Raw genomic sequence first — 144179 nt, 5'->3', positions numbered from 1 at the left:
CCACCCCAGCTCCAGTAATGCGAAAAAAGTCGTGAGACATCATGAGATGTGGTGAGTTTGACACCCATGTTTTAAGATAAATAGGCAAAATGAAGTTTTCTGGGCTAATATAGCTTTAATATGCTGTTTCTCACAGTTTCTGACTCTTCTTGTCATAAATGCATAATAATTTATAAAATTTATATAATAAATGTATAATAATTTATACAATTTATATAATAATTTCTTCCTCATACTCAGGAAGAACCCACCCTAATGGGCCTAGCACCTAAAAGTGGTGGGGAGGAAGTTTATGTTCTCAGATTTGCAAGATTCTGTTAATGTAGCCTTATAGTAAAGAAGATTTCTAGTCATGCTCATCTAGTCGTTTCCTGTCTGGTTTACCTCAGAAGGCAGACAGGAAGGTGTTCTAAATCTAAACTAAAGTGATCAGTTTCTCACGGTGGTTGTAAAACTGTATTCAGGTTTCAAATTATGGAAGGTTGCTCACACAAGAAATGCTCTCCTATACGAAAACTGTGCGAGATCATAGGTTTGCCATAGTAGGAATAATTTTGTTCATGTTCTTTTTTGTGATTTTGCTATGAGCAATATAGAAAGAAGAGAGCCAGTTGGATTTAATGATTAAGGCACGAGGTTAGAAACCAGGAGACTGTGAGACGAAGCTAGCTGGGTGAACTTGAGCCAGTCTCTCAGCCCTGGGAAGGATGCAATGGAAAGAGGCATCAGGCCTCAAAAGGACCAGGAAAGACAGCTATTGGTAATCTGTCAAAAATCAAACAAAAAAACAGGCTTCATTTGTCATTTATGGAGCAAAGTTTGCTAGAGGTTTTGCAAGAAAATGCCCACCAAACTGGTTTAGGACTATAAGAGGAACTTGAACTTCCTAGCAGATAATCACATATTTAAAAAAGAATCATTAATTTGAACTTTGTTCCTTTAGAAGATGACCCTAGGAATGGTCAGGTGACCATTTTGGAAACAACTATTTCTGAACAGGAAGCAGCAGAGTCAGAAGCTGCAAGGAGAAACAGCATATTAATCTATATTAGCCTGGAAAAATTCTGAACTTCTTTTAACCTTATTTACCCTGGAGCTGTAACTAGGTTTTAAGTTATGAAGGTGCCGCCAAAAAAAAAAAAAAAAGGAAGGACAGCAAAATCGATCATTTCAAACTGAACAGGATATTTCCATAATGACCTTCACTGACAATTATTGAGGGCAGGATTTCAGAATGTACTATATGGCTTGAAGCCAGATGTCTTCCTCAATATCCCTTCTGAGACCTTCTTCAGAGGGGGTTGAGACTATGTGTGTGTGTATTGGGGGCGGTTAGTAGTTTTTTAATGTCTGAGTGTTGCTTAAGGAGCAAAAGGTATACCTTAAAACTTGCTGATGTTTAAGGATTCTTTCTTCTCTCAACGTTCTGGAAAAGTCCTGCCAAAGTAGAAGATGCCAACTGGTGGCAGTTGTGCACTCCTAAAATAGCTAGTCTGATATCAATTACATTTTAAGCTGTGCAGCATCTTCTAAAACTTTGGATCATTATAACCTGATTATTTCAAAAGAGTAAACCATTTACAGTTCCCTTTATTTATGAAATTAGCCTACTCCTAACTTCTGGAACCCGGTTCCTCTCGAGATTTAGATGCCCTCACTCTGCTGTTGCTTAGAACAGGGCTTTTCAACCTTTTCTCCCATTGTACCACTTTTAGGATATGGCAACATCTGAGTACCACCAGTCGCCTAGCTCCAGCCATCTCTCGCGTAGGCTTGTGCAGTGCTGCCACCGGTTCAGCTCATTCCCCTCCCCCCGCTACCACTTTTCTAGGATGGTCGCGTACCACCTGCCAGGTGCCAATGTACCACTGGTTGAAAAGCCCTGGCATAGAAGAGCTATGAAGACCTTTCTTTCTACCCTGGCCTTTGGCTTGGGAAAGTTAGACCCCTTGCTTCAGTGTAGCTGCCACCTTTTACAATATATTTTTTACTTTTTGTTGGTTTTATTGTAATTTCTTCAATTTATTATAAGCCACCCAGAGTTGCTGAGAAATCAAGTGGCATACTGTTGTTATTATTACTGGACTAAGCTACAATGTCGTTTGTCTGATTTTGGTTCAAAGTGCCATGTGACTCCAACCAAATGTAATGTATTCAGTAAAACATGCTTAAACCAAATAGTTGCGCAGCATAATGCAACTCGGTTGGAGAATTTGAGCAAAACTGACAATGAAGAACACGCTCAGGAATAAGAAGCAAGGAAGGCTAATGCTAGGTGGCCAAATAAGAGTAGCAAATAGAAAACAAGAAACTTAAGGTTCCTCTTCTCTGTTATCCATTTTTTTTCTCTTAAGAAAATTTTATTGGTTTTCTAGTTTTACATTTAAATGTTTGAAAAGCAACGTGGTGGCTGAGTTGGTCAATAATTCAATAACATACAAATATCGTTAGTACCAGGGCTTTTTTCCTCATAGAACGCTCAGAACGGAGTTCCGGCACCTTTTTTGGATGGAACCTTGTAGCGTAGGCAAGGCGGGTTGTATGACATATGTGAGTTCTGGCACCTTTTTCTTTTACAAAAAAAGCACTGGTTAGTACAGATCTCAAACTGTTACATTAAATGTTTCCTCTCTTTTCCCCTTAGTATTTACTGTCTCATATTTAAGTTAATACAATTCTTATTATATCGATTAAATAAAAAAATACCTTTCTTACATTTATCAATAATTTTTAGTTTATACATATCCTAGTTGTTTTAACACTCAATCTTTTTAGACAATCAATGTCCTGGTTAATTTTTCCCAATTTTTAGTTTCCCATTAATATTTATATTTAACATTTGATATTTATAATTTCCATTTTTTAAGTAACCCCAATTCCTAAAGGCAGCTCTTATTACTACTTTCCTGTATTAAAAGAAAAGACGATAGATGCTGGAAAGGCTAATTCTCCCCTGTACTTTTATTTACTGTACACCACTGCACTTGGGGTGGTGATGTGTTCAGCAAATATGATAAGGGTTCTTGTCAGGGGCAAGGAACCAGGATGACACAGTACTTGATCAGAATGGTATGTTTATTGCTGCTCACTTATTGACAGGAATCTAACAGACTAGTTGCATTAACTAGATAAAGGACTCCAAAGTTTAGGGAGGGTCTGCTTTCCATAGCTTACTCCCTCTCAGTGATTCCAAGCTACTTTTAATCACAACTGTATTTTGAAGGCTTTTCTACTCTAAAGTGAAGGTTCCTGATTAGGCCAGAATTCCTCCTATGTGCAAGATCCATAACTGCAAGATCAAATATCATGGCTATAAGACCCTACTTCATGTTCCTCCAGCCCCAACAGCTCCTGCTGCTTCGCTCCCTGATTCATTGCACTGGCTGTTTTACATATGGAGTTGCTTTGCAGGATGAAGTGTCACCCATGTGAATGTCCACCTGTAGTGTAATACAATCGTGTATTGTACATGTACTGTATACAATCAGACAGAGTTAGGGCATGGTTAATATTTTAGTAGTGGCAGCACAGTTGTGTAGTCTAAAAAAGGAGATTTGAAGAGGAACTGTCCCACATTACTCCCTAGATGCTACTCTGTATTAGCTATCCAAATTTGTCACCCATAAAACTTTAGGCTTTTGTTGAACTATGTCTTCAAACCATTAATGGGTGCTTTCCTAGAGATTCTGAGGGATGCTGTCAGATCTATGTTGTGTGTAGGTCATTTGCCTTACGGATGATTTCAGCTGTTCAGAACTTCATGGATGGATTATTGTCTCTGTGATGCTTACAACTATGCAGTTACACAGGAGGTCATGAAATGAATTCCACCGATAGTCTTTCCAAATGGCCAAGGACCACAGATATGTCAGTTTCAACTCTGAATCTGAAGTCTCGGAGTGCTTCTCCTCTTTACTTTTTCTGTCTTCACTTCCTCACCTACTTGTGCCTACTTGGGTTGAATGGTTTGGAGTCTGGGCCGGCTATTTCAAGCTGTTCCTCCTCCTTTGTGACCGTCCTCAGCCCCATCAGTGATATCCCTGCCAAGCAAAGTGAGGCATTTATCAAGAACATTCTCTAGGGACATTAAGATCTGTTTAGGTTTTTTAGGCCTCAGGCAAGGACATTCCTCTTCTCCCAGGAACTGCTGTAATTCTGTGTTTGGTTTTTCCCCAAAGTCCATCCCACATTGGAAAAATGAATTCATACCTTTGTTGTTTACTGGCTGCATTTCACAGCTTGTTTTATTGTTGTTCTTTGAAAATGGTTTTAGATACACAGATTTTTTAAATAATAGTGCAAGTCATTTGGAGAAATTATGAATGGCAAATTATCTTTGTCATCACTACTATACATTCTTGGGTAGAAAGAATTTCAAAGACATTAATTGTGACTTTTTAAGAAGAAATCAGACCCAGATAACTACTTTTCCCTGCCGTAAAATTAGCAAGACTTCCATAAAAACTGCAAGAGTTTATTAATTTGCTTGGTGTCAGGTTTAATGCCAAATATATATGGACTGAAACAGTTTACTGTGCATGTTCCTAGAACAAGACAAACAGAACATTGACATTTTCATTTATTCTGAGACTTCATGATGCCTGAAGCTGTTATATGTCTAGTTTCACATCTTAAATCCATTTTCCAAAGCTTGTAAACATGAAAACTGACCTGAGGTAAGTTCAGCTGTTGGGTTTATTTGCCTGGTATGTATGTGCCTAGGCTACATAGTACAAATGTTATTTAGTGCAAACTCTTCCATGGTGTAAGAACAGATTTAGTCTAAGCATTGCTTCATATAAATTCATGGTATTAATAGCAGGAAAAGAAGGGTGGTATACAAAGAAGGAAAATTGTACAGTGCAGTATAATATATGCATCTGCGCAGAAGCGCATAATGCTAGAGGCAGTCGTTCCCATAAATCCATAATCCACATTACTATTGTGTTTTTAATCAAGAATAAGCAGAAGATTCTCAGAGCATTCACTGATCAGTACATGTACTGTATGCTTGTGTTTACATGCTCTAAAACTTGTGAGGTTTCAGGAATTGAAGACAAAAACAAAAAGGAATAATGATTTATCTTCAGTCAGAAGTATTGTAACTTTGAATTGAGGAGGAACTTTCTCTGTCTAAGTCTAAAGCAGTGTTTCTCGACCTCGGCAATTTGAAGATGTATGGATTTCAACTCCCAGAAATTGAAGATGTATGGATTTCAACTCCCATAACTTCAGCTGAGAGTTGAAGACCACACATCTTCAAGTCGCCAAGGTTGAGAAACACTGGTCTAAAGTCTTTAGGCTTTACGTCTCTTCCCTTTCCCTTAAAAGGAACTCTTCAATAGTCTTCCATACGACGTTCACTCTATTTCTTAAAAAAAACACCCCGAAACAAAACACCAAGCCACGTTGGCTTTGTTGGTTTTATTTGCTTTACTTAGATATAGATAGGGCTCGTAACTTGGGTGTCCTCCTAGATTCACAGCTCTCCTTGGATGATCATATAGGAGCTGTGACTAGGGGGGGCCTTCGCTCAGGTTCGCCTGGTGCGTCGGTTGCGGCCCTATCTAGACCGGGATGCCTTGCGCACAGTCACTCATGCACTCGTGACCTCCTGTTTGGACTACTGCAATGCTCTCTACATGGGGCTGCCCTTGAGGACTACTCGGAGGCTCCAGCTGGTGCAGAATGCAGCTGCGCGAGTGGTGGTGGGGGCTTCCTGATACTCCCATGTAACACCTCTACTCCGTGAGCTGCATTGGCTTCCGGTTGTCCTCCGGGTAAGATTCAAGGTGCTGGTTACAACCTATAAAGCCCTACATGGCATGGGTCCGGGTTACTTATGGGAGCATCTGCTGCCGGCATCAACTTCCCTTCGTCCAGTGCGCTCCCACAGAGAGGGCCTCCTTAGGGTGCCGTCGGTCAAAGAGTGTTGACTGGCGGCCCCCAGGGGGAGGGCGTTCTCTGTGGGCACGCCAGACCTTTGGAACCGTTTACCGGTGGAGCTCCGAATGGCTCCCGACCTTCGCTCCTTCCGACGTGACCTTAAAACATATTTATTTGAACAAGCCGGCCTGATCTGATGGGTTTAGGGGTATTTTAACATTTTGTATTAATTTATTTAATTGGGCTATTGTATTTAATATTTCTTTTAATTTTTATATATTGTATTTTATTATATTGCCCTGTACACCGCCCTGAGTCCTTCGGGAGAAGGGCGGTATAAAAATTAAATTATTATTATTATTATTATTATTATTATTATTATTATTATTATTATTATTATTATTTATGCACTCAAATGCATCTATTACAAACCATAATGAGGAAGTGACATGTTGCAATATCACAAGACAAACTGCAGTCTTTTTCACTTGCATTCCAATGCAATATGTAAATTATGGGTGGCAACGTGACTCATGGAGTACGTATGCTCCCTTTTATCTTCCTTAAGTATACCATGCGTATAGTTTAAACTACAGTAAAAAGCAACATGAGAATACAATTGTCAGATACGATCACCCTCTCAACTGCTTGGTTCCCTCTTGGGCATGCTGGCAACTGTCATGGTAACTTGGGATTTCACATGATTTGATCCAAGGATCAGGAGAGCACAACCTTTCCTCTCTTTTTTGGGGAGAAAAAAAAATATATCAGTGCAAGTTTCAATTTCAGTTTTAGTTTTAGTCAACGGTTAATTACAGCAGGTTAGCCAGTCAAATCAAATTCATTTCTCCTGCTTTCTTGTCCAGAAGTGGCAATACATCTATAATTCAAGATAAAATCAACAGAAAATAGTCTATTTTACACAATGTTTGTCAAGCACTTTTTAGTAAAACAAAGCCCCTCATTTCTGGTAATGTCTGTTACCTGGTAATTGTTATGTTTGTGTTTTAGAGTGTTGATTAAATATGAGCATTGCTGATTCTGTATCTTCCCCCTCTTTTCTTTACAAACTGTGAAGGTCTTCTTTTCCCCAAATTGTCACTTCCCTGGCTAACTAGTTGAACGTGCTCATCCCAGTCTTGTCTTCTTCAGCTTTCCATAAAAGTCATCTGCATTGGGCAGATTTGTCCTAATGTGGTCCTCTTTATCCTACAGTGGATCTTCAAATCCTTCCCCACTTACAACTATTTACAGGAAATCATGGACAATAGCCAATTCTGCCTAGAATTTTTATTGATCTATCAGCCATGAAATCATCTCCTCCTGCTCCTCCTTCTTTTTAAAACTTTTTAAATCCAACACATTCCCCTCCTTCGTCTGCTCAGTAACAGCTTCCTCCTTTTCTATGGGAAATTTGTGAAAGCTTATGCTATTTCTTCTCTGCTCTGGGTCTTTGTCAGCTAAAAAGAACATGTTTAGCAGGGTGTATAGGTGATTATATATATATATAATATATATAATATATATAATTTTAAGGGATGTGGTGGCTCAGTGGGTTAGGACGCTGAGCTTGTCGATCAGAAGGTCGGCAGTTTGGCGGGTCGAATCCCGAGTGCCGTGTAACAGAGTGAGCACCTGTTACTCGTCCCAGCTTCTGCCAACCTAGCAGTTTGAAAGCACGTAAAAATGCAAGTAGAAAAATAGGGACCACTCCGGTGGGAAGGTAACAGCGTTCCGTGCACCTCTGGCGTCTAGTCATGCTGGCCACATGACCACGGAGACGTCCTCGGACAAGCGCTGGCTCTTCGGCTTTGAGACGGAGATGAGCACTGGCCCCTAGAGTTGGAAACGACTAGCACACATGTGCGGGGGAACCTTTACCATACCGTTTTTTATATAGGTGACTGGATACTAAAGAAACATGTGTGGTCCCAGATTGTCACAGTAACTCTAGAAAATAATTGTCTGAAAAGTTTTTCTAAGATTGAGCATGATTCTATACATTACTTATTTCAGACGATCTAATCTGTTTGTGTCTATTTACCATGTCAAATGTATAAACTGAGTACACACAATAGGTTTTGGTGAAGGATCAGAACTTCAACAAGTATGATTTTTCCTGATACATGTAATAATTTATGTTTCCATCTTTTTAAAATTATAATTTTATAGCAACATCAGAAACCTTTGAGAGATATCTCCCAGGTATTCAGTGGCCTTGAATACTTCTAGACATATAGATAAATGGGCATGAACTGGCCCAGATTGGTAATAGAACTGTTCAAAGAATGTGAATGGAGTGGGAGGGCCATAGTATGGGAAGTGATTAGGTGTTGATCTATTTTACTTCTAAAATAGAAAAATTGTTACTTCTTTGCCAAATTCAGTTTACTACATTGGCAATGACAAATGAAGTGGTTTATCCTGTAGTCATATGTCACTATGCAGTCCCTACATCATTCTAAACTGAATCAACTGCATCATGAATCGTTCATCGAAAGAATGTCATTATGCAATGACACCACTCCTGTTGCTAAGGGAAAGGTCTATTGCCTAGAGTCCATTGTTCATGAATCTTCTCAAACTCACATCTCATTTGGCATGTGGATATTCCAGATTGCTAATTCTGCAGCTTCTGTTATTATATCACCCTTATGTAAGGGCAAGCTATACCAAATGGGCACGGAAGATTTTATTCATTCTCTATCTTGTGATGAAGCAAGCCGAAATGACATCACGTTTATTCTAGTCTTCCTCCTCCCTCCCTCCCTCCCTCCCTCCTCAAAAAACTTATTGGTGTTATAAAATACTGTTCTATAGAATATTCAGACATGTAAAGGTGCTTAAATATACTTCAATATTCCACAAGATAGCAAAAGCCCTCTGTTTTAGTATTAGGTTTGCTTGGAGAGAAGCCGATCTCCAAGTTCCTGTTTCTTCCTATAGCTGAAACGTATGTGATCCCCTTTTGCAAACTTTATACCAGAAAAGTATATGGGAAAGCCAGATTCACTTAACAACCATGTTACTAATTTAACAACTACACTGGTTCCCTTAACAATTGTGGCAAGAAAGGCCATAAAATGGGGCAAAATTCATTTACCAATGAAGAAGAATATTTGTAGCTCAGGGCCGAAATGCAGGGTCCTTGGTGCTCTCTGATCTTGGTTATTTTCTTGCAGATGTTTCATTATCCAAACTAGGTAACATCATTGGGGCTAGTAAGGAGTGTGGCTTGCTGTCAAAATTCATTTAACAACTGTCTTGCTTAGCAACAGAAATTTTGGGCTCAATTGTGGTTATAAGTCGATGACTATCTGTATAAATAAATATAAATTTAACTCTGAGGTAGAACATCATGGGTTTTCCCTTGTTAAGACCAAATAGAACAGGGATAAACAATTTCAGGGCAGGGTGGACAATTTTTTATTTTATTTTATCGATGGCTACATTCTTTTAGGAATAATTTGTTAGGGGGTCCATATCAATGGTGGGTGGAGCTGAAGGGAGCAGTGGGCAAACATGAGTATGGCCATACATTCTATTTGAAAATTCCATCTTTCTCCCAGAGATGCTTATTCCTCCTTCCCCATTTTTTTCCAAATGTATTAGCCTTTTTTTCTAAGTCAGTTTTTTTTAGAGTGGATGGGACAGTTTATTATACTAATAACATCAGTCAAATATTCCATGTTGCTCATAAATAAAAATTTATATTCTATTCTATTCTTGATTATATAAGTCTGCTGAACATCTGTGAGGTAGCTTCTCATTTTCTTTATAAAAATGATCTGCTATTCTATTAAAATGTTAAATATTCCAGGTTCATATGTGGCTCTGAGTTTCTATCTCTGAAAGGGAGACCATTTGGGTGTTATTTTTAACTTTGCAGGGTAAAAAAAAAAGTGCTTGTGTTCAACTCTGCCCTCGAATTCTTGGCAATAGGCCCAGCCTGTCACAGGATGATTATATCACTGAATGAAGAAAGTTGTTTTTGAAACTGAGCGTACAGTTTTGTTTTCCCAGAATCAATATCTTTATGTCTTATGTTATTTGAAACATCTGCACGATTGCCTCATTTATTGCAAAACACCACTGCTGTTGTCATCCTCAGACAGAAGGTGTTGTGTGCAATCACAGTTCCTGATCTTGGCCTTTAGAAATATACTGCAAGGGAGGAATGCAGGATATGCTTCAGAGTGTAATGTCTTTAAACAAGGCCTAGGACTCTACAGCCTCAGCAGAACCAGTTCTGAGGGCTTCTTTTAAATATTGCTACTCCTGATGATCTCTGTTGCCTCTCTGAAAATAAGACCTGTTTAAGAAATGGATTCCAGGAACAACTAGAAATTATTATTATCTGATCTGCAAAAATCTTGAAAATCACTCAGAAGGAAGCAAAAGTCTTAGTTCTTTGTATCTCTTTAGTGTCATCTAGTGGTCATCAGGATTTTTGAGGGCTAGACGTGGCTACCTCTCCTTTGGAGACAAGAAATACACCCGTCAGTTAAAGCAGGGCTTTTCAACCAGTGGTACGGGTACCACCTGTGGTACATTGGCACCTGGCAGGTGGTACGCGGCCATCCTAGAAAAGTGATAGCAGGGGAGGGGAATGAGCTGAACCGGTGGCAGCACTGCACAAGCCTCAGCGAGAGATGGCTGGAGCTGCAGGGCTGTCAAGGCTCAGTGGAAGTGCCAAAATCAGCGCTTCTTTGGGGCTGTCAGGGCTTAGCGGAAGTGCCAGGATCAGCGCCAGGCTCCAGCTGGGGCTCATCACTGATCCTGGCACTTCTGCTGAGCCCAGAAGAAGCGCCGATCAGCTGGAAAGTTCCAGCATCTTCAGGGTCTTGTGATTTACATTCAGATGCTTGGCAACTGATTTCATATTTATGATGGTCACAGTGTCCCAGGATCATGTGAAGTGACCAAAACCTGCTGCAACCACCCAGCAGATGGGGGGGAATAAAAACCAAACACCCCCACTCCATCCCTGCTACCAATCCTCAACAGAAATGCTCACAACAATGAATAGCTTAGACAGGAGGAAGAGTGCTGCCGGGCGGGCAGGCAGCTGTCTTGCTTGGCTGTGGCTTGGAGGGGCACTTTTTTCAGTGCCATTGTAACTTCAAACAGTCACTAAGCGAACTGTTGTAAGTCGAGGACTACCTGTACTTTATCACTTTTTTCCTTTTTTGGTCATCAAGTTTTTGACACCTGGCTAGGCAATTGGTGGTACTCGGATGTTGCCATATCCTAAAAGTGGTACAGTGGGTGAAAAGGTTGAAAAGCCCTGAGTTAAAGAGATGGACTGAATCAAGAATAAGCTGAAGCTAAGTCAAGATGGAGTTTTCTTGTACAACAACACAGAGGAAAAAGTGCTTCGGAATTCAAAAACACCCTTTTCAGTGCTCCATCACTTCTTTCCTGCAGCGTCCATGCTGAACAGGGTGGAAAATGAAAATGGTGGTTCCCAGGCCCAGCCCTTGGATCTTTCCCGCCAAATTGCTGTGGTTTCCTATAACAAAGGATACCACCACTTTACTAGGAAGTCCCTTAAAAGAAGAGTTATAGGGCACTACTGTATGTTTGATGTTTAACACTTCTTTTTTTTTTATTGAAAAGTTTTACAATACATTTTATCTTTAACAATCCCTCCACCCCTCCCTCCACCCAACCCTTCCTAACCCTCCCTATCCCTCCCCCCGCCCCTTCCCCCCTCCCCCCTCCCCGACTTCCCAGAGCTAAATACAAGGTATAAATGTAAAAACAATCATAAACAACCATATGTTAACAACAATAAACTATTAAGTCTATCGCACTCTAGCTCATATAAAATGACTACAAGCAATACTAATATCATATCAAAACTTATACAAATGCTAAATGAAACTTTTTAGTCCCATATTTGTTCTGAACGCTTCTTGTATAAAAGAACGAGGCTTTTTCATTCTTCTTACAGAAAACAAAGAGTGATGCCAACCGAACACAGGTAAGAGCCTACATTAGGCTCTACCTTGTAGTAATAGGAGTGTAATTGCTTCTCCAGCCTTATTAAATCTGCAGGTAGCCAACCAGCAGCCCGGGTTTAGGTAACCATGTCCTTCCTGGGTAAAAAGAAGCTGGAGAAACTCTGGCAGGATCACTGTGAGGAATATTCTCGGCATCTGTCAGAGTTGGACTTTGGCTAAGCAGATCCCTCTGATGTGACGGAAACACAGTATTGGGCTGAGCTGCTGCTCAATTTAGGAGTCCTCTTGAATTCATGGCTCCTGCTAAAGAAGCAGGTACTGGTAGCAGCTGTGGCTAAGTGGCGGCGGCGGTGGCGGGGGGGGGGGGCTTTGCAGTTTCATCTAGTGCAGGGGTAGGCAACCTTGGCTCTGCTGACTCAGGAATTCTGGGAGTTGAAGTCCATGAGTCATGAAAGAGCCGAGGTTGCCTACCCCTGATCTAGTGCACCAATTGTGCCTTTTCCTGAATTTTGCTAACAGTCACTCATGCCTTGGTCACTTCCCATTTGGTTTACTGCAATGCACTCTACATGGGGCTGTCTTTGAAGACCACCCCAAAACTTCAACTGGTCCAGAATGCAGCACCAAAGAAGGCTGTAAAGCACCATGAAGTGCTATATAAGTCTAAATGCTATTGCTATGGCTATCATACTGTGCATGCTGCTACATTCTGGAGCAGCTGAAGTTTCGGGGTGACCTTCAAAGACAGCCCCATGTAGAGTGCATTGCAATAATCCAAATGGGAAGTGACCAAGGCATGAGTGAATCCTGACAATCACTAGATGACACTAAAGAGATACAAAGAACCTCTAACATTTTTGCTTCCATCTAGTGGTTTTCAAGATTCTTACATTTGGCAATGTAACACCACTGATGCATGACTGTGCTGACTTCCAGCTTTTTTCTGAGTGCAGTTCAAGGTGGTCTTCGCTGTTAAAGCCCTATATGGTATAAGGCCAGGTTATATACTGGATTGACTTTCCTTAAAGACATCGACCTGTCCTATCTGGTCAGATAGGGTGGATATGTTCCTGTTTCCTTCCCCTAAATATTGCCAACTGGTGGAAGCTAACAAGCACGCACTGCCCTATGGATCACTCTGCACCACTGACGTTAGGCAGGCCTCTACCCTCCAGACCAGAGTTCCCCAATCTTTCGGGGTTGGTGGCCCAGAATGGGGGGAGGGGGAAGAAGGGATGGTTTTGTCGGGAGGTGAACGCATGTACACGCACATACATGAACACCCGTTGCTCGTGCGAGTGGGGCTGTGAAGGCCTGCGAGGCTCGCGACAATGCTCATGCGAGTGAGGCTGTGTGCATGAGCACACTGGCCAGCTATTCACGCTGCCCAGTGGCCAATAGGTCATGGCCAGGTAGTGTGCCACGAACCACGGGTGGGAGACACCTGCTTCAGACATTCCGTAAAGCTTGGAAGATCTGGGTTTTTTCCCCTCAAGTGCTAGGGCACTATGAGGTAACTGCACATCATAAGCTTCACTTGGTGCCAGGTTTTTGTTGTTTTTTAATGTCTTGGTGTTACAGTTTTATTATAGTTTTACATTGTTTTTACTTTTGATTGGGAGCCACCCAGAGTTGGTTATGATAGCTGCTTATATAAATGTGATAAATAAATAAATAAATAAATAAATAAATAAATAAGTAGGTAGGTAAGTAAGTAAGTAAATAAATAATGTGCTTGCTGAAACTTATGTTATATTCTTGGCAGCTTGTAGTTATTTATATTTCCTATCAACTATTGCCATATTTAGCTTTGCCGAATGGATATTGGATGATTAAAGAACTATCTCTGGTTAGTGACCCAACCAGTATCCTGAGGGTAGGAACAGATGACATCACTTTTCACACACTTCTCCCATTGCAGAAGGAACCTCCAGGCACATTTTCCTGCTGCAAGTATTGTTTTCTTCTTATGTTGCTTTTCTTATTTTTGCAGCCAACATTTAACCTCCTTTCAGGTTAACCCATGGAATGAGCCTACTTGTGTTTTATATATATAGGTACGCATGAATATTACCAACTCAGGAAGGAAAATGATTGGCCACTGGACAGAAAGGTGGGAAGGACCAGCTGCAGAGAACTGCCCAGTGGAAGGTGATTGTAGCCAGCTCCTTTTCAAGGTGTAGTCAAACCATCTTAATCCAAACAGATTTTTCTTAACGCAATTTAGATTTAAATTATCACAAGGGCAGGACAGGAGCAGCTGACAAGTACAGTGTGGATATGCCCTAAATCTGAGGACAGCAATGCAGATTAGGGATAACCCTTTGCATGCTTATTTGGAAGTATGTACATACTTTCAAATGAAGCTTCATGTAAGAGAATGGGACTAAAGGTAGGCCTCGCTTAATGATGGCAATTGGGACCAGCAACGCTGTTGCTAAGTGATGCAATCATAAAACGCAACCGTACCGTCACCAAGCCGACTTATGACAGCAGTTGCGGAGAATCTGATAGGTGTTAAGATGAATCCTGTGTGCTCACAGCATCTTGTGGTCATGTGATCACCATTTTATGCCATCCTGACAGTTTCCCCATTGACTTTGCTTTTGGGAACCCAACAGTGAAGGCTACAAATGGTGATCACTGCAATTCTGCGACAGCAGCAACTACAAGGAATGGTCCTAAGGCCTCTCGTTCAGTACCGTCATGACTTTGAATGCCACTGAATGAGGATTGCCTGTATTTAAAGCAATGAGGAAAACAGATTTTGCTATTATCATGACACTAATTGTGTTGTGGCTATACATTAAATATATGTTTGTGTTTTGTAAGGAGCTAATAATACTTAGTTATTACCAACGGATCATTTTGAAACCTGGGTGGCATGGTGACAGTGTTGCCACTCCCTGCTTTAATTATTGTCTTGCTTACATTTGTTATTTCCATCATAACCTGCTGGACTATTTTCTGAGTGTTCCAAGTCACGTCTGGAAGTTAGATAAAAAATTATCAGGCAGATCCTTTTAGGAGATGGGTAAGGCAATGCAAAATCTCCCTCCATAACCTATATACATTTATTTAGTACTACGATTGCATTCTAGAAGGTTTGAGAAGAATCCTGTCCTTTTGTCTATGTTTTATCATCATTTCTCCCTGGAGTCCTCCAGGTTCTCGCCGTTTTATGCTTTCCCGAAAGCCCTAAAGGGAAGGCTTTCTCCCCATGGCCTTGGGACAGTAAGGTTTGAATCTTGGGATTGTATGGGCCAGTGTTTCTTAAACTTTTTCTCTCAGAACCCTTCCTACTTTTAAAAAATATGGATGGCCTCAAAGAACTTCTGTTTGCCTGGAGTATATTTATCAATATTTACCATATTTAAAATTAAAGATGATGCATTTGCTGCTCCTACTGCTTCTCACAAGGGTTTGATGGGGTTTTAATATTAGGTATATTTTTTCAACTGAAGCTGGTAAATAATTTTGATTTCACAGACCCCTGTCTGTTATTTGATTTGTTTGTTTTAGGAAGTTTTTATTGTTACATGATTTATAAAGTGAAGATAACGAGGTTGGAAGAAAATGTGAGTGGCTAGTTTGACTGAAGTCATTTTCTTATTCTGCCTTGGGATTAAGGCTTAAATTGGTACGGTCCAACTCTTGAAAGCAATGGTGAAGAAACTGGATAGAAAAAGTATGGAAGCTATTATTATTATTATTATTGTTATAATTGCTCTTATTTAAATTTATTTTGAACTTGGCATGAGAGAAGATTCCTGAGAATACCATGGATAGCGAAGAACACAAGCAAATGGATTATAGAACAAATCAATCCAGAGTCTTTAGTGAAGTCACAAATGACTAGGTTAAATGTTTATTTTGTACACCTTAAACAAAGACCTAGCTCCCTTGAGAGGTCCATAATGCTGGGAAAAGTGGAAGAAAATAGAAGAGGATGACCTGCAACAAGATTGATAGTCAATTACAGCATTGATTGGTGGGCTGTTGGGAGCCCTGAAAGGCCAGACTGGGGACAGGCCATGCTGGAGAAGGTCTATCCTGCTGGTAGTTGCAAAGCATCAATGCCTACCTAAAGGCACATAAGCAAAGAATCAGTGAATCAATTAGTATATAAATTTGGTAATCAGTTGTGTAAAAACATTGGAACAAAATTGAATGTCAAACCCTGGGGCTATTATGTTACACCTTTCATTCTTCAGTCTAGATGAGCTGTCTCACATTCAGAGTTGCCTTTGGACATGTACAAGAGAGACAGAGCTTACCCTGTAAAGGTGTAATGCAAACATCTCTGCTGATTTTAAGATGACAATATTACTTAGGTCCGTTACTTTTTTTTTTAGATTTTTATCCTGCCCTTTTTATATACAACTCAAGAAGGCAAGCATAATATTCTTTCTTCCTCCTGTTATCCTCACAACAGCAGCCCTGTAAGGCTTGGGCTGAGAGAGAGCAGCTGGTTCAAAGTCACCCGGCTGGTTTTTCATGTTTCAGGTGGGACTAGAACTCACAATCTCCTGGACTCTTGCCTGGTGCCTTAATCACTATACCAAACTGACTCTCATGTCACTGGTTTTATTTAAACAATATATACTCATCTGCCAAGCATATGCTAAATGGCAGCACTTACTTGACCTTAGCTGATTTTGAAAAACTTAAGAAGTTCGATGTGATTATTATTATTTTTTTGGCAAACCATAAAAAAAAACAACGGGGTTGTAAGCTAAACTGGAAAGAGAAAGAAAGAGAGAGGGAGAAAAAAAACCCATTGCATAAGAAGGCTATGACAAACCAATTTTGTTTTATTGTTATGAAAATAAAATGGGACAGCAGGAGTCTAGTTCAATTGAAGGGACTGTTTAATGTTTGTGCATGAAATCAATAGGGTTGAAAAATGTTTCATTTGTCAAACAGTCCACTGTAGTAGGGAGGAGGTGGAGGTATCTGTCACAAACACAAACTTGTCAAACCTATCCTAAGTTACTATCCTTGAACTCTCCCAACTGAGGTCAGAGGTATGCCTACTTTCCTAAGTGAAAATATTGCACTCCGGAAGGAAGTTACAGTACCTGATGATGTGATCTTGAATGGGGAGAACTGAAAATCTGCTTTCCCCAAGAATAAGGTTTCAAATAAACAGCCCATTTTTCCCCCTTTTAATCAGAATAGCCAAACCCAAAGTGTTTCGGAATGTGTGATATTAGGAAAAGACCAATGCTGGATTAACCTGAAAATAAAGGATCTTTATTTTAAGAAGGCAACAAAGGATTGTTTTAGAAAGGTATGCCATCTGTTTCAAGCTACATGAGGCTGAGAACTGCCTATTAAAACTAATTATCATTAATTTGAGCAAGCAAAATAAAGGAGGGCAGAGGAAGGAAGAGTACAGATTAATGCTACACCAGAGAACTCAAACAGCACTTAGAAGAAATAAGAAATTCTTTACACATCTGTCTATACTTTCCCTGCCAAATTTATCTTAATTGTTCCAATCCCCTCAGGATTTCTAGGCATTGGGCTTGAATTCCTAGGCCTAGTTAGACAAAATATATTTCTCAGCCAAGGCTCCCCGAGAACCACTTCCTTTCCCCTTGAATCCAATTCATTTGTCTTCCTCTGGAAGAAGACAATGGCTGTCTTTGCAGAATATTTAAAAGTCCCCACCTAGCCAGCAGATGACTTATCAATTACAGATAGTCCTTGACTTACCACAGTTGAGCTCAAAGTTTCTGCTACTAAACAAGGCAATTGTTAACTGAGTTTTGCCGTTTTATGACCTTTTTGCCACAGTTGCTAAGTGAATCACAGCAGTTGTTAAGTAAATCATGCAGTCATTTAGTGAATTTGGCTTCCCCCATTGATTTTGTCAGAAGCTGGCTGGGAAGGTTACAAATGGTGATCACGTGATCCAGGACTCTGCGACTGTCGTTAATACATGCCAGTTGCCAGGCACCAAAATTTTGATCACATGACCATGGGAATGCTGCAACAGTCATAAATGTGAAAACAGGTCATAAGTCACTTTTTTCAGTGCTGTTGTAACTTCAAACAGTCACTAAACATATGGTAGTAAGTCCAGGACTAGAAGCCCCTGGCCTATTATGGTGACCTATTGATATTTCTGTCTCTGCATATTGTTGATATTTAATTTAGTATTTTATCTTATATATTTTAATACAGTCTTGATAGTTCTGCAGAATGGCTCCCAGTAGTCTCCCATACTGTACTGCATTGCTGTATGATTGTTAATTATATGATGTTCAGATCAAATTACTTCCTGTACACTATTAAGGAAATAATTTCACATTGTGCTGACTTAAGGCTCTTGTTTTTAAATATAGATTAGCAACTGCCTCAAAGGTTGTGAAACTGTTACACCAATATTAAAAAAACAGTGTAGTGTATATGTAATGGCTGGCCTAGAAATTGGGAAATTGTGAGTTCTAGTTCTGCCTTAGGTACGAAAGGTGGCTGGGTGACTTTGAGCCAACCACTCTCTCTCAGCTCAACTCAATCCACAGGGATTTTGTTGTGGGGAAAATAAGAGGAGAAAGGAGGATTATGTATGTTTGCTACCTTGAGTTAATTAAAAAGTAAGACAGGTGGGATAAACATGTAATAAATAAATAATCCTGGAAGCGTCTGTAAAACATTATTGATAATGGTACTTTTAACCAGTATTCATTTTATTTTATGATAATTTAGAAGGCCTAATCTTCTTTCCTCTGTTTTGTAGTATAGACTAACATATGTATATACACTCAACTTCTGGATATCAACAGAACTTTATTACAAGAGTTACTATGGGATGTAGTCCAGAGTTGCAGGAGAGAGGGGCTCTTTCTCAAAGCGATAACATAGCTTAGAATCCTTGGTATGTAGGAAGATGGTGTAGGTGGACACCGCCTAGTTGTTTAATGAGTATATCTAATAGTTATGTAGATAAGTGCTTTAGTCTGGCAAGATTCTGTTTGTAGCTGAACAACAATAAAAACTTCTCTGAAGTTAACTTCTCATGTCATTCTTGGTTCCTGGGTCTGACACATTCAATCTCTGTTCACTACAAGTTGTAAGGCAACACTTCATTCTTTATGCAAACAATGTAGCTGGTGCAGTATGGATAACAATGTCTAGCATATGGATAGAAATGTCATGAATGTAGAAAGTATAGCCATATAAAAATATGTGCATCTAAAGTCATATATTGAGGACTTAATGGCTACAAGGAATGGTGGTGGGGTCACTGTGAAATGGAAAGGCAATCCATGTGATATAAAAGCATTTGTAGTATTAACTCTGCAGAAAACTATCTTGGAAGGTTACAAATAGTCAGCTGTGTTGACTCAGTCAATATAGAACTATCACAGGGGAAAAATAAAATCCCAGGTCCATGCTTATGCAGATATGTCATGGTACTAGGGTTTTTTTTTCCTTTCTAAAGCATCCCTCTGTGCCATATCCCAACTGTTTAAAAGATCTGGAAATTTTCAGAAATCATTCTCAAAAGCACAGGAGGTTGCAAGAGACATGGAAGATTGCCAAAATAGGGTTGCTCCATCTTAAATAAGCAAAACTGATTTCCACTAGGATAAACCACCAGTCTTTAAGCTCAGGATGTTTGCTTTTTTAAAAAAAATCAGTGGGACACCTCTATTGGTCAAGTAGAGACATGGGACAATTTTGCTGTCCCCACTCCCCCCTGCATGTTTTGAATATCAGAAGCCTTCAAATCAATGTTAAAGATGACTTTGGAGTTCCAAATAGAATTCCATTCAGTAATTCACCAGGGAAACAAATCTGCAACCAATGTTCTCATAGAGAGGAGCTGAAAGCCTATGGCAGACATCTCAGGAAATCTATTTCAATAGATTTTCACAAGGAAACCAATAAAGACGTGCAAGTGTGGAAGACTTCACACTTCCACAAATCAGAGTGCTGCCCCTTTTAAGTAATTACTATGTCACTATGGTGTTAATTAAATCTCTGTCTTGAATTTTAGATTCCACTGATGAAAGATCCTGGCTGGATCAGAGATGTCTGGACTCGTAATGTCAATGTAAGTATGTTCTTTTTACATTTGTATTTACGTCAAATGTAAAAAAAAAAAGAAAAGGAAAAAAGAAGTCCTTGGGGTTTACTCCGATTGTTGTTGCCGACTATAGGGGGCAGTGCTCACCTCAGTTTCAAGGCCATTGTGTCGGTGCTGTCCAAAGACATTTCTGTGGTCATTTGGCCAGCATGACATCATGGAACACTGTTAACCTTCCCACTGAAGTGGTACCTATATATCTACTTGCATTTACATGCTTTCCAACTGCTAGGTTGGCAGGAGCTGGGGCCAGGATGAAAGCTCACCCTGTCACGTGGCACTTGGATCTCGAACCTGGGCTGCTAGCTTTCCAACTGACAAGTCTGGCATCTTAACTGTTGAGCCATCACATTGTCTCTTCTCGTTTCTTGGCTAAGATCATGTGTAGTATCTATTCTTATCAGTTTAATATCTGACTTCAAATGTAAGATTTTTAAAAAGTCATGGTGGAAGGATTTTACCATAATCATCATGCCTGGAGTGTCCTAATTCCCACAAAACTTTTCACAACTTGTCCTGCAATGTCATTACCTCACATTCACAAACAAAGGAGAAAATCACATTGAGAAAACCATAAGTATCAGTCTCCTACTCCTTCAACAAATCAAAGTTATCTAAATGATTCATCTTAGTCACCTGATATAGTTCATCAGCACAACCACAATTGTTTTGTCACAGGTCAGAAATAAAGGCTCTCAGAGAGGCAGTAGCAACATCTGTTCTTATGTTACACACTTCATCCTGAAGTACAGCCATAAAGATTTATGTAGATCAGTCCAAAGCTGATGTTGAAGTCCAAGCATTGTAACATTGTTGAAGTTGAGAAATACCAAAGTGTACATCAGAAAGGAAAAACTTTATGTATCAGTAAATTTGTGCCTGTCTTAAAAGCTAACTAGAAGTCAACAATAGTATTTTGAAAGAATCTTCTGGATCAAGCTTTAAGTTATATGTGAAGATTTATAATACAAGGTACTGAAAGAGAATTATCAGCAAGCAAAATTATATTTATTTCTTTGATTTATACTGTTTTTTCCTAAAAGCTCAAAAAAGTTGGAACAAATCTGACTTGTTTTATCTCCACAAAGACAGAATAACTACCCCAAAGTCATGCAGTAAATGTCCATGCTTAAAAGTGGAATTAAATGTGGGCCTAGTATCAGAAGGTCGGCAGTTTGGCGGGTTGAATCCCGAGTGCCGCGTAACAGAGTGAGCGCCTGTTACTCGTCCCAGCTTCTGCCAACCTAGCAGTTCGAAAGCACGTAAAAATGCAAGTAGGAAAATAGGGACCACTACGGTGGGAAGGTAACAGCGTTCCATGCGCCTTTGGCATCTAGTCATGCCAGCCACATGACCACGGAGACGTCCTCGGACAAGCGCTGGCTCTTCGGCTTTGAAACAGAGATGAGCACCGGCCCCTAGAGTCAGAAACGACTAGCACGCATGTGCGGGGGAACCTTTACCTTTTACCTAGTATCTTAACAGCGGTACCACATTGGATCTTATGGGTAACTTTTGACCATCATTGTTCAGTACCAGTAATAATTCTTCATCTTCAGTATTGAAAAAGTACTTCATCTAATATTTCACCCGATATATGGGTGCCAAATCTTTGCTGGACTTCTAAAAGATGCCCTCACACACACCAACATTACTGAAATCACACAGGATTTCAGCAGTCTTCTTTCTGAATAGGGACTTGGGGGAGTGGAGAATCAGAAAAGATGCCCATTCCTTTAATAGAAATAGTAACTGAATAGTAACTGAAATTGAAAGCTCTTGCTTAAAGTAGTAAGAGATTAGAACAGGCTGTCAAAATAGGACACTATCTGGGTTCTTTTATGCAGAATTGGATTTGGAGAGACAGAACTCTCTAATGTCATATTGTGTTCATTTTTTCTGAGGAAACTTTACAATGAATAAGATATAAGGGTTGAATTTGGAGAAACAGAGTGATTTAGAATAAGAAGGGGAATGAAACAAGCAGGAATATTGTCTCTATGTATAATTTACACAGAGAATATATTGTTAGAAAGGCAAGAGCGAAGGTTCAAATCAAACAGACAAAAATACTACGTTTCAGATATACGGAAAGTGCCAAAACTGGGGGAAAAGGGGAAAATTGTGAAAATAAAAATGGACATTGAACAATTCAAGTGGATGTTAAACATTAAGATGCAAGAGCGAAGGTTCAAATCAAACAGACCAAAATACTACATTTCAGATATACGGAAAGTGCTGAAACTGGGGAAAATTGTGAAAATAAAAATGGACATTGAACAATTCAAGTGGATGTTAAACATTAAGACGAAAATAACGTCAACTAGCATGAAACTTGCAATAACAAGAAGCGGCTGAGGGCTTTGAATTCTTGAACTCAAATAGGAAAGTAATCCCAATTTACTGCTGTGTCCTTTAAGTCAGGGCTCCCCAACCCCGGTCCATGGACCAGTACTGGGCTGCAGCATGCCAGCAACTGGGCCGCACAAACAAGCAAAGCCCCATCCGCGAGATGCAGGCAGCACACTAAACCACGTCCCTCCAGTCTGCGGAAAAACCTCTCTCCTAGTGTCCCAAAAGTTGGGGAGCTCTGCTTTAAGTGGTAGCAGCTCTTCCGTGTCTCACATTATAAATATGCAAAGTAACCATTTTAATGTGCAATCAAACCATGAGGCCAGAAGTCACCTTTCTGCGGGCTTTACTTTTTTCTGGAGTAAAGGCTGTTAGTTTAAAATCTGCTAACAGCTCTTGATAAACCAGGATAATCAAACCTCTAGAGGGTTAGCAATCTATCTAGTAATACTGTGTGAGGATGCTCATGCAGTATTATCCTGGACAATGCTAAAGGAAGCATTCCCTCTTCCCCCAGATGAGCAAGGGGTGTGGCAATATGACACCCGTATGACAACCTCTTGGAATGTTTGCTTGGCCCTACTTAGATTACAAAATGTGGAGGTAATGGAGGCAGAATGAAGAGGTCATCTGAGGAGCCAATATGTACACAGATATTATTTTCGCAGATTTCTGGGTAGGACTTGTGTATTCTTTTCCTAAACAGTTTACTCTTGAGAATGTGAATGGGTTCCAGGAAATTGGGGTGGTGTTGTGCGGAGCTTCTGTTGATTTTAAACTTGCTATGCTACTTAAAAGGTAGGATTTGGATCATAGAGGCTTATGTAAAAATCCCACCCAGAGTGAAGCTCATTGAGTGACTTTGTCTATTGATCTTCCGCCAGTATAACCTATGCCTGAGGATTGCTCTTGATGCTAAAATGGTAGAAGAAAGAACCTCGTAAATAATTTCTAATTCCTTGGAAGTAAGATGTAACAAAGATATCTGCTGCTTGCCAATTTGTCGGTATAGTATACTGGAAATGCCGGCTTACCACTTTGGGCTGGACTTTTACAATCTTAAGGCAATAAATAACATTCCACAGGTGTTTTTTTTTTAAAAAAAACATATAACTTTATTCAGTGCTTTTTTTGTAAAAGAAAAAGGTGCCGGAACTCACACATGTCATACAACCTGCCTTGCCTACCCTACAAGGTTCCATCCAAAAAAGGTGCCGGAACTCCGTTCTGAGCGTTCTATGAGAAAAAAAGTCCTGCCTTTATTAAAGAAACTGTGAACAGAATACAAACAATACTAACTTTGAACTGAAGAGAAAAAGAATAGGAAAAAGCACTAAGAAAGTGAAAAAGAAAGAAAAAAAAAAGAAATTCTTACTTGCAAAGTTATTTACCCTATGCAGGCCCAGTGCTCTTGTGCAAGGTCTCTAGACAGGTATACACAAAGGATGCAACTGACAAACATCTTGGATGGCAGAGAGGTGCTGTCTGAAATAGGGAGCTCCCTTGAATCAATAACTGCTTTTGCCCACAGTACGTCAAAGAGAATAGAATAGAATAGAGGTGGAAGGGACCTTGGAGGTCTTCTAGTCCAGGGCTTTTCAACCTTTTCACCCACTGTACCACTTTTAGGACATGGCAACATCCGAGTACCATCAGTCGCCTAGCAAGGTGTCAAAAACTTGATGACCAAAAAAAAAAAAAAAGGAAAAAAGTGATGAAGTACAGGTAGTCCTCGACTTACAACAGTTCGCTTAGTGACTGTTCAAAGTTACAATGGCACTGAAAAAAGTGCCCTCCAAGCCACAGCCGAGCAAGACACCTGCCTGCCTGCACGGCAGGGCTCTTCCTCCTGTCTGAGGTTTTCAATGTTGTGAGCATTTCTGTTGAGGATTGGCAGCAGGGGTGGGGGTGTTTGGTTTTTATTCCCCCCCCCCCATCTGCTGGGTGGTTGCAGGAGTTTTTGGTCACTTCACATGATCCTGGGACACTGTGACTGTCATAAATATGAATCAGTTGCCAAGCATCTGAATGTAAATCACAAGACCCTGAAGATGCTGCAACATTCCAGCAGATCGGTACTTCTTCTGGGCTCAGCAGAAGCGCCAGGATCAGTGATGAGCCCCAGCTGGAGCCTGGCACTGATCCTGGCGCTTCCGCTGAGCCCTGACAGCCCTGAAGAAGCAATGATCTTGGCACTTCCGCTGAGCCCTGACAGCGCTGCAGCTCCAGCCATCTCTCGCTCAGGCTTGTGCGGTGCTGCCATTGGTTGAGTTCATTCCCTTCCCCTGCCACTTTTCTAGGATGGTCGCATACCACCTGCCAGGTGCCAATGTACCACAGGTAGTACCCGTACCACTGGTTGAAAAGCCCTGTTCTAGTCCAACTCCTGCTCAGGCAGGAAACCGTATGCAATTTCAGAAAATGGCTGTCCAGACTCTTTTTAAAAACTTCCAGTGTTGGAACATTCACAAATTCTGGAGGCAGGTTGTTCCACTGGTTAATTGTTCTAACTGGCAGGAAGTTTCTCCTTAGTTTTAGGTTGTTTCTCTCCTTGATTAGTTTCCATCCGTTGCTTCTTGTCCTGCTTTCAGGTGCTTTGGAGAATAGCTTGGCTCCCTCTTCTTTGTGGCAGCCCCTGAGATATTGGAACACTGCTATCATGTCACCCCTCGTCCTTCTCTTCATTAAACTAGACATACCCAGTTCCAGCAACTGTTCTTTATACAAGAGTGAGTTCTGTAGATCTAGAAACTCATTTCTGAGGCAGTGGCAAAATATCTGAAGAGAACAAATTATGCAGGCATAATTTTGTGCAGCCTTACAAAGTGGCAGAAAGCATGTTAAACAAATTGCCCAGATGGATCCTATCAATCTCTTAATGAATTCTGAATATTGTCACTTATTCTGGACTCTGAATTCCCACTGAATTCTATGGGATATTTTCAGGGAGATGTGTACATAGGATCCCTGTAACTATAATTAATTTGAATGTTAGATATTACCACTTCACTTATATTAATAGATACCTTTTCTTTGTTGTAATTTTAGATATCACACTTAATGTAATTTTAGTGTTTACATTAAAATTTAATATAGGCTGCATCCTGGCTTTCACATATTAGAAGCTAGTTAGATTGTTTTACAAATGTATTTTAACTCTGTCTTAAATTTTATTTAATATCTGTACTTGTCTTTGACCTTAAATAAATTGAACTGAATTATTGATTGATGTACATAGGATTATATCACAAAGCTGTATATCCTCTGTATACTCAGTAGTAGGCTTGAAATTGTGTTTCTAATCTTTGTGGCTTAGATAATTTAAAAATATGATTGAGCTATTATCATTGTAACAAAAAACCAAAAAATAATTGATGGGTGGGTTTGAGCACATATATAATCTTGCGGTAAATATGGTTGGGTAAAACACAGTAAATAAGGAGTGTCGAAACTTTTGTACATTTTATTTTCACTGTATCCCAAGTACATAAATAACAAAAAATAAGTGATAACCAAGTTGCTATGATTGATCTGAATAAGGACCAATATTTAATCCATACTTCCTTGAAAGTGAATCCTACTGAACTAAGTAAGCCTTGCTTCCAAATAAGTATAGTATAGGAATTGACAACCTCTTTTTCCAACCCCCCCCCAAAAAAATCCTACTTCAGCTGTTCTTGAATTGCTGTTAAAGTTATACATAAATGTATCTTTAAGTAAGTAAAACTGGGCTATCAAAGTAAATTAAATGGTATTCCTAGGAATAAACTGCACCACTACGAGATATATTCAGTAATTAATACAGCCATGTAATAGTTGATTGAAATGGATGACATTAAAGGATAAGGAAATTTTCTTTTTTTTTAAACAAGTTTTATTAGTTTTCCCGAGTGCCGCATAACAGAGTGAGCGCCTGTTACTCGTCCCAGCTTCTGCCCACCTAGCAGTTCGAAAGCACGTAAAAATGCAAGTAGAAAAATAGGGACCACTACGGTGGGAAGGTAACAGCGTTCCGTGCGCCTTTGGCGTCTAGTCATGCCGGCCACATGACCATGGAGACGTCCTCGGACAAGCGCTGGCTCTTCGGCTTTGAAACGGAGATGAGCACCGGCTCCTAGAGTCGGAAACGACTAGCACAGATGTGCGGGGGAACCTTTACCTTTAATTAGTTTTCCAATTTAACATCAAAATATTTAGAAAGCATCATAGTGACTGGGTAATCAAAGGTTCAATAACAGAGTTTTTAGTACCTATCTCAGGTTACATTATCAGAACATCATTCTCTCTAGAAAATTTCTACCAATAACATGCTCAGTTAAAACAATTATCAGTCTGTTTTTAGTTATACATATCCATATCCTGTTTTAAAGTTTTTCCTAATTTTTAATTTTGATTATAGTATTTAAGTTTAGCCTCTAACATCCATAATAGCATCCATAACCCAAATTTCCCTTATTTCACTACACAAAATTTATAACATCTAATATAAACCTAATACCTATATAGGTAACTTTTAGTTTTATTTCGTAAACATTTCTATTTCTCATCCTGATACATCACAGCTTACTAATACAATAACATAGATTTGTCAATCTATTTTTACTTATGCATATCCATGTTCTGTTTTGAATTCTATGTAATTCTTAATTTTTAGTTAAAGTATTCAAATTTAACCTTTAACATCCATAATAGCATCCATAACCCAAATTTCCATTGTTTCATTACACAAATAATATCTAAACTAAGCCTAGTAAATAAACATATTCTATCTCATAGATATTTTCTATTTCATAACCTAATAGATCACACCTAACTAAAAGAATAGCCTCTAGTAGCTCTCTAACAGTTCATTTTGTTTTAAACCTAACTCTAGAAAGGATAAGGAAATTTTCAATAACGTTTCTGAGACATTGCAATGGCTTTAAAACGTTTCCTCCTATTCTGATTTTAATTATTTACTAGACAATTTCCTTCCCAGATACCTCAATAACTTCAACAATGGCAGAACTTCTAACGTACTTGAATAGTTCTTAAATATTTAAGAAGATATAACACATTAGGAGTTGACCACAGCAAATATGTTAAGGTATTTTGTAGTATGTCATATAATGCTCTTTATGATAATTTTATGTCATAAAATATTTTACAAAATTTGCCGAATTTCAATTCCATGGGACTCATGGCTCCCAAAGTTGGGACACATTCTGTAAGTTAACCCATTTGAGTAAATGAACCTTTATTGTCAAAGTACAGCCATGTATACATTGAGATTGGCTGACCCTCCCTTCATGCCCCCCCAACTCACAGTGATAACAAACTCACATCTTATTACACCATGTGAGCTAATTGCACAACACACCGGCCTCGCAAGTCAATCATACATAAAGTTTTTAAAATTATTTCCCGTTCAAGAGCCTAACAGCCCATGGATAAAAGCTGTTCTTCAGCCTGTTGGTATGGTTGGCTATACTCCTATATCTTCTACCCAATGGTAGGAGAGTAAAGAGATACCGACCAGGGTGTGAGTCATCCCTGAGAATTTTCCTCACTCTTTCAAGCCGCGAGCCCTGGCGATGTCATCCAGTGGTGTCGGGACAGCCCACAATGTCTTGTGCTGTGCTCACCACCCTTTGTAATACTTTCCTATCTGAGGCTGTCAGACCAGCATACCAAACCACAATACAGTACGAGAGGATGCTCTAGACTGGTAAAAGAGGGTCATTAGCCGTTGTTCTACCCTGTTCTTCTGCAAGACTCTGAGGAAGGGGAGTCTCTGTTGGGCCTTTCTGGCCACCTGGGCTGTATTAACTTTCCAGGTAAGATCTTCACAGAAGTAGACTCCCAGAAATTTAAAGGAGGAAACTCTCTCCACACAGCACCCCCCTGATGTAAAGTGGGGCAGGTTCCTCTTTTTTCCTCTGGAAGTCTAGCACCATCTCTTTCGTCTTGCCAATGTTCAGGTGCAAGTTTTTGTTGCAACACCATATGGATAGTTTTTGTACCTCCCCCCTGTATGCTGTCTCATCTCCACCTGTAATAAGACCCACTACGGCGGTATCATCTGTGAACTTAATTATTGCAGTAGATGGGTCGGATGATACACAATCATATGTGTACAATGAGTACAGGTAGGGGCTAAGCACACAGCCCTGTGGCGAGCCGGTGCAAAGTTTCAGGGGGGTGGATAAAATAGACCCGACCCTCACTGTTTGTAACCGGTCCCTGAGAAAGTCTTGAATCCATTCACAGATGGGGGAAAATTTTAAGTCACTCAGCTTTTCATTGAGAGTGCTCGGAAAAAAATGTGTTGAAAGCTGAGCTGTAATCAACAAAAAGCATCCTGACATAGCTTCGAGGTTTCTCAAGATGGCTTGCTACAGAGTGTAGAGCAGTAGCTATGGCATCATCTGTTGACCTGTTCCCCCTGTAGGCAAATTGATGTTTGTCGAAGTCCAGTGGGAGGCATGTCCTCAGATGTTGGAGAACCAGTCTTTCAAAGCATTTCATGACTACAGACGTTAATGCAGCAGGTCTGTAGTCATTCAGGCACTCAACTGCAGTTTTCTTTGGGACTGGGACAATGGTAGCTGCTTTCAAGCATGATGGTACACAGGCCGTTTGCAAGGAGATGTTAAAGATCCTTGTCAGGACCCCTGCTAATTGGTCGGCACAGTTCTTAACCACTATCCCCAGCACCCCATCTGGGCCTGCAGCTTTGCTGGGATTCACAGCCTTCAATACAGCTCTCACTTGGTCTTCGAACAGGGTGAGTGGCTGAGAATCAGAAGGCCGGCCAGCAGAGGCTACGGGGTCTGGTCTTTTTACCTCAGAGCGAGCAAAGGAGATATTCAGCTCCTCTGCCAACGACTTATCGGTATTAACCTTGTTCCTCGTACTGCCCTTGTGGTTGGTTAGGTGCTGCAGTCCCTGCCACACTTGCTTCGGATTGTTGTCTGCTAGGTGGTTCTCCACCTTGTGTTTATATTGTTGTTTCGCCATCCTAATGCCTCTTCTGAGATTTGCCCTGGCCTCTCTGTATGTGTCCCTGTCCCCTGCCTTAAAGGCAGAATCCCGGGCTCTCAGGACGCACCTTGTTTGGAAAAGTTTTGCCCTATGATGCACTTTTGCCCAGTTAAAAGTTATAGACAGAAGAGTTTTAGTGGTATACGGATAGATTTAAAATGTTTGTATGGCTATGAAACTCAGCCAAAGTGATTTTAGATGGCTTGCAAAAAATTCAATAAAACCTAATAAATACAACAATTCCTCCTCCCCTCCAATATATAAATGGATAAGCAAGAGTAAAATAATAAAGTGGTGATGCACACAAAAGTGACACCGCATCCAGCAGGGCTCCAACATATCATGACCTCTTCATGGGAGAACCTTGACAGTCTTTTCAGAGGCCAGCAGAGCTGCAAAAAAGTTTGTTCCCTATGATACTTCTTCCATGACCAAAATCAAAGGACTGTACAAATCTGAGAATAATTGAGGTCATCATATAGAAAACATGAACATTTTACAAATAAAATACAACTGCCATGTAAATGGAATATTATACTGGAGAGAAGGTATTTTCCTTCCTTCCTTCCTTCCGATAAGAACTTATTCCATCATGCCTTAATGTTATTATTTTGCATAAAGATAATTTAGCTGTTTGCAAAACAAGGATCAAATGCACATGACAGAAAGTAATAATCTACAGTGCAATTTAATTGGTGTTCTACCTCTGGAAATCCTCTGATTAGGATCAATTGGTATTAGAATTTCACAAACATAAACAGAGGAGATGTGCTCTAATCAAAACAATGCTATCAGGTTTTAAAGCAATAATATATAACAATTATAAAAACAGAATGAATGTGATTTGACTGAAGAAGAATCTTATTGGATGGAACTGCCATAAATTCCATTTCATGGTACTTCAGCTTTAGCCAGAGTTTGAAGTATATAGCAGCATTTTATTAACCATATGCACATTATGAACCTCTCTTTTAATGGATATAGCTTGGCCAAATCATTAAAAAAAGTCTAATTAATTAAACCAAGCCTTTCTTATTAAGCAACCAGATACAGGGCCTTGGTTTTGTTTTGTTTTGTTTTGAAGCACAAATATTGAACATCTCTCAATATTTTTTTTTATTGGAAAGTAGAATTATAATGAATCTCCATTGGTTCATCACTCATAAAATACAATGCCCCTCGCTTAACAATCACTGATTGAGCGACCATCTGGCCTTGTGACAGTGTTGAAGGAGTGACAGGATTGGTCCTCAAAATTCCAACCCCCAAGGGCCCTGCAGTCACATAGTCGCCATTTGCAACCTTCTTTGCCAGCTTCTTACAAGCAAAGTCATTGGGGAAGCCAGCAGGAGGTCTCAAATGGAGATCAGGTGACATCCTTGCTTAACAACTCATGATGATTGACTTAGCAATGGAAGTCAGGAAGTCTCAGATCAGCTCTTGCTAAGTGATGCGTTTTCCTACTGTGTAGCTTAGCGATGGAAATTCCAACCCCGACTGCTGTCATCAACCAAGAACTACCTGTACAACATTTCTATAACCTGAACCAGGGAACATTTGGGTTACTCATTGCATGCCAGCCAAACCCCAGATTCAATCTTGTTGAGGGCCTAACACAAAAAGGAAGAACAGAATAGCTGTAAATGGAGTCACTGAAGCAATAAGCGTGAGCTTAAATGGACTCCAGAAGATGGTAGAGGACAGGAAGGACTGGAGGAATGTTGTCCATGGGGTCACGATGGGTCGGACACAACTTCGCAACTAACAACAACAACAACACTTGCCTACCTGATAATAAAAAAGTAAAGGTAAAGGTTCCCCCGCACATGCGTGCTAGTCGTTTCCGACTCTAGGGGCCGGTGCTCATCTCCGTTTCAAAGCTGAAGAGCAAGCGCTTGTCTGAGGACGTCTCCGTGGTCATGTGGCTGGCATGACTAGACGCCAAAGGCGCACGGAACGCTGTTACCTTCCCACTGTAGTGGTCCCTATTTTTCTACTTGCATTTTTACGTGCTTTCGAACTGCTAGGTTGGCAGAAGCTGGGACGAGTAACAGGCGCTCACTCTGTTACGCGGCACTCGGGATTCGACCCGCCAAACTGCCGACCTTCTGATCGACAAGCTCAGCGTCCTAACCCACTGAGCTACCACGTCCCTCTATACCTGATAATACACTCTCCTAATTCTACTTTACAAAAAAAAAACCTGCAGGAACTAGTCAGGAGTCATAATTGACTTGAAGGCACACACATACAAAATTCTCCTTAAACATATGGGAACATCACTGAGTTTTGCTCTTCCTTGTACTTGACTGAAAGCATTGCGTGCATTTTCTGTCTTGGGAAATGTTGGAGGCAAATTATGTGACAGTGCTGAATCAGGATGTAAACTATGACTCATGTAGCAGGTGCCACAATTGTGTGTACGACCACCTTTTCTATTTTTTCTATTTATTTCTTTTCTATTTGATGCAATAACTTGATATCAGTATGTCTTACATTAAAACCACATGTGCCTAAATGCAACAATGGTTTTAACAAACCCTATAATCTGTTGCTATTGTACAGGTAGTCCTCGATTTATGACCACAACTGAGAGCGGAATTTCTGTCATAAATTGCTGTGGTTGTAAGTCAAATAGTGACAATTTTTACACCAATTATTTAGTGAATCTAGCTCCCCCAATGGGATTTTGTTTACATTTTTTTGGTCAGAAATTGCTAAAAAAAGGTCACTAATTGTGATTATGTAACGGCAGGATTCTGCAAGTGGTCATAAGTGTGAGCCATTTGCCAAGCACCCCAACTGCGATCACATGACTGAGTAGTGTGAGGGTGGGAAGTGTGAATACAGGTCATTAGTCACTTTCTGAGGCCATCATAACTTTAAACCATTATTAAACAAATGGTCGTAAGTCATATTACTCATATTATAATAATACTTTATTTAGTTTAGTTTAGTTTATTGAATTTATATACCGCCCTTTTCCCATAGGACTCAGGGCGGTTTACAAAGTATTTAAAAATGTCAATACAATACAAAAGTTAAAGACAGTTAAAATAATTAAATTTAATCCCTGAACAAATATAAAACCCCATTTAGTTTATAAGGCTGTCTATTTCCCACCATTTTGGGCAACCTACAGATATTAAAAATCCAATATTTACAAACAGCAATTAATAATGCCTGAGGTAAATAATCCAATCCAATCATAAAACTATATCAACAACAGAGGCTACAAGCTCAAGTGGCTGGAAAAACAGCCAAGTCTTCTACGCCTCAAGAAAGGCTAATGGGGGTAGGGTAGGGTGGCGGGGTCATCTGGATCCCTGGGAGTTTGCTGTTCCCCAAGGCATTGGCACAGAGAAGACCCAACTCCTTGGTCCAACAAAATCTTATTGTTTGATAGAGGACACAGAACATGCCTATTCTGCTAAATTTGGTGAGGTGAGCAGAAACAATGGGAGCAAGACAGTTCCACTGGAAGTGCCCCCACGCCACGCAGGGCTTTATACTGACAACCAGCAACTTTTAATTGCCCCATGTTGGCCTATTTTGCCATTGCACACTCAAACAACCACAGTCTCCCCCCTTACTATTACCCTTCTCTTTCCCATTACCCATTTCCTAGCTTCTTACGATAACTTTGTTGTTTGTATCTCATGATTCATGTTTGTTTTTATTTAGGATCTTATTATGATTAATGTTGATTATTTTGTATCCTATGACTATCACTGACTGTTGTATCTTATGATTGTATTTTATGATTATGAGCATGAGAGCTTATGCATCGGAGACAAATTCCTTGTGTGTCCAATCACACTTGGTCAATAAAGAATTCTATTCTATTCTATTCTATTCTATTCTATTCTATTCTATTCTATTCTATTCTATTCTATTCTATTCTATTCTATTCTATTCTATTCTATTCTATTCTATTCTATTCTATTCCATTCCATTCCATTCCATTCCATTCCATTCCATTCCATTCCATTCCATTGAAGCAAAAGCATTATATGGGTAAAGTGAGATATGCCCAAAACTACCCATGGCTCTGCTTTCTGGAGCAGTTGCAGAAGTCCTCCCACCAAAGCCAGCAAGGGATGATCTATTTATGATAAGGGATTGATGGTAACTCCGCACCACTTCCCTTCCAACTCCATATCATGTTGCCATGGCTGTAGGATAAAAACCAGGTCTAATGTGTGGCTGTGTTTTGGGCCAGAGATAACCTGGATCATGGTTACCAGATGCCTCTCAGTTTTATTTATTTTATATAACCCATGGATAGCTGACTGAATTCCCACAACCCAGGGAATTAATTCCACTACCAATCTTGGCACAGATTCAAGCAGCTCAGGCAGAGGTTGCTATGCAGCCAGGAAACTCTTAACATACAGTTAAGTAACAGTTCGTTCAGATCCCAACAGCTCAGATTCACAAAAAAGGCCTCATATCCAGTACCCCTGAGTCTCCCCCTAGAATTTGTTGAATAACAACTGCCCGGCCACCATCCTGCTCCTGAGTCCATGCTAATGCCATACTTGAAAACCACCTTGGGAAACCTCAAAGAAGGGAAGTGCCCCCTCCCCAGGCAAATTTCAGTAATGCAAACATTACTGAATTCCCAATTAAGTCATGGACCAGGCAGATTTGTTATAGAAGCAGCTGCTAGAAACCAAGTTCTCTGGAGCCCTGGTTACCAGGCTTTGAAGCAGAGCCCAAAGGATTGGAATGCAACAATGATATTACACATTGAGGCCACCTTCTCAGAAGGTAGTGCACCCCAATCACCACCCTAACTGGTATGCCTGTCCATTATCCCCAGCCAATTTGAAAGAGGTTTCCAAAAGGAGATTAGACAACCATTTGTTTGAAATGATACAGGGTCTCTGGCTTGAGCAAAGGGTTGGACTAGAAGACCTCCAAGGTCCCTTCCAATTCCTATTCTATTCTATTCTATTCTATTCTATTCTATTCTATTCTATTCTATTCTATTCTATTCTATTCTATTCTATTCTATTCTATTCTATTCTATTCTTGCCTTTCTTGTTTTTATAAATAACTCAACATATGAACATACCTAATATTCCTTCCTCCTCCTATTTTTCCCCACAACAGCAGCCTTGTGAGGTGGGTGGGCTGAGAGAGACTGATTGGCCCAGGGTCACCCAATCAGCTTTCAAACTTAAGGTGGGACTGGAACTATCAGTCTCCTAGTTTTTAGCTACCGGTAGGTGCTTTTACCACTTGACCAAACCAGTAAAATGCTAGGAAGGAGCAGCTGAGCGGGGAGGAGCTTGACAAAAGCACAGCCTGAATCCTTGGTAACTTAGAACATTCTGTCTTCAGACAGTTGACAGCCACTGATCAGGGTGAAGGAGTGGAATAGTTTGGACCAATTTGGTCATTTTAATTTGTCAAGGTGTGGGTGAAAACCCCAACCAAGCTGTGGCTTAGGTTGTACATGATGGACACAGGTGGTTTTCAAAAGCCTGTTGTGAGAAATGCACCTCGGCTGCCTGTTGTTTGCTTCTTTTCACTGACCTCTGCATCTATAAATACAACTCTCCTGAAAAGGTTACTGTAAATCATCAGTGCTGACTCATTCAAAGGAAACTAAACCCTGTAACGTTACCCTGGGAATCTGTCACTTTTTGAGGAAGCAAAGAACTAACTACCGCAATGCAATCTCCTACTCGGATCCTTTAGCTATTCTTACTTGATAATTGTTGTTGTTAGCTGCGAAGTCGTGTCCGACCCATCGCAACCCTATGCACAACGTTCCTCCAGGCCTTCCTGTCCTCTACCATCTTCTGAAGTCCATTTAAGCTCACGCCTACTGCTTCAGTAACTCCATCCAGCCACCTCATTCTCTGTCGTCCCCTTCTTCTCTTGCCCTCAATCTTTCCCAGCATTAGGCTCTTCTCCAGTGAGTCCTTCCTTCTCATTAGGTGGCCAAAGTATTTGAGTTTTAGCTTCAGGATCTGACCTTCTAAAGAGCAGTCAGACTTGATAATTCCTTTACCCTTTTAACTGGAGCAGAAGCTAAAACTGGGTCCATCCAACCAAACCCTGTTTTTTTCTTTCATCTTTTCTTATCCTCTTGTAACTCAGTACTTTTGATATTATCAGAATCTGCCTGGAAATGATGCCCCCCTTTAACAATAGCCACTTCCTAAGACATAGGAAATCAGGATTGGTGGAGGGAAATTCAATTCTTGGGATTTTAGGAGAAGGATGTGGGAACCAAGGGAAGAACATTAAATGTCTGAAAAGAAAACAGGATCATCAAGCAAATGAGGAAAACTTCAGTAGATAACTCAGGGAGTGACTAATCTACTCTGCCTATACAGTATATTTATGTCAAGATTTTAAATAAAGACAAGCCCAAACAATTAACCAGTCTGCAATAGGAATTCCAGAAATAAGTTAATACTTCAACCAAATATGGACTAAGGAACACCTACCATTTCTTAAAGATTCCCACCTAAGAAATCAAGCGAGAGAACCACTGTATTTAAATGTCTGTTTATATGTCCTTGATTTTTATAATAAACAAAGCTAGATAGCTTTGGGAGGTATGTGGGAGAGAGAATTTGTTTTCAGGATTTACATGATTTGCAAGTGAAAATGGATAGGCCAATTGTGAAAGGACGAAGAACTAAGTGCGTTTGCATCCTGTTTAGCTAAGGCTGAGTATGTATTTCAATGTATTGAAAAGGTTTCGTTTTAAAAACTGTATATGTGAAAATTGCTATGCAGGTCGTCCTTCACTTACGATCACAACTGAGCCCAAATATTCCGTTGGTAAGCAAGGCACTTGTTAAATGAGTTTTGCCCCATTTTACTATTTCTTTTTATCACGATTAAGCAAATATTGCAGTTGTTAAGTGAATCATGCAGTCACTGAATGAATTTGGCTTTTCCCATTGACTTTGCTTGTGGAAAGTTGGCTGGGAAGGTTACAAATGGTGATCACATGATCCCAGGACAGTGCAACTGTCATAAATATATGCCAGTTGCCAAGTGCCCGAATTTTGATCACATGACATGGGGAAGCTTATTGGTCACCAAGTGTGAAAATCAGTCATAAGTCACTTTTTTCAGTGCTGTTGTAACTTTGAATGGTCACTAAATGAATGTTTATAAATCGAGGACTACCTGTACAAAATGTTACAATGCATGCTATAAGTGCTAAATAGTTAAAGGTTCTAAAACTCAAATGTTTGGCAATGAATATTCCCTGAACACTAGGAGGATCTGTTACTTAAGATCCTGATATTCTTTTTTATGGGTTCATTCAATTCCTGCCCATTCTCTTCCTATAATAACATGCCAGCAATAGGTTTTGTTGCTTTTTACTTGTTTCTTTTGCTGCTGCTGTTGCAATCCATCAATAATAGGAAAGATCAGATTAAGAAACTAGTTTCCTGAGTTAGCAATAGGAATCATACAAAACATGTGATCGGAGCTATACTAAATCTATAGTGCTAGAACTGCCAAACTGTAACTTGGGGCAATAAGTATATTCGCCACTCCTAATTCTCTTTGAAAAGCAAAATTTTAAATTGGAGTTATGTTTACTAAACTGTATTAATGCATCCCAAGCTTTAACAGGTATTTTGGGCAATTAAGTAAACATGAATTCTGTGTGGTCAGAGTGATGCTTAAAATAAAGTGCACATATAGACCTTAAACTGAATAAGTAGACATAGTATGTTGTCTCAATACCATGTTTTCAGGATATTCAAACTTTTAAACTGTAGGCTGCAATTATGATACAGGAAGTCTAAGGACTGTGGTTGATAGTAAGTGAAAACTACTCTACTGTGAAAAGTGAACTATTCAGTGAAACCTCAATTAAATGTGGAGGGGGCCAAAAACCAGTGGTCCTGCAGGTTTTGATGGAAAAACCAGTGGTCCTGCAGGCTTTGATGGACTTCAGCTTCCATCTGCTTAGCCAGTATGACCTCTCACTGGGAATTATAGCCATTACGAACTTGAATCACAGACTCTTGCAGCAGGTCTGAGACAGACACTCACTATCTTTGGAAGCTTCTAGCAGTCCTATCAAGACCAGGGCTTTTTTTCTCATAGAACGCTCAGAACGGAGTTCCGGCACCTTTTTTGGATGGAACCTTGTAGGGTAGGCAAGGTGGGTTGTATGACATATGTGAGTTCTGGCACCTTTTTCTTTTACAAAAAAAGCACTGATGAACACAGAGAAGAATGGTCTCATGTAGTAAGGACATATACAACCAGTGAGTCACTCTAGAAAGGCCATGAACTTTTACAGCAGAGAAAATCAATAATTGATTGTACGTGCAGATAAAGAAAATTCCTCTAGGCACTGGGGCACAGAGGCGCTGGTGTGGGTGTGTCCCACAGACTGAGAATGAGATTGTGTCAGGGACCTCTGTGGCCTAGAGTTCCTTTGATAGATGAGTATTGATATATTATTCCTGCCAATTATTGAACACAGTTAAGAGTGGATTATATACACTGGAGTGTCTCAAAAGCCAGCTACTGTTTCTGTTGTGAAACGTAGAATATTTCTGATACCCCTGTACATTTCATAAGCAAAAAACTGTGAAACAGCCCATACATAAATTATTAGTTGTGTAATATGTTAAGAGCATCTTTTTTTCCCCCCATCTTGCTTTTGACCTGGAGATGTTTGAGTGAACCGGTTCTTCTCCATTCATTTTTACCCCTAAGTTACTACCCAAGCAATTTATCTAGAACTGCTGCTTCAACCAAGTTAAGTTTTCTAGGGAGTATATCTGACCTCAGACCACCCAAACAGAGCCTTCGGTTGCTTCCTTTTACATCAGACTGACGAGAAAGATTGCTCAAGCAACAGATACATTTTTTTTTAAATGCTCAACGGGAAGAGTAGCTTTGTAAAATTACCAGATCGGGTTCAACAACGCAGTTCTGGGTATAAGATTTATGAAATTGAAAATGCAGAGAAGCCTGCCTCTCTCTCTCCCCCCCTCCCCCGACCACTCCGCCTGGGCAGGATGGAGGAATTCATTTGCTATTTTTTTTACTTTATTAAATTTATTATTTAAAAACATTGGACACGGTGCAAACGGACTGACATACCTTGTCTACAATATTCATATATATATATATGTACACATAAAATACACTTAAATACACAAATCAATTATTTTTTTTAAATTTTAATTCCATTTATATCCCGTCCTTCTCCGAAGACTCAGCAGCTTACAAGCTTAGCAGTAGCCTTCATTCTATGTATATGCCTGCTTATTAGGGCTTTCACACACACCCCAAGCGGCATTTTTACAAAGTCAGCTTATTGCCCCCAACAATCTGGGTCCTCATTTTACCTACCTCGGAAGGATGGAAGGCTGAGTCAACCTTGAGCCTGGTGGGATAAGAAACCTGCACTAATTGCAGGCAGCTGGTGTTACTTAAGGAGGCATTAGCCCACTGCTCCACCAAGGCTGTATATAAGTATTGTATTAAATATAATACAATACTTAGAACAATCAACCAATCTATAGGTTCTAATAGAGATTTGCTATTTTTTAAAGGTATCGTGTTTTTTCTTTTTCCCCCGAGCAGCGCAAATAAGCACCGTGTGATCCACGGCGTGATTGACTGGCACTAACGTCACCTCGTCCTTTTTTTAATTAGACGTGCTAATAAATCACCTCCTTCTCTAACGTGTCTCTCTGTGTGTGTGTGTGTGTGTGTGTGTGTGTGAAATCCTTTCGGTTCCGCCTGCCCATTAAGCCAGCGCCTCCGACGATCCCAACAATGTTTTTCACGCCAGCCTCAGGATAATGGTATTTACACGACACGTGCCTGAGAGGCTCCGGCCAACAACATTCCACAGCGCCACCCAAATACTCACATTTCGCGGATCCGCCCCCTTTCCTGAAGGCTGGCTGTTCGGCTGAGGCCAGGCGGGCCCTCTGATTGGCCGAAGGGATCACCTCAGCTCTCCTCCTCCTGGCGCTGAGTCACAATGCAACGGCCAAGCGCAGATCAACTTGAAAAGCAAAGGGCCCTGCCGAGGGGGGGATCCCGACAGCCGAACGGGACCCGCCAAATTAAAAAAAAACAGGTGGTTCCTCTCGCGCCTTTCGCGTTGCCCTTCCTCTGAGTTAGAGCAAGCGCGGCGTCTTTGCAGAGGGGAGGAGGTGGGCGCGGGTTGGCGGAAGCGCCTCCTGGCACAAAGTCTTCAGACCTCGGGTAGAGCTTAAATAGGGACAGGGTTTCTGCCTCACCGTTGATTAGCCGTGTCATTTTCCAGGTTTCCAGTGTTCAGAAGAGTTGTGCAAAGTAAGAGATTTAAAAGGGTTAACTTTTTTTTTAAAAAAAGACCTGGAATATTGTCCCAGGAAGCCCTGTTTTGGGAAATTTATACTTCCAGCAGCATTTAAAACTAACAATCTCTTTGTATGGAAAAAAAAGACCAAATAAGGTTATATTTTCATTCTAATCTAATGAAATTCTGAAATATTACCTGGATAGCCCCCCCTCATCTATCTATCTATCTATCTATCTATCTATCTATCTATCTATCTATCTATCTATCTATCTATCTATCTATCTATCTATCTATCATCTATCTATCTATCTCTATCTATCTATCTATCTATCTATCATCTCTCTCTCTCTCTCTCTCTCTCTCTCTCTCTCTCTCTCTCTCTCTCTCTCTCTCTCTCTCTTATTCAAGATTGCCACCCTGTCCTTTGAAAATAATGGGTATTCTTTTTCCCCCCAAGCGCAAAATTGTGTGGCATCTTAGAAAACCGAAACATTTTGTCCTGATCACATTTGGCAATTGTTATGTACATTGTGCAGTATGGATGGATGGTACAGAAGTGGCTTTTTTGTACGCTGAAACATATTTCAGCATATGCGCAGGGCTGATTTTTTGTGACTATTTCAGATAGACCAGATTGTTCAAATCATTCACAAAAAGTCATTTTGTGTAACTTAATTCAGTTCAATCAATGGCAAAAATTATATTAATGGAGACATTCTTTTTTATCATTTGAATGCATATTTAATCAAGCTACCTTGCAGATTTCCAGCCAGATACAGAAAATCAATTTATTCCAGAAAGTAGCAGCACAGGACCTGGAAACTAAGGAAGGGTTGGATCTGGTTAATATTTGAATGGGAGGCTGTCATTGACCATCCTAGGGGCTTAATTGGGAAGCTGAAAAAAATGCCAGCAGGCTGTGATAAACAACTTCCACATAGCTGCAAACCATAATGATATGGATGTATCATTTTATTTTATTATTTTTTGTCGGTTCCAAGTGGTATGCGTACCTAATGCTCCCACTTCTTATTTTCCCCATAAGAACAATCCTGGGAGGTGGTCTGTGGACTGAGAGAGAGTGACTGGGCCAAAGGCATCCAGCCACCATCCATCCCTAAGAGAAGACTAGAACTCAAAAGTCTCCTGGTTTCTAGCCTAGCTCAGCACTTTAGCCGCCACTGATTCTTAAGTTGCTTGGAATTGAGCTTTACTTGAAAGAAACTTCACCATATGAATAAATCCCCATCTTATTAATTTACGTCTGATTTTGGCCCTTCTTAATTTTTGAATACGATGACCACTTTCCAGGTTTTACAGAACTCCAATGACATGCATTGCACCCCCTTGCCTCAGCAGCCAATGATGTTTTTACATTCCCTAGATCCATTTTTAGTGATGGGGGGGGCACTCCGATCTCCCACTGACCTACATCTGTAGAGCAGAGCAGTCAGAGAGGCAGGAATAGTTAAAAGAGAGCCCCACCGTTAATCCTGTAAACTTCCCTTTGTAATCTCAGTTTGAGTCATTCCCCTTAATTCACCCCCTTGGCCTCCTGTCTGTTTTCACTAGCTCCCTCCTCCAGGGCGGGTTCGAAGCAGTGATGTGGGATGAATTGACATCCCTGCAGTAGCCTCCGTAAGACACAGAAGCGAGCGCAGCGCTGGTTCTTGAGCTACTGCGCCTCCTTTGCTGTATCCCGGTCTGCAGTCATTCATTGCTCTGGAGTAAGAGAGCCACAGGAGAGACAGCTGGGGTTTGGGGTTTTTTTTGCTTCCCTGGGAGAAATTGCTGATGTGTTCTACAGTGGAGAAGAGAAATCACGCAAGGTACGGAAATAGCTGGAAGACAGATCGGGCAGCAGGTCACCGATCCTACTGGAGGTGGAATGTCAAAGAAGTCAAGAGATTGCTGAATTTTTCCTGCTTGACTTAAGATGCTTAAGATGTTTGTCTTAAGGCAAGGGTACAGCTTTGCTTTGGGTCTAATTTATGGCTTTCTTTGTTTTTAATCTGGATGAGTGTTTTCATATATTTTCTAGAAAAGTACTGAACCTCAGGGATTCCCCTTCTGTCCCTTCCTGCCACCCTACGGATGGAAAGATAAGCTGTGTTTTAATAATAGTTGGTGACACAGTGCCATTGCTTAGGAGGAAGAATGATGTCCTTTCCTGGAATTTTCTAGTTGATTTAAGAAGCATATTGTGGGGAACATAGGCAGCAAAGGTTGAGATAGCTGGGCCTAGGTAGTGACAAAAGAAAAAGGGTTGTGGGCCTGTGGTAGAGCTATATGTACTGATTTTTGTCTGCAAGAGCTGTTTTGAGATAACAAGAAAGCACTTATTGGTTTCTTAAGATGACAAGAAATGACAGCAGATTTACATGCTTTAGATCAGGGCTCCCCAACCCCCGGTCCGTGGACCCATACTGGGCGGCGGCATGCCAGAAACTGGGCCACGCAAACAAGCGAAGCCCCATCCGTGGGTTGCGAACAGCATGCAAAACCATGCCCCTTCCAGTCCACGGAAAAACCTCTCTCCACGGAACCGGTCCCTGGTGTCCAAAAGGTTGGGGGCCACTGCTTTAGATGTTTTAGAGAGAGTTGAACTTTTCTGGATCTTCTGCAAATGCAAGTAGTATTTTCTGTTTGATTGTATAGTTGCCTAATGTGTGGTGAGAAATGACCCTTTGATACTGTTAGATATATGTAGATTGTGTCAATAGCCCAAATGGTGTTAGTGAGTTCTATATCTCTGGATGACATATTTATATCAATTAACATTTTAAATAATGTTTCTATTGCCTAATACTCCTGTAGGGGAGCCAGTCTTTGTTGGCATGGAAGAAAGTACAATTAAAACTATTTTAGCCTTTGAAATATTTACCTAAGGAATTGTTGTTAGCATTTCTGGTAGAAAGCCAGATAGAATGGGTGTGAGCTAAAATTGTTCCAGCAATTTCAATAGGCAAACATTAAATGTAAATTTAATTCTGCCTGTAAAATGTATAGTGTTTTTCAAAAGTCATGTTTTCTTTCACTGGAATAGTTTCCTTTGCTTAGGGAAGTCAATGTAAATCCTCAGGGTGATGGAAATTGTATTAACATACTATTTATTTCTCTGAATTCACCTTGATTGTAGGTCTGTGGTAGAAAAGGTTTTGCAATGTTATTTGAATTTTAGCCTCTAAATCATGATATGTATGTGGTTTTTTGCATTTTGAAGCCCTGTAGTATGCTTGATTTTATTGAGAGGAATCTAGTTTCATATCTCTGCTCCGCCACAAAGCTCTCTGGAGAATATTGGTCTATAACTTTCCTAATAGTTTTGTTGTAAGGATTAAAGGGGAAGTATTATGTGTGTTGCCCTTGAATGAAATGTCAGACATAGTGTAATCAAAAGACATAGTTATGACTAGATTTAAGTATAAAGAGTTTTGGACTCAAAATTACATGGTATTCAGACAAATATTTCTTTTGTGATGCCCAGTAATTCCATTATATTTAAGATTAAAAACATGCATTCAATTACAACCTTAATATGAAAGCACATTATGAAAATAAAATCCACAACTTTCTAAAATTTTCTGCAGCTGGGCCACAGTCTTCCCTCAGACTGGCACCCTCTAAGCCAGAGGTCCCCAACCTTTTGAACACCAGGGACCAGTTCTGTGGAGAAAAGTTTTTCCATGGAGTGGAGAGTGCATGGTTTTGTGTGTTGCCTGCATCCCACAGATGGGGCTTTGCTTGTTTGTGTGGACTGGCATGCCGCAGCCCAGTACCAGTCCACGGACCAGGGGTTGGGGACCCCTGCTCTAAGTGGTTTTGGGACTTCAACATAGCTTGCTGGATGGGGAATTTTAGGAAGTATAGTCTCCTGAGAGTTGGAGGGCGCCTGATTGGAGATAGTTATGAAACAGGTATTTGTCTAAAATACTACTAATAATAATAACAATCACATCACCCTATCCCAGGTTCCTGGGAAGGAATTGATAAGTGGATAAAAATGCCAAATCTAGTCTAAATACCTGGCTGATTGTGTGAACAATATAATTCTAGATGAGATGTGATGAGATGCAGTTATTCACTCTCTCAGTAGCTATGATTCAGTAATGGTTTACATTTGATTTCATCAGCATCAGTGGAATGATTCAGGTGAAGCTGAATCATTTTTGCAAAGTGCTTTCAGACCCAAAAGTGAATTTATGCTGTAAAAGGAGAGTCTCATAGCTAGTTCATTGGGTGGACTTTTCAAGCATTCCTGCAGAAACATTATTAACAACAATGGGCTGTGTATTGAATTTCCCCTTTCAGTGCATTTGCAGCTTTTCTGGTTTGGGAACATTTGGTTTTCAAGCCTTCTTTGCACAGTTAAATAGGACAAAATATTTTCCCAAGCCTATTAGAAGAAGTTAGGGAAGTTCGTAATGATGGTAGTCTCAAGCATGCCTATACATATTAGCATTTGTTTTTCTTCATAAACAAACATTCAGTATTTCAACAAAGCCATTCTGGTTTGGTAGGTTATGTTAGTTTAAAAAGTGGGTCAGTACATCAGCGATCAGGTTTATCTTTGTACAAAGACTACGTTGGTGTAACTGAAATATTCAGTTGTTCTCAGAGCAATTCTAAGCTGCAAACTCTGGGGAGCCTCCAATTTTCTGCTGAGGGTTATCTTTAGACCATGCTGGAAAAACCTGACTTCCTTGGGGCTGATCTTTTAAAGCTATATATAACAATGAATTGGCCCTTCTTTCCATGAGTGAATGTAGAAACATATGTGTGCTTATTTATACTGATCAAAGATGTTAAGGGAAGTGGATGTGGTAAGAAGATGGAGCAAAGGCGTGAAGGGTTTCTTCTTGGTGGTTATTCCATAAGTTATGTTTTTAAAGACAAGGCTTATCTCCTTGTCCAGAGCTTGGTGGTGGTTAAAAGGATATTGACTCAGCAATAAAAGGATGAATTTTTAGATGGTCAAAGCTAGAAATTAAACTGAAGACAACCACTGTAGTTCTCTAGTTCCCCCAAACCCCAAATCAGCACTTAAGTCTTATATATATATAAGAATTAGGTTTGGGTCTCTCCCTGCCCCCTGAGTACAGAAAGTACTGACTTTCCACTTACAATAATACTTCTAATTCTAGGTAGGCATGTCCATTGCATCCTTGGCTTTTAGAAGATTAATGGTTTGCTTTTGTATAACTAAGGCTAGTTTTGGACCTGAAAAGAGCCAGGGTTGTTTTCATAGCTATGTGAAGTTTCAGTTTTGGGCATTCAATTTGAAAACAGTTTGATCAACTCTCTAATCTGTATGATTTTTATGCTTCTGTACATGTGCAGGAATGGATTTCTCTAATTTGATTTTGAGGAAACAGAATTGAACAGAGGATCTTAAAAGTTTGCATCAGTTTTCCAAACTATTGTATCTTGAATTATTGAACTGGATTACTTTTCTGAATCAAGGTTTTGATTCTAGTCGGATCAGTGCTGTTTTGATAATGCTAATTTGTGGTTGTGGTGAAAAGGTCAATAAATATTGCTGTTATTCCCTTAAAGAGCAATCAGACTCATTCCTCCTTAAAGAAATCAGGCATTAAGCAGATACAAATTCTTCATTAAGCAGATATAATTTTTTTAAAGTTAAAAAATGTGATTAAAAGTTCCTCCTGTCCCACCTTGTAAAATGAAAGAATCTCGATTACTTTTCAGGAGTAAAATTTTGGGGATAACGCTTTCGCTGTTTCCTGATTTTTATTTCCTATCCTGTTTGGTGTGGTTAAAGTATAGACCCGAAGCTGAGAAGCTGAAAGTTCTCATTCTCCCTTAGACTATTTGGGGCCTATTACGCTCTTTCAATTTAATTCACATGCTCAGTTGTTGAGAAGAAAATAGGAGAGAGCATTATGCATGATGGTTTGAGTTACACAAAATTAAAGTAAGATATAGATTGAACAAGTAAATATCCCTTGGGAATTTTATACGATAAAGGTAAAATACATGACATTTTCCATACCACTCATTGCTTTCCATTACATGGCATCTATTAAACTACAGCGCATCAGAACCAGATTTATAAACTTGCTTTGCAAGTCTAGGTATGACAGCAAACAATTATCTGTACCAATGGAATAGGTTAAACAAACATAGACAGGAATTGATTTTTTTGCCTTTATAAACTGAAGTTTGCTGCCACATAACATACGAAAAATAGGAAATGCTTTTTGGGGGAAATAACCTACAGGTAATCCTCAACTTACAACTGTAATTGAGCATGGAGTTATGATTGTAAGTCATTATGGTTGTAAGCATTTTTTATTTAGTTGTAGGCTGCGGAAGTTGATTTCTCTAAAGCTTGGTTGCAATCTTCATTTTTGACAGCAAAGCCTTTTCTTTTGATGTCTTTCCATCTCTGTTGTGCAATTTCATTCAAGGCGTTCTGTTTGTTTTAACTTTTAGTGCATTGTATTGTTTAGATTATGTTAGGTTTTTAAATAAAGATATAAGCTAGTTTGGAGGCTGAAAGTTGGTTAGATTCAGGAACTCTTTGCAGATAAGTTTTGCAATCATTTTCTGATTATCCTGTGATATTTATTCTAAAATGTGAGAAAGTAGGAAGCCATGAAAGAGAATTCTGAAAATGAAAATGAAATTGTATTTGGTTGGTTTTCATTTTATTACATTAGAAGAACTAGAGGAGTTCAATATAGTATGGTCCAGAAGGCGTTACTTTTCATATTGTGCTCAAATATTGGAGACTAAGTCATGCTCACTGTCTTTTTGACTTGTTTCTATAACCATGCCCACTGGAGATATGGATTGAATTTCAGTAATCAAACTTTTCTAATGATCCGTTTCCAACTCTGTAAGTTGAATTATTCAATTGAGGATTCTTTCCAGAAATCGTTAAATCATTGTTTCGAAAATAATTATCCAGGTTGTTATCAAAATGAAATGTTCTCCTCTCTTCTGTGCATCTTTCTCTGCTTGATAACTTTATAGTTTATCATCAGTTGGCAAAGAAAGACCTATGGAAAAATGCCATTTCATAGGCTTGTATGGCAGTTCCTATTCAATAATGCAAGCAATATTGATTTTGCGGAAAGAAAACTGAGAAAGGAAATAAAAGGCGAGCACAGATGGCTACTTTTTGGTTCTGACCACAAGGCTGAATCTGTGCCCAGTTTCATAGGGCGGACTTCTTAGGGCATCCTAGCTGTTACCACGAAAAGTAGAGGAGTACAGGAGATGATATCCCAATGCCCACTCGAGAATTAATCTGCTGTAGAGTACCTGACTCCTCCCTCCCTTTCTGTTTTTTTGTGTGCATCATAGGTTATATGGGACTGGTCACGTTGAAAATGCCGTCCTCTCTTTTCATTTAATTCTTTTAGTTTAATCTGTTGCCAGCGAGAGGGGGACTGGTAGTCCTTGACCATTTGTTTAGCAACTGTTTGAAATTACAAGAAAGTGACTTACGATAAAATTGGTCCTTTCCCTTAACTGTCATTGCAGCATCCCCACAGTCACATGATCAAAATTTGGGAGCTTTGCCAACCAGTTTTGATAATATCTCGGGGTCAAAGGGATTGTGATTTGCAGCCTTCCCAGCCCGCTTCCAACAAGCAAAGTCAATGGGGGGGGGGAGAGAGAGAGAGAGCCAAAGTCATTTAATGTTCACACGATTCACTTAAGAACTGCAGTGGTAAAAAGTACCGTTTGATTACTGTGATGCAAGCGCGTGATTTCTACAATAATGTTTTAAATGCAACGCCATTAACACTTTTGGAAGCTGGAAAGGGATCTGGAGAAGGAGCGCATCAAGAGGCCGAAGATGGTCAGATAGAAGACAACGGTGTTGGAGGAGATCAAGATATAACCTCGTCGGATGAATCTATAAAACAGAGGGTGACGCGTGCTGCTGCAAAACGATCTAAGAAGAGAAAGTAGCAGGAATCGCAGAAGTCTTTGGAACTTTTACGATATAGTCAAGTAGTCAAGCAGGGGAGGGGGGAAAAGATTTGGGTGTAGACGCAATATATTTTTATATTTGGTGGTTTTGTGGAAAGGCTGAGCTTTTTTGGATTAAAGTTCAAGTTTTGTTTGCAATCTTTTTTTTTTTTCTTCTTTTTTCTTTTTTGTTGTGTTTGGAATAATTATAGATGTGGTACTGGAAGAGGAACGGTCGATTACAGAAGAGTTGACTTTAAAGTTTTTTTGATTTGGGATCCTTGGTTAATTTGGAAAATTATTTGTAAGAATGTTATATCATGGAATGGATAAAATGGATGGAGTTTATTTAGGATAAGTATAGGGTTGAGAAGGGTTTTTTTTTTTCTTTTTCCTTTTTTTTGTCTTTAATATATGTTTAATACTATTAAGGTTTGTTCCATTCTATATAAGCTAGAGAGTGTCCTTTTCATATTCTAGTTTTTTTTTTATATATATATTTAATATTGTTAAGGTTTGTTTTATCCTATATAAGCTAGAGAGTGATGGATTTTAGAATTTATAGTTGTTAGTATATGGTTGCTTAGGTTTGCTTTTTTTTATATATATATACCTTGTATTCAGCTCTGGGAAGTAGGGGGGGGGAGGGGGGGAGGTAGGGGGGGGAGGAGGGAGGGGGGAGGAGGGGAGGTAGGGGGGGAGGAGGGAGGGGGAAGGGGGTTTTTTTAAAGGAAAATTGTATTTTAAAACTTTTCAATAAAAAAAAAAAAAGAACTGCAGTGGTTCGCTTAGCAACTATGGCAAACGGGTTTTAAAACAACCTCCTTACTTAGCCATGGAAATTCTGGTCTCAGTTATAGTTATAAGACAAGGACTATACCGATGTAGGTAGTCCTCAACAACAGTTCATTTAGTGGCTGTTCAAAATTACACTGAGAAAAGTGACTTAGGATCCTTTTTCACGCTTGCGACCATTGCAGCATCCCCATGGTCATGTGATCAAAATTCAGGCTCTTGGCAACTGAGTCATATTTATGATGGTTGCATTATCCCAGGGTCATGTGATCACCTTTTGCCAACCTTCTGGCAAGCAATGTCAGTGGGGAAGCCAGATTCACTTAACAAACGGTGTTACTAACTTATCAACTGCAGTGATTCACTTAACAACTGTGGTAAGAAATGTCGTAAAATGGGGCAAAATTCACGTAACAAATGCCTCGCATAGCGACAGAAATTTTGGGCTCAATTGTGGTCATAATTCGAGGACTACCTTTACGTACCACACATGATCAGCTTTCTTTTCCCTTCTTCACACTTAGGTAGTGTCTTGTACTAGGATCAGAGGTAGGCAACCTTGGCTCTTTTATGACTCGTGGACTTCAACTCCCAGAATTCCTGTGCCAGCCATGCTGAGGGGAAAGGGAGAGGTTTCCAAGCTGAGCCATGGCTGGCTCAGGAATTCTGGGAGTTGAAGTCCACGAGTCATAAAAGAGCCAAGGTTGCCTACCCCTGTCTAGGTGGACACGAAGGTGTCTTAGAGTTATCAGAAAGGGTCCCTTAGTCGTGCTAGTCACCTTTTGTACTTGAATCTGAGGAAGGGAACATGCCATCTTGTTAGTCCCTTCAGATAGCAGCATCTGATATTTTGGACCTACCTGCTGAGATAAGAGATTGAGGGGAAGACTACTTTTTGTGCTGCTTGGGGAGACTTTTGTAGCTCAAGAAGGCCACGAGAGAAAGATAGGAGCTCTTCAGTTGATTGTTCTAGAATGCTTCAGCCTATCTCCTAGTTCAGGGGTAGGCAACCTCGGCTCTTTTATGACACATGAACTTCAACGCCCAGAATTCCTGAGTCTGTAGCTGACTCAGGAATTCTGGGAGTTGAAGCCCATGAGTCATAAAAGAGCCGAGGTTGCCTACCCCTGTCCTAGTTCCTTAGTATTGTAGAAAATCTGGCTTTAAGACGCTTGACGGTGGCTTGGCAGGATGTTTTCTGCTGCATCCTGGCTGGGCAGAAGAGGTCATGCCGAAGAGGAAAAGTGGAAATAACTAAAGATAGCTTTGTGGCTGAAGATAGCCTGTCCACTGTCGGGTTTTTTCCCCTCTGGCCCTCCCTGTCTGTTTTGAATGATATGAAAGAAATCTGCTTTCTCGTCCCGGAGTGCTTTTCCAGTTGACCTCTGTTATTGTTACTCATTGTGCCAATGCTCTGCAGTTTTGGAGTCTAGTTTATACTTGTTTTTTTGTTTTTGTTTCCAGCAGTTGGATCCCTGTTCAAAAGAGGGATGCCCACATGCAGACATGGTACAAATTGAAGAAAAAGCAGTCTTTAGGCCTGTGATCAGCCCAAGAATTTGTGAAACATAGGTGAATCAAGTTGACATATCATTTCATGCAAAATTTATTCTCGGTTTTTCCCCCAAGCCTCCTTGATTAGCAATCTGATGAGGAGTTAACACACAATTTTTGAATTATTGCTATTTTTATTGAATTTAAACAACCAATACTTCTGGTCTATTGTAGATTATCCAGGCATCAGTCAATAGGTCATGATTTAGCTTTTGCCCTTCTTCTAATCCTTTTTATAAGAGTCACAACTCTTTCTGCTCCTTTTCTGTAATCCCGTCATCACTGGTCTTGGCTGTTGTGAGAGTTAGTTTTCACACAGTCTACCTAAACAGAAAAGAACAGGCTGCTACCAAAACAAGAAGCATCATCACCATCATCTGCCAAAAAAAAGAGAATTGCTTTTAGACTTATGTGTAGAGCAGGCACAAGCCAGCAGCGCAGGAAACTGAAGGCTGGCTGTTGTATAAACAGACCTTGCACTCACTGGAATTCTTTCATAATGGTTTCATAGTTTGGCTACAACAGGCTAGCTTATCTGAGCCTTCACGTCCTGCAAAATATATACTTGGCAGAATTTTGTCTTGCTAGATGAGAGAGGCCGGTTAGCTGTTTTCAGCCTGGAGTTCTTCCCGTCTGCTTACAGTACAGTACAGTACATGACATGCTGGCTGGGGAACTCTGGGAGTTGAAGTCCATAGATCTTAAAGTTGCCACACTGATTTAAAGGGGAAGACTTTTCAAGCATTTTATAAACAATAGCAACTGTCTCAGTTGCTACGTCAGAGAAAAGGCTAAGGGATTATTGCTGTGTCACTGTTCCTCTAAAAAGGAATCAAAAGCAGCATTGATAAATATATTGTCCCACTCATAATGGTAATATGTTAGACTGAGAAATATGGCTGACTCATCCGAAATTTCAGTAGAACTTTGAATTCAGGTTTCATATTTACAGCACATTGATTTACCAAGGCCTAACTTTTGTTCAAGGGACGCGGTGGCTCAGTGGGTTAGGACGCTGAGCTTGTCGATCAGAAGGTCGGCAGTTGTGAGCGCCTGTTACTCGTCCCAGCTTCTGCCGACCTAGCAGTTCGAAAGCACGTAAAAATGCAAGTAGAAAAATACTACTCCCACTACGGTGGGAAGGTAACAGCGTTCTGTGCGCCTTTGGCGTCTAGTCATGCCGGCCATATGACCATGGAGACATCCTCAGACAAGCGCTGGCTCTTCGGCTTTGAAGTGGAGATGAGCACCGGCCCCTAGAGTTGGAAACGACTAGCACGCATGTGCGGGGGGAACCTTTACCTTTACCTTTAGCTTTTGTTCATCACAAGTAGGATAAACTCAGGACATCAAAGGATAAAGAAACTTTTTCAGGCTGAAGAGCAGCAGCTGGCAATGTGGATGACATGAAATTACTGCAGCAGGGCTCTCTGACTTTGGGCAGAATTCAAGGGGCAAAAATCATCATTTCTGCCTCTTAATACCTTATGAGAAAAATTAGTTCAATTTTCAGGAGTTGTTCAGGGTCCTGAAATGGGTGACCTAAGATATTGCCAGCCTTAAGAAACCTTTTTTTTTGTCACTTAATCATCTTCCATATCCCCAAGAGTCATCAAAGAGTATTGTGGAGCCTGATGATGGAATCTGGAGGGATCTGTTGATCTATGATTGTAATTTTTTCTAGATTACTCTTTTGCTTATTCCCTGGGGCAGGGGTAGGCAACCTTGGCTCTTTCATGACTCGTGGACTTCAACTCCCAGAATTTCTGAGCCAGCATGGCTGGCTCAGGAATTCTGGGAGTTGAAGTCCACGAGTAATAATTCTGTCTACCTTTGAGACTCGTGGGTGTTATTTCCTGCTGTTTAAAAAATCACTGAAAAAAAAGTGCTTTGCATTTAATCTGCTCATTTTATCCCCTGCCTTCTCAGTGGAGAGTACCCATCTTTGATGGCTCTCCTCTTCCTTCTTACCTGGGGACATGTTCCATTTACTTGGTCAGACTCCTACAAGGCCATATGTTAATGTACAGTGCTTAATAGCAAGCAAAATGCTTTCAGTTCAGTAGCAGGATGGTCTTATAAGTTGGTTATCACACATTTCAGAATATATAATTGTATGTCTTATCAGCATCTTATCTGGGGCTTGCTCCATTGATATGGCTACTTCAGTGATTCCGTCTCCTCACTTGCAATGGGTGTAAATCAAATGAATATAAAAGCTCATAATAGCATGAACCGGAGAATGAAATCAGTGATAAAATGCAGATGCCTGGATCTAAGAGTGAGGGGGTTAAGTTTTATTGTTGTAGTATCCTTCCCCCCACACTCATTTTCTGCTTGAAAGCCAGGTCATATCCTATATTTGATTAGATCTGGCCTGAAGAAATAGGGTCAATTCTACTGAAGGCTGATTTTTTTAAAAAATGCTCTTTTGCAGAATTGCTTTGGCTTTGCAGGGGTTTTCTGCAGCTGTTTTTAGGAACGCAAATCAGCAAATCTCATGATAATTTTCTTCTGTTTTTCATCTCCAGGCACAAACCATGAATTACGTTGGACAATTAGCAGGGCAAGTCTTTGTGACAGTGAAGGAGCTCTATAAAGGATTAAATCCAGCCACGTTGTCTGGATGCATTGATATCATTGTTATCCGCCAGCCTAATGGAAACCTCCAGTGTTCACCTTTCCACGTACGCTTTGGGAAGATGGGAGTTCTGCGTTCTAAGGAAAAAGTGGTAAGGAACAGAAAACCTCAGCTTGACTTTTCTTTGTCAGATGTATGCCCTTTTATTTTTATTTTTTTATTTTAATTCCATTTATATCCCACCCTTCTCCGAAGACTCAGGGCGGCTTACAAGCTTAGCAGTAGCCTTCATTCTATGTATATGCCTGCTTATTAGGGCTTTCACACACACCGCAAGCGGCATTATTACAAAGTCAGCTTAATTGCCCCCAACAATCTGGGTCCTCATTTTACCTACCTCGGAAGGATGGAAGGCTGAGTCAGAATATTGCAAAAGGAAGGTTTTGCTTTTGTTAAATTGGTAATATGTTGAATGTCAGGTCACATATGGTCACAAGGATTGGAATAGCTGAAACCTTTCTTTTCTACCCAAAGGTGCTTTTTGAAAAGGCAATTGGACTTTCTTTTTTCCTTGAAGACGTTTAGCTCCTCATCCAAGAAACGTTTTCAGTTCTGAAGAAACTTCTTGGATGAGAAGCGAAACATTTTCAAGGAAAAAACAAAAGTCCAGTTGCCTTTTAAAAAAGTACCTTTGGGGTAACCATGACCTGGGTGACTGAGAATCTCAGTAGACTTCCCTTTCTACCATTTTCCCTGAAAAATTCGCACTCTTCTATTTCATTTGCTTCCCAAAGGGGGAATGGTGGCTATAGCCATAAATAACAATTTCTCATCCCAGCATATGGCAGTCACAAGGAGAGCTCAGGTGTGTGTCTGACAGCCATTTAATCTTTATAAAAAATGTACTTGATCCTACTCCTACCACACTTGAAGGCAATCAAATGACAATGAGTCCAAATAAAGAGACTGTGGATTTCTTAAAAAAATAATCATCAGTCTTTTCAACAAGTGACAGACCTATGTGAGTTATAACTGCTGTGAGTCAGACTAATTGTGTTTTCAGGAATCATTTGCTGCGCATAAGTGCTTTCGTCACCTATCTAGCAATGAGAGCTTATTTAGTTACTCACCTCAGCCTATCCCTTGATAAATGGCTGTTTAAAGCTCTTTTATGAACTTGATATTATGTGGTTTTAACCACATATTCCAGAACTTGTATTGAAACAAGGGAGATTTAAAAGATCTTAAATCAGATGTTACCTGGACTAAGTAAATATTTCTTAATTTTTGCTAGATTATGGTCTTCACTCCTAATGTTACTTGGTGTAGTACAATGACTAATAATGATATCTGGGATGTTCTGAATTCAGACTGTATCATCTATTATGGGTTTGTTCACAGAACCTAAGGCAGCCTCAGTTATTCTCATTTTTAAAGGCATAATACAACCGGTCAGTCTTAATAAAAATTGCTAATGTAATGTGAAGTCCTTTAACCACTTGGATCCTGTTGCTGTAAAATGGGTAAAAAGTTCTTTCACTTAAGGAATGAACATGTCATGTTTTCTTGAGGTATTTTGTTTAATCCATGGATTTCTTTTTGTATTCTCCTTAAGGTTGACATAGAAATTAATGGAGAATCTGTGGATTTGCACATGAAATTAGGAGACAATGGAGAAGCATTTTTTGTAGAGGAAACAGATGACAAAGAGGTGAGACCAGCCCGCCGTATGCATTTGTTTCTCATATTTTATAGTGTCCAAGGGAACATAGAAAACAATAACAAAGCAAGGGATTGATGTTTGTTTTAAGAGATCAGTTGTGGTAGGATTATCTACTATATCAAGCTTTTTTTTTCTCATCACATTTTATTTGTCATGTAGGACTAGGTTTTTGTCTAAAATAGCCACTAGTTCTCATGCTCACATTCTTCTAATAATTTCAAAGAACAGTGTCAGGTAGTAGCTAAACATTATGGAATAAAATGAGGGTTTTTTTTACCATTTTCTCTAGTTACAGAAAAGCCATTAGCAGAGAAAAACTGGCATACAATATAATTAAGCCATTATAATTTACTGAGTTTGCCAAGTGGTTAGCATTTATAATCAAGGGTTATTATTAGGGGTCACTGGCAAGTCACAGTTCTTAAATTTGAGATGTTTTCTTGATTTGTACATTTTTCTGAGTTTGCCTTTTCCAGAAGAGTTTCTGTCGAGGGTTTTTTGTTTTTGCAAAGGATGGACATGTTTGTATATGTGTGTATTAGTAGTTATATTTATGCTTCTGTTTGTATACACATACACATATTCTGCTGGCCTTGAAAGATTCACTGGCGCAGAACAGATTGGGAGTGTGTAGATTCGCTACTGTTCTGTTTGAGTTGACAGCACATCTTTTGCACAAATATCAGATGCCAACAGGCTTGTGTTTCCTTTCTTTAGGAGGCAATTCCATACCACTTGGCTACTTCCCCCATTTTGACCGAGGGATCTTCTCTCATGGAATTACAGCTGAAGAGAAATTCTGTTGATAGGTTAAGGAGCATGGACACTGCTGGTCCTTCACAGTTACCAATCCTGACTTCTTCTGCAACCGAATCCATGACTGCAAGTTGTTCTGTCAAGAAAAGGAGGAAGAGGAGAAGGAAATCTGCCCATAAAATAGACATTTCAAAGAGAGATGACAATGCAGATACCACGGAAGATGAAAACATGTTCCCTATAGAAATGAGTTCTGACGAAGAAAACGAGCTCCTAGATACGACTTCCAGGTAGGTCTAATTCATTCAAAGTGTTAATTTTTTTCAAGTCAAATAATACTTTTAACATTTAAGTGTTTTAAATAGATTTTTTTTCTCCTGCTTCTTTTGTAGTACAAGAAATATAGAATGCTCATCGATCGTAGCTTTTATTTTGATTAAAGTTACAGGATTGTAGTATTATAGTTACCTTGTGAAGTTTAGTTGAAAAGTTAAAGCTTATGTTCAAATGCAAGCTGTCATTTACGTTGTATTGTTTTTTAAAATGGTGTGTACATGAATTGCAGCATAGCATCCAAAATTCATTCCTCATAGATAGGTTAATGCCTATGGATTCTCTCCTAGTTGTTCTTGCAATTGCAGATTCCTAGCCGTCCTCTGTTTACTACTGTCCTTTATTTCATAAAACGGAACCAAAAAAGAAAAAAAGAAGTTATAGTGAAAAGATAAAGGGATTACGTTTTCCTGCCCACGTGCACAGAGATATTTCATTCATCCATATAGGCATCTTACTGAAAAATTAGCTGGAAGTTTCAAAACACTCCCAAAACACTCATTCAGCTTCTGTGGTTCTGTTCTCTGACCTTTGTGTTTTGTAATAGTAAGGATTTGATATTTGAAACAAGTTCTTGAGTAAAGGAATTCATGAGATCAGATAAAACTGATGAATGTGTAAAAATATTGTGTCTAGAGAACAGTGAATGACTGGATGTTATCAACTAGCAGTTGACAGTTGCTTGATCCATGTTTCTTCAGAATTCTTACCAATATACATATTTTAAAAGAATAAATATTTGTATATAGATGTGTATAGATAGAATATTTATTGTACACTGCCCAGAAAAGAAGGGGAAAGGCAAAGATGTATTTGTGATACTTTGAAATTCTATTTTTTTAAAGAAAATGGCATGTACGCATGATCAAAATGTCTAAGTGAAGTTGCCTATTTCTTTTACCCATCCCACAGCTGATTGTATTGTGGTGCATCTGTAATTTTGAAGCTGTACTCCTGTACTCTTTCAAAATAAATTACTGTGCCCTCATTAAATGAAAACAAGATAAAAAAGTAAATAAGATAATAACACCATCTGTTTGCTCCATTAAATTTGTAATAAACAATTACTAGAACATTTTAAAGAATCCATCCAGAAAGAACCTCAGATACTATATATGGTACGATACGATAAATATTGTAACATAATAGCTTTTACCAGTAATTCCTAATTTGGGTGGTTATGGAAAATTTAGAAAACATATTTTTTTTGGCCAGAAAATAGAATCCTTTTTTTAAAAAAAATGCACTATTTCTAAAAGTATCTAGATTTTTAACAATATCATCCATGAGTTTAAAATGTGTTTTTATATTGCATACAATGCTACATATGGGCACTTAAAACAAATCCCTTCTTTTTGCATGTGTTGTTTATATTCAGAACATCTATCCCTGGTTTGTCAAGGGATGAAGAGATCGAGGCGCTTGCTCATCCCCACTCAGATGGAGAATGGACACCCAGACAGAGGTACAGTACATGTAACCAGGATAAGTCAAATAATACCTCCAGTCTGTGTGACCAACCCTTTTCATGCAATCTTCCTTCTCAGACCTATTCAGCAGTTAAAGAAAGGACAGGACTTTTCATGCTTCTGGCCTTAACGCTAGGAGCGTCTCTCTCTGGTTTCAACTCCCTTTCAACCATTTAAATTCCAGTTCGGTAATTCCAGCTTCCGTGATACATTGAGGGCTTAGCTATATGTTACATGTGAATGTGTGTAGTAAACAAATGACTTTCACTTCAAAGCTGCAGGAAGATGGATCGCTTGGAAGGGTTTTTATGTTGGGAGTCGAGAACGATTAGTTCTGTCTTTCTAAAATAGTTGGGATACAGATTTTCTGTACATTTTGTATGTAATAGGAATGGTTTGATCTCTTTTATCTTGTTAGGCTTAATTTCAGAAAACTGGTTGGTCTTAAGTCCCCATTTTTAGGTATAATGTTCTGTTCATTGGTATAAACGTATACAAAGCCTTTATGTCTCCTCAGGATTGAGTGCTGCTTGATTTGATGTGATTATGTTACCGCAAAGTCTAATGGCGCCTGTGCTGTTTGCAGCTTCTTGTTAAGCATTTGTGTAGAGTGGTTTAGTGGTTTCCTGAACTGTATTCTGCCTTCCTGTGTCTTGCTTCAACCTTGCGTTTAACCCAATTTGGCTGTTTTCCAAGGGGCAGACAGCAATGTGGGTTGATTTGAAACATATTGCAGGATAACATGGCCTAATCTTTTCCTTTTTTCCCCCCTGCTATATTATACTATCCAGTAAACCTAGAACATGCACAGGGAGGTCCTCTCATCTCACTGTTCCAGCAGAGGGAAGCTTATCTAGCTCTTGTCCTGACCGGACCTCTCACTGTCCTGCTGAAGACAGGTAGAACAGCCAATTGCATTTTTGGATTGGTGATTAACCATTTAACCCTGTTAACAGTACACAAGATTGGCGGATCTTATCAAGCTGGTATCATTTACTAACTCATGGCAGGAAACCAGGAAGTCACTCATAAAGTTTTTTTGTCTGGGATTTTCCTTTCTTCAGAATTTTTTTTACTGTTCTTCCTTTCACCTCGCCTGTCTTAGAATTCATAGATTACTGCCTTACATTCTTGGTTTTTGTCTTTCCAAAGTTGGGTTCTTAAACTCCAGGCTCCTGTTTGCTAGTCCAAGCCTCTGCACTAGCAGAGAGGAGGGTAGTTTTTGATAGCAAGTCAGAAGATTTCCTCAGTTGCACGATAAAATTGATACTGTATTTTGCTAATCATACTATATTTTATATATATGGTACATATCTCCAATCATCCTTGCCAATACAGGGATTTGGATGCAGAAATGAAACTTTTCTTATTCCAAGGGCTTTTTCATTCCTTCAGTGAAAAGCACCAATTTTGCACACGCCATTTTCATGCCAAAAGAGCTGTCCATTGACAAGGAAGTATAGCTCTTGGATAGGAAAATGCCAGGATCTACTCACTATATTTTCTTTAAAACCAATCTAATTCAAAATATCTTTCTTACAGTAACGGGCTCTTACAGTGTATAATTCTTAAAAATGTATCCGTCCGGTTTATAAGTTTATGAATATATGTAGTAATGAATTATTCTGGACCTCCAAAACATCTGGGTGACTTTGAACCAGTCACTCTAACTCCAAGCTCATCTCACAGGACTGTTTTTGTGAAAAAAATAGGAGCTTTACCTATCTTTGCCGCACACATGTGTGTGTGTGTGTGTGTGTATGTACTATGTGTGTGTGTATATATATATATGTATATGTGTGTGTGTGTATATATAACACACACACACACATATATAAATAAAGACACATGAAATAGGCGATCCAATTCTAGAATAAGAATCCATTTCAAAGGAAAGTTAATTTAAAAGTGATTCCTGACTGTGCAGGACTTCACTCAAATGCAAGCTATAGTCATCCCTTTCAGCAGCACAGAAAAGTTTAGCTTGATCTTGCAGCTCCCGGTAGCTCTACAGGTTTTCCATATCCTGAAGCTTACTGTCCCAAAAATGTTTTAAGGAAGCAAAAAGTAAGAGGTTTGCATGAAAAAAAAAGAAATGTATAAAGTGGGAATCAGCAATCAGAAACTGAAATTGTTCCAAAGCAAGAGAAATCCTTTGTTAATGGCTTACACGCCCTTTAGGGTGTGGGAAATCTTGTAGACCGGCTGAACAGCCTCTGCTACAAGGAGGTTTTGTGACTTGGGGGGGGGGTTTCCTTTACACTCACTGGCCTGTGTGCTTTTATAGATTCATAACTTCCTTCCTTCAGAGAGCATTTGCTTGTGCTTTTTTTTTTCCTGTGTCTGACGGAAAAGAAAAAATACAGTTCCCATTTTTGCAGTTGTTGCAAGTGACATTTGAGAGCAGCCAGTCATCAGCAGCCCTGAATAGGTTTCTTTATCTTTTCTTATTGCCTCAGGTTCACTTATGTACACAAGCTGCTCATCCGTACGCTTTCTACGTTAGGAAACAAGTTATATCGATCCTCAAATGTAAAAAAATAAAATAAAGGAAGATTTGAATAAGACTGTATTTTAATCCATATTTAGACAAGGGTATTATAATTTAGATGCCTATCTTAATGATATAACTCTACATTCTGAAACATCAGTATGTTTCACAGCTAGGAAAGTTTCTGTAATTTTCAGATTGTATCTAGAGTTTGTAAAAGTAAAACCCAAGTTGTAATAAAAGTCTGGTTTTCTCCTTCTCCAACTAGAAAAGGTGAAAACACGTTCTAGTCATTTTTTCTCCCGTCTCGCTTGCAATTCGAATTGCAGATTATTATTTTTTTTGAAAGCAGCATTTAAAGGCTAGCACTGATGATGTTACCTAGTTTGGGTAATGAAACGTCTGCAAGAAAACAACCAAACTCAGAGAGCACCAAGGATCCCTCAGCATTTGTTCTAAGATAGGCTGTAAGAAAGGGATAGTTTTCTTACTGGGGATTATTACTGTTAACAGAAATGAATGGAGCCTGTAAATAAATATTTACAGTGTGCTTTCAGTTAGAGGTCCACTACGCTTTCCAGATTTTATTTTTTGTTCTGTATTTTTTCCCCCCGGATTGGGATAGTGGGATAGTTGCTTAGCCTAGTCCCAGCTACATTAAGATTTTTTATTTTACTCATGCAATTGATTTCAATGAGCAATTTCCATTCTACCTCCTGCGTCATTTTATAGTGACTTTCCTATCGGGCTAATGAAGTTGTTTATTTTTTTTTTCTGTTTTTCTTTCTTTTTGATGATGACATACCTCTGGTTATCAGTTTTCTCCAGCCTTAATTTGTACTATGTGCGATTGAATCACCATCATACTTTATTTGGAAATAGAGAGGATCAATGTTTGTAAAGCCTATCAGTGCTTGTTTCTGATGTATGGATAATTTTGACTACATTTCTACTAGCATTAATAACGACTCCCTCCCTCCCTCCCTCTGATTGTGTTATCTTTGTGCGCACACTTTTAAGAATTGAATATAGGCACCAATTCCTTCCTTCCTCCTCAATAATTAACTGATGGTGCTATAACTGAGCAGTGCCACAATTATACATACTTTAAACATGTAATTTATTTACTCAGCTTGCTCTTTGTACTTCAAGACTTCTGCTTTGGTGCCAGCCACATTAGCGATTCAAACTGGTCATTTTGTGTCAGCAATTTTATTCTTAAGTGGGAGAAAATGCCCTCACTGTGTGAAGGGTTCTCCATGGATTTTACCCAGGAGGACAACATGTTTGGATTTTGAAATAGTTTGAGCTTAAAATACCCCATTTCAAGTTCAAACTGATTTGTATGGCATTGAAATGTGCTGTTTTTAACAATACCAGTGGCCTTCTGAACTCGAAACAAGTTTCTTTTGATCTCAGAAACCGGTTTCAAACGTGAGACAAAGCTGTTTGGGGTTCTGAATGTTCCAGTAAGATTCCGACAGCGTGTTTCAAATTTTTAATCACCTGTTTGGAATTTAAAATGGACATTTTGAGCTTGAAACCTTTTGCACAGTTATCCAAAGTCCTGTGCAGTTCTGAGCTTAGAGGATAAAAGTCACAATATGCATACCCTTGTGCTGTTTTTCCTGTTTCAGGAGCCACTGTCTCTGCTTGTGCACATTGCAGTTCCCATATGTGCCTTCCTTTGTGTGGGCATATACAGTATAGTCAGAATTATCTTTTGTTGGCCTTGTCCTGTCACAGAAAGAATGAGAAGAAATCTTTCTGGGTTTTTTTCTGGAGGACAGGGGCCTGGCCCTAAAAGCTTTATTTTGCTGCGATCTCTGGCAACTTCCTTTAAAGTGTGCGTCCTATTGAAACTAACACAACCTGCCTTTGTAGAAAACTGATTATTTGAAAACATATATTGTACCCATTTGGCAAATCATCTGTTAAAAGGGGAAAAAAGCACAGTGAGTTTACCATTTGTGCACTTGTACATGTTTCAGGGGCTATGGTGTGGTCATAGGTACAATTGAAATCCTAAAGGAAGCATTTGGAAATCTCTTTTCTTTGTCAAACAGAAGAATGGGCTCTTTGTTTAGCTTCAGGATGTGCACAACTCACTTTAACACCAAATTAATCTCCTCATCTGGCCAGCAGTTTGGGTTGCCTCTTGAACAAGACTTAATATCCAGATGGAATTAGTAGGCTTAAGTCCATACAGTATTGGCACTCAGAATAGAAAATTAAACATCCTGCCTTATCTCATGCTCTTCCCGATTTTTCCTTGTTCTTCCTGCAGCCCTTTAGATTCACGACCTCTCACTCCTAAAAGTGATTCTGAATTAGTCAGTAAGCCTCTGGAAAGAAGTGTTCAGAACAATAATCCTCAGATGCATTGGGACTGGGGAGAACTACCTCAAGCCACAAAGGTACGTGAAAAGAAACAAGAATGAGACATTACAGATTTTTTAATAGAATACTTGAGGTTCTTCTTCTGCCTGAATGGGATATAGAACTCTGAAGTGAAGATATAGTTATTGCCTTAAACCATAGTTTATCGTAAGTAGTATTAGGAATATTGAACTCTTAGCCCAGTCTTCTGCCTGGTGTTTTGCCGTGGCTTTGTAGAGAGGACAAGAATCTATTTCTCTTTTAGACGCATTTTAGTTAGCTTTGATTGTGGTTTGTCCAAACAACCAAGTATTGAGCATGGTTTAAATACTTGCTTCTTCAGTTAAGCTAGAGTTAAAACTAAGAACAATTTCTGGTTGATACAAAAAGGATGAAGTGTAGCTCGAAAGCTGATGGTGATGCTTCCTTATGTTTTCTTAGCAGTGGTACCTGGGGAGAGGAGACAGGTGGGAATCAAACGTATGCATGCAAAACTAATGCATGGTACTGTATTGAATCATTGTCATTTGTCCTCTGGCTCTTTCTGGAAAACGCAATAATTGAATATGTGGAAGGAAGCAAAATTGCCACCTGGTCTGTGACCTTTTAACTTATGAGTGGGTTTTTGACTGATTTCCAATATCTCAATACTGAGCAGAATTTGAGAGACTAAATTCACTTAAAACCATTTTACACATATTTAGGAGTGTTCCTTTGACCCAGGATGCCTGATTATGACTAAATAACCTCCGTAACAACTGTGAAACTTGATTTCCTGCAACAGGGTGGGAGGAATTGTTCCTACTCTTCTAGTGTTAAAAATGTAGATCGAATTACAAGCGGAGGATTGCTTCTCTGCAATATAGAAATCTAACCCCTTACTCTACTTTTTAATTATTTCATACATGGTCCAGAAGAAGGAGCTGAAGTCATGTTTTGTTTCGGATCCTGACAAAGGTTTTGTCATCTTCTCAATAAGAACTGGGTTTTTTCAGTATTGTTCCTTCACAGAATTCAGTGCAAAGATTATCTCCTAGTGGCCTTCCATCCTGCCGCTGCCCAGACTTAAGTTGGTGCAGTTCTGGCAAGATCAGGCGATCATGAGACTATACCCCAGAATAGTAGCCCACAAAGGTCCGAAAACACATCATCACACCAGAAAGCAAGGCTGCCTTTGACTTTGGAGAATACCTACTTGCGGGCAAATCCAGATTTGTTTCAATGCATTTGTGAAATAATCCTGACCGTTAACAGGGATTTGCCCCGTGATATGAGTGTGACACGGCTGCTTTTATTTCTCACGCGTTGCGTGACTTTGTGTTGTTTTCCCAGGAACCTTTTTGTGAATGACGCTCTTTTCTTCTTCCTTTCTAGACTGCTACCCCACACAAGCCAAAAGAATCCAGCACCTCAGTGACTCTGAATCTTTCTGGAAGCACTCACTTTCGAGTCATCCAAAGTACTGATACGGAAGAGGTTCATCTCTCTTCCCTACTGGACCCCGGACAGGATGAGACTCTGCTGGTTGCGGAAGAAACAGAGATCCTGGCCCCTGAAACATCCCAAATGGATGTAGAGACTTTAGGGGCAGCAGCCCTTCCGCTTCCGGCCAGTGAAGAATTAAAGCCAGCCACAACCGGCTTGATGCAGCCAGCTAGCAGAACAGATTCTCCCTCGAAAAAAAAGGGTATGGCACCTTTTGCAACCAGGTATTATTGTCAACAACTTGTTATCAGTGAAATTAACGGGCCTTTCCAATAAACGAGATAATGAAGGGAAAGTGGGAAAAAAAAGCAATTTGCCTCTGAGGTCCACAGGAGTGGAATACAGTCACCTTGCATGCAAAGAGGCTTTTCCTGCTTTCTCTTCCTTAAAATAGCCGCAGCAAATTCCTTAAAACTGGGGGAGCAGGAGCAAAAGGAACAGCTCAGTTAACGGCGCAGTTTTCTAACCCTTAAAATGGAAAACACAGGGCAGGCAGTCCTCGACGTACGGCCACGACTGAGCCCAATTTTTTTTTTTTGTTGCTAACTGGAACATTGGGTAAGTGAATTTTGCCCCATTTTACAACCTTTCGTGCCACGGTTGTTAAGTGAATCGTTGCAGATGTTCAGTTAGTAACCCAGCTGTTAAGTGAATCTGGCATTCCCTATGGAATTTGCTTGTCAGAAAGTCGCAAATGGGGATCACAAGTCTCCTGGGACACTGCAACTGTCCTGAGTATGAGTCTGTGGCCAAGCATCTGAATTTTTGATCACATGACTATGGGGATACTGCAACGGTCAGAAGTGTGAAAAATAGTCATCCGTCCCTTTTTGTAACTTTGAACGGTCATTAAATGAACTGTTGTAAGTCGAGGACTGCCTGTAAACTATACTGTGAACCGTAGCTTTGCTATCCTGGAGGAAAGCCTAAATAAGAAAGCAACCACAAAATTCCCTGCTTGAGATACAACTTTGCCTACTTAATCTCCTTTGCCTGTCCATTTCGGCACCCACAAAAACTTATCCCGAGTCTGTTATTCCACTGTTATTCTGTGCTACGAATTTTATTCTCCTACTCTTTTTAATGGCTGATTTTTTATTATTATTATTATTATTATTATTATTATTATTATTATTATTATTATTATTATTATTATTATTATTATTATTATTATTATTTTGTATCGTAAGCTCCTGGTAAGAGCTCTGTTAAATGGATCAAATAAGTTCTCGCACATTTTTGTTTCCTCAAAGGAGACGAGTGTATTTGCTTAAAAAAGCACTGGACAATAATAAAATTTTACATTTTACAGACAAACGGAGCCGACATCTTGGTGCTGATGGTGTATATTTAGATGATCTGACTGACATGGAGCCAGAGGTTGCTGCACTCTATTTTCCTAAAAAGTAGGCATGCTATAAACGGACAATTACCATTTATGGAAATAGCTTTCTCAAGATCTTGTGTCCCCACGTGCAAAATTCTGTCCTTTGTGCTTTTGAAGGAAATCTGTACTTAGTTGAAGTTTGTCTAAAAGCACAAAACCGAAACTTCTTTTTTTTTCCTCGATTAATGCTTTTTAAGACAAATTAGTTTTTTTTAAAAAAAGTGACAAGTTGAAGAAGTAAAACGAAAGGATCATGCAAAAAAAAAATATTGCTGGAGCATTATCATACCTCTTTAGGTCTGGTGCTAGAAGGGCATCTTTTTTGAACAAACATCGAACATAAAACCTCCCAGGGCTATTTTGGTATTCCTATAAAAATTAGTGCCCATCCAAAAGAGGCATTGGGAATCTTTGGACTGACTGTACATGGGCTGTTTTTTAAAAAATATGTCTTAGGCACCGGAGTAAGACAAGAAGCATGCATTGGGAGTAAGTTTTCTCCCTGGACCTGCCCAAATATATTACCTAGAAGCTCCTTTGTTTGAAGGCTTTAATAGGCTTTAATCACTCGACAAGAGAGATTCCCTGTAGCAATTGCTTACGGGGGTGTCAAACTCAATTTCATTGAGGGCCGCATCAGCATTGCAGTTGCCCTCAGGGGGCTGGGTGGGTGTGGCCTGGATGGGCGTGGCCTACTGGATGGGCGTGGCTAGAGTGTATGGCCTACTGGGTGGGTGTGGCCAGCTCTACATCGTTCGCATCAAGGGTGCCTATGGGGGCCTGGGCAGGAGTGGGACAGATCTGAGGGTCTCTGGCCGGAGGAGGGTCTCTGGGCCAGGGCCAAGGCAGTGGGGGCCGTTTCCTCACTGTTTCCAGGATGGCTTCGCGGGCCGCATGAAACCCCTTTGTGGGCCGGATCCGGCCCCCGGGCCTTGTGTTTGACATGTCTGGCTTAACCTGTCAAGTCTGAGAAGCACGCTAGATGAATCAGACGATGAAATCCATGAGTTTTAGGAACAAGTGGAGGTCACTAACTCTGCTTCTCTTCTCAGTGGTGATCATATTGCCCTCTCGAAGAACGCCAGTGATAATAGTCCCCGCTCAGCCAATCAATCCCCTCAATCGGTCGGAAGCTCAGGGGTGGACAGCGGGGTAGAGAGCACTTCGGATGGAATCCGAGACCTGCCATCCATTGCCATTTCACTTTGCGGCGGACTTAGCGACAATAAGGAAATATCCAAAGGTACGCTCCACACCTCCTCCGCTCCTCCTACGGTATTGTCAAATACAGTAATGCCTAGTTTGAATGCTTCAGCCACTCTGTGAAAAAGTGTATATTGACCTCTCGTGGATAATGTGCGCTAAGGCACGCGTGACAGAAGGACGTACGAATCTCCATCATTTAAAGAACTTGTGTATAACATGGTATTCTTCATTAGAAGTATTCCTCGGCTTAACGGCCATTTCAGCAACTGCTAAAAATTATGACAATGCTGAACGAAGGGGCTTATGACCTGTTCCTGAAGTTACGGGTGTTGCGGCAGCCCTGAAATCAGAGTAATGAAAATAATGAATCAGATAATGAAAATTTGGGTGCTTGGCAGTTCACCTGCCCTTATGACTAATTGCAGGGGTGCTGCAACTCCTTCCACCTCCTGTCTCCCCCGTCTATGCCTGTAAACTCCTGGGAAGGGCCAGCGTGAAGCAGCTGCCCCCCCCGTTCACAAAGGACCAAATGTCTGGGGAGTCCCAGCCCAGCCTTTCTCTAAGGTTACGCAAGAGACACTTGCTCCCAGCATCCTGGGGACAGGAAAGCAGGAAGCAGGTAGGCCGCATCTTGCTTCCAGTCAATTGTTTATTAAAATGGATGCGTTGCCCAAGATAAATTATCTATTTCAAATAGCACTGGTCAGAATTTCGGAGAAAACTTTACAAGGATGGCGAGACCCTGTTAATAACTTCATATGGAATGGTGGTGGTGGTGGTGGTGGGGAACCCACAGTTAAGCAAAAACTTCTGCAGGACTCCAAAGAGAGATGTGGTCTTTGCCTTTCCAAATTTTAAATTGTACTGTGAAGGTGTACTGATTAGAGTTACCATCTGAGTGTGGCCAAGGGTCTTAGTAGCTTCAGCGACGCTGAGAGGGAGAGTAGGATGCTTTAGTATCGTTCCCTTGCCAGGTAAGTCAAAAGGGTGGTGGCGATGGTGGTAATGAAGGTAACATTGTGGTGTGGGTTTGAAGGGAGCTAACACAATCAAAGGGACGCGGTGGCTCAGTGGGTTAGGACGCTGAGCTTGTCGATCAGAAGGTCGGCAGTTTGGCGGGTTGAGTCCCGAGTGCCGCGTAGCAGAGTGAGCGCCTGTTACTCGTCCCAGCTTCTGCCAACCTAGCAGTTCGAAAGCACATAAAAATGCAAGTAGAAAAATAGGGACCACTACGGTGGGAAGGTAACAGCATTCCGTGCGCCTTTGGCGTCTAGTCATGCCGGCCACATGACCACGGAGACATCCTCAGACAAGCGCTGGCTCTTCGGCTTTGAAACGGAGATGAGCACCGGCCCCCTAGAGTCGGAAACGACTAGCACGCATGTGGGGGGAACCTTTACCTTTACCACAATCCAGGAAGAGAGCCTTTTCTGTCACGATGCCCACCCTCAGGAATTTCATTCTCCCAGAGATTAAAGTTGCCCTGACCCTACTAGCTTTCCATAAGGCCCTAAAGTTCAGGTTCTGCTACTGAGCCAGGGAATGTATGGTTGAGTCCATAGCAAGGTTATGCTGATTATTCTGGGCTGGTTTATTTCAGCTGCTATATTTGTTACTTATTGTGTTGGTTATGATGTTTTTACTTGTTTTTATCCCTTGTTAACCACCCTGAGTCACGTTTGAGATGGGTGGCAATGTAAATTGAATAAAAATTCAATTAGCACAGCGAGGAATAAGAGCTTGAAAATCAAACTGGAAGAAAGCAATGAGAAACTGTGTCTGTATTGTAAGACCATCTCTGTTAGCTTAATAACCCAGTGAGCACTAGCGTTTTACAAGTGTTACACCTACTAAAGATGCAGTGGTGGACAACGTGAGTATTTGATTAATTACAAGAGGTGCTAATATAATAACATTCTTATATTAGTTTTACCAATAGGTTTTGAGGCGCAAAGTGTGAATTTAAAATTATAGAAAGATAAGATAGTTTTACAAAACCTTGTGACGAGAATCTCTGTTTCCTGCATCTGCTTCGAGAATAAAAATAGCCTCTGCACATGGACATCATCAGATACAAAACAATAGAATCATGCTAACTAGACAATAGGAAACAAAGAAGGAGAAGCCCAGTGCAGTAAGCCAGAAATTTCAGCGTGCAGGTTGTGAAACAGACCGTAAACTATTAGTGTCATGTTTGCATAAATTAAATTTAGACCATTGGAGAGAACAAGATTTGTTCCAATTAATTAGAATGTAAGATCAACTTAAATATGTGAAAGAGAACTAGAAGGGCTATATAAAGGTAAAGGTAAAGGTTCCCCCGCACATGCATGCTAGTCGTTTCCAACTCTAGGGGCCGGTGCTCATCTCCGTTCCAAAGCCGAAGAGCCAGCGCTTGTCCGAGGACGTCTCCGTGGTCATGTGGCCGGCATGACTAGACGCCAAAGGCGCACGGAACGCTGTTACCTTCCCACCGTCGTGGTCCCTATTTTTCTACTTGCATTTTTAAGTGCTTTTGAACTGCTAGGTTGGCAGAAGCTGGGACAAGTAACAGGCGCTCACTCTGTTACACGGCACTCGGATTCGACCCGCCAAACTGCCGACCTTCCGATCGACAAGCTCAGCGTCCTAACCCACTGAGCCACCGCGTCCCTAGAAGGGCTATATAGTTGTTGTGACTCAGGGCCAGCCTGTGGGTCCGACAGCCGGGTCCGATGTATCGGAGGACTCAGATGTGGGGGAGGAGGGAAACGAACCGGCTGATGATGATTTGGAGGCTTTGCAGAGTCCTCAGCCGGGGACCTCTTCTCAGCTGTGTGAGCCCGAGAGTGCGGAGGATGATGACCCACAGCTGGCCCTGTTCAAGGACGCCCGACGTAGGAGGCAGACGAGCAGGGACAAACAAAGAAAGACTATGGGACTCCTCAGGAGGAGGCACAGGGAGACCACGCCCTGAGCTCTCTATAAAAGAAGTGTTTGGGGAGGGGCTGGTTGCTGAAAGCAACTTTTCCGCTTGAGAAGACAAGCTCTTGTGTTTTTGTTAACTGCGTAATTAAATCTTGGCAGAAGCCTTTTGGCCTTGGACGCTTTCCAGACTCTTCTCTTAATTAGGGGTTGCGAGAAGAGGGCTGGTTCAGAACAGTTTGCTTTCAGCCACCCACCCCTTAATACTACGATGGAGCAGCTTCTTGCCGAGAATGCCCAGCTCAACCAGCAACTCACCTTGCTGGCCACTCAGGTGGCACAACTGCAGGCTCAGGTACATGCTGCCCCCCCACCCAGGAGGAAATGTCAGTTAGCTATGCCGGATAAATTTGCTGGTAAACCAGAACTGTTTCCTGCCTTCCTGGGACAATGCCAGCTTTATATCAGCGTGAGAGCAGCTGATTTCCCCACTGACCGAGATAAGGTGGGATTCGTGTTGAGCCTTCTGTCGGGAGATGCAGCTCGTTGGGGCACGCCTCTGTTGGCACAGCCTAGCCCTTTGTTGGATAACTTTGGGGGGTTTTGTGACCATATGCGCCTCATGTACGAGGACCCGATTAAGGCGCAGACCGCCACCCGACGTCTGAAAGCTTTGAGGCAGGGTCAGCGCCCCCTACAGGCCTATATCAGCGATTTCCGGCTGCTTAGCCAGGATTCCGCCTGGAATGAGGCTGCGCTCGTGGATGCCTTTCAGGATGGCTTGTCAGAGGAGATGTTGGATGAGCTGGCCCGCGTGGACATTCCCTCAGACCTGAATGGGCTGATCCATCTTTGTCTGCGGATCGATGCCCGGCTGCAGCAGCGTAAGAGTCGCCGTGCCACCCCACAGACCCCTGCCGCCCCTGTTGTGCGTGAGCCCCCAGTCCAGAGGGAGGAGCCAATGGAGCTGGGTGCCGCCAGGTCCCGTCTATCGGTGACGGAAATGGACAGACGACGATCGGAGGGGTTGTGTTTTTACTGTGGGGACCCTGGACATTTGGCTGCTTCTTGCCCGAAGAAGCGTCAGCGGGCGTCAGTGACCAAGCCTCCCCCGAGAAAGTCCCCTGCTTTGCTATCGGGAATACGGCCCGAGCCCGATCTAGACGGTGTGAAAGATCGGGCGACCCACAACGATCACGCCGAGCGACGCCGTTTCGACGGTGCCTGTGAACCTCCACGGCATTTGATTTTGGAGGCACGACTGATCCTTCCTGGCAAGCCAGAGGGGATTCCGGTCCATGCCTTAATTGACTCTGGGGCTACCACTAACTTTATGGATTCGGCCTTTGTGGCCAAATGGGCTGTTCCCCAGTGTCCGGTGGATCCGCCCATGCTTGTGGAGACCATCGATGGTCGAGTGCTCCTGTCCGGGCCTATCACGGCCGCCACGCAACCCGTGTGTATGGCCATCAGTACCCATGTGGAGGCCATTCAGTTTTACGTCACTTCGGATCTGCACTTCCCCGTGGTCTTGGGACTGGCGTGGCTCCGGGCGCATGATCCACAGATCTATTGGTCTCAGAACTTGGTCACCTTCCCAAGTTTGCAGTGCGTGGACCACACCCGCCATATCTGTGCCGGCCAGGTGGAGGGTTCCTCAGGGGTTTCCTTGCCTCCCGTACTGTCCGACTTTGCTGACGTGTTCAGCGAGTCAGAGGCGGACCAATTACCCCCGCACAGGCCCTACGACTGCTCCATTGACCTAGTCCCTGATGCGCCTCTCCCAGTGGGGCGTTTGTACTCCATGTCGGAGCCCGAGTTGGCTGCATTGCGGGACTTCCTGACAAAGAACTTGGCTCGTGGATTCATCCGGCCCTCGTCCTCGCCAGTGTCTGCGCCCGTGCTCTTCGTCAAAAAGAAGTCGGGCGAGTTACGGCTTTGCTGTGACTACCGGAAACTCAACGCTATCACGGTGCGTAACCGCTACCCGCTGCCCCTCATCCCCGAGCTCTTGGACCGACTCCGGGAGGCTAAGATCTTCACGAAACTGGACCTGCGTGGAGCTTACAACCTCGTCAGGGTTCGGCCGGGTGATGAGTGGAAGACAGCGTTTGGTACTCGCTATGGACATTTCGAGTACACGGTGATGCCGTTTGGCCTGACCAACGCCCCCGCTGTGTTTCAGCATTTTATGAACGACATCTTTCGGGATCTGTTGGACCAGTTTGTTGTGATTTACCTGGACGACATCCTGATTTACTCCCCGTCGCGTGAAGCGCATCATCAGCATCTCCGTCAGGTCCTGCAGCGCCTCCGGAAACATCGGCTGTTTGCCAAGTTGGAGAAGTGCCAGTTCTACCAGGTGACCATTGATTTCTTGGGCCACCGCATTTCTCCCGAGGGCATCGCCATGGATCCAAGTAAAGTTGAGTCGTTGCAGAGTTGGCAACCCCCGCGTCGCGTGAAGGATGTTCAGCGACTTCTTGGATTTGCCAACTACTATCGGACATTCATCCCTGGCTTTGCTGCCTTGACAGCCCCCCTCACCCGGCTCCTGCAGAAGAAGACTCGGTTCCAGTGGAACGCCCCCGAACAACAGGCGTTCCAAGCTTTGAAGGACGCCTTCATGAAGGAGCCCATCTTGAAGCATCCTGACCCGCAACGGCCGTTCGTCGTGGAGGCGGACGCCTCCGACATTGCCATTGGGGCCGTGTTACTCCAGGCAGCGACGCCCAACGGTACCCTTTTCCCTTGCGCGTATCACTCTCGGAAATTGAATCCCTCGGAGCGCAACTATACCATCTGGGAGAAGGAGCTGCTGGCCATCAAGGCGGCGTTCGAGGCTTGGAGGCATCATCTGGAGGGGGCGCGGCATCAAATCGAGGTCCGGACGGACCACAAGAATCTGGAAAGCCTGCAGACCGCTCGGAATTTGAACCAACGCCAGATCCGGTGGTCCCTCTTCTTTGCGAGGTTTGACTTTCGGGTGCGGTACATACCAAGCGGGCACAACCAGAGAGCGGATGCTCTGTCCAGGAAGCCCGAGTACACCCGAGTGGAAGACAAGCTTCCGCCCAGGACAGTGATCCCCGTCGAGTCTTTTGCTGCGGTACGGGAGCCGGTGGATATACGGGCTCGGATCCGGGAGGCGCAGCAGCAGGAGGCGTGGGTGGCTCAGCGGAAGGAAGAGGTGGGGCCAGATTCGCCTTGGTCGGTCACGGATGGACTCCTGTATTATCGTGACCGGCTCTATGTTCCAGGAGGGCCACTCAGGGGACTCGTCCTCAGCCAATGTCATGATAACCCGGCTGCGGGGCATTTTGGCCTGTTCAAGACTCTGAACCTGGTCTCCCGTACTTTCTGGTGGCCCCGAGTCCGACACGATGTCCAGTCTTATGTCACCTCCTGCGTCCCATGCAGGCAGGCCAAGTCAGCGACAGGGGCCCCGCCTGGTTTACTGCAGCCTTTGCCAACGCCCAAGAGACCCTGGGGGGCTGTGTCCATGGACTTTCTGACGGATCTACCCCCATCCTCCGGCTTCACGACAGTGTTTGTGGTGGTGGACATGTTGACCAAGATGGCGCACTTCATCCCCTGTCGCGGCTTACCGTCAGCTCGCGCCACTAGTCGCATGTTCATCCAACAGGTGTTTCGGCTGCACGGCCTCCCCGATAGGGTCGTCTCCGATAGGGGGGCCCAGTTTACAGCCCGCTTCTGGCAGGAGTTGATGCGGGCGTTGGACATTAAGGTTTGCCTCTCGTCCGCGCATCATCCTCAGACCGACGGGGGTACCGAGAAGGTCATCGGCATCTTAGAGCAGTATCTGCGCTGCTATGTTAACCTGCAGCAGGACAACTGGGTGGACTATTTGGCCATAGCCGAGTTTGCCTTTAATAACTCGCAACACACCTCCACGCAGATGACACCGTTCTTGGCCAACGTGGGTTATCACCCCAGGTTCTTCCCTCTTTCTCCCGTGGACTCACCGGAGCCGGCAGCGAACGAATTCATGGCGGAGTTACAGGCGATCCATCGGTTGGTGCGACGGCAGCTGGAGAAGGCCAAGGCCGACTACAAGAGGTTCGCCGATCGGTCGAGAAGGGATACGCCTCCACTATCGGTGGGGGATCGGGTCTGGCTGTCCACCAGGAACCTACCATCCACTCGGCCGGCGAGGAAGCTGGACCACCGTTACCTTGGACCGTTCCCAGTCGAGGCCGTCATCAACCCGGCCGCCTATCGTTTAACTCTGCCACGTTCCCTGCGCGTGCACCCCGTCTTCCATCGGTCCTTGTTGGTCCCCGAACAACCGGCCTGTCCACTTCGCCAAGCGGAACCTCCCCCATCAGGAACTCGTGATGGCGGCAGCACCCCCGAGTACGAGGTCGCCAGCATCAGGGATTCCCGCTGGCTGAAAGGTCGCTTCCAGTACCTGATCGAGTGGAAAGGGTACGGGCCGGAGGACTTCACATGGGAAGACGCGACCGCCGTTCATGCCCCTGCGTTGGTGACTGCTTTTCACGAACAGTTCCCATCCCGACCGCATCCGGATCGGCAGACCCGAGGGAAGGGCCCTGCGGTGCGGGATAGTGTTGTGACTCAGGGCCAGCCTGTGGGTCCGACAGCCGGGTCCGATGTATCGGAGGACTCAGATGTGGGGGAGGAGGGAAACGAACCGGCTGATGATGATTTGGAGGCTTTGCAGAGTCCTCAGCCGGGGACCTCTTCTCAGCTGTGTGAGCCCGAGAGTGCGGAGGATGATGACCCACAGCTGGCCCTGTTCAAGGACGCCCGACGTAGGAGGCAGACGAGCAGGGACAAACAAAGAAAGACTATGGGACTCCTCGGGAGGAGGCACAGGGAGACCACGCCCTGAGCTCTCTATAAAAGAAGTGTTTGGGGAGGGGCTGGTTGCTGAAAGCAACTTTTCCGCTTGAGAAGACAAGCTCTTGTGTTTTTGTTAACTGCGTAATTAAATCTTGGCAGAAGCCTTTTGGCCTTGGACGCTTTCCAGACTCTTCTCTTAATTAGGGGTTGCGAGAAGAGGGCTGGTTCAGAACAATAGTGAAAACCAAATTGCAAAAAATGATCCTAAAATTTAAAAGAAAAAAAAGTTTTAAATGGCAAGCCGTTTAAATAACCAGAAAAAGATGAAGGATGAAAGTCTTGGTGGAAGGATACATCACAACTAAATGCACTTTTCTGGCACCAAGCAGGAAAAAACAACAACAAGGGAAACATTCAACCTTTTGTCAACAACTAAAAAAAATATCAAGAAAAAGAAAATTAGATAAGTTCATGGAAAAGCAGGAAATGTATGGCTAATGTTGGAGTAAACAGAAGAAATCTAATAGGAGCGAAGGAAGTTAAAAGAAAAGGGAAGGACTATACTAATATGCCTTTTATAGCTAAGATTTCAGAGTGACATTTTTTTTAAAAAAAATATACACTCAGGAAGCTACTCCATGAAAAAGTGATCTATGGCAGGTAGCAGGAAGGTAAGCGCAGATGAAATTGCCAGCGAACGGTTCACAGTTGCAGAAGAAGATGCATTTTAAGTGCTAAAGCGCATGTAAATAGGAAACGATATTCATTTGGCTCAGCTACTGGCAAATACCAGTATAATAACTAAATCAGAGAAAGGGGACATAAGCGCATGGGTAAATGACCAAACAATTGCAGTGATTTCTCAAATGAAGTTTTTTTTACTTAAGATCTTACAAGGAAGAAGTAAGGAAAGATATTTGTCTGACAAGTACATAGATTTCGTAAAAGAGAAATAAGCAAAATTAAGAGGGAAGGAGCAAGCGAATCCAAGAAGGAAGTTTTACCTTTTGGTTTATCAACAGCAAAAACTGGCTGTTTTTGGAAATATGTTTTGTTTTTCTGAGGAATCCATAGTATAGGAGAAGAGCTGAGTTTGGAGGAACAGAATAAAATAGGGATGGAAAGACAGACGTGGAGAAAATGATGAAATAGAAGACATTTCAATGACAGCAACAGCCAGAGCAGCTAAAGCAATGATCTTTCTTATGGTAAGATCAGTTGTGAAAGCTGGCTATTGAGAAACAGCAAATTATGGATTTGGAAATCATTACTAAGAGAAAAACAAACCCAAGGAGAACCAATTAATCAAATTTAGATAAAATAAAAGACAGCTCTCCTGGAGTGCTGATCAGCAAGGAGAAATTCACAGAGTTTGAGCTTGTGTTATAAGCAGAAAAAAATGGATATGTTTGGCACAGCTGAACAAAATAAAAGATGGGAAGTTGATTAAATAGGTTCAAGGAGATTGCAGAACCGTCTGTGGAAGAGCTGTTGCTTATTACAGGTTGAGGTACAGGCAGTGCTTTTTTTGTAAAAGAAAAAAGTGCCGGAACTCACACATGTCATACAACCCACCTTGCCTACCCTACAAGGTTCCATCCAAAAAAGGTGCCGGAACTCCGTTCTGGGCGTTCTATGAGAAAAAAAGCCCTGGGTACAGGTGACTTGTCCATGGAACTACCAGAAGCTGAGCTTGATTCATTTGCATATGACTAATCAATTAGCAATTTACATGCTACTCTAAGATGTTTATCTTGGTTCTTGCCCTTAACCTTAAGTCATGCTGTAAATATTCTTTTCAGTGCTACTCTAAAGGGCACCATTCGTGTTTATTCAGATTAGTCTGTGCAAAGTGAATTTATTTATTTATTTTTATTAACCTATAAAAGCACAACGTAGGTGGAAGGCAGGTTTGGTTGCAACCACCATCCAGGAGTTGGTTTCAGGTAAATTATACATTGCCAGGAGTCTTATTGCCAATGCTACATGACTGGTTATAGCCTGTATATACGTACCTTTCTTTTCAAAGAAGATTCATATTTCAGTATTATAATTGTCCGAACACAAATTTATTCAGTTCTGTGATTCAGTCTAGCTCCACATTCAGCTTGAGGTTTTCTCAAGAATAATCAGGACAGACTATTCTTAAAGCTGAATATGTGAGTTTATCTGCAGCATTCTCTGCTTCAGTTTTTATGGGAGTCTTCAGATAACAGGCTTTATATTCCTTTTCTCCTAAAACTATGCTGTGCTGGCTACCTGAGATCACAGGCTCTGAAACTGCTCTTATGCTTCTGTGGTTTCCTAAAGAGGCTAATTCCACAATATATTCCAAGTGCTATTTTTACCTTGTTACTTGAGCTTCATTCATGGTTGTTGTTTTTTTCTCTCCCAAACAGAAAAGTTTTTAGAACAAGAAGTCTCTTATCAGCAGTTTGTGGACAACCCAGCTATTATCGACGACCCTAACCTTGTGGTGAAGATTGGAAACAAGTGAGTACAGCTTAGCAGAATAAAATGTGTGCATTTTGTTAAAAAAAAAACAGCAAACCAGAACTCTTGAGAGTGATCAGATTAAAAAAGATCTAGACCGGCTAGAACACACATGTCAAACTCGCGACGTCACGTGACGTTGCGCAACGTATCGGGACCGTTTTGCCATTGCCTGCAATGGGGTGGGCGCGGCTTCCGCATGACGCATCCGGCCCGTGGGTCGGCAGTTTGACACCCCTGGGCTAGAGCAATTGATTGAAATTAACAAGATGGAATTTAAAATGAGAAAGGTTCTGCACCTGGGTAAAAAATAGTAGGCACAGTCTATAGCTTAATGGCCATTTGTTTAGTGACCAAAATTCAACTATTGTTGAAAGAACTATAGTTATGTCCAGTGTTTGAAGTTACAACTATTTCAGCACCTGCTTGGTCATGTGATGCAAATTTGGGCACTTGGCACTGCCCATATTTATGTCTGCAGAACATGCTTCAATTCTCCCCACCACCTATCCCTCCTCATCTCTGCCCTTTGAGATGTCCTCCACTCCACCACCTCTGCTGTCCCTGCTGACCTTTGCCATCTTCTTAGCAATAGCAATAGCATTTAGATTTAGATCCACAGTGCTTTACAGATCTCTCTAAGCGGTTTACAGAGTCAGCCTATTGCCCCCAACAATCTGGGTCCTCATTTTACTGACCTCAGAAGGATGGAAGGCTGGGTCAAGGTTGAGTTTTTGCTAAAAGGGAAGAGATGGGTTGCAGGAAGTTGAAGCGGAGACAAGCATGCCATGGCAGGAGAAGCACGAGATCTTCACCTAACAACAGCACGGTTCTGGCCTAATGACCGCAACCGGGAGTATTAGAACTGCTGTCATTAGGTGGTGCAATTGTGAGGTTTCATGTAATGACCGCTTCACTTAATGATGAAAAATTCCAGTCCCAGTTTGGATTGTTAAGTGAGGACTGTCTGTAGGACTTGCGGTAATTCATGTGAAAGGGATCGGGTCAACTTCAAGCCAGCAGTGTGATGCAGCTGCTAAAAAGGCAAATGCTACATAGGATGGATTCACAGGACTATAGAGTCCAGATCATCGAAAGTAATTGCCTTGGTTTGACTCCCTGTGTTCAGTTTTGTTCAGTGGCAAATTGGAGTGCGTTAAGAGAGAAGCCACCAAGATTAGTAACTAGTTCAGAAACCAAGCCACTTGAGCAATAGTTAAAGGTTATGTTTAAGCTGCCGAAAAGATGTCTAAGAGAAGATAGGATAGTAGTCTTCAAAATTTGAAAAGCTCTTACACAGAAGAGGGAGTAGAGTTATGTTCTATAGCATTGAAGGGCAGGGTCAAAGCCAATGAGTTAAAAATATACAAGAAGGAAGATCAGACTAGATATCAGATGGATCTTCCTGGTTGTATGAACTATGGAAATAAGAAGCTGCAAGAAATGGTCAATTCCCATTTGCTAGTGGACTTCACTTATAAGCTAGATTGTCATCCATCAGAGATGATGTAGTGCAGCCTGCATTGCACAAAGAGGTGTTGATCTGGTCCCTTCCGGTTCTGTGATGCTATTTCCATAATAGCAGACACAGTGAATGAATTTCCTTCAGTGAAATAAAACTCCACCCAGAATTGCTTTCCTTTGCATTTTAATCTTAATTCACCTACCTGCACCAAAATGCCCATCCACGTTAGAAAAATATTCATGTGAGTTTTATATTAGAAAAATATGCTGCAGAAGTGCTTATTCTGGGGAAAATGCACATTAAAAATGGATGAAATTAATTGAAGGTTTGGAAAAAAAATTGAAACCTAATTTGATATCCATCTCTATATAGGAACATTTTATATGCAGCGTATTGAAATTAATATTACTGTAATGCCTGAAGTGTTTTAATTAAATGCCTCTGGTGCCAACCTTTTCAATAGAAATACTTGCTTCAAGTTCTGTGATAATTTATGTATGTATTTATTTACATCTTTTATTATTTTTATAAACATCTCAAGGTGGCAAACATACCCCACACAACTTCCTCTTCCTATTTTCCCCACAACGACAACCCTGTGAGGTGGGTTGGGCTGAGAGAGAGTGACTGGGCCAAAGTCACCCAGCCGGCTTTCGTGCCTAAGGCGGGATTAGAACTCACTGTCTCCTGATGATTGGCTCAGCCAGCTTTCATGCCTAAGGCAGGATTGGAACTCAACATTTTTCCGGTTTCTAGGCCAGCACCTTAACCACTAGAACAAACCGGGTCTAATTTGCATGTTTAAACAATAATTATTAAATAATTGGCGTGTTTCAAGGATTGTATATAAATATTGTTTTGCTCTCTTAGGTACTACAACTGGACAACTGCAGCTCCGCTCCTGCTGGCAATGCAGGCCTTCCAGAAACCTTTGCCAAAGGTGAGATTGACCATGCCAGCCTTGTGGGCAAAGGTCCTTGCTCTTTCTGTCTAGCCCAGGGGTCTTCAACCTTGGCAACTTTAAGACTTGTGGACTTCAACTCCCAGAATTCCTCAGCCAGCTCAGACTGTAGTTTGTAGTGTTACCCCTCCCACCCCACCACATCCCGGGCTTCTAGTTCCTTCTATCCCTGACAAATACACAATTGTAACTCATTGTGGGGCAAGGTAACCTTTTTGCTTTTTTCCCCCCCTAGCAATCTTTTTATTCTTGGTTTAGAATGACTGCAGATTTAAAGCTTCAGACTATTTTTTTTAAATAACAGAGTTTCCAAGATAACATTTAGCCATTTCCTCCATAGTTCAGTCACATTGGAAAGTAAAATTATGTTTGTGTGACATTTCTTCTAGTTTACCTAGTTAAAGATAGATAAGAAATATTTGGGCCACTAAATAATTATATTAATTTTGGGCCATGAATTGGCACTTCATAGATTTTCTAGATTTTGCATGAATTTGCAAATTTTGTTTTCAAAGCCACTGTTTGTGATGGATTAGATAATTTGCCTTCAGAATTGTCTCTTATGAAAAGAGAATGACAACCTAGATTCATATCCCTCCCTCCCTCCCTCCCTCTCTCTCTCTCTACCTCCCTCTCTCTCTACCTCCCTCCCTCCCTCCCTTTCAATAAAATGAAGCTTGGAGCTGCTTAATCTTTTGTTGTATGTTATCCCCATGCCTGGATGTATGCTATCAGGGGAAGAAACTCCAAGTTTATTGTCAGCCTTTTTGGGTTAACCTGACAGGAAACAGAAGTAGGTGACCTAAATCTACTTCATTATAAGGTTATATTAATAGAAACTTGTATGTCTGAAGGCCCAGACTTCCCACTGTCACTCTGACCCATCTGATCAACTAGGACAGGTTCTTCCTAAGTTTCTTTTCTCTGATCATTAAACTCTCGGGGGCTCCTCCTCCTCCTCCTCCTCCTCCTCTTGCCTGATTGTTTCCTAGACAGTATCTCTTTTCTTTCATCCCCCAAGGTCATCTACACGTTCCATTAGTCCTAGCTCTTGCATATAAAGTCTCTTACCCACTTCTGAACTAATTGATTTCATTAGACACACTTATGTCCAGTTAGAAGTCTATTGAGGTCTTCCCTGTAGACTGATAGTGACATAAAAATCTATCCCAAGATACCCCTTAATTTGTTTAATGTTTGATGAAATAATGGACTCAGTAGCATCCTTTTGTCTCGCTGAGGATTGATTGATTGATCGATCTGCCCGGTCAGTAAAGTTGCAGCAGATAAATTCAAGCCAGGATTTGCTCTCTGCTTTCACTTTTTCCTTACAACATCAAATGGCATTTAAAAGAGCAAAGATCATTGACAGGTCACGCTGGCTATAATAAGTTTCATGCTACTTCCATTACTGAATTCAAATTCACTAGAAATTCGTGCTTAGTCCTCTTCCAAGCCAATATACCACACGGGTAGTCCTTTCTTACTGACCCACTTGTTCGGCAATCATTTGAAATTGCCACGGTGCTGAACTAGGCGAACTTACAACTGTTTGTAGAAGTTCCAGCCATCACACCATCCCCGTGTCGTGTGACTGCGACTTGGGCACTTGGCTGCCAGCTCCCACTTTCGACCGTTGCAGTGCCCGGTGGTCACGTGAGCCTCATTTGCCCACCTTCCCTGCCAGCTTCCTACAAGCAAAGCCAATGGGAAGCCAACAGGGAAGGTTGCAAGTCGCTCTGCTGAGTCTTGCCCTGCCTTTCTAGGCTTGCGTGGCCTGGTGCCCTGCCCCCCCGCCCCCCCCCCCTGGTTTGCGTGCTGTCCTGCTTCCCCAAGCCTCCCTTCACTCGTGCAGCATACAGGTAGTCCTTGACTTAACGACCACAACTGAGCCCGACATTTCTGTGGTGAAGCGAGACATTTGTTAAGTGAGTTTTGCCCCACCATTTTACCACCTTTCTTCCACACAGTCGTGAAGCGAATCGCTGCGGTTGATAAGTTAATGACCTGGTTGCGAAGCGAATCTGGCTTCCTCATTGAGTTTGCTTGTCACGCGACCTTGGGACACAGGTGACGGTCATAAGGGTGAACCAGTTGCCCAGCCTCTGAGTTTTTGATCAGATGATCGTGGGGCTGCTACAAAAAACGGTCACAAGCCATGTTTTTTCAGTGCCGTGAACTGTCGTAAGTCAACGACTGCCTGTCCTGCTTTGCCCAGCCTCCTGTGCTTGAGTGACACCACAGCCTCTTCCTTTTCCAGCCTCCCTGCGTGTGGAGATGTCCCCCTCTGCTTAATGACCCACATTTCTTGGGGTTACTGTGGCATCTGGGACTACCGGGATTGTTGCCGCTAAGAGATGCAGTCCCTTGACATCGTGCTTTATGCCCGCATAGCTTAGTGACGGTAATTCTGGTCCCAGTTGCCGTTGTAACGCGAGGAAAGCGTTTCCTGCCCCATTGATCAGAGAAGATCTCTATTTTACTGCTATAAGCCTGAGAGTGAGAGACCCAGTTGCTGATCTTCAAGCCCCACCTATTGTAGCCAATCCTTAGGGATGATGGGATTTGCAGTCCGGCTTCTGGTTCCCCCACCGCTGCAGTCTTCATGTGGACTGTGCATCTGAACTGATGTAAAGCTGTGGTCTTTGTGGTAAAGGAGAGATAGGAAAACAATTGTTGCCTTTTTTTTTTTTTGGATGGCTCCCTCACATGTGTAGATTGTAACTTTCATCAGTTTACTAGAATCTGGGGAATTATTCAAAGTATTTTAATGCATTTTAGGATTGAACCTTCAGTAGTGAATATTGTATTGAATTGGATGCTAATTTTATCTTGGCCTAAGGAGAAAATATTTGTTTTGGTTAGAATAAGAAATCAGCTATATTTATCTACGTTCAGTTGTAAGACAGTATCTTTCTCTTCAGCAGTTTGTAGCTATTAGGTTGCCATATTAATGCTAAAGTTTCATTCAACCATTATCGTTTAATCCTTTTCTAATAACTATTAGAAGACAGTAAAACACCCAGCTATTTATTATTTTTTTATGAAAGACAGCCGTGCTGAATTCCTTGCCAATGAAATGTCTTTATAATTTGTACTAAACAAAATTAGTATTTCTTTCTCCCCACCTTTTGTGCATTACACTAAACTTATTATGCCCTTTTTGTTCCCATTTTTCTTTCCCAATTCGTTTTTGAATTTTTGAAGCGTTCTTGTTTAAGTTATTTCCGTGCATTTGTGGATACCATTGGCTTTTGCTTTAACAAGATTTGTAACCCACAGATAGTATGTTTCCTTTGACTTGCTTTGCCTCAGTTTAAATTGTCTCTGTGTTTTTTTTTGTTCTTTAAGAAAACCTTTTGTTTGCATGAATTCAATTACTTTTTGTTTAGTTTCATTATTTATGTTACCATCCATTTATCACAGGCCACTGTGGATTCTATAATGAGGGATAAGATGCCCAAAAAAGGTGGAAGATGGTGGTTTTCATGGAGAGGGAGGAATAACTCTATCAAAGAGGTAAATCTGGAACTACCCTGAATGTTTCTTCTAGGCTTCTACACACACACACACACACACACACACACACGAAATCTGCATGAAATCTGTGAATTGTTGACTCTCCTTAAAGAATCCAGATTTAACAAAATGAACTGTTGAATGCTAAACACTGGCGTTGCTTTGCTTGTTTGTTTGGGATCCCAATTTAGGTGACAACAGAATGTAAAGATTACAGGTAGTCCTTGACTTAACAACAGTTTGTTTAGCGACTGTTCAAATTTACAGCCGGATTGAAAAAAGTGTCTCCTGACCATTTTTCACATTTACGACCATTGCAGCATCCCCATGGTCACCTGATCAAAATTCAGATGCTTGGCAACTGACTCATGTTTATGACCGTTGCAGGGTCATGTGATCGCCTTTTGTGAAATTCTGACCAAGCCAGTGGGGGAGCCAGATTCACTTAACAGCCGTGTTATTAACTTAACAACTGTGGTAAGAAAGGCGGTAAAATGGGGCAAAATTCACTTAACAAATGGCACTTAGCCCCAGAAATTTTGGGCTCAGTGGAGGACTACCCGTATTTGGAGATTCTTAAGCCATAAAAGCTGCCACAACAAAGATTTCCGGGAAGCTGATTATTGTAATTCTTGGTACAATATTTCACATTCTTTCTTCAGCATCTCAAACCTGGCCATATTATTTTCCTGAATAGTATTCAAGCTCACTGTCAATATTTGCTGATTTGGGTCATGAGCCATCTGATTAAGCATTTTAGCTCCTGCAGGGATTGCCAAAACGGTTACGGGAGATCTTGAAGAAACGCATATGATTAGCATGGCCAGGTCCTTTTATTATTCTCTGGTAGAAAGACAGTAGACGTAGCTGTTCCATTTAGCTAATGGTATACAATGATTACCCAGAACAACCCAATTGCAATTCACTTCTGTATTGCTGCCAAGGAAACCCCATGGATGTATCCATGAAGTCATCAATAAATCGAGTTACATTCAGTCTTCCTTTACTTTTTACTTGTCATTAATAATCTCCATTAAACTTTAGAAGTAGGTCCATGAAGAAATTATTAATCATAATAAAGCTCCCTATGTGAGTCACCTGAATAAATGTTTCCCTCATAGCTGGATAAAACAGAACTATTAAGGCCAATAAGAATGGATTTTGCAATAGTGCCACAACTGTGTTAATTTTTGCTGTAGCTCTGTTTTCTTACTTACATTTTACCCACAGGAGGCAAAGCCAGTGCAAAGTCTCAATGGAGAAGAAGAGAAGAGTATTGCAGACAGGTATTGGACATTTCTATCCTATTTTTTTAAAAATTTTAAACATTATCTCATTTATCTATTCAAAATGGTAAGAAAACATCTTCTGAGCTTTATAACTGAATAAGATTCGGATGCAAATCTGTTAGACATTATGTTATGGAGTCTCTTTCCAAATTGTTTTAAACTTATTTCACTGACAAATTTATTTTGGGGGTTTTGCAAGATGAAAATCCTTTTTTTTTTAGTTCTGATAGCATTGTCATGACAAATGGCTCTGTTTGTCTCTGCTGCTACTTTAAGGTATTATCTTATTACTTTTATATTAAAATAACAGTTCTGGGAGCTTCAACAAATACCAAATTATGAATAATCAGAGGCAGAGATAAAGGGTTGTGGATTATATCGGTATGATTACAGCCCGTATGGTTTAATGAAGGGAGTAACAGATTGCTGAGACTGCTGTCCATATCAGGGAGGAACGAAATTCACTGGGTGATCTTGAGCCAGTCACTCTTTCTTGGCCTAGCTTCCCAAAAGAGAGTTCACTTGCCATAAATAAAATAATCGATTATGGCTGAGGAGTACATATTTACAAATGTGTCTTCCCCACTGAGATGATACAGAAAAAAAATGGGGGCTTTCTGTGTCTGATGTTTCAGAATCAAAGATGATTCTTCCTCGAGTGATGAAGACCACCGAACTAAAAGTGAAACCACTCACCTTCCACTGTTGTCTGGAATAGGTTATAAAAAGAGTCTTCGGCTCAGTTCAGAGCAGCTGGTAAGTAACATTTGTCATCAGGATTCCTCCCCGTTATCACACAGAGTCCATCTGTGATAATAAGAGAGTTCCCAGTATCAGATAAAGGATATCCTGGGGCATCACTTGCTTACAAGAAAAGAGGAGGTCACTGATCAGTAGTCCAGCCGGTCCAGTTATGTCCATGGTAATGGGAAAGGAAGCCTGCTAGTTGAACTGTAGCAGAACAAAACAGTCAAATAACATCCATTAAGAATGGAGTAAAAGGGAGCAAATAAACAGGCTGAGAAAAATCAGTGAAACGTATGGGACCATTCATAAATTAATTTATTTTTCTGTCTATGGAGAGTCTCTGTCGTCCAGATCACGGTTGTCTGAAATGTGCTGTTCAAAAAGCAACTGGAGTTTCTTGGGTTGTTGTTGTTTTTTTGGAAAACATTTCATTTCTCATCTGAGAAGCGCCTTCAGTTCTGAAGAAGCTTCTTGGATAGAAGCAAAATGTTTTCAAGGAAAAAAAAATCAAGAAAATCCAGCTGCCTTTTGAACAGCACCTTTGGGGTTTCTTTCTCTGGATCCTGGGAATTTGTTTTCTTTTTCTTTGAGGCGTGCTTCGGTGACATAGCTTTACTATGGTGTGTAGAGTCTGTTCCCCTTCTTGAAAGAAAGCATGCTGGTTTCTAGTGCTAGCTTCAAAGATGCCGCTTTGGTCTTGCCAGGAATATGCTCTGTTACTGAGCCATGGACCCTTCTGCTTTCACCAAGTCACTGGAAGAGTTTGTGTAGTCACCCTGCCAAAAAACGGCATCTGAGCAAACTCAGAGAATCTTTTGCCGCCTTGAAGAAAAACTGGAATTTAGGGCTCAGTGGGTTAGGACGCTGAGCTTGCCGATCAGAAGATAGGCAGTTTGGCGGGTCGAATCCCGAGTGCCGCGTAGCAGAGTGAGCGCCTGTTACTCGTCCCAGCTTCTGCCAACCTAGCAGTTCAAAAGCACGTAAAAATGCAAGTAGAAAAATAGGGTGGGAAGGTAACAGCGTTCCGTGCGCCTTTGGCGTCTAGTCATGCCGGCCACATGACCACGGAGACGTCCTCGGACAAGCGCTGGCTCTTCGGCTTTGAAACGGAGATGAGCACCGGCCCCTAGAGTCGGAAACGACTAGCACGCATGTGCGGGGGAACCTTTACCTTTACCTTAGAATTTTTTATTGGCCAAGTGCGATTGGACACACAAGGAATTTGCCTCCAGTACATAAGCTGTCAGTGTACATGCAAGCGAGAAGTAATAAATCATCATAATCATAAATAATTTAGGCTGGTCTGAATAATTTTCGTAGAAGGAGAAAAGAGAAGCTGAGTGTTTGCACTGTAATTCTGACTGACAAGAAGAGATTCTTGATTGGTGACGGACACGGGGCATAACTTTTAGAAAGAAGTCCAGTTTGAGTCTTCACATCTTTTTGGCTAGGGGCTTCTCTGGTAACATAGCATTTCGTTCTATAGGCTCGGCATTGAATACAAGCGAAGGAGGCATCTTGCTTTAACCAGAGTTGATGTTTAAGTGTCTATAAAATTATTTTGGAAAAGCTTAACATGATTATTGTCTGCATATGCCAAAATTACCTATAGCATTAATGAGATTTTCCTAAGGGATTTTATCTGTCATGGCTTTGTACACTAGTGGGCTTCCCCCTTGTAGTTTTTCTTAAGGCCGAAACAAAACAATTCATTCGTTGGAGTGAAATGAAATATTTTCCTAACATTAAGTCTGTGAGCGTAAATTGTTAGCTTGGAAGCTGTAAGTATAATTGCAACTTCATTTGAACTACAATTCCATATATATTTCCTTCAAATAAGTTTACATTCTAGACAGTGTGTGTGTTTTTTTTTTTAACAGAAAAATCTCAACCTTAAAAATGGTCCCAATGATGTCACTTTTAGTGTCACAACACAATATCAAGGAACATGTCGCTGTGAAGGTACCATTTATTTATGGAACTGGGATGACAAAGTCATTATTTCTGACATTGACGGCACCATCACAAGGTGAGTTTTTAGCCAGACACAGAACGACACATTTCTGTTCAGGGAATACTAGGTTTTGCTGTCCTACAGAAACAGCATTAAAAGATTTCCTTTGAAGTGTCCTTTCTGTTTAGTGCAGGTGGAATTGTGTATACATTTCACTTAAGGAGCAACACATTAATGGCACAGTCTGTGCTTTACAGCATATAAAAGCACTGGGCCATTTTTAAACACCGTGCCACATGAGACAAATTGGGGATGCCAGCTATTTGCTTCTGTTATGTGGTACAAGAGTGACACAAAAAAAGTAACTGGCTTTCTGCCGATCTGGCAAAAAGAGATAGGAGAGTGTGCTTTCCTGTTCTTTTATGTGCCAGGCGGTGGCCAGCTGCAGGAGATACTCACCCTGACCACAATATGGGCAAAATGTTGCAGGAGGTACAACATTTGGTCTTTGGTCTTTCATAGCCCAGGAAGTCAGTGGTTGCCGTTCTTCTGCATCCTCTCATTTGGTTGGTTTACTTTTAGTAATCATTTTAAAGTGTTCTTTGATCATTCCTATACATGTGAATAATATTTATGTGTTACTTTTATGTAAGGGTGTAGGTCTATACATATGTTGTATATAGTATGTTTGAAATGTGGTACGTGTGTGTACACTTCGAAAGAAAGCAACTAAATTTCATTTTTAATGTGTGCCATTGTGCCCACAGGAAAAAATGACAATAAAGGTCTGTCTGTCTGTCTGTCTGTCTGTCTGTCTATCTATCTATCTATCTATCTATCTATCTATCTATCTATCTATCTATCTATCTATCTATCTATCTATCTATCTATCTACCTATCTACCTATCTATCTATCTATATGTTTTTATTGCTGAAGTCAGAGATCTGATTTTTTTTGTCACGCTAAGCCACAGTTTGTATAAATGTGGCTTATTGAGTTAAGCACAATTAGTTGAATTGACCCATCATGGTTTATAAATGGCAGTGGATAGGTTTATACATTATGCAAAAAGAAATACCCCCTCCCCTCTCCAAAATGCCAAAATGTAGAATGACATGTGTGGGAAGCGTGAAACCATTGCTGCTTTTCATAGCACGTCTAACATAATGATTTTTAAAATCTACATTAACCTTAACTTTATCGTACTGCAATTATCCATGCCACCCAAATCTCAGGTTCTGTCATTGTAATTCCAAAAACATTCTGTTTCTCAGCAGCACCCACTCTTTCATCCAAACCAAACAACAAGCTGCAAAATATAGTTACCGGTACTTCTTTTCTTTGTACTTTGCAACACCTTATATTTAACTTGTATTTTTTTTCCCCATCACACAAATTTAGATATATTCTTCTGGATTATTTAATTGGTGTATCAGTTGTCAAAACTGATGTTTTGTTTTGCCTGAAACAAAACAATATTCTAGGCAAAACATTCATCTTAATCGTAGAAATTCTCCCCAGCAGTAACAATTGTAGTGCACCTCATTTTAACATATCTTTTCTAACTTCATTCTATGTCTTAACATAGTTATTTGGAAGTAGTATATAATCCATATTTGTCATACGATGACAAATATTTTATCTTCTTCTCCTCAGTTTTAAACCTTTTATTCATCAATTCTGCTTTATCTTGTATTTTTCATATTTTGTTACTATCTTTAGCTTCTGTTTATTAATCTTAAATCCTACTAATGCATCAAATTCTGCTAGATGTGCCATACTGAAAATATGGAATAGTTACAAACGCAGGTTGTGCCCAAAACACCTTTGTTGCTATTAGAACAAAAGAAGTGTTTGATGGATGTGCAATAGTAAGCAAACATAAATGGCTTACTTATCGTGAATTATTAGAATTCTGTCAAGGGAAATGTAAAATAAAACCAACAGAAGAACTAGTGATAGAGGGATATATTTATCAATGTTTTTTTATTTACAATTACTATAAAGTTTTAAAGTAGACAAAAAAATTCATGTTTCTGAACATTGTAGGACTGAGTTTGAAATAGAACTGTGTACAAATAGGAACACATAACTGCTAAAATGTATAAACATTTATTGAAATTTGAAACAGAAGTAAAAGAGTGCATGATAAAGTGGCTTAAAATAACTGCTGCTTCTAATATATAATTTACTCATGGAAGGATATTGGTAATAATACTGTTACCAAGTCAGTAGGGTCAAAATTAGAATATTTCCAACACACTCACTGTAAAGTGAAGATAATTGTTTGGAAAGGAAAAAAAGTGAGTGATGTTTCTAAATATATTCCTGCATTGTTAGAGATCATTAAAGTAATTATTCTGACCAACAAGATGGAAAATAGTTAATAAAATTAATTTACAGTATATTAATGTTAACTGCCAAACGTGTTTCCTGTATTCCACAAATGCAGGTTGTTATTGTATATTTCTTCTTGGTTTCAAATATCTTCTGGTTGTTTTTTTTTTTCCAGATCAGATACCTTAGGTCATATTTTGCCTACCCTTGGCAAGGACTGGACACATCAAGGCATTGCTAAATTGTATCACAAAGTCAGCCAGTAAGTATATTAACTATTCTGCAAAATCACCTTTCTTCCTTTTTAAATGTCCGTTTCCACTGCATATGAGTTGTCATATAAAAACAAATGCCATTTATCACGCGAAGAATATTTCTTAATGTTGAGAACTGAGCATCCATCCTTCAGGAAGGATGGGCAGCTTTGGAACGATAAATAGCATGGCTGCCTAACGAGAGGCAGCTCTTACCATTTTTGCCCTCTCCTGGAACATCCCTGAACGTGATCTTTCAGGGCTCTCCAAATTTGGCAACTTTAAGACTTGTGGACTTCAATTCCCAGAATTCTTCAACCAACCATGCTGACTAGGAAATTCTGGGAGTTGAAATCCACAACTCTGGAAGTTATTAAGTTAGCATAAAAAAGACTTACCTAAGAGCCAGTTTTTTTCTCCTTCTTTAATGAATATGCAGAACTCATGGACATGAGCGATGCTAAATTTTCTTGCATATCTGTATTTTGAGGTACAAAGGTAGTCCTCAGTTCATGGCCACAATTGTAACCAGAATTTCCATCGCTAAACAAAGGGGTTGTTAAGTGAGTCGCACTCATTTTAACGGCCTTTTTTTTTGGCTGAAGCTGTTAAGCGAATTCCTGCAGTTGTTAAATGAATCATGTGACAGTTAAGCAAATCTGGCTTCCCCCATTGACTTTGCTTGTTGGAGTCTGGCTAGGAAAGTCACAAACGTTATTTATATAGGCTGCAAAAACGATTTAAATAAATGTGTGATGGTGATGGCATGTTTTCTCTCTTTAAAACCGCAGAAATGGATATAAGTTCCTGTACTGCTCGGCCCGTGCTATTGGGATGGCAGATATGACTCGAGGTTACTTGCATTGGGTGAACGAGCGGGGAACGGTGTTACCGCAAGGGCCTGTGCTATTGAGTCCCAGCAGTTTGTTCTCAGCTTTTCACAGGTATCACATCACTTGGTCTTGCCACCCTAGACCAGTGTTTCTCAGTTTGGGTCCTTTTTAAGAGTTGTGGTTATCAACTCCCAGAATTCTAGTTGAGGAATTCTGGGAGTTGAAGCTCACACCTCTTAAAAGGGCCATGGCTGAGAAACCCTGCCGTAAACAGGGTGTAATTTTTTTCCATCCCTAGAATGGCTGAGGGGTTAGACTTATTACCAATAAGATTAGGGTATCAACAGTTATGTACAGTTGCAAAGGTATCATATATGAAACAATGTAGTAAAATATTGTGGTCCAGTAATGCATGTTTTTGCATTCAATATTTATGGATCGACTCTAAAGAAAGGTAATTATGTGAGCCTGATGAAAAATGCTATTTAAGCTATTTCTGGCAGAAATATGCTCGCATGGATTTGGGACCTGTACTCAGAGTTTACCTTAGGCTTATGCACAAAAATTGTTTTTTAATGGGAAGTATTTAAAAGCAGGATATCTTCCCCACTAAATACATTCTTAATCAACTTGCTTTTTTCTTTGCACTGAATAAAAATAAGCTAAGAGAAAAACTTTTGATCTTTATATTTCTAAAATACAGAAGGTTGAAAAACTTTCCCATTCTGATTTGATGTTGTCCATTGAGGGAGAGGAAATCAGATAACCCTAAAATAATTAGAAGGCCCATATGTTCATCAGTGAACTGTACGGTTCTTTGAAGACAAAGGTTTATCCAAATGAACACAGCTCTCACATTGCCAAAATCAGCAGGCTTGTAGCAATGCAATTGGCCTTTTTTGTGTAGATTGAGTCTTCACATCTAATTTTAAACAGCCCTATGGAGCATGAAATATTCCTGAAAACCTTGAGATATTATTAGTCAGAAGTCTTCATCAATTGAAACTGTTCAGATAGCTGAAAGAAACGTAGTATGTACCATTTACACATAAAAGCATTATCATCCAATATTTATCTTATTTTATTTTATTTTACCTAATTTTATTGTCTTCTTTTATTTCAGGGAAGTGATAGAGAAAAAGCCAGAGAAATTTAAAGTTCAGTGTTTAACTGACATAAAAAACTTATTTCATCCCAACACAGAACCTTTTTATGCTGCCTTTGGCAACAGGCCTGCCGTAAGTACCAACTGTGATGATTATTCCCAAAGAGCTCTTCCACAGCATTGGCACGGTGGATTTATTGTTCAGTTCAAAAGTATTCTCCAGATTCTGTTACACTACATTTCCCACCGCCCCAGTTGGCCATGCTGGCTTGGGCCATTTCGATCTGTTTTTGACCACCCCAGACCTCCAATCTGCTTCAGAAGGATGCCATTGTTGGTCTCAGTGCTACATATTGGCTCGAGAGTGGACTAAAGGAGTCCAAAGAACCTGTTTCTTCCAGGAGTGCCCATTGAAACTCTAATCTTCCAATGTTGCTGGATCCCGCAATGGTTTCTTGAGGTGGGATCAAACCATCTCCTCCAGCGTCAGTAGAACCATCCCCTCTCTCAAGGATGAGTTCACCACTGCATAGATCCAACCATACCACCTCCTGAGAGAACTTGACCAACCTGAATGGACACAGATCTGAAACCCAAGTGGCCACACTTACAGCCTCCCTCCCCCCCCCCAAAGCCTGGCCCTTATTTCAGAACTAACAGATTAAAACTCTTCCCAGATAATAGAACTAGACTGTGCCTCAATCACCTGCAAAGAACTTGCATGGCTGACATTCAGCTCAAAGTAGATCAGACCCAATAGATAATGAGAATAGCCCTCAATGGCCTTGTAGGTATTCCACTGGTCCCCACTGGCCCTTCCCTAGGTATAATTGAACCAGCTTAAATTTGCAGATGGACAATTGGTAGACGCAATAAGAGCAGAGAAATGCACACACTGCTCTTATCTTCTCAAGGTTCTTATCTGTGCTGAGATACACCCTTCTATATTGCTTCCATTCCCTAAGCAGCCAGATCAAGCAGTGACTGAATGTTTGTGCTGCTAGTTTTTAATGGTGATGACGACTAGGAAATTTTTAAAATAATTGTCGTAAAACAACAACGGCAAATCATTTCTGTGTTATTACTGTGAAAACTACTGTGCCAGAAGTTCTGATCCACTTGAAAGAATCAGTACTTGGAATATATATTTTTGTAACTTAAAATTCATGAAGTGCCTTTAATATATAGACCTAAAACTATTTGTGGGTTATTTTGATGAGATTCATATATTTTTTGTTATTTTATCCAGGATGTGTACTCATACAAGCAAGTTGGAGTTTCACTAAACAGAATATTCACTGTTAATCCAAAAGGAGAACTAATTCAAGAGCATGCTAAGACCAACATTTCATCGTGAGTATCTTTCTGCTGCTTTATGTAGTGCTGATTTTCTTCTTAAGTCCTTGGTGTTGGAAGTTATAACAGGAATTAAATGAATTGACTTGAAATAAAAATTCTGTGATATGATCTACACTCCCAACATTTAACTGGTTGTGTAGAGATCAAAAAGTATTGGATTCAGCGCTTTCTTTATTTAAACAAGCTCTTTGTTAAAGGACACCCACTTTTGGTTGAAAAATACACTTGCAAGGATTTAAAAATGCCCTCTTAAGATTTCAATAAGATGAGGGTATTTTGTGCATACAACAGAATAATCAAGTAAACATCTCTAAGAAAGAATGACTGAGTCCTGTTGTAGGTAAAATCCATTAACAGCTTCTCTCGTTTCCAAATTTTTGTTTTTTGCCATCCCATAAACTGTCTGTATGTCTACCCCGATAGGTTTTCTGAAGCTGAAGTTCTGATACACCTACTCAGAAATAAGCCCCATCAGTACAGTTGGATTTTGTCATACTTTAATTGTGTTTAAAATTTGCAATTTTAATCCTGTAAGACAGCCCACATGATTAAATCATATGTTCTCAACAATCTTTGGAATGAAGATCGATTCAAATCAGGACTGTGAGTGACTATAGCCATGGCCCAGCTAGGAATTGGTTTTAGGTTCACATTTAATTCCTTCTGTGCTGTTATTTTTTTGTGTGAATATTATGTGTAAATGTGCACACGATGCTGAGGGCGGGGCAAGCACCCACATAATGCTGGGGATGTGGTAAGTGCTCATGCAAAACTGGGGGCAGGGCAAGCGCCTGTGCTATGCTGGGAGCAGGGCTAGCACCTGTGTGATGCTGGGGGCGGGGCTAGCACCCGCATAATACTAAGCTCGGGGCTAGCGCCTGTGCGATGGACGGGGCTATTCCATGTGTGATACTTAGGACAGTGCTAGCACGAGTGGGGGGAGTGCACACACAGCACACATGCACGCACTGGTCAGCCATTCACACGGCCCAGTGGCCAAGAGGGCATGGCCCGGTAGTGGGCCGTGGCCCACAGGTTGGTGACCCCTGGTTTAGATAATATCTCATGTTTTTTTTTCTCTCTCTCCCCCCCCATCCCCCCATTCTCTCTTCCCTTACAGGTATGTGAGACTTTGTGAAGTGGTGGATCATGTATTTCCCTTGCTGAAAAGAAGGCATTCTTCAGACTTTCCCTGTTCTGACACCTACAGTCAGTTCACATATTGGAGGGAGCCACTGCCACCTTTTGAAAATCCAGATGTTCATGCTAGTTTACCATAACTCTTTTGAAACATCTTGGCAGCATCTCAACATCTCAGCTCTTCTGTGCTTCAGTTGTTCAACTGCATTTTGCATCTCAAACAGAATTTGGGATGTGGTGGTTTAAAAATCAGTTCAGAAATTACTGTTGTTCTTTAAAATAACATTTCTCAAGGTTGTCCATCCAGCTCTTCACCAGCACAGTGCGTAAGAGGTACCCGATGCCATATATTATTTTTAAAGGGACAGTTCCAGGTACCGTGGTAGTGGAAATTTCAAAACCGAAGTCCTCTACAGTCTTCAGTGTTTCCATGTGAGCTTTGAAAGCACAGTGTCATGTTTGCCCCTTGAACCACTACCGGAGCCATTCCATCTCCTACTTCTCAGGTAGAGGAAGAGGAAATAACTCTAAGCCTCCGAGGGGTAACACATGCATTTTCTATACTCCCCCCAAAAACGGTCGTCAATGAAATACGTTGAGATCAAGTGAACAAAATTCAGTCGGTCGATAAGCTTAACACAGCATGGCTGTGATCACTAGCACTGTGCTAGTTCGTATTGATAGGGGTGTAATTCTAGCATCCAATTCTTGTCAATATGTACCATTGCCAAATTGTTCTTTCAATTTCATTTTATGATGATTTTTTTAAGGAATTGAATGCACTTTGATTATCAGTTGCATGTGATTAGTTGGCTGTACTAAGTTTCAGCCAAATCTTGAACCTGCTGTGTTTCATCTTAATCCTGCTAGAAGGTTTGGGCCCACCAGAGGTCCCACAGTGCAATATTTTTATGGTCGTAGCTAGAGTTTACTACTATGACATATGCTTTTCAAATAGTGTGTCTTAGAAGGATACTAGGCAGTTGGAGTCCTCTGCCTTTCCTGATTTCTTTTCCATGAAGAGTGTTGCCGTTTAAATAGATGTGGCTCTTCCCACCTAACATAATACGCAAAGGTTTCTGCTTCCAACGGTAAGGGAAACATGTCTGGAAGTATTTTTAGTGAATTTTCTTGAATTGCTTTGTTGCTGGTTCAGCATATTTTATTTGCACTACATGAAGTAGATGTGAAGGGTTAAGGAGCTGGCTGATTTTAAACCCTCTGAAGATATTTCTTTGGGGATTCTTTTTATTTTAATCACACAATTTTGAGATTAATACGATTTGGGGTGCCCTATATTATAGACAGCCATTACTGAGAGTTTTTCCTTTACATTTCATTTTTTTTTCTTGATACAATTAGGAGAAATCATTATCTTCCCTTTTTTTGGTTACATTTGACTCTTGGGGTTCAACATTATAAATGAACATTTTAGATTGTTTTTGAGAGAAGCTGCTTTTTACAAGTTGCTGGCCTTCTTTAAAATGCAGATTTCCATTGTTTATTGTATATCAAATAATCTTTTAAAAAAACAAAATCCTTGCTTTTATTAAACTATTTCCTTTTAATATTTGTTGAAAGGTTGCTAGGTGATCAGTTTAAGACTAGACATAAAGACAATAGGTCTGAGGCCTGTAAGTTTTTTAAAGTGAGAGACTAGGCAAAATTAAATGCTGTTGAGATGGTTAGAACATATGTTAAAATATCTTTCTCACTGTGTTAAAATTTAACTCTAGTATTTTTCTCTTGCTGATCTCTGAGTAAATAATATCCCTTAGAAGAAATTGGAATCCTTCTCATATCAATTTTAGATATACCTCACTTGCCATTATATAAATTCTGCTTCTTTTAAAAGGGAACTTAGAATTCTGCCTAGTTGCGTTTTCATAATTGCACTCTAGCAGCTCCCAAATACAGTGGCCAAAGTTAATTATAATAAAGTTAAATTAGTTTCAGTCCCAATAAAGTCATTGGGCCTGACTTCTGAAAAAATATAATGGATTGCTGTGTTAGTAACCTCTGCCTTTAACTGGATTAGGTCCAAAGCCATAAGCCAATTTTAAGTAAGATACAAACTATTTTAGGAAATTTGTTTGCCATTAAACCAGTGGCGCTTTTACAACTGATAGTGAAAGTATGATAGCTTGTCACTCTTTGTATTTAATGAATTAATTTCACACGCTGGCTCCTGTAATGCACATTCCGCCAAATAATTATGTCATTAGCTTTATAGTGCAACTGATACACCTACTCAGAAATAAGCCCCATCAGTACAGTTGGATTTTGTCATACTTTAATTGTGTTTAAAATTTGCAATTTTAATCCTGTAAGACAGCCCACATGATTAAATCATATGTTCTCAACAATCTTTGGAATGAAGATCGATTCAAATCAGGACTGTGAGTGACTATAGCCATGGCCCAGCTAGGAATTGGTTTTAGGTTCACATTTAATTCCTTCTGTGCTGTTATTTTTTTGTGTGAATATGCAACCCTTTCTGAAGCAGCATCACTGTTTCCTCTGATTACTGTTCTTGGCAGTCCAAAGCAGCATATATCTAAAATAATTTAAAATCAATACAAAAGCTAAAGAGGAGCATGTAACACCAAAACTGCTCAACCCCCAAAGTCATTTTGCTTCATAGGGAAGGAGAAATGGGGTTGAGATTTGAATCCATTTCTCTTTCAAGCTCTATTAATCAGCTTTTGGGGGGAAAAAATAACACCACAAAACTTTTCATGTCTAAAGCCCAACTGTTGAAATTGAAGAGGAATTATGTGTGCACAGCCATATTTCTACATGTTGTTTTGCTTCAACAGGCACACAAGCACTTTCTTTTGTATTCCAGTAGCTGAATTAGGGTATCAATATCTGTAAGGAATATCTGTAATGAAACATCTATAATGCCTGTTGCTTACAATTGCAAAAAGGGACTAAATATTATGTTTCCAGTCTAAAGTTATGATGAAGATCCAGTAACTCAAATGAAAGTAATTTGCCATGGCAATTCTTGGGGCCCTTATCAGCAGTTAGTGGATAAAGATGGAGTTGGATGCGTAGGACTAGATCACACATTCCATTTCATTCGCTTGAAGGGGATTTTGTTATTTTCCTTGCTTGTGACATCCTATATATAGTTCAATTGGACACCATACCTTACTGGGATTAGTAAAGTGGTTTTTTCTCCCCAATTATTTCTGAATGTACATTGATTCCTATATGTGGGCAATATCACGGGTACATAAAGAAATACAGGTACTGATCCAAAACCAGCATAATTTTAAGGTCTTTAAAATTACTAGTTGAACAACATGAAATCTACTTCTCAGGTCCAAGAACACGATTATGGATTTAGCAACATTTTATAATCCCAAAAGTCTAGAATGGGGAACGCAAAGCCATGGAAAAACTTGTTTCGATATTATCACTTTTGGGGCATGTTTCTCTTATTGCAGAATGCTTCTCTTGCTCATTCCTCGTTCTTACCTTAATTACAGCCAGGACATGTGTTTGCCATTTTGAATTTGTATTTGATTTCTCAGAACAAAATGTGGACGATCCAGCCAAGGTTAAACAATAGTGTTGTGTAGCACTTTGAATCTTGCTTTGGCGCAGCTGCTTTACAGTTGCAGAGAGACGTTATGCCTCCTGTTTTGCTCTGAACACATTTGGGGGTATTGAATGTAAAACTCTGCCCAGTCCTATTAAACGGGTTTCATTCCTCTTTAATTACAAGAACACAGCTAAAAATTAGTGGGATTCACTACTTGGTACACGCAGATGGTTTTCTTATTCTAGTTTTTAAAGGATGAAAAATCTGCCTTATAAACAGGAATTTTAAGGAATTGTTCATAAACCAACAGTAAATATTTTCAGGAATTGGACTGTCACCAAGGCTAAACTGAGAATTCTTGAGTGGGTCTGTCCTGATCACCCAACACATACTCTACTGCAATAATACTTCAGGCAAACTCTGGATTTCTATAGGAAAAGATGAAACCACTTGAGAAACCATGACAAATTTATTTTGTTCTTATTTGCTGATTTTAATGTACCGGGCATCAAATTTATTTTTTAAAAAACTTGCCTAAGCTTTGTTAGAAATGGTATTGTAGTGTTGAATGGAGTTGCTGAGAGGTTTGCAGCTGATATTTATGGCACTGGTAGGGGAGGAGTATTTTTTTTAAAAAGCATTTTTAAGTAGTTCTGCATACATTAAAATGGCATTGTCAAATTTGCACAATAAACATGGAATGAATGAATGAATTCTTTCTGTGAAAGAAAAAAAAGAGACCCTCTTCACTTCTGGTGTAATGATGGTTTTCTATTGCAGAAAAGATACCTTTTCTAAATAGAAAGCCAATATATGCGCTGTTTATACGGTCTCCCATATATTAAACTAGAATATGCAAGATGGATCCCTGTTTATTTTGATACATTGTATGGCTATTCAGTTCCATATGTTGAAAATCAAATAATGGCGATGGAATTTGAGGGCAAGTGGGAGAATTATTAATGGATATACTGTATTTGAGGAAAAGATTTTCTCTATGTATGCAGTAGTGCTGGGCCCTTAAAAAAATTCATTTTGATGGTCAACAAAATGCAAATAAATATATTGTAATAAATTCAATCCATTGGAAGATGTCGTGCGGGTCGTGATTTCAAAAGATACACACAGAAGAAACTTCATCCCAAGATAAGCTCTTTAGAAAGTTTCTGCAGGTTAGTAGGAAAGTTTAAGCACAGAGTGAAAGTCTCCTTGGGTTCAATCACAACATTTGACTCTGTAATCCTAACTGTGTTTATTCAGAAGTCCCAGAGTCATGGATAGTCCTCAGGAACCATCTTTAGGGTTGCATCGTAGCTCTAGCTGGCTTAGGTCCCCAGCTTAAGTTTCCTATTTTAAGCATTATGCCTGTGAGAAAGAAAGAACTGGAAATAAATAGCAGAAGAAGGAACAGTGTGCTGATTTTATTGCCTGCCTAATGCAGACAGGTCCAGCAAGGAGGGCATGAAACAACTTGTGGGGTGCACCATCGGTTCAGTTCTCTGGTAGAGGAATCCTGAAACAATTCGATTTTTTTGGTGCTTCTCTTTATATCAACCTTTCCCCATTCCAGGGAAGCTGCCTCTGGCTTTTTCTATTCCAGAAACATTTACAATATTAATGGGATGGTTTGACCACATCCTCTGTGCCCCTTTATCCAAGTAGCTTTTAGCAGAACAATTGATCCGTTAAGTTAGCACAGGCAATAGCAACAATAAAAGCATGGAGGGGATTCCTCTTAATTCATTGGCAGCTCTCACTGGGCATAACGGAGAAGAATGGGGGAGTCAGGAGCTGTCTGAAGTTCTCCAAGGGCTGAGGTCAAGATGTTTTAAAAGTCAGCTCCATGTTAACAAGAGCCTATTTATTGACACAGGAAGTCCTTTTTCTCTAGCTATGATTAAGGCTTGCAAGCAAAACTTTTCAGTTACATAGTATTTTCTAAATGGAACTTGTCTTTGGCCTTTTGTCTGCTAGAACCTTGAAAAGGAGTATTTTCTTTGGTGGTCAGAAAAGAAAGTAAATGGATTATAACAGTTCACATTTTTTTTTTAAAAAAAACATCTTTCCCCCTTCAAGGCTTTTTAAAAGAACTTTGAAAGCTGAGATAGTGTCAGATTGTGTTAGCTCTATATTCCAATTCTGAGCGCCAATGTAGTGTTGTGGATAAGGCATCAGGCTGGAAACTAGGGGACTGTGAGTTCTAGTTTTGCCTTAGATGTGAAACCAGCTGGGTGACCTTCAGCTAGTCACTTTCAGCTCTCGGAAGGCGGTAGCAGCAAATCACTTCTGAAAAACTTTGCTAAGGATAAAAGTCAATACAAACTACAGAAAAAAGAGAAAGGGAAGAGGAGTGAAAAGGAAAGAAAATAAACCGGGAAAGAAAAAAGTAACTTCCTCCTTGTTATAACAAGATAATAACATAACCTCTATTCTCCCTCAAGCTTATCTCTTAGGTAAAAACAAATTTCAAATGCTGTGTCAATCAATCTTTGCCGCCTTTGCCCTCACACGATCAAATTTAGGGGCTAGCATGTATTTACAATGGTTGCAGCATCCCAAATTCACATGATCGCCATTTATAACCTTCCCAGGAGACTTCTGACAAGCAAAATCAATGGAAGGTTTCCTTAATGACCACTTGATTTACTTAACAATCATCGTCATTTGCTTAACAATCACAGCAAAAAAAAAAAAGTCATAAAATTGGGCATGACTTCACATTTATTAGTAATGGCTGTAAATTGTGGACTGCTTGTAATTTCAAATGCTGCCAGCCCCTCAATTTTCCAAAATCTATATTCCAAGTGCCCTTACGGTGGATAGTCCATAAAAAAATTGCATATTTTTAAAATTTTCAGTCAAATGCAAGTTGTCTTTTAAGGAGAAACTTGCCTGTTGATTACAGTAAAACTTTGCCAGTTCAAGGGGCCTTAATCTTTCCAATATGCAAATTATAAGTGGTTAATATGCAAGGCTCAGTTGAGTATAGTGTCCATAAATAGGCTGAGCTTGATGTTAATTCCTACCCTCAGCCACTCCATTTATAAGTCAACCATAAAAACATCAAAGTCCCTACTCGACTTATGAAGAACGGCCGTCCAGAATCACGTGGATGATTTCAGTGATCTTTCCTGTATTCTGGAGAGATTATGCCAGGTTGGATCCAGCATCCATCAGTGATTCTGCTTGCAAAATTGTCTTGCTAGCTTAACAAAAGCCGGCAAGTCATGCATTTGCCATGGCTCTTAGAAGATGCAAAATCGAATGGAAGACAAAAAAATAATAATGCAATTTTAACTGTTCGATTGTTTTGATGACCCTATCTCATAAGGAGTAGATATGCATCAAATAAATGCTGAGCCTCAATTTTAGATTTCTTTCCAATATGCATATTTTGCCAATAGCTCTGAATCTTATCATTTGGGGTGGAGTTGATTAATGTGGTCATCTGGGAATGAACTTCAGTGGGAAGTATTTCCCAGTAAAGTGGAATACTGAACTGCATTTCACATCGATCCATTTTCAAAGGGTTGCCTTTTCTTTTGGAGATTCCTGCAATGATCACACAACACACAGCACTGTATTGTCACGTGGGTAATTCAAGAAAAGCTAACAAGAAAGGAATGTCCTTGTGTTTTCTGTGCAGAAAGCTTGGTTTTGCTGTTACTCTCCTGGACTTTCCAAAAAACCAAAAATCAAAAAAAACCCAACCAACTGGTAAAAAGCCTAAACACCTTGCATAATTTAAAAAGTAAGAACAATTTCTTCATCCTTTTGAAGCATTTTCTTTTGGGGACGGGGAGGTTAACTAAACTGTGTTTTGAAGTAGTTCTTGCACAGATTCCTTGGAATTAAAGATCCCAGATTTGATTCCAGAGAAATTGCACACTAACGTCTTTTGTATCCCTGATGATAGAATTCTTTATTGGCCAAATGTGATCGGACACACACAAGGAATTTGTCTCCGCTGCATAAGCTCTCAGTGTACATTCAAGCAATAATCATGATAATCGTAATCTAAAAATACAATCATCCTAAATCATAGATACAAGACTCAGTGATAGTGATAGGATACTAAAGCAATCAACATAAATCATAATAGGATACTAATATGATTACAGCTTTCAAAATTCCCAGACCAGATTGGGAAAGGCCTGCTTTTAACATGCTTTGAATTTTTTTTTTTTTTTACAAAAGATGTAATCATCTACATTGTCAAGCTTCATATTTTTCAAAACAATGCAGATGGACAGGCTTTGTAGTAGCTCAGAAAAACTGGGTGCTGTTCATTACCTCAGCAGAGTTAACTTGCCAGGGAAAAAATAGTAACAATAAAAGAAAGTGTAAAATAAAATACCCACAGAGTCAAATAAGCTCAAGCCAACAGGATGACTTAATTTGACTGCTTATGAACTTTACTTCATCCTAATCCAATATTTTTCATTGCCAAGTGAGTAAAAATCTAAAAAGAGATTTGAATCAGCCAGGCTTCATTACTTGTTTAGCCATGATATTTGCTCCATGGAACATTTGCCAGCTGTTCCTGTGACTTGGCTTCCAAGGTTTTAAAAATCCCTAAGCCTGTCATTTCTAAAAACAGATATTAGGCTTAATTCATCCCAATTGTATCTAGGAGAGAGGAAAGTGCTTTCAATCCCTCAGTCTTTCAGGACTGCTGTATTGGTTTCTCTAGCCAAATAGGAAGAATAAAAGGGGGCGTTTTAAACAACTGCAACAACATCTCCATCCAAAGTGAGAGACGGTTGCGAGACAAAAGAGGGGATCATCAATCACATGAGCCTGGAGTTAAAAATCATCTGGCTTCTTTGCAACAACACCAGGTGTTAGCAGCAAAGACAAACTTCTTGTGTTACAACACTGGCTCAAAGCAACAAGTATGTGGCTGGGAGAGCAATGTGGAGTGTGATAAACCATTAACTATTGGGTGTCCGTACCTAGGTGGGAATGTAAGTCCTGTTCTTTTTCAGTGTGTTAAACTATAGAAAGTCATAATTCCTTGTCTATTTGAATAGATGCAAGTAAATAGATATAGCTTGAGAATTTGAGAATTTGGGCTGCAGACAGGAAATGGGAAGGCTAATACTGATAGCTCACAATACTAAGCTAATGCTACCACGAGATAGAATACCTATTCAAAAGATAAAAGGAGAATTGAGGTCTGGGTGTGTACCTTCCGTCTATTGGCTACACCTTAAAGAAGCTGCTTTTTCCTGGGCTCATGTTTTGTTTTAAGGAGACCTCAGCCTACTATTCCAGAGAGAAAACCCATCATTTTTAGGATTCTGTGCAAGACTGAAAAATAAAAGGCCCTGTGTAAGAGTAACACTGACCTTAACAGCATTTCTCAGCCTTACACACAAGCTGAAAGCTCTTAAGTTGTTTTTATTAATGAGTGGAGAGGTATGAAACTTGCATATACACAAGCAATCCAAAGCCCTTGTTCTGAATCATTTGTGAAGCCCAGAAGGACCTTGATATTTCTATAGAAAATGACACATTTTTCTCCTTATAGCTATCAAAAATATAGAAACTCCATCCTTCCCTGCAACTGGGTGCTCTCTTCATTGTCAAGAATAATAATAAAATATTACACTCAAAAGCAGAGAGATGTGCATGAGAATACATTGATGTACTTTGGTCTAATCTTATACTAGATTGCTATTATTAGCATGTTCAACCAACATCTCCTGAGTAGGCTTACTCTGTGGTTGTTTTTACATCTTCAAAAGCCAACAGGATGATTTTCATTTCTACAGCATAGTAATATGGCTATAAAGAATAACAGGACAAAAGAATAGAGTTGGAAGGGACCTTGGAGGTCTTCTAGTCCAACCCCTTGCTCAAGCAGGAGGCCCTATACCATTTCAGACAAATGCTTGTCCAATCTCTTCTTGTGAATAATAATTAACAATTGTTGATAAGAAAAACAAAAAAAGTATGGATACTGGATGCTGCAGTATTTGGTGAGAGTGGAATAAAAGAGAAAGAACGGGGGGGGGGGGAATCACAAAATACAAAGACCTACAAATAGAAGAAGAATGACTGTGGCAAAAGAAAGCAAAGGCAGTACCAATAGCAATAGCTGCCTTGAGTGCAATTCCAAAACACCCCCTGAACACCATTGGCATTGACGAAATAACCATCAGTCAGTTGCAAAAGGCAACATGGAACAGCTTACATCCCTCAGTGGTACCTTTAGCATCATCAGAGACCAACAGCTGCCTATCAGGTGGATAAAAGTGCCACGTCCAGTCTGAACATTTGGCTGACTGTGCAGCCATCCATAATAGTACATTACTGGTTTAATTTGCTGAGCAAATCTAAGAGGCAATGGCCATTTAAAGAACCTCAGGATTTCAAATCAAGGTGAAACACAAATAACTTAAGACAAGACTGTGCAGCAGATATTTCCTTTTTCCTCCCCCCAGCTCCCCTGGTTTCCTTTCCCTCTGCAGTCCATCTAGTAATGCCTCTCTAGCAACAAAGAACTATGGTACAACGGACATTTTGTACACTCAGAAAACAGACTCATCTGTACTGGGAATATGACATGCAATTTTCTCTGCCTGGTTATAAGAACTTTTCCCTCTCACCACAGCTCAATCAAAATATTCTCAGAATATTCGGGAAGGGCTATTCTGAGGGCAGTGGGATGACTGGAAGGAAAAGACTCATGGTAATCATAGTCTTCCAGTTGCTTAATACCAGTTTTGACCTATGCTTACAAAAAAGGTCCTCCACAATCCTCTGAAAGATTTCTTCAGGTGTGTGTAAGGTGAATAGATGTATCAAAAATCTATTAAATTACAGGTAGTCCTCAACTGATAACAGTTCATTGAGTGATTTTTTTGAAGTTACAATGGCACTGAAGAAAGTGACTTATGACCATTTTTTTCACACTTACAACTGTTGCAGCAACCCCTTGGCCACATGATCAAAATTCCGATGCTTGCCAACTGGCGTGTACTTATGACGGTTGCAGTTTCCTGAGGTCATGAGATCATCTTTTGTGACCTTCTGAACAACAAAGTCAATGGGGAAAAAGTTCCCTTAGCAACTGTGTTACTAAGTTAACAAGTGTGGCAAGAAGGGTCATAAAATGGGGCAAAACTCATTGACGTGACTGTATCACTTAGCAACAGAAATGTTGGGCTCAGTCGCAGTCGTAAGTCCAGGACTACCTGTACTTTGGTAAATGACAATTTAAATTACCTCTGGAACCGATTGCCTAACTACTAATGGAACAACAACAACTCTGATTGGACCTATAATGACTGACGCTCAGTGGGTTAGGATGCTGAGCTTGTCAATCAGAAGGTCAGCAGTTTGGCGGGTTGAATCCCGAGTGCCGTGTAACAGAGTGAGCGCCTGTTACTCGTCCCAGTTTCTGCCAACCTAGCAGTTCGAATGCACGTAAAAATGCAAGTAGAAAAATAGGGACCACTACGGTGGGAAGGTAACAGCGTTCCATGCGCCTTTGGCGTCTAGTCATGCCGGCCACATGACCACGGAGACATCTTCGGACAAGTGCTGGCTCTTCGGCTTTGAAACAGAGATGAGCACCGGCCCCTAGAGTCGGAAAGGGCTAGCATGCATGTGCGGGGGAACCTTTACCTTTACCTTTACTTTAAGCAGCCATGCCATTTGCCCAAACCAATCTGTGCAATTGTTTTTATCACCTATTAACACTGAAGAATGGGATCACATTAGTCATGGATTAATCAGCTCAAATACTCCACTAACATCAAAGCTATTGTTATGAAATCTATTGTCTTACTTTTGTTCTTGCTCTCTTTATTTGGGTCTATTTTTTTTTGTTTGCTTCTTTGTTTAGTCTCTGATTATTCATATTTTATTACAGTTACACTGTGAGCTGTCCAGAGTTGTCAGGAGTTAGGTGGCACCTAACTGGAAAGCATTAAATTAAATTAAACCGAATTAAGGTATTTCTGTATCACAAATTTTAAGATGAATGGGAACGTTTTCCTGCATTGTACATTACAAATATTTGTCGGTTTCATTTAACCACTAGATGCCACTGTGTAACATTGAAAACTGCATCATTTCTGTTCTCTGATTCAGCCAGCCTCCCAAGGTTTCAAACTGACTTATGTATCATTTTTTTTACACTTTTCTCACCATTGTTCCAATCTTCTTTTGACAACGATTTTTCAGGGCAATCTAAGGAAAAGGCAAACGAAGGAAAATTCATTTCTTTAAGGAGCCTCCCTGCCCAATTCAATCTAACCAAGTGATGTCATTTTAGGGAGAGTTTTGCAGTTGCACTATTCCAAGATTGATTTAGTGGCTTCCGTCACACACCCCCTCTGGCTGGTGGACATGTGACAGGCCAGATGCTGTCACTTAACATGGAGTCATGCCTGGGAAATTCATTTTGCTCCCATCCTGCTCTCTTTTCTCTCAGAGCTGAAGACCTTTGGTGGTTCTCACAGGCCTTTGGCCTGCTGGATGTTTGGTTTAAGTTTATTTTTTCCTGACTTCCTGATGTTAATTTGGATTTTGATATGAACTGCTGTTTCCTGCTGGCTGTGATATGTGTGCATGTATTTTAAAATCACCTTTGATTGTTGCTGTGAAGCCCTCGTGATTGCTTCCTTTGAGGCAGAATGATGAACTATAATCAAATGTTAATAAAGACATGGATTGCAATGGAGTTTGGGCACTGCAATGTATACACAAAATGTGTAAACACACAGTGATGCCATTAGTATATTTGTGTGTAGGAAGTCACCTAACCATTCAACCAATATATAATGGCATTTGGCTGATCTTGTCTAGGATTGGAAGCTAAATAGGACTGGCACCAATTAGCATCTGGAAGAAAGATGACCCAAGAATCCCAGTGCTGTAAGATTGGGAAATAATAATAAAAAAGCATCCCAGACATCGTGGTAAAAGGGACACAGGGAAGCAGAGCTCTGCCTCCCGCACCTGATTTCTTCCTGCTGGGGCCCCAAAAAGGGCCTGAAGTCACCCCGGAGAGGCGATGAAGTAAAAGAGGACCCTTGTAGATCGCAGGGAGAAAGACTGGCTGCAACTAAATACATTGATCTTGAAATTTATTTGGCAAGGAAAAAAACCAGAATTAGATTGAAAATGTTACAAGAAGAGAAAGAAAATGGAGGATTTGGGCTGCCAGATTGGGCTTTATACTATCAAGCATCTAAATCAGTGGTGGTGAACCTTTTTGAGTCCAAGTGCCCAAACTGCAACCCCAAACCCACTTATGCATCGCTGGGTGCTGGGGGCATGGCCACCGAGTGAGTGATGCTCCAGTGACCTGATCCGGGTGTCAGAGTCCTGCAAAATCAGCCGTGGTGGTGGTGGGAAAGCAAAATCACTCTGCAGCCCTAGATCTGGACAGCAGAAGTGTTTTGCAGGCCTCCGATGCCCGGATCGGGCCTCTGGAGCATCGTAAAATCGCCCCATGGCCATGGATGCAAACTCCAGAAGCTTTGAAAACGCTTCTGCTGCCGAGATCGACTGTGGGTGGTTGGGAGTGAAATCACTCTTCAGCCCTAGATCTGGGCAGCAGAAGCATTTTGTAGGTCTCCAATACCTGGATTGGGCCGCTGGAGCATTGCAAAATGATCGGCTGGGGGGGGCGTGAAATTGCTCTGGAGGCTTACCTGGACTCGTGCTGCAGCTGCCTCCACCATCCAGCCCGGATCCACCCAGGTCTTGCAGCTGCTTCCTGACTTTCAGTGCAGACAGAAAGAGCAAGAGCGCAGGAGCACATGGAGAGGGGGTGGGGCAGCCTGGCCCCACCTCCCTCTTGGGTGGTGGTGCGTGTGCCCACAGGGATGGCTCTGCGTGCCACCTGTGGCATGCGTGCCATAGGTTCGCCACCCCTGATCTAGAATGGATAATCCTTAGGCATAAAAGATTACTATACCTAGAAGGCCATGACCTACAACTTGGATGGCATGCCTTCCTTTGGTATGGGAAGAATAAAATAGATACTTTCAAAACCACTATATAAGAAACACTCTTCTTCTAGAATGGGAAAAGGTAAAAGTGAAAATTGATATGAAAATACATGGATGGCTTTCAACAATGGAAGCATTTGTTTACCCAAACCTAATTAACTACGAGAAAATTGTGAGTTATGAAGACATTTTGAATATTGAAGGGAAACTAAAATCTAGACGAGAACCGGAAGAACAGGGCATTGATCTATCAAATTCAAATGAGATATGAAAAAGATGCTAAAACATCTGGATTTTATAAAGAACAGACAGAATTTGACCAGATACTATTGACATCAGATGAAAAATTGATTAAGAAACTGTAGTATATGTTAAGTTTAAAGAGGAAAGGGGAACAAGTCAAAGAAACAATGATAATATGGGCAAAAAACTTTGGGAATAACATAGAGTTAGAAAACTGGCAAAGTCTTTGGGAAAGAAACTCTAAAATAAAAGAAAACCTATATAAAATGTTTTATAGATGGCACCACCTGTGAGGTTAGCAAAAATGTTAAAAATATGTCTAGCAATTGTTGGAAATATAGACAAAAACCAGGCACATATTATCATCTTCGGTGGACATGCCCTAAAGCCAAAAGGTTTTGTCAAGAATACATATATGGTTAGAGAAAATGATTAAAAAACATGCAGATTTTAACCCGAAATTATTTTTGTTCGGTATAATTGTAGGAAATTATGAGAAAGCATATGTATCTTTAATGTTACATGTATTTGCTCAACATTGGAAAGGTGAAGAATTACCAGCGGAGGAAGAGATAATCAAGAAAATTTTGGACTGTGCAGAAATGGACAGACTTACATTGAAAATGAAAGAGAAAGAAGATTCAGAATACTTCAGGACATGGGATACATTTTATCAATAGCTAGAAAAACGAGGAGAAAGGAGAGGAGAAAGAAAGAAAGTTTAACATGTATTAGTAAGCTAAATATTGGAACCCAGACAACATGTTGCTTATAAAATATTAAGGCTTTGTGATTCTAAAAAAATAATAAAAGATTGTTTAAAAAGCATCCCAAAATTAAAGCAATAACAAATGAGTCTAGATTGCTCTCAAAACAAGGGGTTGAACTCAAAAGGCTATACCTAAAACAGTCATTAAAGTCCTTTTTTTGTTTCTTTAGGAATGGTGCTTTTATTTCAAGTAACAGATCAACCTCTTGGGCTCTTTCAAACCATGCCCCCCTATATTTTTTCTCTTAAAGATCTGTTGGAATTGCAACATCTTGCAGTTTCCCCCACTCAGCTCTGTTAATCCTTCTTGCCAGGAATATTAATATTTGCCAAACAACGGGAAAAGTTGCATTTGGATTCTTCGGGGTTACTTTTGTGAAGATCATGCCAAGATCTGATCTGCTTAAAGATAGATAAACATCCACTATTTATTTATTTTCAAGATTCAACATAGAGTTGGGTTTGTATTTCCATAAGAATCCTCACATAATTCCTCTCATAGGGCTATGCAAACAATTTGTGTTATGAGCTTGTTCTAGGAAAAGCGAGAGTAAAAGGAAAGATCTGTTTGGGCCATGGTCTGCTGCCAAGGAAGGAAGGGAGGGAGGAAGGAAGGAAGGAAGATCTCTGCCCATGTGCCTTCTAAATATAGAGGGTGAAGCATCATCTCAGGCAACAGAATGCTTTGGCCCAATCACGGCTTCTCTTCAGTCCCTAGTTTGGTATTTATTATTTATTTTTATTTTAATTCCATTTATATCCCGCCCTTCTCCGAAGACTCAGGGCGGCTTACAAGCTTAGCAGTAGTGGTTAAGGCACCAGCCTAGAAAGCAGGAGACTGTGAGTTCAAGACCCACCTTAGCCATGAAATCCAGCTGGATGACTTTGGGCCAGTCAGTCTCCCTCAGCTGAGTCCTCTTCACAGGGTTGTTGTTGTGGGGAAAATAGGAGGAGGAAGGTATGTTGGGTATGTTCACCACCTTGAGTAATTTGTAAACATAACACAGCTGGGATGCAAATAAATGAAATGAATGGGTCTGTGTTTGCTGGGCAGCCCTGAGCTGTTCCTCTAGCCTTCCAGAAGATGGTGCCTGCTGCTAAGGAAACACCCTGCAAGCAGCCGTCATTCCAGATCCCTGGCAGAAAGTCATACAGAGCGCTTTGTGTCTGTCAGCACATTTCTGGAAGGTCACAGCCAATGATGAATGCTCCAGTGTAGGAGCTGGAGAAAGAGTGAGTCCCCCCCCACTCATGAGTTGCATCACTTGGCGGCCTTTTGGCTTCCTTCCCTTGATTCCTGCGGTTAGAAACCTTTCCCAATTGTTATTTGGCGGCTTCCTCCACAGACCTTCTGTGGCCAAAGCAGGATATTGATGACTGGCTGGCCCGGGGGAAGCTTGGAGAAGCTCCAGCTCTTTTTCATACCATGGTTGCTCTTTTTCCTCTCTGCTCTTCCCGCTCCCTCCCCAAACAGACTGAAATAGCCCGTGGTTCTGGTTAGTGCTCTCTCCGGATATGCCGCCACCGAAAGCATATGCATCATCAAGTGATACCTACGGCTCGTTCAGCATAGCTAATTATGACAGGGGCTTTATTTAGAAGGAGACAAGTGAAGCAGCTGGCTGTGGAGTCCAGCCTTTTTTTTTGACTTGGTGCCTAGGTTCCCAAATGGAAAGAGAAGACTTCCTCTGACAATTGCTGCTCCTAAGCTTTGCATATGTTTAAATATCCTGAATTACAGCTTCATCTTGCAAGTTTAATTGCTATTTCTCTAAGGCAGGGGCTCCCAGCGTTGGCAACTTTTAAGACATGTGGGCTTCAACTCCCAGAATTCAGCTTCCCCAGAAGCTGGCTGGGGAATTCTGGGAGATGTGGTCTACGTGTCTTAAAGTTGCCAAAGTTGAGAAACTCTGCTCTAATGAGCTTATTTTTGGACGTTGTGAGTTTGTCTGTCCTTTTATTTTGGAGTGGACATAACTGAGTGTGAACTGGCAGCTTCATTTCTTTTTTTAAAAAAACTTCCTACTACCCTGTGTCCAGTTCTGATCCATCTGATTGTGCCATAGGTTCGATCTTATTTACATTTGGCAGGATACTTTCTCCTCTTTTTCAGAACTGCTTTGATTGATAGCAGAGTTGCCTCTCTCTCTGTCTGTCTGTCTCTCTCTCTCTGTGTATGTGGTATGTGTGAGTGTGTGTGTCTTCATAGACTTCATTTTCTATTTTCTTCTAAATCCAGGCTAAATCACCATCCCATGTGCTTGAACTGTAGATGGCCACCTACCTGGATGGCCATAAATCTCTGGGCTCTCAAAGTTAAATGTTGGAATATTTCCAAGGAAACCCATTCTGAGAATCAGGAAGCATGTGCTCTTTCATCCAATAAATAAATTAATACATCTGAGTTTCTTTGTTTCTGCAGATCAGCCTGGTTTTTCGCTTAGGGATCTTTAACTCATGTTATTGCAATGAGATAAAGTGAGCTACCTACACAGTATTCCTTGAGACTAAAAATCATCTTTTGAGGGTCTGCTTGAGACACTAGAAATGCTGTAATGAAAAACATGTTGTGTAAAGAATGTGTCTCCTTCATTATGGATCTTTCATAATTATCATTTGATTTGCATTCCTGACAAGCTGTAAATTACTTAATGCTTTTGGTAGATTTTGCAGATTTCTGTTACTCATTTATGCCATATTTTCTATAGTTGTAGGATCAAATGTTATAGAATCAGACAGGAAAAAACGTGTGTGTGTGTGTCTGTGTGTGTGTGTGAAGTGTCTGTGTAATTATACCCATCAAGCCAATTGTTAATATATCTCTAGAAAGAGGTTCATTAGCTGGAAGCCTGCATCTAAAGTACACATTTGATGTTCCTTCAAGCTCTCTGCCAAATATAACTTATCCAAGACCTAAGTAAAAACACATGACATATATCCTGTTTACACTCCCACAATTATAATAATTTCAAACTCTGAAGAAGAATTATGAAACAGCCTTTCCATTTTAAGACTTTATATTCACACAGATACTGTTTGTCACTCCTTATTATTTACCGTGCCACCACTCTTACTAAATTGTACCATGTGTTCCTTTGCTACTTGGAAGAGGATGCATCAAAGGCCATAAACAAAAGCTAGATCTAATGGACTACATGCCGACTAGTGGTTATACAGGTAGTCCTTGACTTACAACAGTTTGTTTAGTGACTGCTCAAAGTTACAACGGCACTGAAAAAAGTGACATGACCGTTTTTCACACTTACGTCCGTTGTGGCATCCCCATGTTCATGTGATCAAAATTCAGACGCTTGGCAACTGACTCATGTTTATGACAGTCACAGTGTCCCAGGGTCATGTGATCCCCTTTTGTGACCTTCTGACAAGCATAGTCAATGGGGAAGCCAGATTCACTTAACAACCGCATTATGAACTTAACTCTAGTGATCCACTTAACAACTGTGGCAAGAAAAGTCGTAAAATGGAGTAAAATTCACTTAACAAATGTCTCACTTAGCAGCAGAAATTTTGGGCTCAATGGTGGTCGTAAGTCGAGGACTACCTATACAGTGTTTGCTTTTCACATATATTGTTCAATCTCAAATGTTCAAGCAGAAAACAAAAGGTCTGCTTGGGACTCTGGAGAGCTATTGGCAGTTTGGGTTATTTTGCTCCTGTCTGAGTCTCCTCAGAGATGTTTTCCCCCTTTCTCTTTGTTATTTAAGGGCTTTGGGCTATGCAGTCTAACCAACCAGGTGATCATATAGTCATCCAGATTATTCAGTTAATGAAACTTCAATATGCCAGCAACGAGGAAGCATTTACTATCAAATGGGGGGGAGGAATAATATTTATTCATGGAAATGTCCTTTTGAATCTGTTTTTGCTTAAGCATATTTAAAATCTAGAAGGGTGGAATTTATGAACACAATTATTTTACATCATGACTTACAATTTTTCTTCTACATTTCCTGAATAAACCTTCTGATAGATAGCAAGATAAATCTCCCAATGCATACCAAATTTAATTCAACTCATTTCCCCTAGAATATATGAAGCCAGACTCCAACAAATGTCGCCATATTCTCTTGAAATCAAAAGGAGGTGCACTCTAAAACTAATCATTGTATCTGTCTTAGAGACAAAGGAACTCCAACTATGGACATCCATGAGAACAGGACAACCTAAAGAAGGCTTCCTTCAATGCCATTAAAGTCTGAATCCAAAGTTAACCCACTGTATTTACTGATCTTGCAATAGTCCCATGCAAATTGTAACCTAGCTGAGCTGGCAGCAGATTCACATCCAATTCATAATGTCTATCCTGGGTTCACATCCACTCAGAAAGTGAATTGAACTCTCCCATCCAGGCATAAAAAGCATCATGTCCTTCCATCAAGCCATTCCCAGATCTAGTGAAATGGAAAGTAACCAACAATGCTATTGATTTATCTGAGGAGGGGCTCAATTCACTTTCTGAGTAATATAGATCTGGTAAATATCTTTTGTTATCATAGCTACACAATATATTATTTTGTTTGACAGAAAAAGAGAAATGTTAATCTTAGAGACAATTTAAAGAGGTGCTCCATACCTTGACACTGGTAATGAAGGAATTATTTCCAGGGACTATATATTGATTATATTCTGCCCTCATACACACAAACACACACAGGCACACAACCTGCTGTGTTTCTGGTTTGAAAGCACAGGCAATTGAGTGAGTCAAAATGTATTTTCAACACAAGTGTGTCCCTTTTACAGAGTACATGTTGGAGAAGAACCATCCAGGTGAGAGGAGGGGTCAAATGGACAATTAGTATAGACTCATTATGTAAACACAACAGGGCAAGATCTGCCTTTGAGCCTTGTCTTTCCCAGGCAAATCTGCCAATCTGGGAAGATTCCTGTGAAATTGGCACAGAACAATAAAGAAGCTAGTTTGAACTCTGGACATGTGAGCCTGGTTATTCGTGCCTAACAGTATCCACACTTTCCAGTGTGTTGAAATAAGAGAGGAGCATTGGAGGTATTTCAGGGTCACATTGTATCAGGCCCATAAATCATTGTGTTATTTTATGAATCAGTTAGAATAGGTATGGCACTCAGGCTAGAGTAATATCAAGCTTACTTTGCCAAACTCTATGTATTCCTTACCAGCTGTTTGGTGCGTCAGAGAACAAACTGTATTTCCTGCACTTGGTCATTTTTCTCATTTATTTCTTAAGGTTTCGCATTATTAGATCATGGTGACTTTAATACAAAGGGATAACTAATTCAAGAAAAGTACTGAATCCAATGAAACAACCCATTGTGCTACCAGAATAGCCACATTTCCTAAATGATATGTTTCAATGCAGACTTTTGGGTTGTTGTTGGCATGGCAACTTATCGGGTCTGAACCAGATAAGCTCATATGCTTTTCCCTGCTTTTCTCTCCAAGGTATTCACAGCAGGAATTCCTGTTCCACAACTGAAAATGCACATTATTATTGATATGTAGTGTTGGTGCCAGTTTTGATTGCACTAACTAACACTATATTAGCATTTTGCAGCTAGAAGAATGAAAATGGGGGTGACAGTTGTGCTCGAAATACATAATGACCCATTAGTGCTTGCTCATGTTGAAAAATGGCCATGCTGTTTCAGAATTAAAGACACTGCCTCCACAAAACTGATAAACACATTTATGATCAGCTACTGTGACAATAACCCCAATATTCCCCATTCCTTATAGTGGGGTATTGCTTTGGAGGAATAAAAGCTCCACACATATCCACCATCAAAACTAAATAACTTTTCAGGTGACTTCCTGTGATCATGTATTATGCTAAACTGAGGCTGGTGGAATTACCTCAAAGGGACTGAATCAGATGAGGTCATCCCAGATATTAGTTTGTTTGTTTTTTCCTCCTTGGGAGTTAGTCCAATACTATCCTATACTTTGAAAATAAAATTGTGGCAAAGCCTCTACTAGCTACCATATCTGGACTGCAAAGATGATCATGACTAGAGAGATAACTTAATGCTGCCATTCAGAGGTTGTGTGGATATTTGGAGTCCAAATTGGTAGACCTAAAAGAGTTGAGGTCAGAGGATTTGCTCTGGGAAGAGTCCATGGCAATGAGTCTCCTTACAAAGTAAGTTTAAAAAACAACAGCAAAACACTAGATAGGTTGCAGTTAGTTAAGTCCTGTCAAAGTCGAGTTCAGCCATGGCAGCCTTATTGATGACATATACAAGCAAGGCTCTTTGGCAGCTCTGTTACCTTGTGAAGTAAGACTATGGCTGCAAGCAAAGGCCTGCCTGTCAATATACAGCCTCACATATTCCTTTCTTTTACCTCAGCTTTTCCTTTTTCTCTCTGCTGTGAGACATTTCATTCTGCCTCTTTAAAGGCCAAGTTGGGAAGCCCTGTTGGCAAAGACTGTGTGCTACAAGGGCCGAAGGAAGCCATTGGTTTTGATATATTGTAGGTTAGGTTCCTACTAGCTAGTTTGGTTGCTGGTGGCTTTTTGTGTGAATCCAGCCAATTGTTATTTTGTAAACACTGCCGGTCACTGTGTGGTTTGAAGCCAATTGTAGTTACAATAGCAAAGATTTGCCATGACATGTTACTCCACAATCACATTTAGCAAGTTTGCATAATTTGTAATCCGCCAAGCTGAACAGAGTACCTCAGTCATCTGAGCATAAAACGTCTTCTGCTTCACTTCTAGCCAGAGGAACCAAGATAGTAGGGAGCTTCTCATAAAGAGATCTCAGTTGTGTCTAATCACAGGTAGTAAGTATTTATCAGGATATACTGAAAGGGCAATGGATTACATTTGAGTTGGAGTTATAGAAGCTGTTCAGAACTGTTTTAGTTACCACATCACACTAGCTGTAGTTAGGTCAATCTGAAACTCTTTCTTCCCTCAGTATTTTACTTCCTAGGGATTTTTTGTGTATGTGTTTGTTCCCAGTCTGTAGGGAGTATAGAGAATGACCTTGAAGGATAATAGGAAGAGTCACTGCCAATGTAGTGGTCAGATAAGAGGGGCTTGAGCCTGTCCTAAGAAAGTACCCTGAGAAAACATCTCAGATAAACCCTTCCCTGGTTCACATGAAGATAAAGTGAGCAAAGGGAAACAAATTGAGACTTGCAAGACTATGTTAGACCGACTACATAAACCAGATTAAGAAACCAAAGCTATATAGAAGCAGTTACAACTGCAGAATCTTGCCAGTCTGCATGTTTGAAACAGCCTGGAAATAAAAAAAATGAGAAAGAAAGAAAGAAAGAAAGAAAGAAAGAAAGAAAGAAAGAAAGAAAGAAAGAAAGAAAGAAAGAAAGAAGAGACAGAGAGACTTGGGAAATGAAAAAGGTCAAATGGAAATAATCAATAGTCTACTATAATGAAATACAGTACACAAACAATTTGGGGATTCATCTCTACATTAATGCTTGCTCTTCTTGGCCGCCTTACTGAAAAGAAATATACCTGATTCTTCTGGTACATACCTAGTGTAATCCAGATACCTGGTTAAATAGAGGTAAATCAACTATTTAAGCAGAAGTCAAGTTTTTCAAATGACTACAGATATGCCGGCCTTTAAAACATTTAAAAAGCATGCAATACAGGGACGCGGTGGCTCAGTGGGTTAGGACACTGAGCTTGTCGATCGGAAGGTCGGCAGTTTGGCGGGTCGAATCCCGAGTACCGCGTAACAGAGTGAGCGCCTGTTACTCGTCCCAGCTTCTGCCAACCTAGCAGTTCGAAAGCACGTAAAAATGCAAGTAGAAAAATAGGGACCACTACGGTGGGAAGGTAACAGCATTCCGTGCGCCTTTGGCGTCTAGTCATGCTGGCCACATGACCACGGAGATGTCCTCGGACAAGCGCTGGCTCTTCGGCTTTGAAACGGAGATGAGCACCGGCCCCTAGAGTCGGAAACGACTAGCACGCATGTGCGGTGTTATATATTCAGACACAAACATCCCCTCACACTCATAAGGAATCACCGGCAGCCGTTTGACAGCCGTCAAATGGCTGCCGCGGCATTCCCCCCACACACACGCGGCGAGCGGCCGATTCTGACAGCTGTCAAACTGCTGCGCATGCGCAGTGCAATGACAGCTGTCAAACCGGCTGACTCTGACAGCTGTCAAACTACCGCGCATGCGCAGTACACTGACAGCTGTCAAACTCTACAGAGCCGCGCATGCGCAGTACGACATAAGCTGTCAAAACTGCCAGCTGGCCCCGGCAACAAGCCGCCTCAGCCGCAGCCAGCCTCCTGCTTATTGGGCGTCCTGTTCTGGCGGGAGATTCCTGCCTGTTTATTGGTTTTGAGAGTTATTGTTGCTATCCCAGTTTACTATAAATAAGAGAGATCCCCGGCATTGTTTCGCCCGGGACCTCTGCCCAATATTAAACGCTAATGGTTTGAACCTGCCTGCTGTCTCGCATCGTCTCTCAAGATAACACACCTGGCGACGAAGGTGGGATACAGGTCTGCTTGTTAGCTGAAGTCACTAGCTGAAGCCACAAGTGAAGGAGGGAAGCCGTCCCACCAGCCGACACCGCTGAAGTCACTTGCTGGTCGGGAGAGCCCTCCACGCACCCCGTTTTAAGCAGACCCGTGGACCTGACAGCATGTCAAACCTTGGGCACGTCCGAGAATTTGATGTCTCCCAGCCCGAGGGCTGGGAATCACATCTCGGGCAAGTGGAGGGGTACCTCCTCGTCAACAACATTGTCGAGGATCGCCCCAAAGCCGCGGCGCTCCTTTGCCTCAGCGGCCCGGCGGTCTACGATGTCGCCGTAGGGCTTTGCGACCCTGCTCCGGTGGCTTCTGTGCCCTATGCCGAACTGGTCGACCGCCTCAACCGCCATTTCGCTCCGAGATGGTCCGAGCTGTACTGGCGTTTGTACTTCGCTCGTCAGTATCAGCGACCAGGCGAATCGGCTAAGGCGTTCATAGCTACGGTCCGACAAGCGGCTCGACGTTGTCGGTTCCCGGACCTCGAGGACCGCATAAGGGACCAGGTCATCGTCGGTCTGAGGAACCTAAAGCTTCAGAAAAAGCTCGTCACAAAGCCGACGATGGACCTGGCTGAACTAACCATAGAAATTATGGCTTACGAGGACAGCCATCGGGAAGACGCACTGCCACCTGGTAATCCCTTCACGGGGTCAGTCCACCACGACTGCCCTAGAAGCACAGACCCAGAAACATCCGAGCAGAAGACAGATGTGGACGCCATCCGCCCGAGACCCTCCAACCTCCAAACTCGTCGGGAGGGAGAAAAGGGGCCAGATCGTCCGGCCGGAGGCCCAAGGCAGACCACCAATCGCTCCAAGTGTGCCAGCTGCGGCGGCAATCATGCCAGGGCATCGTGCAAGTTTCGTAACGCCAAGTGCCATGGCTGTGGCAAAACTGGCCACATTCGCTCCGCCTGCCGCAGCTCCGGCCGCGAGACCCTTCACGACCTGGAGGCGGCCCAGGAAGGTAATATGACCTCCCCCAAATTGCCAGGGAATGCCCTCCGGTCATCCATCATGACCACCAATACGACCCAGGGGTCCCTGACTACCAGCTTTATCCGCCCTAAAATCAAAATCCAGGTCCGGATCCAAGGGATCCCCTGCGAAATGGAAGTGGACTCTGGCTCCTCAGTCTCCATTTTGTCCTGGGACACCCTACAAGGGATCGCTCGCCAATGCAGGTGCCGTTTCCCTATTACCCCCTCAAAAATTCTCTTAGCTGACTTCCAGGGCGCCCCTATCAAACTAAAAGGGGAAACGAGGCTCTCTATTAGTTATCAGCATTTCCAGGGGGAATTGACAGCCCAAATCGCAACAGGGAAACGAGCCAGTCTCATTGGGCTCGACTGGTTCGAGCCCTTAGGGATAAAACTTTCAGGCATAAACCACTTCCAACCTCGCCACTTACAGGCCGTCTGCCAACAATTCGCAGACGTATTCGACGGGTCGTTGGGAAAATTCAATGGCCCCCCCATTGATTTAAAATTAAATCCTGACGTACTGCCCATCAGGATTAAGGCTAGAAAAGTTCCCTTCGCCCTCAAACCCAAAATTGACACAGAACTAGACAGACTAATCGGGCTAGGGGTCATAGAACCAACAGACGGGGGCACTTGGGAAACCCCCATAGTCACCCCCGTCAAGCCAAATGGGGAGGTCCGCCTCTGCGCGGACTATAAAGCCACCCTGAATAGGGCTTTAAATCCCCACGCATACCCAGTCCCAGCTGTCAGGGACGTGCTTTCCTCCATTCAGGCAGGAACTATATTCGCCAAACTGGACCTGGCTCATGCATTCCTGCAGCTGCCAGTCTCAGATCAAACCGCCATTGCCCAAACCATAGTCACCCACCGCGGAGCGTTCAAGGTGAACCGCCTGCAGTTCGGAATAGCTGTAGCACCTGGAATATTCCAGGAAACCATGGAGCGGACTCTTAAGGGAATTCCGGGGGTTTGCCCCTATTTCGATGACGTGCTCATCGCAGGGGAATCGGAAGACATACTAGCTGACAGGCTGCGAGAGGTGCTTCAAAGATTTCGCACCGCCGGCCTCAAACTAAAAAAGGAAAAGTGCTCCATCGGAGTTCCTTCTACGGAATTCCTGGGGTACAAAATTGATGCTAATGGAATCCACCCCACGGATTCCAAGGTCAAGGCTATCAGGGAAGCCCCAAAAAATAAAGCTGAATTACAAGCTTTTTTGGGATTAATAAATTTCTATCATGCATTCCTCCCCCACAAAGCCTCCATAGCAGAGCCGCTCCACAGGCTCTTAGACAAAGGAGCCCAGTGGCTCTGGACTCAAGCCCACGAAGATAGTTTCAATAAATTAAAACAACTTCTTTCTAGCAAGTCCACCGTCACTCATTACAAAGACAAACTGCCTCTCTGTGTCGCCTGCGACGCTTCCCCCTATGGCATAGGCGCTGTCCTCAGCCATCTCCACAGCGATGGGACTCAGTCGCCCATCGCATATTATTCCAGGACCCTGTCCAAAGCCGAGCGCAATTACGCGCAAATTGACAAGGAAGCCCTAGCACTGGGGGCGAGCGTGAAGAAATTTCACGATTACTTATACGGCCGCCACTTTACAATCTTCACGGATCACAAACCCCTGCTAGGGCTCTTCACCTGGGACAAATTGACCCCGCAAATTCTATCCCCTAGAATGCTCCGCTGGACAACATTCCTAGCAGCATACTCCTTCAAAATTGAGCACAGACCAGGCAAGGAAATGGGCCACGCAGACGGCCTCAGCAGGCTGCCCCTGCCCACCCTCGACCCAGACCCTGCACCCGCCGGCCGAATCATGGCCATCCAAGAATTGCCTGACCATCCAATTTCAGCCAAAGAAATAGCTACAGCAACTTCCAAGGACAAAATCCTAGGCAGGGTTCTGACCTGGGTCCAAAGCGGCTGGCAATCCACATCCCCGGGGCCAGATTTTCAGCCTTTTTTCCAGAGGCGCCTGGAACTGTCAGCCCACCTCGGCTGCATCCTTTGGGGTAGCAGGGTCATTGTACCCGCCCCACACAGGCAACAAGTCCTAGCCTCCCTTCACGAAGGCCACCCAGGGGTGGTCAAGATGAAATCCCTCGCCCGCAGCTACCTATGGTGGCCAGGACTCGATGCAGACATCGAACACTTTGTCGCAACCTGCAACATGTGCCAACAGACCAGGCCACCACTCCCTCACGCCCCAGTCCACAAGTGGGAGGTGACAAAAAACCCCTGGTCCCGAATACATGTCGATTATGCCGGCCCCTTCCAGGGACAAAATTTCCTAATAATTGTAGATAGCTTTTCAAAGTGGCTCGAGGTCATTCCGGTCACCAGCACGACCTCAGCAGCCACAATTAGGGGTTTGAGGAGGGTATTTGCCACCCACGGGTTGCCTGATGTCATCGTATCTGACAACGGCCCCCAATTCACTTCCACTGACTTCCAGGTTTTCATCAAGGCCAACTTGATTAGGCACGCCACCTCCACGCCTTTTCACCCCTCCTCGAACGGCCTCGCAGAGGCTATGGTAAAGGTGACCAAAGAAGCCTTAAGAAAAATCATCTCCGGCGATTGGCACTGCAGACTGGCAAAATACCTCCTGGCCCAGCACTCCACACCATGTACCACCACCGGCAAGTCTCCGGCAGAACTCCGTTGGGGCCGCCGCCTAGTCACAAAATTGGACCGATTGCATCCCGACAGGGCAGCCGCCGAACAAACCATCGCACCGTCCACAAAGGTCTTCCCTCCCGGCCAGCCCATCTGGGCAAAGAACTTCGGGGCCGGCGACAAGTGGCTGCAAGGCGTGATCTCCGACCAAACTGGCCCAGTCTCCTACCTCGTCGACCTAGGAGACGGAAGGCTCATCCGGAGACACGCTGACCAACTGAGGAACCACACACCGCAGAACCACGGTTCCCGAGCCCAACCGGGCACTTCACTATTTCCACCAGCACCACCAACGCCACCCAGCCCATCGCCGCCCCTCCCTGACGCCGCCGACGACCCCCAGCCTATTGACTCTGACATTCCCCCCCCCGGGGAAAGGGAAGACCCGCCCAGCACAAGTCAGCCCAGCCCAAACCTCCGTCGCTCCACCAGAACACGGAAGGCTCCCTTGTACTTAGCGGACTATGAATGGGCCGGCAACAGGACTAAAGGAACTGACCCCACTTAAACTTCCAGGGGCAAGGGGGGAAGGGGTGTTATATATTCAGACACAAACATCCCCTCACACTCATAAGGAATCACCGGCAGCCGTTTGACAGCCATCAAATGGCTGCCGCGGCATTCCCCCCCCACACACGCGGCGAGCGGCTGATTCTGACAGCTGTCAAACTGCCGCGCATGTGCAGTGCAATGACAGCTGTCAAACCGGCCGACTCTGACAGCTGTCAAACTACCGCGCATGCGCAGTACACTGACAGCTGTCAAACTCTACAGAGCCGCGCATGCACAGTACGACATAAGCTGTCAAAACTGCCAGCTGGCCCCGGCAACAAGCCGCCTCAGCTGCAGCCGGCCTCCTGCTTATTGGGCGTCCTGTTCTGGCGGGAGATTCCTGCCTGTTTATTGGTTTTGAGAGTTATTGTTGCTATCCCAGTTTACTATAATTAAGAGAGATCCCCGGCATTGTTTCGCCCGGGACCTCTGCCCAATAATAAACGCTAATGGTTTGAACCTGCCTGCTGTCTCGCATCGTCTCTCAAGATAACACATGCGGGGGAAACTTTACCTTTACCTTTACAGGCTTCGCATGCTCACGTGCACAGAAGCCTACATAGATCTACTGAGATGGATCGGCATTAAATGTGTGTTCTATTTCATATAGAAATTTCTGTAATTGCAGTTTGAGGTTAGTCCACTTCACTGTTTCTTATTTTAACTATTTTTCTCTACCTTGGTGTTCAGCAACACTTTGAATACGTTGACCTTCATGTCCCGAATACATCATTTTCTCTAAGGTTTGAAAGAAGCATGGGATTGCTCAGACTTCAACAAACTAACTGATTTTGACAAGTAAATTTCCCCTTAAATATGTTTCAAACTTCTCCTATATATATATCCCTGAGTCAGTCCGACAGGTTTAATTTGTCTTGAAAAATGAATGTGTTAAACTCATTAGCCATTCAGTTTGTAAAGACTGTAAGCAGTACATTGATTACTTTTCTGTGTGCCTGCTATATAGGATAGGCCTACAAAGGTAAGAAATACTTAGCCAGCAGAAATGCCTACCACTTAGGGGATGGGAAATTAATCTCAGCTCAGCTTTCCTCTGCTGATTTGATGTTTCCTTGTTACCTAATTTGCTCAAAATGCCCATGTGAATCATGCTGATGCCCTGGGCATCACATTTATGGCACAACTCCTTCTTTTCAAACAAGAAAGTAAGCAATACATGAAAATTGTATTTCCTTGGTCCCTAAAGGACATTCCAGGAACTGTACAGTATTTCAGTTCCCTGCTTTGAAACCGGAGAAAAAGCTCCAACCTCTGAGGGGAAAAACGTGATGTCTGAGACTGATTCCTCACGTGAATCAGCTTCTAATTTTTTTTTAATCCTCAGACATATTCCACATTGTTGAAAGACCGAGGGGGGGACATGATGACAGAGTTTTATATCCACTAGATCCAAAGGGCTCTTTCCCCCTCTGAAATTCTCACTAATCAATAGGTTTCTATCCTAGCCATAAAGGTTCACTTCAGTGAGGGAAGATTTTCGTTTTGAAAAACCAAGTATCCAGCGTGGGAGGAAAACAGCACAGCAAACATTTCTCTCTCTCATGTCTACCTTGACAGCAGAATCAAATGTTTGCTTTCCGCATTATGTGCTATACTTTCACGCTTTCTGCCAAGGCAGGTTTATCATAGAGAAGCATAGGGCCAGAGGGGATCTCAGCAGTCCAGGCCAGGTGTCTGGTGCTCCCAGAACTAAAGATTTTAATTGTCTAAACTTATGTTCTCCTCTTGTCTGGGAGCATGGATTTACCATCTCCCAAAATCTGTCTGAGCTGCTTGAAAAGATGGCAAGCCTGTGCCAAGATCATTTGCATGGATGCTACTGTATTGAGGGCTGCCTTTCTGCAAAATGGTTCCTATGTATTTAAGACCCAACAGAAACATTTCTTTCTGGCTTAGATCTTCTCCTTCTAAAAGCACAAAAATGAATGAAAGAGATTGGACTTGAATGAACCTCATTGGTCGGATCTGATGCTGTGTTAATCCTGTACTTCAAATCAAGCAACTATGCCAATGAACTGAAGACTTATAATCCAAGAGGGGGCCTCAAAGTATGGAAATTAGAAAAGATCACTCATTTAATACAGCTTGCATTGAACACAGCCTTGAGATATTTCACAATGTTTTCTGCCACATTGGTATAGTGGTAACTGCAGACCTGGCACTGTTTAATTGGTGTATCCTGTGGTATAAATAATGGGGAAGAAAGAATATCTACTTAGAAATTATGGAAGGATTTGGGCTCTTATTATGGCAAAGTGGTTTGCCTGTGGCATGTACAGGACGATTTTATAATATGAACAATGTACAAATACACAGACACCCTAATAATTCTATTCAGGGTTTGGTAAAGTGAAAGTCGAAAAATATTTCGGCACCACTGCTCAGGAAATGTTGAAATACTTGTTATGGAAACTTTTAAAACTTCAGTCTATTTAGAATTTCTAAGGGAGGAAGGTCAGAGGAGGGAAACCATCATTAGTGGAGTTTCTCACAATATTAAATCAAGATAAATGGTGGTCTTTTGTGCAATAAAGAATGGAAAATATTTTCCTCCCAAAAGACATTCCTGGAGAAATATATTCACATATGGAAATGATTTTCTAAACATTTTGCAATATGAAACAAAGGACATGCTGAACACTTTGATACCGGAGATAAAATTCCAACTGATCACCCTGGCAATTCCACTTGATGGAAATTTCATTTGACCAACGGTACCTTAATCTGGGGACCTGCAAATTTGTTTTTTCACCCCATCATTGATTGTAGTTTATAATCCTAACAGCAATACAGAGAAGAATGACACATTGCAATTGCCTATATAGTGCATAATATTCAACAGAGCAAGCACTGGGCAAAAACTAAATCAGGCAGGCCTCCAACAGACTTGCTTATAATGTGATATGGAGAGATAAGCTGGAAGGGAAAGCATGTGGTTTGTATAGAAGAGATTGAACGGTTTGTTGCCCACAATCTCTAGGGAAGATTGGGGACCTCCTGAGAGACATCCTGAAGAATCACGACAATTCATAAAGACACAGTGGAGCTACCTTGGCTCTATAGTTTCTTTCATTTTCTTTGTGTGTTAACTCTGTAGAGGCAGAGTCTTTGGTGACTGAGGTACTCCTTGGCTATATTATTTGGGACTCCTTTGGGCTTCTAAACTCTATGAAAATAGATAGGTGGTATACTAGCTATTGAGGGACGCAGTGGCTCAGTGGGTTAGGACGCTGAGCTTGTCGATCAGAAGATCAGCAGTTTGGTGGGTCGAATCCCGAGTGCCGCATAACAGAGTAAGCGCCTGTTACTCGTCCCAGCTTCTGCCAACCTAGCAGTTTGAAAGCACGTAAAAATGCAAGTAGAAAAATAGGGACCACTACGGTGGGAAGGTAACAGCGTTTCGTGCGCCTTTGGTGTCTAGTCATGCTGGCCACATGACCACGGAGATGTCCTCGGACAAGCGCTGGCTCTTCAGCTTTGAAATGGAGATGAGCACCGGCCCCTAGAGTTGGAAATGACTAGCACGCATGTGCGGGGGAACCTTTACCTTTACCTTATACTAGCTATTGAAAGAACAGGTAGAGAGGTAACCACTTGGATCCAGGACGATTATTCAGAAGCTACAACTGGTCCAAAATACAGTGGACTGCTTACTCACTGACATTTGATGTTAGGATGTTGTCAATACCTCTCTGCAGAAGGGGAAATTACTAGCAGTCTTTTTTATTTTTTTTATTAAGATGTAAAGTAAAATACAAAACACAAAGCAGATAGTAGGACACACTGGGGAGGAAAAAGGGAGAAGAAAGTGAGGAAAAGAAAAAAGGAGATTGACTTCCGACTTCCCCCGTTGCCGTAGAATAGAGCATCAATGTTGAGCCTCGACTTTATACTTTTTCACAATAGTAAAAACTAGCCATTTCTGTAACAGCAAATCAGTCCAATCAGTGAAACCCAAAATCAAAGTTTCATTTTCTTTCCACCTCAAGCACAAAGTCTAGAAGTGGCCTCCATGTAGAAACGAAGGTACTTGTATTCGTTTCTTTAATCAAAACAGTCAATTTTGCCATCTCTGCCAACTCCATTGGCTTCTGTAACCATTTTTCCACAGTGAAATGTCCTTCCATTTTTGTGCATACAGTAGTCTTGCTGCCATCAACATATACAGGATCAAAGTTCCGAATGTTTTTCCCAAGTCTTTTCCCATTAAACCCAAAAGAAAAGTTTCTGGTTTCGTGTTTATTTTTACTTTAAGGATTTTCTGTATCAAAATGTGAATCTTTCTCCAATATTTCTTTGCTTTATCACATGTCCACTATAAATGACAAAAAGTCCCTTCTTTACATTTACATTTCCAGCATTCATTTGAAGTACCTTTATACATTCTAGATAACTTGTCTGGTGTTAAATACCAGCGATACCTCATCTTGTAGAAATTTTCTTTTAAGTTGTAATTCAATGTAAATTTTAAACTTTTCCTCTTACATGTTCACTTTTCAAATTCAATTTCAACAGCACTTTATAATCCTCAGCAATAATATGTTTGTCGCTGCCACACAATAATGTTTCCAATTCATTTTTAACGAAGTCAAACCCAAAACACTTTTTATCTAGTTTAAATCTTCCTTTCAGTTGTTGATGTGTGTAAACCAATGAGAAACATAACTGTCTGATTCTAACTTTTCCCTCAATTTAAGAATAGGGTCACCTGAGTTGAAAAATAATATTTTACTGTAGGTCCACCAGTCTGGTTTCACAACCATTTCTTTTCTAAAAAAAAAAAAAGCTTCCTGTGGGGATACCCAAAGAGGCAACTTTGTGGAGATTCTTGTTTTATACTTGTTCCATACTCGTAATATGGGACATCTAACAAAGTGATTATTAAAATAAACTTTAACTTTATCATACCATAAATAACCGTGTCATCCAAGCCTTAGTTCATGAGCTTCCAAATCAAGTAGCTTCTTATTCTGGAGGTTCACCCACTCTTTTAACCAGGTCAGGCAACATGCATCAAAATACAGTTTCAAATCTGGTAAACCCCAACCCCCTCTTTCTTTAGCATCTTGCAATAACTTATATCTGATTCTTGGTTTCTTCCCTGGCCATGTGAACTTGGAATTATCCCTTTGGCACTGTTTGAATGTGACATCAATCGCAAGTATTGGTAATGTCTGGAACAGAAAAAGCATGTTTGGTAAAACATTCATCTTGATTACAGAGATCCTTCCCAATAACGATAGATGTAATTTATCCCATCTTTGTAAATCCCATCCTTTGATATCACTCCAAAGAGGCACATAGTTATTTCGAAACAATTTTATACTTGTAACAGTCTTGATGGAGACTTTGGGCAGGGTACCTTCTGAAGAGGTCATCCCAGGATCCAGCAGTTTTCCTTAATTATAATTCAGTCTTTAACCTGCCTTTTTTAAAAAAATAGATGCTTGTTGAAACAGTGACGGTGGACTAACCCTAGAAGAAGTGGATTATTTGGATATTTTTCAATCAGGGTTCAGATCCAACTAAAGGACAAGGGTGGTCTTAGTCATTCTCTTGGGGGAACCTGTGTAGGGACCTGAATAAGGGTAGTATACTCCTTCTGGTCCTGTTGGACCTCTCAGTTTGGGGCATCATCTCTGGGGAAGATGGTCCCAGTCAGATCGAGCTCAGAGTGGTTGCCTTCAAACATCTGCCACCACAGATGGCTGCTTCTTCTCTTCTGCCCAGCGAGGCCACTACCAATATCTGCCTAGTCTCTGCTTGTCCAAGAGGACATTTTCCCTTTATGACAAGTGAAAGGGACTCTGAACTGAGCCAAGCCATGGCATGGATTAACTTTGCAAGAGTAAGAAAGGATTTTTAGGAGACTTCATGACATCGATTTTTCTGTGCTCACCAAAACCGTGAATCCATTGGCTTTCTAGATAATAAAATGTTGGATGCTTCAAGTTGCTTTCATTACAGCATGTGTCTTGATTTTGAAAACAGTATTAATATTTGCTTAATTTGCTGATCAAAACAATACCTTCCATATGGAGCGGGGGGTGGTGGTGCATGGAGGGAGTTCTTCTGCTTTAATTGTTATTTAAGAGTAAAGCAAGGTCTGCTGCTTGAATGAAACGTGTCCAAAAGGCATCAGAACTGACAGGAATAGGTCTGTCTCTTAATCTGTGTTTATGGAAGCAGTGTCGGTTAATGGAAGATGCTAACCAGGCGTTTCCTATTGGTACCTTAAAAAGAGGAGAGAGGTCCTCTTCCCCTTCTCTCCCACCCTCTTTCCCTCCCCATATCCTCACAGCAAACAGAAAGCAGATGCATCTAAAATACGACCAGATGAGTTTTTCTTTTGCCTTGTTCGAAAGAAGGATGAACACAGCCAAGCTAATGCACACTTCCTCTTCATCTGGCCACCAGCTAGTCATCTTGATGATACAATGGTTTCCTGTTCTAACACTCTGACAATGAAAAGCCAGTTTTAGGGAGCACTTCTCTTCAAATGGGGAAAGTAATAGGAAAGAGGAGCTAGGAAGGAATAATCCTCAAATGATTTGCTGTGTTGCAAAACATTCTCGGCTTGAGGACAACTTTATGTGTGGCTGAAATGTGATTCTGGATTTGCTGTTGCTAAGGGAGCACTTAAGATTGGGAGTAAGGAGAGTGTCTTGATACCTCATCAGAGAATTTATACACTTAGTTGATGCAATCCTAAGAAACTCTTCTTCAAACAGAGCTTGCCCTGTTCCTAGCAGAGGGTCAGGTTTCAGCTGTTTCAGCTGGGGGGGTTCCTCTCCTTCCCAAAAGATGTGTGCCTCCACCCTGCATGTGACTAAGTAACTTGACTAGATGAGTACTTAACTTGGGTGGGCAATGGTGAGGGTGGAGACATTAATTACTGCATCTCATGATGCCGCATTTCTGAGGTAACTCTGTTGTTAAAAGGTAAAGGTAAAGGTTCCCCTGCACATGCGTGCTAGTCGTTTCTGACTCTAGGGGCCGGTGCTCATCTCTGTTTCAAAGCCGAAGAGCCAGCGCTTGTCCGAGGATGTCTCCGTGGTCATGTGCCTTCCCACCGTAGTGGTCCCAATTTTTCTACTTGCATTTTTACGTGCTTTCGAACTGCTAGGTTGGCAGAAGCTGGGACGAGTAACAGGCACTCACTCTGTTACGCGGCACTCGGGATTCGACCTGCTAAACTGCTGACCTTCTGATCGACAAGCTCAGCGTCCTAACCCACTGAGCCACCGCATCCTAACCCACTGAGCCACTCTGTTGTTAGATATACCATAATACATCTGCAAAAGAAAAAAAAATCCAGGTGACTGATAGATAGTAGGAAAGAGTGACTAGTTCTACCTCTTTTGTTCCCACCTAACAACTGTCTGGAGTTTTGCTGCTCTGATATGTATGCTTAGTGTTTGTAAGCAATAATAAGAGGTGAATGGGAGGTTAGGTAGAACTGAGAGAGATTCTTGCTTGGACCCCTAAAGAACTGCGCCTGTCAAATATAAACAATCTTACGAATCATATATTATTACTAAGTCAAAGCCAAATAAAGGGCTGCCACAAAGAAGAGGAGGGGGTCAGCCTATTTTCCAAAGCGCCAGAAAGCAAAATAAGAAGTAATGTTTGGAAACTAACCAAGGCGAGAAGCAGCCTAGAACTAAGGAGAAATTTCTTGACAGTGAAAACAATTAGCCAGTGGAACAGCTTGCCTTCAGAAGTTGTGGGTGCTCCATCATTGGAGGCTTTCAAAAAGAGACTGGACAGTGGACAACCATTTGTCTGAAATGGTATAGGGTATCCTGCTTGAGCAGGGGGTTGAACTGGAAGACCTCCAAGGACCCTTCTAATTCTGTTATTCTGTTAGCTTTCTCTTAGCATTATGATTTGATGAGGCTTACCAGAACTGGGCTGCAAATATACAAATGGCCACTGGATAGCAGCAAAGAAGTATGAAAAATATCAAATCTTCTGCATTCTCCACCCCCCCCCCGCAGCCCTACCCCCACTCCCCATTCTGGTAGACTTTGCTTAACTTTTAGGTGAGGTACCCAATTTCCAGAAGTCAAGGGAGCAACCTTTGGAAAGAAACAAGAATCCTTCTGAGGATGTGGTAAAGACACCAGAACAGACAGGGTTCACTTCTTAGGCTTTTGGAATGTGTTAAGGGTAGGGACGCGGTGGCTCAGTGGGTTAGGACGCTGAGCTTGTCGATCAGAAGGTCGGCAGTTTGGCGGGTCGAATCCCGAGTGCCGCGTAATAGAGTGAGCGCCTGTTACTCGTCCCAGCTTCTGCCAACCTAGCAGTTTGAAAGCACGTAAAAAATGCAAGTAGAAAAATAGGGACCACTACGGTGGGAAGGTAACAGCGTTCTGTGCGCCTTTGGTGTCTAGTCATGCTGGCCACATGACCACGGAGACGTCCTCAGACAAGCGCTGGCTCTTTGGCTTTGAAACAGAGATGAGCACTGGCCCCTAGAGTTGGAAATGACTAGCACGCATGTGCGGGGGAACCTTTACCTTTATCTTACTAAGGATAGGGATGGAAACGGGAGATTGTAGAGGCAAAAGACACCCATTTCCAATCTTACGATGGGCAAAATGTAACAGTAATACGGCATAATTCTGGCAGGGGTGGATGGAAAATAATAAAAATGAAAATCTGAGTGGATACAGAAGCTTTCCAGAGGTTTTTTTTTGTTCTATTCATTTGGGTGTTTTATGTAGGGAAGGGGGGGAAGAAGAATAAAATTCTACCAACAAAATTAAGTATTTTGCTAATACGTTTCAGCAGTGCAATCTCAAGATGTTGGTGGATGGCAAATGAAATGCCAGGGCCCATGCCAACCATAATTTGAAGGGTCTTTGGTACTCTCTGACCTTGGTTGTTTTCCTGCAGGCATTTCATTACCCAACCTAGGTAACATCATCAGTGCATCAGAGAGCACCAAGGACTCCTCATTTCAACCCAGAGGTACAAATATTCTTCTTTATTCAACCATGGATTTCCCATATCTGATATTGATGGATGTGGCTTCTAGTGTTTCTTGAAAAAAATACAACAGTAACAGAGGTGAAGAATTCATATTGAGCAATTTCTCCCCAATATTTTGACCACTACATGAAACCAATCATTTAAGAGGTAGAATGTTTCCCCCCCCCAAAATAAAAAGTTATATTTGGAGTACTAGTCATATCTATCCTTCAGTAAGAAGTAGATACCTACGTGTTAATTTTATCTTTAAAATCTTGTTCGGTATAGACAGTAAAAGCCTTTGAGTGGGAGCAGGACAGACAGATAATAGGTTATTTCCCAGTTGCCAAGCCAACACATGTGACAAAAATACACATTCCCTTTTAAAAATTTCAAAACTGTTCTGTTTTTTAGGATATTCTTTAATACTAAGTTTTGTGTGTATCATAAGAAGCAAAATAATTATTGTAGTCTGTATAAATGCCTTGATAATTCTAGGCCTTGATAATTCTAATGTTATGCTTGATGCCATTAACATAATGCTTAATTAGATAAGTGTTCATGCTTTTATGCAAATATGGCCAGTTAAGAATCACTTTGCCAAAGAAATGAATATATAAGTTTGATGAGAAATTTGTGAGTGACATATTCTGAACTGGAAATAAACATGAAGACACTCTCCGTATGCAAATGTGAGCCATTAATTTTAGTAGCCATGTCCATGTCCAAATGAGAAGAAAATATAATTTTCAGAATGAAGCAATTGGATAATCAGTAGTCTTATTAGACTGCCACTTTAAAATTTAATGATTCAAAATGCATGATAGATTCCTTGTTCAATTACAGCGGAGATCAGCCTCTCCCCTTACAGTGAAATGTGCATGAAAAAGAATGAAAAACAGAGCATCTACTTTGCCTTGGAAGGAAAAGTATTTTAGACTCTTTCTTTGAATCAGGTCTAGGACAATTTGCCATGGCCAACTTGCCACAGCCAAGTAGCCCCGGCTGACTTGCTACAGTCAACTTGCTGCAGCCAACTCAGCATGGGACAACTCTCAATGGCCAACTTGTCATTGGAAAACTGGCCATGGGCAGTGGTGGGATTCAAATATGTGAACATCCAGTTCTCTCTGTGGATGCCGCTTCCGGAAGTCCATTCTGGGCCTGGGCAACAAAAAATTAGCTACCGGTTCTGCTGAAGTGGTGGGAACTGGCTGAATCCTACCAGTGGCCATGGGACAAGAGTTACACTAATACAGAAGAAATGGGGGAATAGAATCATTAAAGAAAGGATGCCGAAGGAGGGACAAAATGAAATGCGAATGTCAAAAATCAAAATAATTTTTTAATTATTTTAAATTAAATTGGAGTATTGAATTATCCTGTGGTGAGTTGTCCTGCAGCAAGTTGTCTCGTGGTGAGTTGGCCATGGTGATTTGGCTGCAACGAGTTGGCTGTGGCGAGTTGCCCAAAGCCAGTTGTCCCATTCCACTATGAAACAGGGAGAAGCAACCTGCAATTCCATAAATACTGCTGAATCAGCAGTCCCAGCAACACCGGCCAGCATGGGCAGTAACAAAGAATGCTGGGAACTGTCATGTATTCATCATCCCCAGGAGATGTGTGTCTTCTCAGTTTACATGCTAAAACTTTTTTTCTATCTGGTTCCTTCTAGTATCATTTGGCATGGCAGGTGTTGCCAAGCTGATGCCATTCATGTGTAAAGAACTACACCTCAAAGAAAGTCTAGCAGTCCATTCAATATGCAAGGGATCCTAGGATTTTGAGAAGCTATCAAGAAAGGAAAATTGAATGATGAGCTTGTGTAGCTAAAGAAAATAATATTTTTTTTAAAAATTGAAGAATGCATTGGATTGAAAATGAGAGGTTGATTCTTATTTAGTACATTTGAAGGAGAGACCCATAACTCACTTTTCTAAGGAATTCAAAGTATTCACTTCATCAAAACTCTTGTGTAACATTTCTAACGTAGCCCAGAGAGCTCCTTGTATTTTCTTAAATGCATGTTAAACCCTTCCAGATTTCATTCTCTTTTCTTCTTTCCTGCTCTAATATCATCTATCCATGATAATCAGAGCACAAGGACCAATTAAGCACAGCATGGGCCAGCAGAGAGAGGCCACGAACGGATAAATGGCAGCTATTAAAGCAGTGAGTAAATTTAAATAAAGTGACAGCTTGTGGGATGTGGTTAGCTTCATACTGACAATTGAATATGTATCAAATGTATTGGGGACTGTAAATGCATGTTTATTGAGAATACAATAGCAATTTATTTTCAACATGAGATTTTTGCCAAAATACCAAGAAAGTGCTTTTAAAATCTTCAGAGGAATCTTTTCAAGGGAATTAGTCTTGGTGGGACATTTGAATTAGCTATCCAGTTCAAACAATTTCTTCCTAGATTTAAATGCCATCAATTCAGGAGGAATATATTTTAAAATAAATATGCTTGATTGTTGCTTAATCTTTCCATCCTGTTCTGTTTTTTTTATTGAGATCATTAAGAGATCTTCCAACCCCCTTTTTTATTGACATTTAAAGTGGTGTAATTGGTTTTGTTGTTTCCCCAACATGAGTTTTAACAATTGTAATGTTATCTGCCTATTTTGTCTTGCTCTGCTGTTGTTTTAAGCCTAACAATTTATCCATTGTAAATTACCTAATGCTGCTTTTGCAGTAGAACAGGGGTCTTCAAACTTGGCCCTTTTATGACTTGTGGACTTCAACTCCCAGAATTCCTCAGCCAACCATGCTGGCTGAGGAATTCTGGGAGTTGAAGTTCACAAGTCATAAGGCCAAGTTTGAAGAAACCTGCAGTAGAGGTAGCCTGCTCAACTGATAATGTAAAATATAACCATTTTACCATGTCCTACAATTCCACATTTGCACAGAACTGATTGGCTGCTCTGATCATGCCGATGTCATTCAGCACTGCTGTTTATATATGTTCTTTATATGTGCAAAATCATCTAAATTATAAAATATTTGATTGCCCCCCAAAACTGCTCTCTCTCTACATGTTCCAGATGACTTTTAGTTACACAGCATATGCTTCTTTAACTTTACCCCAATCTGGCTTTTCCAGCTAGAATCAGGGTATTAAAATAGAAAACTAAGTGGATGGAAGCAAGGAAATTGTTCTGTGTATCTATGGGAAGATGTCAACAAACCATCATTCAAAGAGGCTTCCTTTTCAATGTGACCTTGATGGCATAGTAGTAAGCCTGCAAACATAAATTCTTCTCAGGAATAGCAGTGGTTCAGGTGAATGAGAATGAGTACTTAGTAAAAAGCCCACACAGCCAGCAGTCCACGATTAAGACATTAAACCTCTATTGGGCAGGGAAAAGGGACAATAGAATAAGAGGCCTGCCTGGTTTCAGATGAAAATGGAACTGGAAAGAGGGGAGACTGCAGAGATGGGAAGAGAGGAGTCTGGGTCCAGAAATCCCTCTCATTGAAAATTGCTTGCCTTATGAGCTGAAAAAGTATAGCTGAGATTCCTGAAATAAAAGAAGTGCTGACACTGTAATTTTGCCAATTGCTTTGGAAAAATGCTAAGGGAGAAGGGTACCTACACTGACCTCCATGGAGGAAGATTTTTGTGTCATGAAAACTACCAATAGGTGAAACAATTTTAGCAAATTCTAAAAGGCATCTTGAAATGTCCTTCATTGCAGGCCAGCAGTGCAATCCCACATATGCATATTCAAAAAACTCCAGCAAGATCCATTGGATATATATTCCTTCACCAGATGGGTTTAGGTTTAGACCCAGCCTCACTTTTAGATGGAAATTAAGGTAGGAGTCCTTTGCATACTTTCCAGAGATTTCCACTCATCTGTTTATGATTTCTTTCTTAATTGGCATGTATGAGATTGTCTTGTTAGTCTTCTTAAACTTCAACTGCAGGGCCTTACAGATAGTGCTTGTTTAGCAACCATAATTCAGACCAATCTGGTCATTAAGAGAAGCAGTCAATAATGGAAACAGCGGCTGTCCTTATAAATTTACTTCAGCTTTCCTTTTCTTTATAGATTTGTGAAGATTGTAAATGAGATTGGTTGTTAAGATTACTTTTTCATCACTGTCATAATTGCAAATAGTCACTAAATGAGGCAGTTGCTAAACAAGGGCTACCTGTATTTCAGGTAATCTAATATACTCTGTGTGCTGTATAAAATGCTCTTCTAGATTTTAGTTACATATGTTAACTTCTACATATGTTAACTTCTTAAACCCAGAATTCAATTAATGTAGAAGTAGTCTGAAAGAAGGCAAACTGCTTCCATACTTTAATTAAAAAAATCCTATGGTCCATGAATTCACCGGATGCCAAGCTTGATTGAAAGAAGTCTTCATCATTGTGATTCTCTTGGCAAAAGAGCTGTGGTGTTGCAGTGGCTAGAATGCAGTATTGTAGGCTGACTCTGCCCACTGCCTGCAGTTCCTGATAGAGGTCAGTAAAATGAGGATCCAGATTGTTTGGGGCAATATTCTGACATTGTAAATCATTTACAGAGGGTTGTAAAGCAGAGGTCCCCAACCCTCAGTCCATGGACCGGTATCGGTCCGCGGCATGCCAGAAATGGGCCATGCAAATAAGTGAAGCCCCATCCGCGGGATGCAGGCAGCACACAAAAGTACTCCCCCTCCAGTCCGCAGAAAAACCTGTCTCCATGGAACCGGTCCCTGGAGCCCAAAAGGTTGGGGGCCTCTGCTGTAAAGCACCATGGAGCAGTATACAAGTCTTAAGTGCTGTTGCTATTGCTAAAAAAAGGGGCACGTCAGGATGAGATTCAAAGGCTCTGGATTGTCATTTAGACAGTACCCTCCTTCTCTAATCATGACCTCAAGGAGGGAGGGAGGAACAATAATAATGACTTTTCCATCATTTATTAATAGTGTAACTGACAAAATAGGTGATAGGTGTAATATTTGTTCCTTCTTTTTTTATGCACTAGTTTGTGTGAGCCTGCAAGTAGCAATTCTTTCATTCCAAATTCTCTTTTTTCTCAAATCCCATAGCAAGATGGCTTGTGCTTGAATATTCTGGTGCTAGCTTATATTCCACTAGCTCCTAATACTTTAAACTCCATTAGGTCTCCCAGACACACAGGGGACTGAAAACGACTTCGTGATTCAAACATAAGTTGATGCTAATCAGGGAGGAGCCTGAACACAGTCTGCACCCACTGCTTTATTGCAACTGGAGCAAGCAAAAATGAAGTAATAAAGGACAGACTCCTATAGATAAAAATGATAGGAACAAGATTCTGGAGAACAGAAGGAAAATCATAATTCAGATTTACATAGTCTAAAACACTAGGTTGCAAGCTGTCTCTCTGTGCATAATAACAAATACAGGCTTTGGAATAATCATGCTAGATCCTATGAATGTAGATTATGATGTTGCGCTGAATAGTTTGCAGTTATAAAAAAATAAGACAACAGGGCATCAAATCCAGAAGAGTCTTATTAAAAACAATGTGAAGAATGAAATGGGCTGCCTGATCAGACACCTGGATCCAATAAGTGTAACAACCACAATAGCAACTGAAATCATTATTGCTATTATTCATATACAGTGTACAAGCTACACAGTCATCTTTGATAATTGACTGAGGGAAGAAATTGGAGGCAAGGCATGGAGGGAGGGAACAATATGATGAAATCATTGCTGTGTGGTCTTGCTCCCTGCGTTTACTCTGATTGTGTGTTTTATTCACTGGGCCCATTAGCACTGCAGTGGCAATCAGAAAGTGGACATGGTTTCCATCTATCATCCTGATTCAACAAGAAAAGGAAGCAGACCATTTTAGTTACAGCGCATTAATGATCATTACTTCTCTAATGAAGATTTGTGTTGCTTTTTCAGGAATCTTGAAGCTAATTTGTACCTTATTTGTGGCAATACAAATTATTCCAGAGCTTCTGCCTGCTTGAATTTAGCTCATAGGATTGCTCATGCTAACTCCTAGGAGGAAAAAAATCCATGTGTGATGGATCAACGGATATACAGTACATATAGATTCACATAGACTTCAGTATTTCTCAACCTTGACAATTTTAAGATGTGTGGACTTCAACTCCCAGAATTTCCCAGCCAGCATGCCTGGCTGGGGGATTCTAGGAATTGAAGTCCACATATCTTAAAGTTGCCAAGGTTGAGAAACATTGCTCTTTTCCATCCCATGGAGCTAGCAGAATTGACAAAGGATGGGTATGTGTTCAAACTATGCAATATTCACATGTGCACTCAGCATCATATTGAATGGACATGCTGTTGCTTCCTACAAATATTACTGGGATTTTTTTTTAAAAAAAATAAGTAAATAACAGTCTAAACTAAACTTTCAAACCTTTCATTTAGCCCTTCCCGGAACAAACGGTGTTTAACTTTAAACCTTTTGGTTTTTCAATCTGAATTGTGTTCTTCCTTAATTTTTTTTGCTAATGGCTAGTTATTATAATTGAGAAATAGGATGTCAGATGGCTTACCATAAGAAAGGAGAAGGAAAAAGAAGCAGTTTATTTTGGTATAAAAACTGGGTTGAGGCCTAGAAGAAGGTTTTATAGGACCACTAAAATCACATCTGAGTGTAATTTTTGAACATTTATAGCCTGTTTTCCAGTATTTTGAGGTGGTAATAGTATAATCACTAGATTTCCATGCCATAGTTATAAAATACACTGCCCTTCCAAAATCCTAATTCTACACGTACAGGTGATATTGTCCAACTTGCTTGGCAGACTTCAGCTTTCCTAAAATTTCTAAGCATTACCCTTGTTCACCCAAAGTTTGCTCACTCCTATAGATAATCATGAGGGCTGCATTGTGAGCTCAACATTTCTACAAAAATTCTCCCTACCTATTTCAAGCATCTTCTTTTACAGATGTTAACATCATAGTGCTTGGAGGAATAAGTGGTAATATGCAAAATGTTTATAAAAAGAAAAGAGAAGAAATGGGCAAAAGTCATGCCGTTCTGGTAAATGCTACATTCCTAGCGTGCTAATTCTTACCTGTCCTCTTTTATGTGCTCTGTGTGTCTGGGGAAAGAGGTTGAAAATCAAGGTTTAGTTCATATACTGGTGAATTTTTCCAGGAAGCACAAATCTAGTTCTAAGATAATTTTATATTGGTTGTAATAAAATATATGACTGAACATTACACTGTGCTGTTTTACTTCGTAATATACATCTTTTTCTTTAAGTAATTCTTTGCCTTCCTTTCCTAATTATACCATTATGCCTTGTGTAGTAACATCTTACTAATTATTTTGATCTACGTTAATCTTTGTAAAACCTGAAGTTTGAACAGCATTACTGTCTGAGCATTATTTTTGTATTTCTTATTTATGTATATTCAACTGCAATGGAAGTTATCCGTTTTATTTCATGATAATTATTATTGTAGGGACTAGCAGTCACAGGGAATCAAAATGGACTTGAAGGCACCAAAAGAACAACAACAATAACCAGTCATTATTAAAGAGAAACCTCATGTTCAACCAGGAAAACATTTTTTTTTAAACAATCAATTGATGCCTATGGGTTTTGTTGGTCAAAAATGTTTAACAATTTCCTGTGTTCTGGAAAGAAACAAAGAGGAGGATCCAAAAATAAATACCGAAGGTAAGCCAATATACTTTGTTGTGGCAGCTTTTAAAGCATTTAGCCATAGCTTCTTGAAATTTAAGGAGCCATTTAGACTTGGAACAAGCCTTACAAAACAGCTCTCTTCTTGAACGATGTAACAAAATACTTCAATACCCTGTGCTTCCATCAGCCTCAAGGAAGAGATGAATTCCGGACCAAACTGTGTTTTGACTCAAGTCTATTCTCTTGGTGGAAATCATGGTTTTAGACGTGCAGAGATTCATGATGTCTTCGTTCAGGGGAAAGGGGAAAAAAAGACATTAAGCCAAATCCCTGCCACGTCTTGAGAAATCAAGAGTACTTGATTTCATTTTTGTTTTGCAGCATTTTCTCCCTCTCTTTGGCTCTTAAACAAAACCGAGGCTGGCAGCCAAGTGCAGCTTCTGCATCCATGGCTCAGCCTTGGGGCTGATGCTTTGAAAAACACAGAGGAGTTTGCTGCTGGCTGGAAGAAAGATTGCGAGCTCTGTTTTTGCAGGGAGGGCTGATGCTCACTGCTAGATGACTTAAAGCTGGCATAGCTACACACTGCTGGCATGCCAACTTAAACTCAGGCTCTTAAGCTAGAATTGCTCATCTATTTCTAGTTTATGGATCTGTTACTGAGGAGTAGAGAGCTGCTTAAGCTTTTGAATTCTAACAAAGGTGAACATTTGTAGCTCAGGGTTAAAATGAGGGGTCCTTGGTGCTCTCTGAGCTTGCTTGTTTTCTTGCAGACGTTTTCTTGCACTGGTGATGCTACCTAGTTAGGGTAATGAAATGTCTGCAAGAAAACAAGCAAGCTCAGAGAGCACCAAGGACCCCTCTTTGAATTCTGCCCAGCATCCCTGGCATTTGCTAAGACTCCACAGGCAGTTTGTGTTCTGGTAGCAATAGCACTTAGACTTCACAGTGCTTTACAACCCTCTCTAAGCAGTTTACCGAATCAGCATAATTGCCCCCAACAATCTGGGTCCTCATTTTCCTGACCTCAGAAGGATGGAAGGCTGAGCCAACCTTGAGCCGGTGAGGATCGAACTCCTGGCACTGGCCAGAGTTAGCCTGCAATACTCCATTCCAACCACTGCACCACCACAGTTCTTTAATCAATTCAGCTCTGCTCAAATTGTCTCTAGGCAAAGAGAGAGAGAGAGAGACAGAGAGAGAGAGAGAGAGAGAGAGAGACAGAGAGAGAGAGAGAGAGAGAGAGAGAGAGAGAGAGAGAGAGAGAGAGAGAGAGAGAGAGAGAGAGAGAGAGAGAGAGAGAGAGAGACTATTGGAAAAAATGATGGCACTCTTCAGCAATTTCTCAATCTGCTAACATGCTGAACTCGGAAAGCTGGCTGGAGAAACCAGTCCTTTGGACAGGCCCGTTTTGACAGTGAGGACTTTCAGCAACATGAGACTAGACCAATATTGGTAATGCTGCAAGGGCAATAATATAAAGATTTGATTTGTAGGCTGGCTGGGGAATTCTGGGAGTTGAAGTCCACATATCTTAAAGTTGCCAAGGTTGAGAAACATTGCTCTTTTCCATCCAATGGAGCTAGCAGAATTGACAAAGGATGGGTATGTGTTCAAACTATGCAATATTCACATGTGCACTCAGCATCATATTGAATGGACATGCTGTTGCTTCCTACAGGGTTCTTTCTTTGGCAAAGCAAGCCAACAGGAGTTTCTCACACCTTCATGAAAAGGGGAATGGCAGAAGAGTTAGGCCCAGAGCCTAATCTTATTCAATTAGCATTTCAGACCTAAGTTTTTGGGAAGTCTTAGCAGATGAAATATTACTTGCATTCCTCCAAATGATGCGCTGAGAATTCAGCAGTAAAATGTATGATTGTTTAGTGATATGACTAAGAAAAGAAGTAGGGATGGACATGACATAGATTTGGGGAGATGAACCACTTCTATACTTAATGCCCTTCAGTCCTCAAAATCGACAAACATTTTGAAGTTTGGTGACACATTTCCAAGCTTTTCGCAAGGGATGATTGAAAGATTTTAAAAGACAGAATTTTTTTTTGAGGTTTTGCTCCTCTCCTTCTAAAAGGTCTAACGAACACCAACAATGGCTGGAAATGTTAGTGTCCTAGTTCTTTCCCTTCCATCCTTCCGAGGTTGGTAAAATGAGGATCCAGATTGGGGGGGGGGCAATATGCTGATTCTGTAAACTGCTTAAAGAAGGCTATAAAGCACTGTGAAGGGGTATATACGTCTAAGTGCTATGGCTATTATAGGATCTAAGAAGCATGCCTTTTCGATGCCAGCCCCTGCCCTGTGGAACTCCTTTCCCTTGAACTTCAGCAGACCCCCCCCCCCCACTTAGTCTTCTGAAAAGCACTTAAGATCTTGCTATTTCCCCCAGCACTGAATAGAGTGAGGTGGGTGAGAGGCTCTAATGAGGAAGTTGGAAGGCTAACTTTGTTGCCAAGTTTTTAATGTTTATGGGTTTTTTTTGGATTTATGTATTATGGTGTTTTTTATTGATATTTGATTGCTGAATTGGAGCTATCCAGAATTTGACATAAGATGGGCAGCTATATATAAATGTTTTAAATAAATAAAATCACCATCCTTCTGGAGACATCATCTGTGGCCTTCAGCTTATTGGGGAGGAAGGTGTGGACTGATTATAGGAGCTGGCTTTGGGCTCACTGCGTGTATGTGCCATGAATCTCTTTCCTCACTGTAATTCTAAATGGAGCATGTTTTCAGTTGCTTTGAATATGAGAAGCACAGTATAATTTGCCTCTGCTGAGCAGTAATATAGATTATATTGTGCAGTTAATCAGTCACTAAAAAGACAGGCGGGAGGAAAAGTAAAGCAAAACCTGGTATCAGTAGCACTCTCCCCATTCCTCCAAAAATACCTCTGATTAACACTAGGCCAGTGATGGCGAACCTTTTAGAGACTGAGTGCCCAAGAACTGGCCCCACCTGCCCCTATTCCACTCCTGCTCTGCCCCCGCTCTGCTCCCAGTCTGGCCCTGCCCACCTGCAGGGCCACCCACTGCTTCCACGGCCCACCGCAGATTGCCCAGGTGGCCCAGTAGTGCCATGGCGGCCATGCCCTCTGCCCATGCCCCGCAGCATCATCTGTGCGTGACAGGGCACAAGGGCGGACTCTTGTCCCTGCTGCCTGGCTGCCATGTCCTTGGCTGCGCTGCTCTGTGCCTGCTGTGCTCAGAGGTGACTCTCCTCCATGAGGGGATGCTGGTGAGGAGAGGGACATGGGGGGAGGTGGGTCTGGGGTGACAGCATGAGTGCCCACAGAGAGGGCTCTGAGTGCTGCCTCTGACACTCATGCCATAGGTTCACCACTAATGGACTAGACCAGGGGTCAGCAACCTGAAACAGTGAAAGAGCCACTCGGAACCGGTTCCCTCACAAAAGGAAAAACTGGGAGCCGCAAAAAGTATGTGTGCATGTGCGTACATGCACGCATGCGGAGAACAGGGTTTGACTGAAGAGTGGAGCCAAGGCAAGATATGCACCTACCCTGCATATTTGAATTGATTGGTTGAACTTTTTTAGTCCCACCTTTTTTTTTTTGGACTGCACATGGCAGAGGACTGGGAGCCGCAGGAGATGGCTGAAAGAGCCGCATGTGGCTCCGGAGCCGCGGGTTGCAGACCTGTGGACTAGACCAACAATCAAGCAGTAAATAACACTCCAATCAAGGAATTACCAACTCAGACAAACAATTAAACAGCAAACCTCAGCCTAATCAAGGAACCACCAAGAACACTTCCACAACACATGGAAGGTTCACATGGAAGGAGCTTCTTCCCACAAGTTCCCAATTCTTCTGGGGCTGCATGTAAGCCTTGCTTTTCTAAACTCTCAAGTGGCATCTGATCAGATCGACAGTCTTACTACCTGCTGCACCTTTTCTGAGATCCAGTTGCACATTTAGCAACCAATATCTCACAAAAACAGAAAGTAGTGAGTGCTACCATACTTAGCAAATCAAGAATCAGGGAGTAATGCACATTTGCAAATATGTAAAACATTAAAAAAGTGTTCAAAAACACTCCAGTTATCATTTGAACAATTTCCAAAATATGGCCGTATCATGAAAGTTACAGTTGGGAACAGGAATTGGAAGTAATGAGGCAAGAGGTTAGATTACTACAGTATATTCTTCCCCTAATAGCAGAAACAGGCAAGGCAGTCAGAAACAGGGGTGTGGGGGGAAACGTATTCTAGAGAGGAATTTATAATCCTCTTTTATAAAAAAAAACATCCTGTTTCTAGTGTAAAGGTATAGACTTCCTTGAGACAAGTTTGATTCCTGATGTCTACATTTATGCAATTTTCTTGGCAATATTACAAAAGCGAATTGTCCTTGCTTTTTGTCAGGATGTTTTTTTGACTTCCCACTCTGTTCTAAAGTCCTGGGATTTCTTGGTGCTGTCCTATCCAAGAACTAATCAGGCTTCTCTGTCCTTAGCTTTTTCCAAGAAAAAATCAAGGTCAGCTAGGCGTTGCTACTTATTGGAGCATTTCTGATACAGAAAAGCAAAAGGCCTGATTGAATTTAATATGGCTCTTAATGCATCCTTTCTGGTATGTGGATAATAAAAAATAATATTTGAAAACATCGCCCACCCTTCTGTAAATGCAATATTGACATTCAAGATACATGGATTCAAAGTATTTACAATTCTTTTGTGAGTTTACCGTTTATAATGCATATTAGCATAAAACCCAGCTCTGCTAGTTCTGAAGCGTTAGCTTTGTTTGAACTTTGAGAGTGGACTGATATTTTGTTTAAGCTCTTCAATAATAAATAATAAAACTGAAGTCTTAGATCCCAAAATCCTGAAAGGAAACAGATTCTCTTGAAAGATTATAAATGTAAAGTTTCAAATGGAAGGTGGAGAGCCAGTTTGCTTTAATGGTTAAGGCATCAGGCTAGAAACCAGGAGATTGTGAGTTCTATCTTAGACACAAAACCAGCTGGGTGGACTTGGGCCAGTTAGTTTCTCTCAGCCCTAGGAAGCAGGCAATGGCAGTATCCAAGAATCAGACATTGAACAGAAAGAAAGAAAAAAAAGGAAGGCAGTTGAAGGTGCTTGTTCTGCATGGCTCTGACAACATGTTGTTTGGAAAGCATTTACGGATTTGTGCCACAAGATATATATATATATTTTTCCAGTAGAAATGGAAAATGAAATCAAATGCTCTGATGGAGCATGAGTCATGCAGAAATGCAAGCTTCAGTAGACTTCCAAGAATTGTTACCTTCTTAAATGCATTACTTGGAAGTAAGTTCCACTTGCCTGTAATTGTCCTGACTTAACTTTCCTGTGTGCATAAGGGATTTCTTTAAAAATTGGGAAATATTACATCCAGGCAGCTCAGTTTTATTATATTGGAGAGTGACTTCTTACACACACACACACACACACACACACACACACACACACACACACAAAAGATGAAACCCAAGGCAGCCAGCGTGTTTATAAGAGCTCTACAGAGAAAGAAAAGTTTCCTCTCTGAATACTATAAGCAGGGCTTTTTTTGTCATAGAACGCTCTGAACGGAGTTCCGGCACCTTTTTTGGATGAAACCTTGTAGGGTAGGCAAGACGGGTTGTATGACGTGTGTGAGTTCCGGCACCTTTTTCATTTACAAAAAAAGCACTGACTATAAGAATAAAAAATCTCTGGAATTCCCAGGGCTTTTTTTCTCATAGAACGCTCAGAACGGAGTTCCGGCACCTTTTTTAGGTGGAACCTTGTAGGGTAGGCAAGGCGGGTTGTATGACGTGTGAGTTCTGGCACCTTTTTCTTTTACAAAAAAGCACTGGGAATTCCCTTAACAATACTTGAATAAATAGCAGCAAAAAGGGCTGGTATCCTATGTTAAAGGCCCTATCTGGACCGAGATGCCCTACACACAGTCACCCATGCGCTCGTGACCTCCCAGCTAGACTACTGCAACGCTCTCTACATGGGGCTGCCCTTGAGGTCCACTCGGAGGCTTCAACTGGTGCAGAAGGCAGCCACGCGAGTTGTTATGGGAGTTTCCCGATACTCCTGTGTAACACCTCTTCTCCGTGAGCTGCATTGGCTTCCGGTTGCCCTCCGGGTGAGATTCAAGGTGCTGGTAATGACCTATAAAGCCCTAAATGGCTTGGGTCTGGATTATCTAAGGGAACACCTGCTGCCGGCATCAACTTCCCATCGTCCTGTGCGCTCCCACAGGGAGGGCCTTCTCAGGGTACCGCCAGTTAAGGAATGCCGGTGGGTTATTCCCAGGGGAAGGGCATTCTCTGTGGGTGCACCGGCCCTATGGAACCAACTTCCTACTGAACTCAGGACTGCCCCCAACCTTCGCTCATTTCGTCGGGACTTGAAAACCTGGCTCTTCGAGCTGTTTGGCCCAGACTGAGGGGTTTTAATTTAATTTAATTTAATTGGGTTTTAGTTTTAATTTCAGGGGATATTTGTTGGATATTTCATGTCCAGATGAATCATTAAGTCTTTAGGCTGAAGAGAGATGAGGTATCAGATGTGTTGACTTGGGTGGAAGTGGCCTCCTTGGGCTAAAAATTTATTAACAGGGCCTGGAGAGCCACATGTGGTGAAAGCTAATTTGGAGTCCTCTGGAATGAGTTGCTGGATTAATGGCCCAAATGGATGAATGGCCTTTCAACAATTCTACAATTTCCTTGGGAATAATATACACTGGAATCGAAAAGACACCAAACAAGGACCTGAAATACTTCAATAAGTATTTAAAAATTAAAAATAACCTCCAGGCTGTGGCCCATTCAGAACTGGACTGCGAAAGCAGTGGGCAAGTGGACAAGCAAGTACAGCTCCATCTGTGCGAGCAGTGGGCTCTTGTGCTTGCATAGGAAGCTCCATTTCTGTGAGTGGCAGGTGCTGAACCATCCTTCTTCTCCCCCTCTGTTCTGCAAAGTTGGAAAGGCTGGAGACCCTTGTCTTAGGAAGCTTAATAGATGCCGGAAGATGCAGACTTCTAAAGTCAGTGTTTGCAGCAGGTATCACTTCAGAGGTTCCCTCAACCCTCAAGGGTGGCTTGTAGTAGGCATGGTAATTAGTGGTGGGATTCAGCCAGTTTGCACCATTTCGGCAGAACCGGTAGCTAATTTTTTGTTGCCCAGGCCCAGAATGGACTTCCGGAAGCAGCATCCACACAGAGAACCCACCAGCGATGATAATACATAGCACAGAAGCCTGTGCACAATCCTTTCTCTTTTTGGCTGAAAGAAAATACAACTGCCTCCAGGAATGAAGCGAAGAATAGTTATACTAG

The 144179-nt window shown here is 41.2% G+C and overlaps 1 protein-coding gene across 3 annotated transcripts; it reads left to right on the top strand.

The window, feature by feature from the left end:
- The first annotated feature begins 39525 nt into the window (after positions 1 to 39525).
- LPIN1 (lipin 1) lies at positions 39526 to 95899 on the top strand. Of its 3 annotated transcripts, XM_081346532.1 has the most exons (22): positions 39526 to 39645; positions 41207 to 41463; positions 52462 to 52662; positions 54127 to 54222; positions 54952 to 55280; positions 56702 to 56788; positions 57584 to 57691; positions 61571 to 61700; positions 63037 to 63349; positions 64460 to 64553; positions 65587 to 65777; positions 75871 to 75964; positions 78300 to 78369; positions 81817 to 81909; positions 83140 to 83195; positions 83834 to 83954; positions 85826 to 85974; positions 88413 to 88499; positions 89283 to 89435; positions 90448 to 90562; positions 91679 to 91782; positions 92909 to 95899. In XM_081346532.1, exons 3-22 carry the CDS (start codon positions 52471 to 52473, stop codon positions 93066 to 93068), a joined length of 2742 nt encoding a protein of 913 aa, XP_081202658.1. In that variant the 5' UTR covers positions 39526 to 39645; positions 41207 to 41463; positions 52462 to 52470; the 3' UTR covers positions 93069 to 95899. The 3 variants fall into 3 exon arrangements, with proteins under 3 accessions (XP_081202658.1, XP_081202657.1, XP_081202659.1); XM_081346531.1 differs by lacking the exon at positions 39526 to 39645 and having other exon boundaries at positions 41110 to 41463; XM_081346533.1 differs by lacking the exons at positions 39526 to 39645; positions 57584 to 57691 and having other exon boundaries at positions 41110 to 41463.
- Positions 95900 to 144179: the final 48280 nt, after the last annotated feature.

This window comes from Vipera berus (assembly GCF_964194415.1).
Source record: "Vipera berus genome assembly, chromosome: 1".
Lineage (NCBI taxonomy): Eukaryota > Metazoa > Chordata > Lepidosauria > Squamata > Viperidae > Vipera > Vipera berus.
This window is presented reverse-complemented; position numbering and strand designations above follow the sequence as displayed.

What these genes read in the sequence shown, in the direction of transcription:
- LPIN1 (XM_081346532.1), top strand. Translation starts at nt 52,471, where the DNA reads ATGAATTACGTTGGACAATTAGCAGGGCAAGTCTTTGTGACAGTGAAG. An exon ending in TGCGTTCTAAGGAAAAAGTG is followed by an intron (nt 52,663 to 54,126) that starts GTAAGGAACAGA and finishes ATTCTCCTTAAG; the next exon opens with GTTGACATAGAAATTAATGG. An exon ending in CTCCTAGATACGACTTCCAG is followed by an intron (nt 55,281 to 56,701) that starts GTAGGTCTAATT and finishes GTTTATATTCAG; the next exon opens with AACATCTATCCCTGGTTTGT.